Source organism: Periplaneta americana, chromosome 8 (genome assembly GCF_040183065.1).
Source record: "Periplaneta americana isolate PAMFEO1 chromosome 8, P.americana_PAMFEO1_priV1, whole genome shotgun sequence".
Taxonomy (NCBI): Eukaryota; Metazoa; Arthropoda; class Insecta; order Blattodea; family Blattidae; genus Periplaneta; species Periplaneta americana.
The window spans coordinates 106050807-106194985 of record NC_091124.1 but is presented as its reverse complement, the minus strand read 5'-3'; the positions used below and the strand labels follow the sequence as shown (position 1 = coordinate 106194985).

Here is a 144179-nt window from a genome sequence, read left to right as displayed (position 1 = left end):
GAATTGACTACTTTAAGCAATGAAATTTTCAGATCCAGAATTAAAAAATTTATATGACAGACTTCCCTGTATATATATTATGTACCATGTATTGTAAAACAAGTTTATTTCTATCCTAAGTGTATTTTTCTATTTTATCTTGGTTACTATATCAACATGACCTGCACTAATTATACTACTAATAATAATTTAATATTAATCCATCAATCTAAACATCGTCTCTTTTTTCACTCAGTTATTATTAGTATTATTATTTACTAATTTTATTACAATCTTTATGTGAGCTTTTTTCTTAAGTATTTTGTCTACGAAGTATGTGTATCTATGTAACGGAACTGTCCCCGAACACGAGCTTTGCTCTTTCGGGGTATTTTAATGTAACGTTTTTATGTATATGTTATTAAATAAATAAATAAATAAATAAAATAAAATAAAAATGTAACCACCTTGAAATACTGCAGCCTAGTTCAGACGGTGCGTGTTTCTGTGATGGATTCCAAGGTGGCTAGCAGGCTGGGTGCCGTGGTGGCTGCGGTTATGGTTTTCGTTCACACGGAGCGAGCTGCCTTGCATGCTGGATCCAAAGAGTTTGAACTATTTCAAACTCTTTGGCTGGATCCCAGTTTGGAAGATGGAGATGCTGGCGCGGTACGATTTGTAAACCTAAACATCAAATATGGAAGCTGTATGTGAAGCTGTACGAAGAAGACGTTTAGCAACCTTTGCTGTTTTGCTAGCTTTGAACGCTGAGGAGACGGGATCAAATTAAAAAGAGTAGAATGTGGAGCCGAAAATGGTTACTGCGTAGAAATACGGGCCAAGATGTCTTAACAATGCTGTTTGTATAGCATATAAACATGTTTCTTCTCTGTACGCCTCAATTAACCCTGCGTTACTCATGTTATAAATATTCTCACCATTGCTCAGATGGGGTTTCACAAACCCCATTTTAAATAACTAATATATTTTTCCGCAAGTTTCAGAAGTCAGATAAACGCAATTAAATAATATACTATTCTTAGTTCACTTAAAAAATTTCTTTAGTCAACTCTTCTGGATGTGATTGAAAGGTATACAGATGCACAGAGTACATACTAGCTCCATCTCTTAGATTTTCGTTGAAATATACGTACCGGGGCACGGCCGACTTGATGCTCGCTTCTCTCCTTCTTTACCGGCCTTGACAATTCATTTTGATCCCTGTGTTAAATCTGTAATCGAGAAAATATAAAATTCCCGCCAGATGGCACTGACTCCCAAGGTCCACTGAGGAATGTGTGTATGGTTTCTTGTACGATTATAATTAGTAATATTGCGCTTCTTTCTACTGGTATGTGAGTTTATTATGATATGATTCAAAATGACATATTGTTGTGTGCCATTGTGTACTTCGAATAGAAAAAAAAAAGAGTGGCGGAGCAATATCATTCCACGAATTTCCGAGTGACAGGGATAGATGATTATATTTCGTGACCAGAATATTGTACGAAGTGGAAATATAAAAATTGGAGTTGTATCCTTCGAAGAGGTGGAAAAATTCAAATATTTTATTTTATTTTAGTAGGTTATTTTACGACGCTTTATCAACATCTTAGGCAATTTAGCGTATGAATGAGATGAAGGTGATAATGCCGGTGAAATGAGTCCGGGGTCCAACACCGAAAGTTATCCAGCTTTGCTCATATTGGGTTGAGGGGAAACCTCGGAAAACCTCAACCAGGTAACTTGCCCCGATCGGGAATCGAACTCGGGCCACCTGGTTTCGCGGCTAGACGCGCTAACCGTTACTCCACAGGTGTGGACAAAAATTCAAATATCTTGGAGCAACAGTAACAAATATAAATGACACTCGGAAGAAAATTAAATGCAGACTAAATATGAGAAATACCTCTTAATATTCGGTTGAGAAGCTTTTATCATCTAGGCCGCTGTCAAAAAATCGGAAAGTTAGAATCTATAAAAACAGTTATATTACCGGTCGTTCTTTATGGTTGTGAAACTTGGACTTTCATTTTGAGAGAGGAACAGAGGTTAAGAGTGTTTGAGAATAAGGTTCTTAGGAAAATATTTGGGCTAAGGGCGATGGAATTAGAGGAAAATGGAGGAAGTTACATAACGCAGAACTGCACGCATTGTATTCTTCACGTGCCATAATTAGGAACATTAAATCCGGACGTTTGAGATGGGCAGGGCATGTAGCACGTATGGGCGAATCCAGAAATGGATATAGAGTGTTAGTTGGGAGGCCGGAGGGAAAAAGACGTAGATGGGAAGATAATATTAAAATGGATTTGAGGGAGGTGGGATATGATGATAGAGACTGGATTAATCTTGCTCAGGATAGGGACCAATGGCGGGCTTATGTGAGGGCGGCAATGAACCTCCGGGTTCCTTAAAAGCCATAAGTAAGTAAGTAAGTAAGGCAAAGATGCCAAAATGCCTTAAAATGATTTCACGCCAAGACTTTGTTCCTAAAGCAACTCCCCATCTTCAGTCGTTTGTAGTTTACATTTCAGGGAAGAAGATTATTCTAATAATGGGAAATTTAGACTATTAAAACCAAATGCTGTGCCAACAATATTCCCTTATTATCCTAGGTATAAAGTGAGAGATATCAGAAGACCATGACGAACAGTTACTAAAACTGATCTCCCTCCACCCAAGAAACGCAAATCTTTTAGTAATATTGGTTTTTCACTATTTGAACAAGATGTTCCGAGTGGCTCAGCATCAGTTAATGACATTCCCTTCTTGCCAGTTGAAAATGACCATAAAGCGACGCAAACAGACGTTGTCAACTTTGTGGAGCTAAAAAGAAATAATTAACAGATTGCATGTGAAAACTAAACAAATTATTCAGGTGTTACAAGAGAAGCAAGATGAGATAACGAAAACAACCGAAAAACTCCAACTAATTGAAAGAGACCCGTTACATAAAGAACTGGAAAATGAAGGGAAAAGCCCGATGAAGGCAGTATTCATGCAAAATTGATTATAGATCAGCTGCTTAATCATCCAAAGAGAATACCAAACAAGAATATATTAGAAAATTTGTGTTCAGAAATTGAGCCGTTACTGTGTAGATGCCCTCTCTTGCAATGCCAATATGTGATGAAGACGGCCAAAAACGACTTGCTAATATTATTACTGTGAAATTTGTTAGGCCACTTCTAGATAACATTGCAGCAGCTTTAACTGAAAAGCTTGTTCCTTCGAAGAATGCGGCTTATAATCCACTGAGTCGCAAAATCTTGAAACTATGATCCTTGAATCTGCAATATCAAGTGAAATGTATCAGTGCAGTGAGTGAAATTATAAAACTTAAGCTATTGTAAATAATTACCCAAGTGATTACTTTGAAACATCGCAGTTTAGTCTAGGGGTGTTACCCAGTGAATGAACTACAAAATTACGTCTCTGTCATCATGTTACTTAAACTGAACACGTTACTATGTGTTACCTTCCCTGCTTTTAAACTCTCGCTAAACATAATCATACTTATTATTCTCTTATTTATTATTTATAATTGTTATTATTACTCGTTAATCATTTATTTTCATTCATATTGAGTATTTCTCCTGTGGACACCACACCTTGGCAGACAGCGCCTCGTGGTGGAATTGAGAAATTATCCAATTTCAACATAAGATTACTATTGTCAAGGCGTATACAAAAAAGCGAAGGTAACATCAAGTCGGCCGTGACCAGGGTTTACCACACCCCACCTGAGTAATGCAGGTTTAAAGTTTTGACTTGATCTTTGGTCCAACCGTAGGAATTCATAATCAAATTTTTCGACTTGCTCTCTTAAGAGGAGAGGATGGTATTTTTCAGAACTTTTTTCCTATTTGGTGTAAATTATTAATTTTTTGTATGTAGAGAGCTCATAGCTGTGGCAACTCAACCAAATAAAAATATTTTGAAAAAAAAAAATTATTTGGGGGCCCAAATTTGAAAAAAATATACCCAATGCAGGATTGTACTAAAACTGATATATCTAAACCCTTTTTAAAGATGGATTCAAACAGTTTTTGCAATATATTTGCAAAAGTATGTTCTACAAACTGTCTGTAACAGAATTTTGATATTAGTCCCTACGTTGGTAAAATAAACAATTAAAATTTAATAACAATTTTCTGATTTCCTTTCTTGCAAACAAACGCGCGTATTTTTAAAACGAAATCAATTAACAAAATTCTGTTACAGAGAAAAGTTTCCTAGTAGTCTAAAGAATGTGTGTTCTAAATATCATGCATGTACCTTTAATAGTTCAGAAATTATATTCATTTTGTCTGGCAATGTAGCAAAAAAAAAAAAAATGAAGTTACTGGAAACCAATAAAAGCGGGCGTGTGATTTAAAGATCCATAGCGTAGGAAGTTTAAAAATTACGTCTCAACATCCGATAAGGGCACAAATACCCACAAAATGTTATGCAATGTATTCCACACATATCAAAGGGTATTTTAAAGAAAAAAAAATTTTTTTTGAAAATTTAATTTACCGGAAACAACAATAAAAGTGGGCGAGTGATTTAAAAATCCATAATGCAGGAAGTTTAAAAATGGCAATCCACATATATCACAGAGCATTTAAAAAAAATTTTTTTTTTTTTGAAAATGTAATTTTTCATCAAAAATACCATTCTCTCCCCTTAAAATAGTAGCTTCTGCAACCTTCCCGAGGTTGATCCACACTGTTGATTTCCTCGCTCCCAAGGTCCCAGAACAGTCTAAATAACACTCATGATAAATAGGAAACTAACCATAAGTGGAAAACAACTAAAATTCTACATTAACAATAGTAAATGTTGCAACAAAGCAATTAAACAAGAAGTTTAAAACAACTAAAGTTCTATATTTGATTATTCTATCCTTAGAAACTAAGAAATACATAAAAAAAGATTTAGTTGGAGAACAACTATTTTGGTAACACTGAACCAGCACAGAAGCACGCAGGAAAAATAGCAAGGAACCTACCCTCGAAATCCAGCAAGATAGCCATCCACGGAGCCACCAGAGCGCATTATTTCCGGTGAGTGACCACGCAGGCGACGCATCCGCGCAGCCATCTTGGAATCCATCACAGTAACACGCACCGTCTGAACCGGGCTCGTTTCAAAATAACAGTGTTGCTCTGAGCTAGTACTAGTACGTAATACCAGTGTCCAAAACTCGCTCTTATTTTCGTAAGATACAATGTGAGGAGAAACTGCAGTTAGTGTCCCGCAAGAAATTTTTCAAAGTCCAATGATGGGACACTGCGCATGCGCAAGACACAGACAAGTAAAGGTGCTACCACACCATAGATAAAGCTAGTGCACCAACAGTACCATGTACTTAAACCGTTTTAGCAGGTACATTTCATAATAGCTGAGACTCAACATAACAATTGGCGGCAGTTATATTGCATCGTTTAGGGCCGTTTTCTCCAGTTTAAACATGCTTCCATTTTCTCCATAAATAGCTGGAAGCCAACCCGTTTAAAGTAATGTTGGGAAAAGCAAAAAGAGAAGATACTAGATAGAACAGTGGAGACTGAAGATCAAGCTTGTCAGATATATCTTTTTTTTTTTTTTTTTTTTTTTTTTTTTGCATGTCACGTAATATTAAACTGTTAAATTTATTTAGAATTAAGTCTATTTTTGTATTATATTGTATGTTATGTCATTTTTCTTGTGTACTGACGACGCCATGAATGCTTGTAATTCTATCGGCTAATAAAGATCTAATCTAATCTAATCTAATCTAATCTAATCTAAACCAGATGCTCATGGCTTCTCATGTGTTGGCTACGCTGAATAACAACAACAACTAGCCAATCAGAGCCAAGATTACTGATGGCGCGTATTATACGTTTTCAACTTTTCAACATGTCAGCTGTTTGCAGAGAATTGATTCTATAATCAAATCAACGCGAATAAAGAAGAAATGCATCTACTAGTTTCACAAATAAATAAATCATTTATACCCATGTGAAGTGTTGTGTATTATTTAATCAGCTGTTTTCTTGAATTTATTGGAAAGTATTCTCGATTCCACTTTTCTCTGATAGGCAAGATCGTACAATAACTTGTGTCTTGTGTTAATGTGCATTATCTGGAGGCATATGTGGATCTATTTTAATATAACAATTAATTTCCTTTAGTTTATTCCGTTTCCTCCGAAAATCATGATCTCCATTAATTTCAAGAAGACAACTTCCAGCTTTTTAACGTGTTCGGTAACCCATTAAATTAGGCCTACCTGATGTACCCAGGATCTTGATAGTTCTAAGGGAAATAGCTTTTATTTTTAACGGTGTAGTATGTGATTTAATCTAGTTATGTAATATTCACAGGCTCTAGTTTATAATTGGCTAGAATGGGCAAAAACCCAGAGCAAGGGAGCAAGAAAAGTATTTTAAGGTAGGATGTTGAAATAGCCTAATTGTTATATACATGGTCAAAAATGAATATTTATAAATAATGTAATAAAAACAGCCTTTTGTTTGGTGTATTGGCAAAATTATTGTTTCACATTTTTGTTTGGTAATAGAAGGGATAAAGTTAAAGAAAGAGGTTAGGGTGCCAACATTTGCTCTGTTCAGTTTTCCAGTGACCTAAACCCAGGGCCTAAATATTCATAATAGGCATCATCCTCTTGTATTATTTTTATTTCAGTAAACGGTTGGTTGTACTGTATGATTGCTTCATCGTCCATTATGAATTTTGATCAGATTATCATAAGCTGATTAACGTACACTGTAAGGTCCTGTGTTCAGACAATGGAGAATTCAGGAAAAAAAGTAAGAATTTTAGAATATGAAACTCACAGAACTTCATATAAAAAATAAGGAGTTTGATCTTGAGATGAAAAGAATTCTTGAACTTGATGTTAGGAATAGGGAATTGGACCTTAAAACAAATAGCTAACTGAAATCACAAGATTTTGAAGTAGTTATGGTGTTCATTTTGTTCAAGTCTTTATGTTCTTTTTTATTTAAATTACAAAATTTAATCTAATATATTAAATCACATTAGGTAACTTATATATTGATAACTTCAGTTTTGTAGTGGTCGAAATATGTTATGATGTCATTTTGATATTTTCATAATGTCATTTTTGTTTATATCATTCACTGTATTAATAATACAGTACCATATTCAACACATTACATCTCCGTTCCATTACTCTTTCATCGTATATCACATCAGGTTATCATGCTACTTAAAACAGAAGATATTTAAATTTATGTAGCTTCTTAAATAATTGAATAACAAGTTAATCAGTAGGCAGTTTAACTTAATTCCAATTGAAAAACGAAATTTATTGCATGTTATCACCTATCACATAATTTATATATGGCTTATTTATAATGTAGTAATAATACATAAGAAAGAAAACAGTAGGCTAGGCCTAATTATTACATAACATCAAAATGTTCATACATCAATTGTTAGTTTCATTTCTAATTATTTTAATAAACATGAGCATAATATGAAATATACAGTATATTCCCTCCAGCTAATTTCTTATATGTTATAAAATAAACACACTGCATATTTCAAGTATTAGTTACTTTCTTTCATTGAAATCCGAAATTAATATAATTTTGATACAAATGCAGATATATTTCAACAGAGAGAGAGGACTGAGGTAGTAGAACAGGGAAAGGAAACAGAGTGGACCGAAATCAAAGAGAGATTACTGAAATTACAGTGAGTGAGCATAGAGAGGACTGAGAGAAAAGAATTCTGACTCGCAGTTTCCCCAGTTCACTCTCAGTCTTCTCTCTGTCCTCTCAGTTCACTCTCTGTACACTCAATCCACTCTCAGTTTTCACCCCACTCTGTCCTCTCAGTCTACTCTCTGTCGCCTGAGTCCATATACTGTACTCTCTGTCCTCTCGATCCACACTCTGTCTCCTCTCTGTTCTCTCAGTCCACTCTCTGTCACCTCAGTCTACTCTCTGTCCCTTCTCTTTTCTCTCAGATCACTCTCTGTTTACTCTCTTTCCTATCAGTCTACTCTTTGTCTTCTCAGTCCATTCTCTGTCCTCTCAGTCCACACTCTGTCTTCACTCTGTCCTCTGAGTCCACACTCTGTGCTCTCAGTACACTCTCTGTTCTCTCAGTCAACTCTATCCTCTCTGTCCACTGTCTCTTCTCTCAGTTCACTCTCTGGTCCCTCTCTATTCTTTTAGTTCCCTCGCTATCCCCACAGTGCTCAATCTATTCTCTCAGTCTACTCTCTGTCCTCTCAGACCATTTTCTGTCCCCTCAGTCCACTGCCTGTCCTTTCATTCCACTCTCTTTAGGCCTATTCACAGTCCACTCTCTGTATTTTAGTCCACTCTCTGTACACTCAGTTCACTCTGTCATTTTTGTGCCTTCTCTGCCCTCTGCCTTCCCTCTGTCCACTCTGTTTCGTCTCAAAGTTCAGTTCATGAAGAAAAGAGAAGACTGAGAATAAAACAGACTAAAAAGACCGAAATTTAGTGAAAGGGGTTCAATATGAAAGTTTTTTTTTTTTTTTTTTTTTTTTTTTTTTTTTTTTTTTTTTTTTTTAGGCCGGTATTATTCATAGTCGAGATAAGTCATACTTATATATAAGTCGAACTTAAATCTCGTCTCAATTGCAGATTTCGGTTCAAATAAGTCGTGCTTATTTTATAAGCTTTACTTTACAAAGTCTGACTTCATGAAGTTGAACTTATTGCAATTCATAGTGACTCAAGTGCGACTTATGTTATGAAATAAGTTAAACTTTATCAAGTCAAGGGAAGCCCTGACTTATGTCAGTTTTAACCTAAAAATTAATAACGTTTATAAAGAACTGGCCAAGCAAATTATTGAAATGCAGGAAATTTGCGCCCAAAAGCGTTACTTGCGAAACATCATGGGTCGCTTTGAATTTTATAATCTTGAATTCAAAAGGAGGTTTCGTTTTTGCAAAAGGTTTTGGAATCAGTACTTCCGAAAGTGGAAAGAACTCTTGCAAAACCGAGATAGCGAGGTTTTCCATTTCTTCTAGATTACTACTTCTTGTTCGCTTGAGATTTTATGCCACGGAAATTTTTGAAATAAGTTTAATGTTCTTAAAATATAGCCATAACTGTAGTCTATAAATATATGAGGTATTTGTCGGCCTAGGTAGCGTAGTTGGAATAGCGCTGGCCTTCTGTGCTCGAGGTTGCGGGTTCGATCCCGGCCTAGGTCGATGGCATTTAAGTGTGTTTAAATGCGACAGGCTCATTTCAGTAATTTACTGGTATGTAAAAGAACTCCTGCGTGACAAAATTCCAGCACATCGGCGGCGCTGCAGTTGCGAGCGTCGTTAAATAAACCATAATTTAATTTATATGAGGTATTCAATATATCGGTGAGGTTAGGTTTCTTTAATATACATGAAATTTCAGTATTAGTAAGATTAAACCCCTTATCCAGTCAATTTAAATTAAATTATTATGTCTTAATAAAATGAATTTAAAACAAAGCCTTCTTGCTGTCATACTTACTTACAATTGGCTTTAAGAGAACGCGGAAGTTCATTGCTGCCCTCACATAAGCCCGACATCGGTCCCTATCCTGAGCAAGATTAATTCAGTCCCTAGCATCATATCCCAACTCCCTCAAAACCATTTTAATATTATCCTCCCAACTAGGTGTTTTCCCCCCCAGATCTTCCAACTAACACTCTATACGCATTTCTGGATTCCATACGTGTTACATGCCCTGCCCAGGCGACGCTGATATAACCTCTGCAGTTGCGAGCGTCGTTAACTAAACCATAATTTAAAAATTTAAAATTGTTCTCTTTTTATGAATAAAGAATCCTGTTCGAAATTGGTGTTGGCCATTCTTATCTAACCTAACCCCCTGTACTCTCAGAAAGTCTATTCTAGCTAGATTTTTTTTTTTGCTACCAATGTCCTGTTCTGTAAAGACTGGTGCCATTCTAAGTACCAAATCCCATAATCTTATTCCTCTGCCAAAGAATCAATCCCATTTCGACGCTTATGTTGGGGTTTCGTAACAAGGTCTTTTGTACTGTGATGGATTGTTAGTCCTTCGCCGAACCCTCAAGCTGGAGGACCACCCCTTATCGGCTGTCTACAACTGCTTATTCAATATATTCGCAGCTACCCTTCCCGTGGTTCATTGCTTCAAACGAGCGTAGAGCTCACCGAACATGCAACCACAGTAACCAATCAAGTTTTCTTACTCTCATAATGAAAGTAAATAAATTGTCAAATGTAAGTAGTTGCGGAAATATGGGCTTGGCACTTTAAAATTTATAGGTACAATAAGAGCCGACAAAAGGACGAGAATTAATGTAGTGGAGAGAATGTTTGGGCTACGGAAGGTAAGATTTCCTTATCTGTCGGTTGGTTTAAAAAACAAACTCGACAATGTCCCAAATATTATTTATTGTTGCCTCTGCAGTGCTTCACAATTCGAGTTCGGAGAAAATGACAACTTACCAGAAGATGATCCAAACGTAATGACTCTTCCATATGAATCTGTGCCTGTTGCATCATCTGCACAGCAATCTTCGGTTTGGCTTTCAGGGAGAACTGATTAACATAGTGTTTAGGAGGCATGATGATAAAATGTAAATGAATTTCACAATTAGTTTTAATGTATTTCACTGAAGCAAAATATTTATTCTTTTATGTGATTTACCAAAACATTTTAGAATTTAGATGATTTGTGATATCAACAATGAATACTATGAAGTTTTATACAATAACAGATTGAAGTAATTTGTCTGGATTTCATTATTGACAAGCGGTATTTGCTTGTGAGCTTCCGATCTCAGTTGCATTATTGACCTGTAAAAATAATAATAAATTCACACTGTTCCTTTAAAACTACATTCCTGCGGTTTCTTGTGTGATCCGCATGCTGCTGGAGTTGCCGTCGCTGTTGTTTGAGCACCAATTGAGTTGGATGGACCAGCAGTAGAGGGGGATACTCATCGGAAGGATTTGGTGCAATATGTGCTCCCTCTACTTCCTCTGCAAACACGACTGCAATGTAAACAATATGTACACCATGTCAACTGGCTAATTATGTTGTGTAGAATTAATTCTTCCTCATTCTATCACTTGTTAGGTATAGTTACCTATTACGGACTCGCTTCATGTAAATAGATATGATTTCGTAATTTTCTTTATTAACAAATAATAGCTAATAGGCTAAGAAAGAAATTAAATGTTCAAGAAAGAATGTTGAATGTAATACTGCTTACCTTCTAGTTCACTCGCAATCATATCGGAGTCAACCGCTCCCGGAACTTGGACCATTGTGAGAGGGATTATTTGTGCTACAGGTGGATCAATGTCCTTCAAATTTTTACTAGAAGACCACCTCGTGTAGCCATCACTGTTTGACGTTCATTGGTCATAATATTCCGTTGGTGATATTTGATGTTCGTCCATAGTAGCCTATCCGTAGTTGTTTTCCAAATCTCTGTAATCATTATAACCAAATTACAATAAAACTTCCAACTTCGCGTAAACTTCATAATTTCTATCTTTATGTTATAATATACACTTTCCAAAGAAAATTTTGTATTAGGCTTACTTACATGTTCCACAATATGTATCGACGAATTGCATTCTTCTGCAATCTTCTGTCTTCAAAAAACTGCGTCAGTCTTCTTATTCTCTACAATCTTTGAATATTTTAGAATAATCTCCTTCAATACAATCATCTTTCTGTAAATAACTGAAATATTTTCTTTTCTTCTTTCCGTACATTACATCAATCATTTTATTGTATCCTACAGAAGTTATGCATATAAATTTAGAGACAAAAGAAAATCGACTGTCTGATTTACATTGTCGTGACAATGGCCTTGCAATTTCTCATACCAACAAGTTCGACTTATTTGTATACACATAAGTTACACTTATTGAATGAAACTTAACAAAGTACGACTTATTAGCCGACTATGAATACCGTAATCATATAAGTTAAGATTTTCCAATAAGTATAACTTAACAAAGTCATACTTATTGAACAAATAAGTCATCGACTATGAATACCGGCCTTAGATTTTCCAGCAAATCCTTCAAACCCACATTAATGAATTTTAATTTTAAGGGGCTCGAACTAAGGAGATAACACGCTCACTATGTTCAAACTACAGTCCGATATTTAACGGAGGGGTTCATTATGTATACAAGTTCAGATTTTTCCTGCAATTCTTTATTCCTACAATAAGCAATTATACATTTTCAGGGCTCGAACTCAGGAAGTAATTCCGTCATTGGGTTAAAACTACAGATTGTAATGTGGCGGAAGATTTGCATTATGTATACTCGTTTTTAGTTTTTCCTGAAATTTTTTATTCCTTTAATAAAGAATTATAAATTTTCGAGGCTCAGACTCAGAGAATAATACCATCATTGGGTTCAAACTACAGGCTGTAATTTGGCGGAAGATGTGCATTGTGTATACGAGTTTTAAATTTTTCCTGCAATTTTTATGTCTCTAATGAAGAATTATATGTTTTCGGGGCTCAAACCCAGGAAATAATGCCGTCACTGGGTCCAAACTACAGACTGTAATTTGGCGGAAGTCGAGCAGTGAGTATACAAGTTTTTAGATTTTTCCTGGAAATTTTTATGCCTCTAATAAACAATTATAGCCTACACTTTCGGTATTCGAACTCAGGAAATATTGCCGTCACTTTGTCCAAACAAGAGACTGTAATTTGGCGGATGATGTGCATTGTCTATACAAGTTTTTAGATTTTTCCTGCAATTTTTTATGTCTCTAATAAAGAATTATAAATTTTCGGGGCTCAAACCCAGGATATAATGCCGTCACTGAATCCAAACTACAGACTGTAATTTCGCGGAAGTGGAGCATTGCGTGTACATGTTTTAGGACTTTTTCTGTAATTTTCAATACCTATAATGATGAATTATATATTTTCGGGGCTCGAATTCGGCCTTAATTGGTTCCTATGTTGGCGGTTCCATAGATGAACCGTTCCTACTACAAAGACAATCTTTGTAATAAAACAGTAGTATTTTACACTCTTTGCGCGTCTTGTACTCTTTGCTCGACCTGCATTAGGTTTTTATCGAGAGGAAGATTGGCATAAGTAACAATTTTCGTTACAGTGGAGGCAGATGAGTTAAATTTGGTAGCGCAAAAAGCGCTAGAAATATGTTGGCACTCCTTCAGATGTTACATCATAGCGGGACAAATACTGCAGTTGAGCCCAATGTGATTTTCAGATATTTCTGGCTTTAATTTTAGGCCTAATTTTTCTTTTCATTAACACAATATGTTCAATGTAACTCCATTTCCTCATCATCTGAATACTCAGATTCATCATAGCGTTCGTACGTAATTTGTAAAGTACGACTTCGTACTTACAGGTTATGTTATATTTAAGTACGACAATATGCGTAAATACATAACCTATAATATTTCCCCCAACGAGTCATTACTATAATCAGAAAAATGCTTTCTGCATGAAGGCAGTACATAGATGATCATAGCGAGGTGTGATCTGTGATAGCGAGAACTCTCCAAGTGTGTGGAGGAAAGCTCTTCGCCTCTTTCTCGCAACACATTTCTAGCTAGCGAAAACTCTACAAGTGTGCGGGCCATAATCCGGCTTATGAACCCCTCTCATATATATTCTAAGCCCTCTTGACTAAGGGTTGCCAGATAAAGGAATTGAAACCGACGTACTAAGTTATGAACATTGTCGTACTTCAGCATAAAATTGTCGTACATTTCTCAACTTCCTAAAGTATCTCTAGTTCACAGCTGTGTAGTAATGGTTAGGATGTCTGACAGTGAAACGAGTGGGCCGGCGTTCAAATCCTGAATGAGACGAGTTATCGATTGAGGTTGTTTCCAGGTTTTCCCTCAATCCATTAAGAGCAAATGCTGGGTAATTTTCGACGCTGGAGTTATTTCGCTGGTCCTATCACCTCCATGTCAATACATAATTGATAGATAATCGCAAAATAAACCTATATATAACCTATTTGTCGAACAAACAAAGAAGTTAATAAAATTAAACTCGTATTACTTTGTTATAACCCCGCCGTATACGTGAATCCTAAAGCACAAGATGAAAAATTATGACTTGCATGACAAGTATAGCTACCAGATCGATTTTCAAAGCATTCCCCTTCCTCCCCTTAAAAACATGTTTCTTTCATATTAGTCGAGGACATAACAAACGAAGAATATTTCTAAAAAGGACGAATTAATCATCAATTTTTTTTAATTATAAAGCAACATTATAAGTAGAATAGAAATGACGGCAACCGCAGGAGCTATGCAGGAGCTAGGCAGGAGCGAGGGGGCGTGGCAAGTGACGTCATGGGCGTGGCCAAATTATGACGTCAGAAGTGGGCGGGGCCAAGTATGACGTCAGAAGTGAGCGGGGCTTAAAGTATGACGTCATGGAGGGGGTGGGGGGCTTAAATTATGACGTAGGAAAGGGGCGTAACGTCATAAATGGCAATCTAAGAGTTCAAGGTTAAAGTGTGACGTCATGCAGGTATGTAATGGCATGACATGTTCATACATGTTTATCTCCTCAATGTGGGGGGCTTAAATTATGACGTAGGAAAGGGGCGTAACTTAAATTATGTCATAAGAGTTCAAGGTTAAAGTGTGACGTCATGCGGGTATGTAATGGCATGACATGTTCATACATGTTTATCTCCTCAATGTGGGGGCTTAAATTATGACGTAGGAAAGGGGCGTAACGTCATAAATGGCAATCTAAGAGTTCAAGGTTAAAGTATGACGTGCAGGTATGTAATTGAAGTTGTGGCATGACAAGTTCATACATGTTTATCTCATCAATGCAATGTCTGCTATGTGTGCAAATATTATGCTGATTCATATCCGGCGAGTTAATTGTAAGGGGGGGGTGAAAGACACAAGTTCATACATGTTTGAAAATCCTATCTGCTATGTGTGCAAATATTATTGAAGTTGTGGCATCCTGTTTTATTTACAAGTGTGCTATATTAATTTTTTTATCAGCAATTGGCTTAAAGTACAACCATTTATGCCCTCCATTCCAATTTCCAACACCCAACCCCCCATCAATTAAATTACCATTACATTAGAATCTTAAGAAGAAGAATGTATGTGTTTAATTTACAAGTGAATTCTTTACTCAGCAATTCACACACTCGCCGGATGTGAGCTTGCATAATATTTGCACACGTAGCAGGTGGGATGTTCAAACATGTATGAACTTGTCAGATAGCCATTTATGACGTCACACTTTTAAGTTACGTCCCTTCGTGAAAAGCCACATGTGACGTTCACCACACCCACTTCTGACGTCACATAAAACCCCCTACCTCCACCCTACCGCCAGTCACTCCCTACCACCAGTCACTCCCTACCTCCACCCTTGTATAACATAAGATGCTGCAAGAACAATCGTGAATCAGCATAATATTTGCACACATAGCAGACATTACATCTGCATTGAGGAGATAAACATGTATGAACTTGTTTATTTCACCCCCCCCCAAACTTGTATGAACATGTCATGCCACAACTTCAATAATATTTGCACACATAGCAGATAGGATTTTCAAACATGTATGAACTTGTGTCTTTCACCCCCCCCCTTACAATATATTGGATTGATTAATAATTTAATACATTTTGAAGTAACATTTATTGGATTTATTTTAAGGCATACATTATTACCGAAGCAGTTCGTAATACAGTAATTGTAGCAGATAAATATGTCTTATGAGATTGAAATATACAAGTTTATACATATTTGTAATTACAGTTGGAGTGGGGGGTTTGAAATATACAAGTTCATACATGTTTGTAATTATAGTTGGAGTGGGGGGTTTGAAATATACAAGTTCATACATGTTTGTAATTACAGTTGGAGTGGGGGTTTGAAATATACAAGTTCATACATGTTTGTATGATGAATGATATAAAAGCTGAGGATATGGAAGCATAATTGAGAGTCATGGATAGCACAATTATGGGAAACGATGTGGCGCTAGCCATTGATAATCCACTAATATTGAAAGAGGAAAGATATAAAGTACCATTTGAGGTAACGTACGCATATTTTCCAGATGTGAGAGATGAGTGGTTAAATAAACCATATGCAATAACACGCAAATACAATATAATAAATTCTGAGAAAGTATACACTGAGGTGGTAAGAAAAATTTATGGTGCTAATCAGTTACATACGGATTGGTCATTGGTGTTGCCTTGTGGTAATACGGAAATGAGTTTTATAAATGCACCCGCAACACATGAGGACACATATCACCGCAATATCTGTTTGGGTAACGGTGAACATCGCATTGAATGCACAGATCCCAAGGAGTCCAGCTTACATGTGTGGCGGGAACTGTGTGATCCCAGCTGTCTTACTTACAAAGAGGTGAGTACAGTTTATATTGCTTTTATTAATTATAATATTATGATATTGAATGGTGATTATGTAGAGCATATACATGACTAATTTAGATTATTGTTTTCAGAAGACAACTAAAAGAGGAGAAAAGAGGAAACATAGCGCATTGAAGGAGGAGGTGATGGATATTGAAGCCATTGTTCAACAATTGAGTGTATAGAAAATAGAAAATACATGTGACATTTTCATGGTTGTGATCAAGTGAGATGCAAGGACAAAAGTAGTTGTTAAGACAATACATGTATGTAGTGTGCATAATATGAGAATAGGAATAATAAAAAATGAATTTAATGATTTATTATTTCGAATGAATCTTTATCCCTTGTCATTGGGGATGGGAGAGTAACCTCACCTTAAGTCCTTGTCATTGTGGATTATGTCGAAAACGTTGCAATAACGCAACAGCATGTCGTTGCAATAACGCAACAGCATGACGTTGCAATAACACAACAGCATGTCGTTGCAATAACGCAACAGCATGTCGTTGCAATAACGCAACAGCATGTCGTTGCAATAACGCAACAGCATGACGTTGCAATAACACAACAGCATGTCGTTGCAATAACGCAACAGCATGTCGTTGCAATAACGCAACAGCATGACGTTGCAATAACACAACAGCATGTCGTTGCAATAACGCAACAGCATGTCGTTGCAATAACGCAACAGCATGTCGTTGCAATAACGCAACAGCATGTCGAAAATCGTAATCTTGCGACATATACGTTGCAACTTGTCGAAAATCGTATTCGTGTTGCAATAACGCAACACCATATCGAAAATCGTATTCGTGTTGCGATAATGCAACAACATGTCGAAAATCGTATTCTTGTTGCGATAATGCAACACCATGTCGAAAATCGTATTCTTGTTGCGATAATGCAACACCATGTCGAAAATCGTATTCGTGTTGCGATAATGCAACACCATGTCGAAAATCGTATTCTTGTTGCGATAATGCAACACCATGTCGAAAATCGTATTCTTGTTGCGATAATGCAACACCATGTCGAAAATCGTATTCTTGTTGCGATAATGATTCTTGTTGCGATAATGCAACAACATGTCAAAGTTGCTACATATATGTCGCAAGATTACGATTTTCGACAAGTGGTTGCATATATGTCGCAAGATTACGATTCGACATATCGGTTGGATTGATGAGGGCGATGTATTGAAATAAAAACAAATTTATACACAAGCACTGTAGGTTTATTGTGATTAAATCAAAACTGTATAAATTACTTCATTATTATTTACACACACATTTAAATCAAAACTATGTGAATTACAACATTATTATTATTTACACACACATTTAAATCAAAACTATATAAATTACAACATTATTATTATTTACACACACATTTAATTCAAAACTATATAAATTACAACATTATTATTATTTACACGCACACATTTAAATCAAAACTATATAAATTACAACATTATTATTATTTACATACATACATTTAAATCAAAATTATATAAATTACAACATTATTATTTACACACACACACATTTTACTCTTGCACACGCCTTCTTTTACATGGGTGTTCATAAAAACCATGCGGCGCTGTATTACTCCCATCTTGTAATACAACTCTCTTATCATCAATAGAATTTAAAGTCACTTTATTTACACACATTGTAAACACATTGTGAAAATATGATCTAATAGCATTGTTTTTTGTGTAAGTAGTGATACCAGACTCACGACATGTTGCATAATCTTCAAACGTAAGTTCATTCCTAATTACCCTTTTCTTAATGTTATGTTATGGTTTATTTAACGACGCTCGCAACTGCAGAGGTTATATCAGCGTCGCCGGATGTGCCGGAATTTTGTCCCGCAGGAGTTCTTTTACATGCCAGTAAATCTACTGACATGAGCCTGTCGCATTTAAGCACACTTAAATGCCATCGACCTGGCCCGGGATCGAACCCGCAACCTTGGGCATAGAAGGCCAGCGCTATACCAACTTGCCAACCAGGGCGATACTTTTCTTAATGCCCTTCAGTTTCTTAATTTCAAAATCTGAACACTTTAAGGCATACACTTTAGCCTTCAAACCAACAAACTCATCAATATGCGAATTTGGAATTTCATCCTTGAACTTCCCAAGCACACCTTTATTATGTGATGAAAATAAAACATGATTTGGTGAATACACACTAGTATCCAAATGATCCCGAACATTTTGCAGATCATGGTACAAATCATCTGTTCCAATCAGATATATAAAACTATCTGTATCCATATAACACAAGTTTAATTTATCGCCAAACTCTTCTTTCATAATGCTATAGTGAAAATTGTACATGTGCACTTTTGAAAGTTCTAAAATACACATACCCACATATAACGCTTTATCAAACAAAATTTGAGTTTGCGCTAAATGAATACCCACCAGGTTTTCAGCATAAATTACTCTGTCAAGAAAGTATGGTTTCGAAATGAGTTTTTTCAGTTTCTCATCGTTTGAAACTAATCTGAAATGCTGTCTTTTTCGAACATTTTCCATCGTCTTTCCAAATACCGCGTTATTCATAAGCTTGAAAAAGTCTTTTTCAAAGTTATTTTTTGCATTTTTACGCAATTCAGTATTCAAATCAATGTATTGTTTTAACCAATACGATTGCTTGAATTTTATAACACGGTGTATTTTGACAATTTGCAAGCCATTATCCACTGCCTGTTGCAAAAGTTTGTAGTGTGCCACATAGTGTTGCTTGGAATGCAGTGTTGTCAACAATTTTTTATGCTTTCCACCTGGTGGTTTCGCAAACTCATCACAAAATGGTAAATCTCTGTGTTTCTCAAACAGATGATTTGGATACTCTAGATCAATCTCTAAAATATAACCTATTTCACTATCATCATTTATTGCTTGAAGGTCAAAATGATGTATTTCCTCATCTGATAGCCATTCAAATCCTCCATATGGTAATTTTTGTGACATGGCGAATCCATACAAATTATTCACATCCACATAGTAAATTGCAGAAGGAGATTTAGAATTATCAAAATTTTCGCTTTTAGGATCATTCGCAACTGCATGACGAGTCACACATTGACATATTCCACCACGAAACTCTTGCTCAAAAAGTAATAGCATTGTCATGTCCGTAATCAGCTGCAATTCAACACCTGTTAATTTCAACATTGCCGAATATGCAAGTCCTGGTACTGTATAGTAATACATACAATCTAAATCGTATGTTTTCATACACATTTTGCGAAAATTTTCAAACACATCTGTTAAGATGAGGGTGTCGGATTTTAAGTATAAATCTGAATATTCTCCCAACATCTGAATATTAAATGCCTCCCACACACATTTTGCATGGTTATACTCGGTAATGTGCTCATTATTTAATTTGCTGAAAAACTTCTCCTTCGGCGGCAGGCAATTGTCTTCTAATTTATCTGATGTTGTCAGATAATCATAGGGAAAGACACCCTTGCGAGAAACAAGATCAAATTTATCTTTGAACATTTTTTCCGTTTCCGAAAACTTATCCTTTGGTAGATTGTCTGCTAATTGTGCTAAACTGGAGGGCATAAACCGAAAAGAGTCAAGAAATCGCATTTGCATATAACGTTTTTTTCTGTACATGCTAGGGACATTTTTAACAAAACTGATGTACTTTTCCTGTGTATTTGGTAGAACTTGAATGGGGTTGTCATCATAGCCCAATTCCTTCACAATAAAATGTCCATCATATGATGACAAATTATGTAATACAATAGGAATAAAGTGCTGATGCTGATACCTCAAATTTCACTCATTGTGAGCAGCACCGCGAAATTTCCCCGTCAAATGATCATGATCTCGAACTTTATAATTATCAACTGTAAAATTGCCCTTTTTGCAAATGTGACATATATTTGCATTCGAGTATGCAACATTTTCTTCACTGGTTAATGGAATCATTTCTTTAATATCCTCAAATAATATTTGCTCAATTTTTTTCGTTTCCATTACCATGTCTTGCACAAAATGCTTTGCCGCATCACACCTCCTGTATAATTTCATATCTGTGTATGTATCCTGACTATCCTTAAGGACATAACAATAACTAAACGGTGTATGTTTCTGATATTGCACTGTGTAACTAGAGTCTGGATTCCCATGACAATTCTCAATGGGCTCTAGCAGACACTCAAAATCTACATAAATCACAAATCTCACCTTTTGTGAAAACTCTGGATGACCAAAAGACAGATATTCTTTATTTGGAAATACTAATCTAACAGCGCTAAATTGTGAACATACGCTCTCATGATCTTTTAATCGTTCTGCACATGACCTAAACGCATTATGCCGAAAATATGCAAAACATCGTTTACAAACGGCGATTTGATTTTTAACAGAGGCTGTCAGTTGAGGCTTTACGAGGGTGTTGAAATTTGTTATGCAACAATAGTGTGATGTATTTACATTACTAATGTACAGCAAATCCCTATGATCTGGTAATTCCTTTTCACATATTCTAAGAGGAAACACATCATCATTCTCATCAAGTGGAAACACATTAATAGAAATGCCATTACGTTTTTCAAATTTTGCAATGTCCTTAATTCCCACGGGAAAGTCAATACACCAATCATATTTACATTCCAAATCTGGTCTGTTCACATAGCTAGACATGAAGTTCTTTTCTTTATCGAGAAATTTCGATAGTATACAATGCTTGAAACAATAGATATCACTGTTGGCAATGTTTACTAGAGATTTTGAATTCTTGTACCTGTGAGGAAGTTCTATATATGCACTTCCTCCCATCAATGGTGTGTATTTATTTACTCGCAATTCTAATTTGTGCAATTTGACATAAAACAAATCCGATCCCTTCATACTACACTCTTCAAACTCTTTCAGAATCTTTTCCTTTTGTTTGTTTACAAACACTCTAACATCTGAATATTGGTATAGCACATCAATCTTACTTTTAAAATTATGAAATATTGTCTCGTTATGAACATTTGCAAACACACATTCAACAAATATGTTAAATTTTAATGCAAGCTGCTCCTTTAAATTTCCCTTTAAAATGTCTTCCATTTCATCAGCGATACAGTCTAGAATATCTTTCAATTCACGATCATGATTTGTCAAATTTAGAGCAATATAAGTCTTCAAACGATTTTTGAATGCTCTATCTGATAACGTAAACACTGATTCAAGACATACTTGACTTGATCCAGGCACTAAGGCTGCTGTGCTAGTAGATGACGCAACCATCCCGGCATCCGCTCCAGAGGTAGATGGTGCACCTATCTCGACATCCAGTCCAGAGGTAGATGGCGTAACCATCTCTGATGTTTGAACCAATGCAGTGCTCATCACAGGTGTAGCATTTCCATCCCCGTACAGTTTCTCATAAGCCCCTTTGACATCAGCAACCTGATACATAAATAAATCATTAATATTTTCATAATTGTTAAACAAACTCAGTACATGCTCATTATTTACATACTTACCATATTATGGTTTTTTACATGTTGAATCATACATCTTTCCACTTTGTTAATTGTTCCGCATAATTTACTTCTGAATCTGATTGTGTTGTGAGTTTCTTTTTTGTGTCGTGACAGAATCTTTTTCGTAGAATAGTTTTTTCACATATATTGCATATATTATCCATTTTCTTCTTTATGCATTAAGCTGATAGCGTCACAACGTTTCCCACGACTATGCATCCATGACTCTCAATTATGCTTTTATAATCTCTGATTTTATACCATTACTCAGCAATTGCATCGCCGAATGTCAATCAGCAAGCTTGCATAATATTTGCATCATACAATATTTGTGTAACACGACATGCTGCAGGTGGTCATTATGCTGCGTAATCAAAAACATGTCTTTTTTTATCATTATTCAGCAACTGCGAATCGCCGGATGTGATTTAACAAGCATGCATATTATCTGCATCATACAATATTTGTGTAATATAAGACGATGCAGGTGGTCATTATACTACGTAATCAAAAATATGTTTTTCTATCATTACTGCGCAATTGCATCGCCGGATGTAAAATTAGCAACCTTGGATAATATTTGCACACATAGCAGAAAGCGCTCATACAATATTTGTGTAACAAAAGACGCTGCAAGAACAATCGCCGGATATGGATTAACAGCTTGCATATTATTTGCATCATGCAATATTTGTGTAATTTTTTTTTATCATCACTCAGCAATTTCATCGCCGGATGTAAAATTAGCAACCTTGCATAATATTTGCACACATAGCAGATAGTGATTATTCACTTGTAATCAATATAATATTTGTGTAACATAAGACGCTGCGAGAACAATCGCCGGAAGTTTGCATCACGCATTATTTGTGTAATATAACACGTTCCAGGTGCTTCAAAAACATGTTTTTATCATTACTCAGCAATTGCATCGTCGCCGGAAGTGATTCAGCAAGCTTGCATATTATTTGCACACTTATGCATTACACAACATATACATCTACATTGATTTATCTGCTACAATTACTGTATTACGAAATAATAATGCCACATTCTGATGAATTTAATGTTGGTAATAATGTATGGCTTAAATTAAATACGCTAAACAAACCACTCAATTTTACTTCAAAATGTATTACACTGGAATAATAATGATATGAGAAGAATGTATGTGTTTCATTTACAAGTGTGCTAGATTAATTTTTTTTTTATAAATTGGCTTAAAGTACAACCATTTACGCCATCAATAATTCCCGCATTCCAATTTCCATTTCCCATTACTATTTATCAATTCAACTACCAGTACATTAGAATCTTAATATGTTTTATCAATTACTCAACAATTGGCTTAAAGTACAACCAGTAAAATTAGCAACCTTGCATAATATTTGCACACATAGCAGATAGCGATTATTTTAACATTCACAACTCACTTTCAAATATACAAACATGCATGAACTTGTCTATTTCACCCCCCCACCTACAATTTACTATACAAACTTGTATGAACATGTGCATTTCAAATTATTACATTTCCAACTTCAATTAAAAATTTATGACGCCACACTTTAACTTACGTCACTATGAGCGTTCGTATTTCAAATTTTTACCCCCCTCCCCCATTTCCAACTTCAATTACAAATTTATAACGTCACACGTCACTTCAGCCACATCCTGTTTAATTTACAAGTGTGCTAGATTAATTTTTTATCGAAAAGTACAACCATTTATGTCCCACATTGCAACACCCAACCCATTCCCCATCAATTAAATTACCATTACATTAGAATCTTAAGAAAAAGAATGTATGTGTTTAATTGTGACAGATTAATTCTTGGACACTTGCTGGATGTGAACTTGCATACATAGCAGATAGCAGTGCGAGTGAATCAGCATAATATTTGCACACATAGCGATTGTGGGATTTTCAAACATGTATGAACTTGTGTCTTTCACCCCCCCCTTACAATTAACTCGCCGGATATGTATCAGCATAATATTTGCACACATAGCAGACATTACATCTGCATTAAGGAGATAAACATGTATGAAGTTGTCATACCACAACTTCAATTACATACCTGCACGTGTGCATGACGTCACACTTTAACCTTGAACTCTTAGATTGCCACTTATGACGTAATTTAAGTTACACCCCTTTCTTACGTCATAATTTAAGCCCCCCACCCCCTCCGTGATGTAATACTTTAGCCGCGCCCACTTCTGACGTCATACTTTGGCCCCGCCCACTTCTGACGCCATACTTTGGCCACGCCCAATATGACGTCACATGGGAGCCAGTTAGTACTATGACGTCACTTGGGGAGCCATTGGGAGCCAGTTAGTACCCACCATTTGTATTCTACTGTTATAAGTTCTTAATAATTTTTCCCTTCAGTGAAATAGTCGTACAAAATTGCGTAAGATATACAGAGCGGTCGTACCTCGTACAATTAGTCAAAATAGTCATGCGTACGACTATAGTCGTACGTATGGCAACCCTGCTCTTGATAGTGACTTTGATTGTGTTGTGGTACCGTGCGTTTTTTTTAAGTAAGACGTAAAGCGCTGCAGCAAGACCGTTTTTATTACATTTGCTTCACTGTCGCTGCAGCAGCGCTGTAGCAAGCGTGCAGCAAATCAAAACTTCGCTTTGCGAGTTTGCTGCACGATTCATCATGGCGGAATGTGTGTTTTGGTCTTCTCTTTCTAACTCGTTGGTGTTTTGGTCTTTTGCAACGTTTATTATTGTCAAAATCGTCTAGTAATAATAATTCCATGTCATTATCAGTGGAAACTATTTAACATGTTCGGCTCTTTTAGGGTTAAATTTATTACGGCAGAAATAGAAGCCAACATTAATTGTCCACCATTTTGCAGTCAGTTGACCTACTTACGTTTTTTTTCGACACTCATTTTGCTGCAGCAAAGGCATGAAGCGCTTTACTGAAGCGCTTAAAAAAAAAAAAAACTCACGGAAAATGGGCCTTTTGAAGCGAGCCCCTACCACGCCGTAGCGGAACACTCAGAAATATGTTCCCAAATTGAAGCAGCAGAAAGCCGCCATTTGTAGGTAGAAAACGCGCGGGATTTCGAAACCGCTATTTGAATACGAGTCGTATTGCGTATCCGAAAGCTAAATGGTTTTGTTTAAAGGAACATTACTTTTTTGCGATACCTTTAATACCGTGTCTCTACTGTCAGCAGAGTTGCTAGGTTTTCTGCGAGGGAAGTCGGGATATCAGAAGCTAACCTAAGACATTAGACTTGTCAACAGTTTAGAATATCATAAGATTTATAGCAGTTTTCTGCATAGTGTTCGCGTGCTTTTTAATGTAATAGGCCTATTCGCCTACGTGAGAAACACTAAAATACGAGTACGAAGGACACGCAGTGCAGTGAACACTACAATAATTTTTTCTTTTACTAACCGCGAATAGCCTACGTTTTAACAATTTGCTAATAAATTAATTTTGGAACCGGTACTGCAACAGTTTCACTATCTGACGATGAATCCATGTTTAAACATAGTTCACTGAACTATAAAACACAAAAATTGTATGTTTCTGTTATTAGTGTAAGTACGATATCAAAATCCTATCTTTCTTGCCAGTCAACGCACTTGAGATACACAATGTTTACAAATTGCGAGAACAGCGACTAGGGACCGGAACGGAATAATCAACAATGCGGTAGAACTAGAAGAAGTATTATTTTGCGAATTTAGTTGCCTTACGGCAATCAGCTGGGCTACCTCATAGACTTACTAAATATCCGCAGGTTATCTCTGTGTTTACAATGTTACCATTTGAGTCAATATATAAATAAAAATATCGGATAATAGGAAATACAGACTAATTTGTTTAAGTATGTTCAAGGCTAATATCTGTAAAATCGGGATTTTTGTCAATCCCGACTCCCTTTAATCGGGACTCAACCAGGAAATTGGGAGAATCCCGCCTAAATTGGGATACCCGACAACCCTGGCTGTCAGACATAGGTACTGTGTTCAGAATTGCATCATTTTCATGGGAACTCTGAATGTGAACATTCATAACCACGGTTAATAAAACAATTAATATGTCAACTTTTTAATTTAATCTGTAGGTTAAACTGATGTATGAAGTCAAAAAAGTAGTAGCAGCAGTAGCAGGAATAGTAGTAGTAATAACTTAATAGCAGTAGCAGCAGCAATAGCATAAGAAAATGTTTCATTAATCCGTAACTAAGACAGGAATTACTTTCAAGCAGTTATATAAATATATATATATATATATACATATATATTATATATATATACATATAATTTATGCAGTTTCTGTATGTTTAAGTTCGGTAAATAATTTTATTATTCATGTATGCACTGAAATAACAGCTGTTTGAAGAAAATGAATGATATAGAGTAAGGACAATAACAGTGTATAATAACGTAGATTGAAAGGTAATTACTATCTTAGAAATGAGTTGAACACGCTGAATGATTCAATGTAGGGTAGAAATTCTCTCTGCGGATTGCACCTATCCACTTTCGGTTAAGGGAATCTTTACTCAGAGGAAACTTGAAGCATAAAGAGTCACATGGCAAGTACAATAGTTTGTCTTCTGGAACACAATATGGAGAAAAAATCGTCGTAGAAATTAAGGATTAACTAACCAGTGAAATATAACATTCCTTCCTTCTTTACCGTTACATCCGTGTGCATTGCTGCAATAAAAAGCAGCACACGAAAGAACCATACTTATTCAGCTCTACCAAGCAAATGGCCGCTCGTAGACTGTTCAATTTGGGAACATAACACTAGCGCCAGTGAGCGGTCTAGCGGTTATTTAGTAAGTCTATGTTTTGAAGCGCTTAAAATACCGCACGTTCTGAGAAGATGGGATCAGTGTTGCCAACTGGGCGGAAATTCCGTCAAAAGTGATGGAATTTCAATGTAGCGGACGGGAAAAGAATGACTTTGACGGGTGACGGATTTTCTGGCGGAAATTACAATTTACTCCGTCTCTTGATTTTTTTTAACTGCTGTCATTTTTAATTGTATAATTTTTCGGGAAGTGTAGACCAACCCACCCATCTCATCAACTGCAGACTTTAGAGCAGATGATGTCAATGAATTATTATTTTTTAAATCAAGATTGGTAAGAAAGTTGCGTTAATATTTGCTTTCGTTTGAATATAGATATATTGAGTGGGTCTTATTTTTCCTTTAATTTTGACAGATTCTGACGGAATTCCAGATATTAAAGCCTGGTTCAGACGGTGCGTGTTTCTGTGATGGATTCCAAGGTGGCTAGTAGGCTGGGTGCCGTGGTGGCTACGGTGCTGGTTTCCGTGGTGGCTGCGGTGATGGTTTTCGTTCACACGGAGCGAGCTGCCTTGCATGCTGGATCCAAAGAGTTTGAAGTATTACAAACTCTGGCTGCATCCCAGTTTGGAAGTTGGAGATGCTGGCGCGGTACGATACTACGATTTGTAACCATCAAATATGGAAGCTGTATGTGAAGCTGTACGAAGACGTTTAGGAGCCTTTGCTGTTTTGCTAGCTTTGAACGCTGAGGAGACGGATCAAATTAAAAAGAGTAGAATGTGGAGTCGAAAATGGTTACTGCGTAGAAATACGGGCCAAGATGTCGTAACAATGGTGTTTGTGTAGCCTATAAACATGTTTCTTCTCTGTACGCCTCAATTAAAGTTCTGACTTGATCTTTGATCCAACCGTAGGAATTCATAATCAAAATTTTCGACCTGCTCTGGAGAGGATGGTATTTTTCAAAACTGTTTTCCTATTTGGTGTAAATTATTAATTTTTTGTATGTAGAGAGCTCATAGCTGTGGCAACTCAACGAAATAAAAATATTTTGAAAAAAAGAAAAAAATTATTTGGGGGCCCAAATTTGAAAAAAAAAAATATACCCAATGCAGGATTGTACTAAAACCGATATATCTAAACCCCTTTTAAAGATAGATTCAAACAGTTTTTGCAATGTATTTGGAAAAGTATGTTCTACAAACTGTCTGTAACAGAATTTTGATATTAGTCCCTACGTTGGTAAAATAAACAATTAAAATTTAATAACAATTTTCTGATTTCCTTTCTTGCAAACAAACGCGCGTATTTTTAAAACGAAATCAATTAACTAAATTCTGTTACAGAGAAAAGTTTCCTAGTGGTCTAAAGAATGTATGTTCTAAATATCATGCATGTATCTTTAATAGTTCAGAAATTATATTCAATTTGTCTGGCAATGTAGGAAAAAAAAAATGAAGTTACTGGAAACCAATAAAAGCGGGCGTGTGATTTAAGAATCCATAGCGCAGGAAGTTTAAAAATGACGTCTCAACTTCCGATAAGGGCACAAATACCCACAAAATGTTATGCAATGTATTCCACACATATCAAAGGGTATTTTAAAGAAAAAAAAAACAATTTTTTGAAAATTTAATTTACCGGAAACAACAATAAAAGTGGGCGAGTGATTTAAAAATCCATAATGCAGGAAGTTTAAAAATGGCAATCCACATATATCACAGAGTATTTAAAAATATATATATATTTTTTGAAAATGTAGTAATTTTTATCAAAAATACCATCCTCTCCCCTTAAAATAGTAGCTTCTGCAACCTTCCCGAGGTTGTTCCACACTGTTGTTTTCTCGCTCCCAAGGTCCCAGAACAGTCTAGATAACACTCTGATAAATAGGAAACTAACCATAAGTGGAAAACAACTAAATTTCTACATTAACAATAGTAAGTGTTGCAACAAGGCAATTAAACAAGAAGTTTAAAACAACTAAAGTTCTATATTTGATTATTCTATCCTTAGAAACTAAGAAATACATAAAAAAGATTTAGTTGGAGAACAACTATTTTGGTAACACTGAACCAGCACAGAAGCACGCAGGAAAAATAGCAAGGAACCTACTCTCGAAATCCAGCAAGATAGCCATCCACGGAGCCACCAGAGCGCATTATTAACGGTGAGTGACCACGCAGGCGACCCATCCGCGCAGCCACCTTGGAATCCATCACAGAAACACGCACCAGCGAATAGGGATTATAAAGAATGGACACTGAGCGAATTTTCCTGTGTTTTGTTTCTCTGTGCGCCAGCGGCTAGTTTCACTTTCAAGCGCTAGAGGTAGTGTAATCGAGCATACGCTAAGATAATAGAGTTGAGACACAGGATCCAAACTTCGCCTACCTCATTGCATAATCCAGTAACGCTTTGCTTCAAATAAATTCAAGTTAACAGCTTTTCCTTATTTCTCAGTGACAAACTAGTTGTAAAAATAATATTTTATATTTCAGATATCATAAATTATATTATAAAATAATATAATACATAATAAAATTAAGAATCGAATTCGTTTAATATTTGTATATAATATTATATAGGTATATGGTTTTACTTCTCGTAAGAGTTTTGCTTTTCCATTTTCAGCGCTATCAAATCATGACATATTTTAATTGTTGTTGGGGTCAACGTCTCAACTCTCAGTATAAAGGAACTCTAGAGTCTAGATATTACAGTTAATGAAGGATTTTTTATTTTATGAATCCAATTTATTTTATTTGAGTACATAATGTACCTAGATGTATTAATTGTATGTGTTATATTTCCGCTGTGTCGACTGCTAGCTGGTTTGATGTCAGCGCCAACTCTAGGGAGAAAGCTGAATCTGACGCTCTAGCTGGCTTGAAGGTCATTGAAATCGGTCCGGCTACATCAAAGGTACCGACGCGAAGTGTCCATTCTTTATAATCCCTATTCGCTGCACCCACCGTCTGAACCGGGTTTACGCCGGTTACACACTATACCGAGAGATGTGTAATGTGAAATGTGTGCCGAGAAATGCGCGAGCGAGGCGAGACAGCATTGTCCACACACAGCGCCGAGAAATGTGTAATCGAACCAAAGAGTACAGAATAGAAAATAGTTGCCAGTGTCGCGCGGTAGCCATCTTAATTTAACCTACCATTGTATTTTCATGGTGTAGTCATGGACAGTTTTTGAGTAATATTTTGATAAATTTAAATATGTCGATCCAGTGTGCTGTATGGCAGAGGAAATAAGGAGTCCTAGAACTTACCTGGAATAACTTATCATAGGTATGCATGAGAGAGTAATGACATTATATACGTAAATATCCGGAGTTGTTGTCATCTGTAGTTTATTAATATTTAAATTTAACTTGTGTTACAGCTTTCGAAAGGATCCTGAGGTTGAAGCTATTCGGACACCTCGTGTTGTCGCAGCACAATTTGTTCCAGTCACTTAAGGGAGGAGGATATGGATCGCACGACCTCATCATAGCCTATATGTATCAGAAAGGGGGCCATGCTGTATTATTTGAACCCTGAAGAACCAAAGGTTAATTATATGAGCATTACACTGATAGAATAATATTGGTATATTTATTCGCTATTGTGTATCAAGTAGGCTCGTTATGTTATATGATTTATTATTTTCAGGAAAGAAGAAGAGTAAAACTGAAGTTTGCCGAAATCTTTCTCTCCTTCTCTCTACTGTGACAGTTGTAGACGAAGTTGGGACCTCCGTTGTGTCATTGGAAGGTGATACTGAAAATGAAATTCGGGTTCTATCGAAGAATAAGGAAAGAATAGTTTTGTGTACAAAAAGAGAATAAGACATTGCAACAGTATAAATGGCGAGTGGTGAAATCATTGGGTGACTTGAAAGATGTGTTGGAAACTGTGAAACAGAAAATCTTGTTTGAATGCGAGTTTTGTGATATGTCACGTTCCATTTCAAAGACTTTTGTATCTCTTCTCAAGAAACATATGAAAAGTTAATGGTAAAAAGCAAAAGAAACAGTGTGATAAAAACATAGCCCTACCTACCGGTAACAATTAATTTTCTTTCTCCTAACACATATAACTTTGTTAAAGAATTTGATACAGCTCTTCCTAATCCTCGGACTCTATACAAATGGTACAGTATCGTAAATGCAGTTCATTGTACAATAAATGAGATATACATATTCACAGCATAATATAAATAAAATGATAATATACAAATAATTGTGTTTTTTATGTTTATTATGTTGTAGCCTATAGTTTGAACCTTATAAATCATCCAATTTCTTAATAAAAATATAGCAGTGGACCAAACCAAGAACGAACAGTTTAAAAATTCTAGAAAGGTAAGTAGTTTATATAATTTCGTGGTGCAAAACATGAATTAATGAAATATAACTTATTTTCTTTGGGACGTTTGTTACTCCATTACCTTGAAAAGAAAAATATTTATATTGCATAAAACTGCAATAAGTGTATTTGATAGACTCTTAGTGCAACAGTGGCTCTGGAACTATACGTTTTCAATTTTTTTTCACGGCCTTCAGTAAAACTATGACAATGTGGTCATAATATAGGAGGTGATAGAGCTTCTTTCTTAACACCCAATTATATAAAATATTTTCCAATATTATCAACATAAGACGCAATAGTTCCTGCACTAATAACTAGGGAAATGACCCGTTTTCATAGTATTGCATCTTGGACCTAACGAGTGTTATTCTTGCAGTGTAGGCTTTCACGGCCGGAGTCTATAGAAGTAGATTCATTTTCCGGGCTGAGAGGCCGTGGTCTATTAGTTGGTTTTATACCAGACGTTTCGTCTGCAACTGCGGCAGACATCTTCAGTGGAGTGGTATCCGAGGTCGCAAGACTCTTCTCGGCGTACCTGAGGCAACTGATCCTGTGTCTCGAAGAAGAATTGGGAGGAAAATTTAAAGGTACGCAACGCGTCCTTGCAATGGGTTGGGGGCTGTACAAAACTAAATATGTGAGCTCCAAGCCTGTTGGCCACTAGTCTCACTCCGGGTTACGCTGCTCCCCTGAGGGAGCTCTAGAAAATTTTGAAGGGGAAGCCGAAATTGGACGTAACCTCTTAGGTACCACATACGCGGGGGGGCTGACATTGATCAATTGATCACGGAACGGGGCGAGGAGGAGTTGGCTGGTGTTTGCCGTTAGAATAGCAAGACGCTGTCATCTGTTGTTCGATGACAAAGCACGTGAAGGCCGTCGGAAGAAGCGCCGTGAAATCTAATCTTGCAATTTGAGAGATCCCTGTCCTTTCAATTTGCGACTTATTGAGTGACCTCGTATATTTAATAGACTATTTATATTATCTGAACTAGGGCATACATCGTTTACAATAAGGGTGGAATATATTTGGGGAAGGGCATATAGGTCCGTGGCCCATTTCTTATAGGGCTCATCCCGACATTTGTCTCACACCTGAGGAAAACCACGGAATACCTTAGGCGAGATGAGTTGTCTCATGTATAAGAGACTAGCCAATTTGGCTATTATGTAGGAGGTGATTGTTGTCATGAGCCTTGTTGAATCGTCTCAATTTTGAGACAAGCCATTTGGCTATATGATGGCTCAATTGTGAAGAGGGGGGAGAGATGTACTTATTTAATTAATTTAAATAATTAGGGAGATTAATGGGGATATGAGTGCAGGTCCGTGGCCCATTTCTTTTAGGGCTCATCCCGACATTTGTCTTAGCGCCTTAGGAAAACCACGGAAAAACCTAGGCAGGATGAGTTGTCTCAATATCAGAGACTAGCCAGTTGGCTCTTAGGTTGAATGACTCTATGAATCGATGGATATATACTAGCCAATTGGCTCTATTAGATTTCCATCGATCAACAAAAGTAGATAATGTTATGGAGGGATTTTGTTTAGCCCAGTTAAGACAAGGTCATTTTACAGCGGTTGCACTATCCAAGGAGTCTCATGGAGTTGAGTCGTGGCTACCAAAACCTGGGAGTAACGCCAGCCTCCCTGTCCTCCTGTCTCAATAGTATAGCTAATGGACTTGTCTGGTGTCTACGCCGTAACCTAGGATCATACTGGCCGAGGCCAGATATGAGCGGGTTAGGGCTAGCACGAGCTTCCGCATACAGGTTCCTAGCCAGTCGAGCAATGAACTCGTCTATGGTTGGCAACTCTAGTTCATCTTGGAACTTTCTTCTCGAGGCGACTCGGGGGAGATGGGTAATGAGTCGAATCACCTGGTTTTGGACAACTTGGAGTTTACGGAGATGGGACACTGCCGCAAACCCCCATGCGGGTGCGGCATAGGTAATGACAGAGCGAATGAGGGCCTTATACATGGTAAGTCCTACCGTCAGGTTGTCAGGAGTTAAGGCCGCCAGAATGGGATAGTTGGCCTTACGAAGAAGGGATTGGATGTGATCTCGGAAGTTGAGATGAGAGTCCATAATGATCCCTAAATATTTAATTTGGTTCATCCACGGCATTTCTCGTCCGAAAAGTGTGGGTGGTGGTGGTAAGTCTTCGAGCCTCGCTCTTAGTGAAAAGAGTATGGCCTGACATTTCTCTACATTGCCCTTGATTCTCCAGTCGTGGAACCACGGCTGGAGGTGATCTAAGATCGACTGTAATCTACGGGACGCTAATCTATAGGTTTTGCCCATCGCCAAGAGGGCAGTGTCGTCTGCGTAGATATACAGATGACTACTTCTGCCGTGGATATAGCGAAACGGGAGGTCATTAATGAATATATTGAAAAGTATGGGCCCGATAATGGAACCCTGTGGGACTCCTGCGTGAATTTCACGGGGGGTGGAGAAACTAGTGCCTACACGGGTTTTGAATGTACGGCCTCGGAGGTAGTTAGAAATGAGGCGTATCATTCCATCTGGGACTCCCATGCCCAGTAACTTAACGAGGAGTCCCTCATGCCAAACCTTGTCGAATGCTCGCTCGATGTCCAGGTAAGCTGCAGCTACTACACGCTTCGTGCTCATAGCCCAGGTAATGTCCTCCGTCATGCGGAGTGCCTGGAGTGTAGTGGAACGACCAGGGTGAAAACCGAATTGCTCGTTCCTGATTTGGGGCAATACTACTTCAGTGAGGCGTCTATGTATGACCCGCTCCGCCAGTTTGCTGAGACAACTGAGGAGACTAATAGGCCTATAGTTGCTTGGATTCGTCTTATCCTTTCCGGGCTTTGGAAAGAGAACTACGTGAGCTTCTTTCCAGGGAATGGGATAGTGACCGGAAGCCAAGATGTTATTAATTATCTCTGCTATGCGCTTCATAGCTGACCTTGGGAGATGCTGCAATATAATTCCTTGGATACCGTCGGCTCCTGCGGTCTTATGAGGGCCGAGGCGACGAATGAAATGGGCGACCTCGTGGGTGTTCGTAGGTCGTATCCCATTTTCCGGCTCCCTGCTAAGGAGGTCTCGAACCGATTCCTCAACAGCTCTGATATGGGGCAAGTTTAAATTTTGTTCCACGGGTTGAAAAGTGGTCTCTAGAACGTCTGCCAGTGCGGTAGCCTTCTCCTCAGGAGTAAAGGCCGTGACATCTGGACCGACTACTAATGGGTGAATAGATTGAGACGGATTGGACAGAGCTCGAGATACACGCCAGACATCTGACATGTTTCTGCTGTCCATGGTCTCAACCTTGGATTTCCAAGCATCCACGACCGTTTCGTGGACCGCCTCACTGATCCGCCTGCGCAAGCGGTTCATTTCTATTCTATGTTTATCTAACCTAGTACGCTTCCACAATGTTCTTGCTCTATTGCGGGCGATCTTTAGGTCTCTAATATAGGCTGGGAGCTGCATCCGTCCCGGTTGTGAAGACCGTTTCGGTATTGCAGCAACCATTGCCTTCTTTATGCACTCCGTCAGGTCGCTAACTGACCTATCTATCCCTGCCGGAGTGACTTCAGGTGGGAGTGGTGGAAGCGTAGCGGCTACCTGGTCTTGAAAGAACACCCAGTCTGCCGCCTTGTAGTTGAATTTCTCAGCGGTTTGGGAGAGTTCGACTGGGTGCATGATCTCCATTATCACCGGTAGGTGGTCGGACGGAAGATCATCCAGGGTTGTTAGTCTCGCTCTAGTTGTGAGACCTTTCACCAGAGCGATGTCTAATATGTCAGGCAGTTGATTTGCAGCATCCGGTACGTGTGTGGGTTCCCTAGGGGCCATCACGACGTATCCGTTTCCTGTAGAATTAAGAAAAAGCCTATCGCCCTGCCGATTGGGGCGTTGACAGTTCCAGCTAGCGTGCTTCGCATTGAGGTCGCCGGCGACTATGAATCTATCGGATAGACTTGTCACTATATCTAAATCGCGTTCATCTAGTATGCCCGGAGGACTGTAGGCAGCCATAAGCAGAAAGGGGAGTCTACCTATGTAGGCTCTAATAGCCACTGCCTCTAATGCCGCTAGCTGGGGAAGGAGATACTCACAGTGCGCGATCGTAGAACGAACGAACACCGCTACACCTCCGCCTCTTCTACCCGCTCTATCTTGTCTATAGACTTTAAACCCCGCGCATCTTAAATTTACTTGGGGTGTCAGGAACGTTTCTGTTATAAATGCTACGTCTATATTATTAGCGTCTAGGAAAACCCTGAACTCATGTCTATCATGTCTAAGGCCCCTGGCGTTCCATATACACATCCTAGCAACTCCGTCACTTCGTCTGGCCATTGAGAGAAACGAGGGAGGTTAGGAGCTTAAATATCTCCGGGAGGGCAGACATAGGATTCTCCATAAGGAGAACTATCACTCTAGTTAATCCTTCTAGGATTGGGGCGAGCGGGAGGTTAGGGTTTGCTAATTGCAACGTCTCGGCAAAGTGCTGAACTTGTTCCAAGGTCGCGCCTTGACCGGTCGGGCCTTTCGAGGTGCTTGCAATAGCTTCCTGCTGGGCCGGTGGGACAGGGGAGGAAATGGACTCTACCGTGGTAGCCTTGGTGGCTTTTCTGCTGCCCCTGTTGCGCTTAGGGCGCTGAGAAAGGGGTCCTACATTATTGGCAGCAGTTTGGGGGGCTGTCGCTGCCACGGTGGACCACAGAGGCGCGGCAACGGGCACTTCCAAAAGCGAAGGGATGGTCGCCTGCTGCTGCTGCGTTTGCTGCTGCTGTTGGCGGACCGGCCCGAGTTCCGTGCGTCGCTCCGCACGGGGCCCCTGCACACGGGCGCGAGCCTGTGGCTGCGGCTGCTGTTCTCGGAACAGCTGCTGCTGCCTCGCAGCTCGCTCCACACGCTGCTGCCGGAGCCACTCGTATTGGAGCGTCCGCTGTTCCCCGAGCTCTGCCCTCCTCCGTCGGGCAGCCCTGCTCGTTCCTTCCGTGGCATCTCTAACTTGTAGTGCTACGGGACACCCTCCGTAATTGGCGGTGTGAGCGCCAGTACAGAGTGCGCATGTAGCGGGGACATCGTGCGGCTTGCGACAATCTTTAGTCTTATGGGGGCGTGCACAAGCTCGACACATAGGCTGCGCTTTGCAGCTAGCCTGCGTGTGGTAGTACCACTGGCAGTTGCTGCACTGAGGCGGGCGCTTGCTGGGGACGTAGTCCTCAACTGTTACCCTCATCAGGCAGCACTGACGAAAGGCTCTCATTCTATCCCGGGTTTCGGGGGAATTCTCCACATCGACAATGACCATTGGGAGTTTGGCCTTTGTCCTTGATGAGTGCATCCTCGTCACTCGCCGGACGATTATGCTTTGGAATTCCAGGTCGCCCTGGATGTCCTCCTCATCTGTGTGAATATCTATTCCTCTTAGAACGAATCGCAGAGGCTTGTCGTTCTTGGGGCGCAGCAAGTTGTACGCTACTCCCCGTTCGGTCAGGAACCTGCAAAGATTTGCGTAGTCCCTTTCGCAAACAGTTTTCACGGCCGTCCCGCCGCGCGCCCTGTACGAGCATAAGCCCAACGGTTCGTATTCGGCCTTGAACTCTAAGTTCAGTCGGCCCAGCGAGCCAGTGAAGGCTGGCGTAATAATAACGGGTGGGATATCACCACGTCGCCTAGTGAGGGCAGTCTCAACATCATCTTCCTCGTCCTCACTCTCCGACACGTGAGTACGAGCTGGGGAAGGGGGGCGGGGAACTGCCTCATCTACCTCAGGGGCAGCAGCCGTCTCCTGTGGGGCCTCAGGTTCGGCGGGGGGTGCTGCCTCCTCGGTCACGACTTGAAGAGTCGCCGCCTCCAATTGCTCCAAGGTAGAGAGAGCCGATCTATCTTCCTTGGTGAGCTCACTAGCGGAAGGAATGCCGCCCTGCTCAGTCTTAGCTGAGCCCTTCTTCTTCTTCTTTTTGGCCTTAATGACCTGAAGTGCGCCGGACCCAGATGGAATCGGCGGCACTTCATCAGCCAAGACCGTAACACCACGGCTATTCAGTCCGCTAGGACCGGGCAAGTCAATACGTGTCCCCCCAGTGACCTTGGGAGCTACCTTGGGAGGGATGGGCTTTCTCGGGAGTCCTGAAGGGACTGGGATGGTGGTAGGGGGACGAAGCTCTAGGATCTTCGCAACGGGGACCGGGACAGGCGGCGTCCGTACAGGACCAGCCGATCGCAGTTTCCGACGCCTGGGCGGAGGAGTAATCTGCGCGGGACGCGACACGCGCAAGTAGGAGGTGGTGGGCCCTGTCTGGCTAGTGCAAACTAGCAACCGCTTTACGCCACCTGCAGTAGGATGGCTCGTGGCCTTGTTGCTCTTAACTGGAGCCATTCGAATTACAGATTCGATCCTGTCAGGGGGGGTGACCTAAGCGGTACTCTGTCCGCAGTGCAAGAACCTGCTAGGCCCCTTTCCCACTAAGGGTGGAAGCCCAGCAGTTACACACGACCGGTCGCCGATGCCTAGTCCGGTTAGCCGATCGCAACAAGCGTTGCGGAGCCCGCCGGGGACCGTCGGTTTGGTTCGCTAATTTCGTTGGCCCTGATAAAGGCCGGACGAAAATTTGCGTAACCCTCAGAAGGGCCGGGCAATAGTAGAAGAGTGGCGGGCGGAAAGCAAATTAGCCCGAAGGTTCTGCCTTTGGGCAGTCACTCCGGCACGAAGGCACAGAGTCTCTCCCTAGCAGGAAGCCTGCCTAGGGGCCGAGGACGGCTAGGGGTCTCCTCGAGAGAGGACCCAATCCCCGACCGGGATCTGCCTGGCCTAGGGAAGTTAGTGCGCACAGCCCTCCGTAGGCTGCGCGGCTTTCTTCGCGCTGAGCGCCGGTGCGGCAATGAAACCAATAGGCTGGTCTTTAAGAAGTGCCGATTACGTAGGTGTCCGCCGCCTGGCCGACAGAAGTACGATGCTCGGCGCCACGAGCCTCCCTGGGCGAAGGCTGCTTGGCCGCTAAGCTCGCTTGCTGCTGTAGCACTGAGGAATCTGGTTGGTTGTCCGCTGTAGCTGCTTTCGCCGGTGCGCCAATCAGAAGGCCTCAGGACACGTCTTGCTCCTTTCACGTCCAAGAAAGAAGTCCTCTTCTCTATCAGCCTGTGTCCCGAAAAATCGAAAAATCGAAGGAGAATTGGGAGGAAAATTTAAAATGTACGCAAAACGCGTCCTTGCAAGGGGTTGGGGGCTGTACAAAACTAAATATGTGAGCTCCAAGCCTGTTGGCCACTAGTCTCACTCCGGGTTACGCTGCTCCCCTGAAGGAGCTCTAGATAATTTTTAAGGGGAAGCCGAAATTGGACGTAACCTCTTAGGTACCACATACGCGAGGGGGGCTGAGATTGATCAATTGATCGCGGAACGGGGCGAGGAGGAGTTGGCTGGTGTTTGCCGTTAGGATGGCAAGACGCCGTCATCTGTTGTTCGATGACAAAGCAAGTGAAGGCCGTCGGAAGAAGCGCCGTGAAATCTAAGCTGCAATTTGAGAGGTCCCTGTCCTTTCAATTTGCGACTTATTGAGTGACCTCATATGTTTAATAGACTATTAATATTATCTGAACTAGGGCATACATACTTTATAATATAGGTGGAATATATATGGGGAAGGGCATATATGTCCGTGGCCCATTTCTTATAGGGCTCATCCCGACATTTGTCTTACGCCTGCGGAAAACCACGGAATACCTTAGGCAGGATGAGTTGTCTCATATAAGAGACTAGCCAATTTGGCTATTATGTAGGAGGTCATGAGCCTTGTTGATTTGTCTCAATTTCGAGACCAGCCATTTGGCTATATGATGGCTCAATTGCGAAGAGGGGGGAGAGATGTAATTGTTAATTAGGGAGATTCATGGGGATATGAGTGCAGGTCCGTGGCCCATTTCTTTTAGGGCTCATCCCGACATTTGTCTTAGCGCCTTAGGAAAACCACGGAAAAACCTTAGGCAGGATGAGTTGTCTCAATATCAGAGACTAGCCAGTTGGCTCTTAGGTTGAATGACTCTATGAATCGATGGATATATACTAGCCAATTGGCTCTATTAGATTTCCATCGATCAACAAAAGTAGATAAAGTTATGGAGGGATTTTGTTTAGCCCAGTTAAGACAAGGTCATTTTACAGCGGTTGCACTATCCAGGGAGTCTCATGGAGTTGAGTCGTGGCTACCAAAACCTGGGAGTAACGCCAGCCTCCCTGTCCTCCTGTCTCAATAGTATAGCTAATGGACCTGTCTGGTGTCTACGCCGTAACCTAGGATCATACTGGCCGAGGCCAGATATGAGCGGGTTGGGGTTAGCACGAGCTTCCGCATACAGGTTCCTAGCCAGTCGAGCAATGAACTCGTCTATGGTTGGCAACTCTAGTTCATCATGGAACTTTCTTCTCGAGGCGACTCGGGGGAGATGGGTAATGAGTCGAATCACCTGGTTTTGGACAACTTGGAGTTTACGGAGATGGGACACTGCCGCAAACCCCCAAGCGGGTGCGGCATAGGTAATGACAGAGCGAATGAGGGCTTTATACATGGTAAGTCCTACCCTCAGGTTGTCAGGAGTTAAGGCCGCCAGAATGGGATAGTGTCTAACTATCAGCCCGTTGGCCTTACGAAGAAGGGATTGGATGTGATCTCGGAAGTTGAGATGAGAGTCCATAATGATCCCTAAATATTTAATTTGGTTCATCCACGGCATTTCTCGTCCGAAAAGTGTGGGTGGTGGTGGTATGTCTTCGAGCCTCGCTCTTAGTGAAAAGAGTATGGCCTGACATTTCTCTACATTGACCTTGATTCTCCAGTCGTGGAACCACGGCTGGATGTGATCTAAGATCGACTGTAATCTACGGGACGCTAATCTATAGGTTTTGCCCATCGCCAAGAGGGCAGTGTCGTCTGCGTAGATATACAGATGACTACTTCTGCCGTGGATATAGCGAAACGGGAAGTCATTAATGAATATATTGAAAAGAATGGGCCCGATAATGGAACCCTGTGGGACTCCTGCGTGAATTTCACGGGGGGTGGAGAAACTAATGCCTACACGGGTTTTGAATGTACGGCCTCGGAGGTAGTTAGAAATGAGGCGTATCATTCCATCTGGGACTCCCATGCCCAGTAACTTAACGAGGAGTCCCTCATGCCAAACCTTGTCGAATGCTCGCTCGATGTCCAGGTAAGCTGCAGCTACTACACGCTTCGTGCTCATAGCCCAGGTAATGTCCTCCGTCATGCGGAGTGCCTGGAGTGTAGTGGAACGACCAGGGTGAAAACCGAATTGCTCGTTCCTGATTTGGTGCAATACTACTTCAGTGAGGCGTCTATGTATGACCCGCTCCGCCAGTTTGCTGAGACAACTGAGGAGACTAATAGGCCTATAGTTGCTTGGATTCGTCTTATCCTTTCCGGGCTTTGGAAAGAGAACTACGTGAGCTTCTTTCCAGGGAATGGGATAGTGACCGGAAGCCAAGATGTTATTAATTATCTCTGCTATGCGCTTCATAGCTGACCTTGGGACATGCTGCAATATAATTCCTTGGATACCGTCGGCTCCTGCGGCCTTATGAGGGCCGAGGCGACGAATGAAATGGGCGACCTCGTGGGTGTTCTTAGGTCGTCTCCCATTTTCCGGCTCGCTGCTAAGGAGGTCTCGAACCGATTCCTCAACAGCTCTGATATGGGGCAAGTTTAAATTTTGTTCCACGGGTTGAAAAGTGGTCTCTAGAACGTCTGCCAGTGAGGTAGCAGCTCCCAGCCTATATTAGAGACCTAAAGATCGCCCGCAATAGAGCAAGAACATTGTGGAAGCGTACTAGGTTAGATCAACATAGAATAGAAATGAACCGCTTGCGCAGGCGGATCAGTGAGGCGGTCCACGAAACGGTCGTGGATGCTTGGAAATCCAAGGTTGAGACGATGGACAGCAGAAACATGTCAGATGTCTGGCGTGTATCTCGAGCTCTGTCCAATCCGTCTCAATCTATTCACCCATTAGTAGTCGGTCCAGATGTCACGGCCTTTACTCCTGAGGAGAAGGCTACCGCACTGGCAGACGTTCTAGAGACCACTTTTCAACCCGTGGAACAAAATTTAAACTTGCCCCATATCAGAGCTGTTGAGGAATCGGTTCGAGACCTCCTTAGCAGGGAGCCGGAAAATGGGATACGACCTACGAACACCCACGAGGTCGCCCATTTCATTCGTCGCCTCGGCCCTCATAAGGCCGCAGGAGCCGACGGTATCCAAGGAATTATATTGCAGCATCTCCCAAGGTCAGCTATGAAGCGCATAGCAGAGATAATTAATAACATCTTGGCTTCCGGTCACTATCCCATTCCCTGGAAAGAAGCTCACGTAGTTCTCTTTCCAAAGCCCGGAAAGGATAAGACGAATCCAAGCAACTATAGGCCTATTAGTCTCCTCAGTTGTCTCAGCAAACTGGCGGAGCGGGTCATACATAGACGCCTCACTGAAGTAGTATTGCCCCAAATCAGGAACGAGCAATTCGGTTTTCACCCTGGTCGTTCCACTACACTCCAGGCACTCCGCATGACGGAGGACATTACCTGGGCTATGAGCACGAAGCGTGTAGTAGCTGCAGCTTACCTGGACATCGAGCGAGCATTCGACAAGGTTTGGCATGAGGGACTCCTCGTTAAGTTACTGGGTATTGGAGTCCCAGATGGAATGATACGCCTCATATCTAACTACCTCCGAGGCCGTACATTCAAAACCCGTGTAGGCACTAGTTTCTCCACCCCCCGTGAAATTCACGCAGGAGTCCCACAGGGTTCCATTATCGGGCCCATACTTTTCAATATATTCATTAATGACCTCCCGTTTCGTTATATCCACGGCAGAAGTAGTCATCTGTATATCTATGCAGACGACACTGCCCTCTTGGCGATGGGCAAAACCTATAGATTAGCGTCCCGTAGATTACAGTCGATCTTAGATCACTTCCAGCCGCGGTTCCACGACTGGAGAATCAAGGTCAATGTAGAGAAATGTCAGGCCATACTCTTTTCACTAAGAGCGAGGCTCGAAGACATACCACCACCACCCACACTTTTCGGACGAGAAATGCCGTGGATGAACCAAATTAAATATTTAGGGATCATTATGGACTCTCATCTCAACTTCCGAGATCACATCCAATCCCTTCTTCGTAAGGCCAACGGGCTGATAGTTAGACACTATCCCATTCTGGCGGCCTTAACTCCTGACAACCTGAGGGTAGGACTTACCATGTATAAGGCCCTCATTCGCTCTGTCATTACCTATGCCGCACCCGCATGGGGGTTTGCGGCAGTGTCCCATCTCCGTAAACTCCAAGTTGTCCAAAACCAGGTGATTCGACTCATTACCCATCTCCCCCGAGTCGCCTCGAGAAGAAAGTTCCATGATGAACTAGAGTTGCCAACCATAGACGAGTTCATTGCTCGACTGGCTAGGAACCTGTATGCGGAAGCTCGTGCTAACCCCAACCCGCTCATATCTGGCCTCGGCCAGTATGATCCTAGGTTACGGCGTAGACACCAAACAGGACCATTAACTATACTATTGAGACAGGAGGACAGGGAGGCTGGCGTTACTCCCAGGTTTTGGTAGCCACGACTCAACTCCATGAGACCCCTTGGATAGTGCAACCGCTGTAAAATGACCTTGTCTTAACTGGGCTAAACAAAATCCCTCCATAACTTATCTACATTGTTGATCGATGGAAATCAAATAAAGCCAATTGGCTAGTATATATCCATCGATTCATAGAGTCATTCAACCTAAGAGCCAACTGGCTAGTCTCTGATATTGAGACAACTCATCCTGCCTAGGTTTTTCCGTGGTTTTCCTAAGGCGCTAAGACATATGTCGGGATGAGCCCTAAAAGAAATGGGCCACGGACCTGCATTCATATCCCCATGAATCTCCCTAATTAACAATTACATCTCTCCCCTCTCTTCGCAATTGAGCCATCATATAGCCAAATGGCTGGTCTCGAAATTGAGACAAATCAACAAGGCTCATGACCTCCTACATAATAGCCAAATTGGCTAGTCTCTTATATGAGACAACTCATCCTGCCTAAGGTATTCCGTGGTTTTCCTCAGGCGTAAGACAAATGTCGGGATGAGCCCTATAAGAAATGGGCCACGGACCTATATGCCCTTCCCCATATATACTCCACGTTTATTATAAATTATGTATGGCCCAGTTCAGATAATATTAATAGTCTATTAAACATACGAGGTCACTCAATAAGTCGCAAATTGAAAGGACAGGGACCTCTCAAATTGCAGCTTAGATTTCACGGCGCTTCTTCCGACGGCCTTCACCTGCTTTGTCATCGAACAACAGATGACGTCGTCTTGCCATCCTAACGGCAAACACCAGCCAACTCCACCTTGCCCCGTTCAGTGATCAATTGATCAATCTCAGCCCCCCTCGCGTATGTGGTACCTAAGAGGTTACGTCCAATTTCGGCTTCCCCTTAAAAATTATCTAGAGCTCCTTCAGAGGAGCAGCGTAACCCGGAGTGAGACTAGTGGCCAACAGGCTTGGAGCTCACATATTTAGTTTTGTACAGCCCCCAACCCCTTGCAAGGACGCGTTTTGCGTACCTTTTAAATTTTCCTCCCAATTCTCCTTCGATTTTTCGATTTTTTCGAGACACAGGATGATCGAGAGGCACTTCTTTTTTGGACGTGAAAGGAGCAAGACGTGTCCTGAGGCCTTCTGATTGGCGCACCGGCGAAAGCAGCTACAGCGGAAAACCAACCAGATTCCTCAGTGCTTAAGCAGCAAGCGAGCGCAGCAGCCAAGCAGCTCTCGGCCAGGGATGCTCGAGGCGCCGAGCATCGTACTTCTGTCGGCCAGGCGGCGGACACCTACGTAATCGGCACTTCTTAAAGAGCAGCCTATTGGTTCCATTGCCGTACCGGCGCTCAGCGCGAAGAAAGCCGCGCAGCCTACGGAGGGTTGTGCGCACTAACTTCCCTAGGCCAGGCGGATCCCGGTCGGGGATTGGGTCCTCTCTCGAGGAGACCCCTAGCCGTCCTCGGCCCCTAGGCAGGCTTCCTGCTAGGGAGAGACTCTGTGCCTTTGTGGCGGAGTGACTGCCCAAAGGCAGGGTCTTCGGGCTAATTTGCTTTCCGCCTTCCACACTTCTACTATTGCCCGGCCCATCTGAGGGCTACGCAAATTTTCGCCCGGCCCTTATCAGGGCTAACGAAATTAGCGAACCAAACCGACGGTCCCCGCACTTCAGGTCATTAAGGCCAAAAAGAAGAAGAAGAAGGGCTCAGCTAAGACTGAGCAGGGCGGCATTCCTTCCGCTAGTGAGCTCACCAAGGAAGAGAGATCGGCTCTCTCTACCTTGGAGCAATTGGAGGCGGCGACTCTTCAAGTCGTGACCGAGGAGGCAGCACCCCCCGCCGAACCTGAGGCCCCACAGGAGACGGCTGCTGCCCCTGAGGTAGATGAGGCAGTTCCCCGCCCCCCTTCCCCAGCTCGTACTCACGTGTCGGAGAGTGAGGACGAGGAAGATGATGTTGAGACTGCCCTCACTAGGCGACGTGGTGATATCCCACCCGTTATTATTACGCCAGCCTTCACTGGCTCGCTGGGCCGACTGAACTTAGAGTTCAAGGCCGAATACGAACCGTTGGGCTTATGCTCGTACAGGGCGCGCGGCGGGACGGCCGTGAAAACTGTTTGCGAAAGGGACTACGCAAATCTTTGCAGGTTCCTGACCGAACGGGGAGTAGCGTACAACTTGCTGCGCCCCAAGAACGACAAGCCTCTGCGATTCGTTCTAAGAGGAATAGATATTCACACAGATGAGGAGGACATCCAGGGCGACCTGGAATTCCAAAGCATAATCGTCCGGCGAGTGACGAGGATGCACTCATCAAGGACAAAGGCCAAACTCCCAATGGTCATAGTCGACGTGGAGAATTCCCCCGAAACCCGGGATAGAATGAGAGCCTTTCGTCAGTGCTGCCTGATGAGGGTAACAGTTGAGGACTACGTCCCCAGCAAGCGCCCGCCTCAGTGCAGCAACTGCCAGTGGTACTACCACACGCAGGCTAGCTGCAAAGCGCAGCCTATGTGTCGAGCTTGTGCACGGCCCCATAAGACTAAAGATTGTCGCAAGCCGCACGATGTCCCCGCTACATGCGCACTCTGTACTGGCGCTCACACCGCCAATTACGGAGGGTGTCCCGTAGCACTACAGGTTAGAGATGCCACGGAAGGAACGAGCAGGGCTGCCCGACGGAGGAGGGCAGAGCTCGAGGAACAGCGGACGCTCCAATACGAGTGGCTCCGGCAGCAGCGTGTGGAGCGAGCTGCGAGGCAGCAGCAGCTGTTCCGAGAACAGCAGCCGCAGCCACAGGCTCGCGCCCCTGTGCAGGGGCCCCGTGCGGAGCGACGCACGGAACTCGGGCCGGTCCGCCAACAGCAGCAGCAAACGCAGCAGCAGCAGGCGACCATCCCTTCGCTTTTGGAAGTGCCCGTTGCCGCGCCTCTGTGGTCCACCGTGGCAGCGACAGCCCCCCAAACTGCTGCCAATAATGTAGGACCCCTTTCTCAGCGCCCTAAGCGCAACAGGGGCAGCAGAAAAGCCACCAAGGCTACCACGGTAGAGTCCATCTCCGCCCCTGTCCCACCGGCCCAGCAGGAAGCTATTGCAAGCACCTCGAAAGGCCCGACCGGTCAAGGCGCGACCTTGGACCAAGTTCAGCACTTTGCCGAGGCGTTGCAATTAGCAAACCCTAACCTCCCGCTCGCCCCAATCCTAGAAGGATTAACTAGAGTGATAGTTCTCCTTATGGAGAATCCTATGTCTGCCCTCCCGGAGATATTTAAGCTCCTAACCTCCCTAGTTTCTCTCAATGGCCAGACGAAGTGACGGAGTTGCTAGGATGTGTATATGGAACGCCAGGGGCCTTAGACATGATAGACATGAGTTCAGGGTTTTCCTAGACGCTAATAATATAGACGTAGCATTTATAACAGAAACGTTCCTGACACCCCAAGTAAATTTAAGATGCGCGGGGTTTAAAGTCTATAGACAAGATAGAGCGGGTAGAAGAGGCGGAGGTGTAGCGGTGTTCGTTCGTTCTACGATCGCGCACTGTGAGTATCTCCTTCCCCAGCTAGCGGCATTAGAGGCAGTGGCTATTAGAGCCTACATAGGCAGACTCCCCTTTCTGCTTATGGCTGCCTACAGTCCTCCGGGCATACTAGATGAACGCGATTTAGATATAGTGACAAGTCTATCCGATAGATTCGTTGTCGCCGGCGACCTCAATGCGAAGCACGCTAGCTGGAACTGTCAACGCCCCAATCGGCAGGGCGATAGGCTTTTTCTTAATTCTACAGGAAACGGATACGTCGTGATGGCCCCTAGGGAACCCACACACGTACCGGATGTTGAAAATCAACTGCCTGACATATTAGACATCGCTCTGGTGAAAGGTCTCACAACTAGAGCGAGACTAACAACCATGGATGATCTTCCGTCCGACCACCTACCGGTGATAATGGAGATCATGCACCCAGTCGAACTCTCCCCAACCGCTGAGAAATTCAACTACAAGGCGGCAGAATGGGAGTTCTTTCAAGACCAGGCAGCCGCTACGCTTCCACCACTCCCCCCTGAAGTCACTCCGGCAGGGATAGATAGGTCAGTTAGCGACCTGACGGAGTGCATAAAGAAGGCAATGGTTGCTGCAATACCGAAACGGTCTTCACAACCGGGACGGATGCAGCTCCCAGCCTATATTAGAGACCTAAAGATCGCCCGCAATAGAGCAAGAACATTGTGGAAGCGTACTAGGTTAGATCAACATAGAATAGAAATGAACCGCTTGCGCAGGCGGATCAGTGAGGCGGTCCACGAAACGGTCGTGGATGCTTGGAAATCCAAGGTTGAGACCATGGACAGCAGAAACATGTCAGATGTCTGGCGTATATCTCGAGCTCTGTCCAATCCGTCTCAATCTATTCACCCATTAGTAGTCGGTCCAGATGTCACGGCCTTTACTCCTGAGGAGAAGGCTACCGCACTGGCAGACGTTCTAGAGACCACTTTTCAACCCGTGGAACAAAATTTAAACTTGCCCCATATCAGAGCTGTTGAGGAATCGGTTCGAGACCTCCTTAGCAGGGAGCCGGAAAATGGGATACGACCTACGAACACCCACGAGGTCGCCCATTTCATTCGTCGCCTCGGCCCTCATAAGGCCGCAGGAGCCGACGGTATCCAAGGAATTATATTGCAGCATCTCCCAAGGTCAGCTATGAAGCGCATAGCAGAGATAATTAATAACATCTTGGCTTCCGGTCACTATCCCATTCCCTGGAAAGAAGCTCACGTAGTTCTCTTTCCAAAGCCCGGAAAGGATAAGACGAATCCAAGCAACTATAGGCCTATTAGTCTCCTCAGTTGTCTCAGCAAACTGGCGGAGCGGGTCATACATAGACGCCTCACTGAAGTAGTATTGCCCCAAATCAGGAACGAGCAATTCGGTTTTCACCCTGGTCGTTCCACTACACTCCAGGCACTCCGCATGACGGAGGACATTACCTGGGCTATGAGCACGAAGCGTGTAGTAGCTGCAGCTTACCTGGACATCGAGCGAGCATTCGACAAGGTTTGGCATGAGGGACTCCTCGTTAAGTTACTGGGCATGGGAGTCCCAGATGGAATGATACGCCTCATTTCTAACTACCTCCGAGGCCGTACATTCAAAACCCGTGTAGGCACTAGTTTCTCCACCCCCCGTGAAATTCACGCAGGAGTCCCACAGGGTTCCATTATCGGGCCCATACTTTTCAATATATTCATTAATGACCTCCCGTTTCGCTATATCCACGGCAGAAGTAGTCATCTGTATATCTACGCAGACGACACTGCCCTCTTGGCGATGGGCAAAACCTATAGATTAGCGTCCCGTAGATTACAGTCGATCTTAGATCACCTCCAGCCGTGGTTCCACGACTGGAGAATCAAGGTCAATGTAGAGAAATGTCAGGCCATACTCTTTTCACTAAGAGCGAGGCTCGAAGACATACCACCACCACCCACACTTTTCGGACGAGAAATGCCGTGGATGAACCAAATTAAATATTTAGGGATCATTATGGACTCTCATCTCAACTTCCGAGATCACATCCAATCCCTTCTTCGTAAGGCCAACGGGCTGATAGTTAGACACTATCCCATTCTGGCGGCCTTAACTCCTGACAACCTGAGGGTAGGACTTACCATGTATAAGGCCCTCATTCGCTCTGTCATTACCTATGCCGCACCCGCATGGGGGTTTGCGGCAGTGTCCCATCTCCGTAAACTCCAAGTTGTCCAAAACCAGGTGATTCGACTCATTACCCATCTCCCCCGAGTCGCCTCGAGAAGAAAGTTCCATGATGAACTAGAGTTGCCAACCATAGACGAGTTCAATGCTCGACTGGCTAGGAACCTGTATGCGGAAGCTCGTGCTAACCCCAACCCGCTCATATCTGGCCTCGGCCAGTATGATCCTAGGTTACGGCGTAGACACCAGACAGGTCAATTAGCTATACTATTGAGACAGGAGGACAGGGAGGCTGGCGTTGCTCCCAGGTTTTGGTATCCACGACTCAACTCCATGAGACTCCTTGGATAGTGCAACCGCTGTAAAATGACCTTGTCTTAACTGGGCTAAACAAAATCCCTCCATAACATTATCTACTTTTGTTGATCGATGGAAATCTAATAGAGCCAATTGGCTAGTATATATCCATCGATTCATAGATTCATTCAACCTAAGAGCCAACTGGCTAGTCTCTGATATTGAGACAACTCATCCTGCCTAGGTTTTTCCGTGGTTTTCCTAAGGCGCTAAGACAAATGTCGGGATGAGCCCTAAAAGAAATGGGCCACGGACCTGCACTCATATCCCCATGAATCTCCCTAATTAACAATTACATCTCTCCCCCCTCTTCGCAATTGAGCCATCATATAGCCAAATGGCAGGTCTCGAAATTGAGACAAATCAACAAGGCTCATGACCTCCTACATAATAGCCAAATTGGCTAGTCTCTTATATGAGACAACTCATCCTGCCTAAGGTATTCCGTGGTTTTCCTCAGGCATAAGACAAATGTCGGGATGAGCCCTATAAGAAATGGGCCACGGACATATATGCCCTTCCCCATATATATTCCACCTATATTATAAATTATGTATGCCCTAGTTCAGATAATATTAATAGTCTATTAAACATACGAGGTCACTCAATAAGTCGCAAATTGAAAGGACAGGGACCTCTCAAATTGCAGCTTAGATTTCACGGCGCTTCTTCCGACGGCCTTCACCTGCTTTGTCATCGAACAACAGATGACGGCGTCTTGCCATCCTAACGGCAAACACCAGCCAACTCCTCCTCGCCCCGTTCCGTGATCAATTGATCAATCTCAGCCCCCTCGCGTATGTGGTACCTAAGAGGTTACGTCCAATTTCGGCTTCCCCTTCAAAATTATCTAGAGCTCCTTCAGGGGAGCAGCGTAACCCGGAGTGAGACTAGTGGCCAACAGGCTTGGAGCTCACATATTTAGTTTTGTACAGCCCCCAACCCCTTGCAAGGACGCGTTTTGCGTACCTTTTAAATTTTCCTCCCAATTCTCCTTCGATTTTCGCCGTCGCCCTGTTTAGACACAGGATCAGTTGCCTCAGGTACGCCGAGAAGAGTCTTGCGACCTCGGATACCACTCCACTGAAGATGTCTGCCGCAGTTGCAGACGAAACGTCTGGTATAAAACCAACTAATAGACCACGGCCTCTCAGCGCGGAAAATGAATCTACTTCTACTAACGAGTGTTATATTTGTAACAAGTGAGGGGAGAGCTACAACAATGTATTAAAATACAGAAGAATCAAATTTGTATAATTTTAACAAGTGTGGGCTACAACATCGTATTAGAATACACAAGTATCAAAAGATTTTTTATCCTGAAAGTAAAATATTTGTGGCTGCAAACCAAAACCATGTTTTTACCACATTATACAACTTGCAGAAGTCAGTGGAACGAAAGAAAATTGTGCCTTCCTTAGGTGTAATTTTTCTGGAGAAATATCATTATTCCCTCACTATATTAAACGGCATGCAGGAAATTGTATTTCACTTTATCGCGAAAGGGAATGATAGTGTTCACTTTTTCATGACCAGGAACAGCATTCTTTTCAGTCCAATAATGAAACCCCTGAATCACGAGTACAATGAAGAAAACTGAATCCTTAATAAATTATCGTATTGACTAGCAAGTAATACTGTACATACAGTAATATCTAATATAAAATCATATCTTTTCATTGTTAAGTATTATGTGATCATGAAGTCATAATTTCATTCATAGCCAATATTATGTTGATTGGCATTGCAAATTAGAAACCTAACCTAATTAATGTCTGATTAAATCGGTTATCTGCTTCCATATTTCTTCTTTTATTTGAAGACCTCCCCGGAGTAAGGACATAACGAACAAAACTGTAAATTCATGTTTCAATAGAAAGGAAAATTATTTCAGGAGCATATTTCATGACTATCACAGTCATTTCATTAAACAGGGATAAAAATTTATTCAGCCATTGAGTTCAGTTTATTGTTATAAATAAATGCTTTAAAATTTCTTTTTCTACCTACATCACATATTTTAATAATGTGATGTTACATTCCTTTTACCGGAGAGGCCTTCAATTTAGAATTATTATAGTTATCGTCTCGTGTATTATACTTATTTGTATGACACCAAAAAATTTCAATGGCCGATCTGACATATTAGAACAATTTTTCTAAGTTTTCTGCATTTAAAACAGCTGAAAAATATTTTCCCGATATCTGTGTGTAATTGTAATCGTTGACAGAGGCCGAATGTGTCTTGAAAAATTCGCTGTGCTAGCGATCAGAGCGAGAAATGTGTTTACCTCGCGCGAAGTGAGCGAGAAACTCGTTGTAGTGTGTGACGTTCCATTTAAACCAATGCTTTCGATTAAACGCATTTCTCGGCACACATTTCACATTACACATTTTTCGGTATAGTGTGTAACCGGCCTTAAAGCTACGGTTTCGCTACGACGATCTTCGTCGAACGAACATCGCTGACATTTCTTTAAAGTAGTTAATGTCATGTTTAGAAATAGATATACAGAGGGGTCTTTTAATTAATTGATATTAAGACATCTTGAAAATGACCCACCAATTTTAAGGAATATTTCAGACTTTCTCCCGAACAATTTCATTTTGTTTTAAGTTCAATTGAAAATGATATTTTAAAATTATCCACAAAATTTGTTCACAAACCAATAAGCCCAGCTGAAAGATAAACATAACTTTAAGGTAAAAACTTTATTTTTACTTTTTCCAATGTTATTTTTTTTCAATTTAGGAGCATTTATTTAGGAAATAATGTTACAAATAAAAAAAAATAATGTGAGAAGGAGGTTGTTGCACTTCTCTCCTTATTCGGAATTCCACTTCATTTACTATTTCACACTCAAACTTTTGCTTCAGTAGCTAAATCTGCCGCATCGTGTGTGTCCTTCAATTATGAATCACTTTACTCAATTGTATTAACAGTTCTGGTTATTGCAAAATATAGATTTGTTATTGTTTACATTGGTTCTACTTTTTGGCTCATGTCGAACAGTGATTTGTGTTTAATCATAATATATCGTTTTCATTAGTGAAGAAATTGCAGAAAGATTTCTGTTTTACCGCCATTATGGTATGTACGATGTACAAATTACATGTCATTAAATGATTTAATTCATCACCTACTGAAATTTTACAATTGGTTTCTCGGCGATGATCGCGAGGTTTTTGCCTCCAAGGCAAACGCCGACTATGTTCGTCGAGCCCAGCGACGTTCGTTGACGTTCATCGTCGTAAAGAAACCATGCACATTCAAATCAACGGGACAGAATCCCAGCGAAGAAGAATGCATAGAGTAGATATAAACAGCTTGGAGGTGAAGCCGCTTTTGTGGACAGTCGCCATTATGATGCTACCAAAACATTGCGCTCCCGGTTAGCACATGGGCAGTTGATTGTGATGTTGCATCGTTGTTTTAATTAATAAATTAACTAATTTCAATATGCCTACATGTTCTGCGTATGGCTGCACAAACAGGTTTCCAAAAAAAATTCCTGGAATAACTTTTCACGGGTAAATATGCATGTGTGAAATGTACTTATTACCGGTAGGCTAGATACGGTAATGAATGATTTAGCCTAAGTTAGTCGGTTAGATTCGTATTGTTCACGTATTTGTTTGATTAAGAGAAAGGATTAGTGTATTGATATTATTGTAATTAATTTTTATAATCACGAAATCAGACATGCTTTGCAGACTTAGCATTTACGAGCGAAGCTAACCTAACAACCCATGTTGGAAGTTTGTGTCGAGTGCTATAGAAAACTGGTGTACCGAGGTTTCTCTTAAACCGAATGCACGTATTCGTTTGATGAAGAAAAAGAAATAGTGTATTAATATTATTGTAATTAATTTTTATAATCACGAAATCAGACTTATGCTTTACAGACTTAGTAGCTTCATTAACTCGGTCGTGAACTGACTTGACCTACTTGGTAATAAAACTTCACTTTTGTTCGCCGTTATAATCTAATTATATACTATAAACGAAGAGCCTATCAAATATTATATGGTTAAGAGCATTCCATATTTTCTCTAAACAAAATCGGGACATCTATACGAAATACTGGCAAAAGGAAGAGAATGATAATTTGCGTTAAGAAGCAAGTTTCATTATTAAATCGAAGCAAATGGATCAACCTATAAAAGTAATTATTATAGGGTAGCATTTTTATTGGACTAGTAGCAAAATAAGGTCAAACTGTTATTTTCCTTTTTTATCATTATTGTTTGTTTAACCTTCCAGATTATCTATTAAATACCATACTGCAATTTGAAGAGCTGCCAATTTAAATAACCTGTATATATGTGATTTATCGATGACAGTTTCGTAATTTTTGCTAAAAATACGTGCATAGCGATTCTGTATTACGAAACAAACAAGAAAGTGTGAGTCCTACAAGAAATTAGGGACATATGGAATTCTTATTATCATAAGATCTTCTATAACGTAATAGCTATTTTGCAATGTTTTGGTAGCAACAAGATGGCGTCAGGTCCATCAAACCGGCTTCACTCCGTCCAATGGTATTAAGATGCTAGTGTCTACTCTATTGTATTCTGTGCTCGTTGGATTTAACCAAGATCGCCAGCGTTGATCGTCGGCGAAGATCGCCGTAGCCAAACCGTAGCTTAAGACTGACGGGGGATACATTTTATGTGTTGGCGACACTGGATGCGATCCAACAAGCAGTGGTTTAATCTATTGTGTGTTGTGCAAAATGGGCCTTTTGACAGTTCTAAAGAAAATGAAACTTAAAGAAAGAGAGATGAGAATATTGATGTTGTATCCTTCAAAACTGAATTTGATAGTGTGCATTTAAGTCAGTGTATTCAACTGTATGGGAACTTAACTCAATTCCAGAGGTCTGGATAATGCCGGAAAAACTACAATATTGAAGAGATTTAACGGAGAGGAAATTGACACAATTTCACCAACATTAGGGTTTAATATCAAGACTTTAGAACATAGAGGGTATTATTTCTTTTGTAATTAATTACTTTAGCGATATCGTTAGTATCAATTACTTCGTTAGCCTACAACTCTGCGGAAGTTAGATTAGGTTATGTTCGCCCTGAAATGTTCACCATCTCCAACCACATTTTGTCGACTTTCTTTTTGGCAGTTTATAATATTTGTGGCAATTGAAAGCAGAAATTTCTATTTACTTTCACTTTCCGTTCACAAAGTCCACATACCCTGTTATTATGTAGTTTATTATTTGTTCAGTAATTCCATAATAAGGGGCAAGTATGGTTTCAGTGAAGAAAATAATTACCTTATTTTGTATACATGCCTCCATGTGTTGAGTGATCTGAGACTTATGTTTGTCATCTGTAACAATGTAAGAAAATACAGGGACATCATTTTATTTTTACTTCAGTTTTTGTTGTAGGCTACCTGAGTTTTTTTAATGTACTTCACTCCTAACCCTTCTACTAATGAAGTTCCAACTGTCCTCTACACAGAACCAAGTCCGCATATGCAGTCAAAGACGCCTTGCGGTAATAGTAAACAATATTGAGTTAGTGAGTATAGTACGTTCCAGAAATACGGTCGTGGTTTCCAATGAAGAAAGAGCTTTCGCACATGCTGTGCGTTCGTTTGCTTACGTCGCATCCCGGTTTCCCTCGCCTGCTTCTGCTCGCCTCTCTGTAAAGACTATTGAGTGGGCTGTCTTAGCTCTTTTCTGAAAATATTTTCTGTTAGGAATTGGACGTCTATGTAATATTATACAACTGTTTAAAATAACTTGAATAAAAGGGCCTCGTTAAGTAATTAACTGTCACGTGATTTCCCCCCCCCCCATTCTAGGATCCTGCGACATAACCACTTGGACAGACAGTAGATACGGTAACATGTCTGAGTAATTTTATCTTTTCAGATTGGGCAGAAGTGAAGATTGAATTTATAGTACGTAAGGTACTCTTTTATAGAATAGGTACAGAATTATTTCAACATGAGTTACTTACTGGTACGAAAGAAGAAACTGGAAATTGGAATTAGGTACAATAGTCTATAGTGCGATAATATTCATAAAAGAAATGAAGGCTGTATAAAAATTAACGGTCACCATTTTCAGAAACACGTTTAGATATCCATATTATGGTTATTTTTTAATTTAAATTCACTCTTTATATTGTATACTAATATGCTGTAGACAGTATAAATAGACTGCATAATGAATACGCCCGCATGGATAGCTCGGTTCGTGAGTAAAAACACATTGTTAATACTGTACTATGTTTTGATTAAAGGAAAACCTAATTAAAATTATCAAACTCAAAATCGTGATATTTCCTAGTTTACGTAAATGGATGAACTATTTTTCTTCCCTCCTATACCTAGTAAAGTGATGTGTTCGTATTTTATGCCCAATATCATCAAATTCCGGTTGTGGAAGGGGGTAACAAACTGTGTTTCCAGTTCGCAACTGTTAATCCAAGGGTAAAGCCATGTTAATATTAGAAATGTTAGTAAAAATAAAATGATGTCCAGGTGGAATATGTACATAATGTCACTATGCTCAAATCAAAGCCAGGCTATGCTATCCCAATAAATCTAACCTACCTGAGTAGGCCTGCTTGTATAAGAATGCTATTAAATGTTCAGTACGTCACTGCCACTTTGTAGCAACTTCTTTTATAAAAACACTATTACGGTAAACATGCGAGTGTTTTCATGAAAGACGAATATTTTCACTGGATCAGAAATTGTGGTGTTACTACGAAGTGGCAGGTGTGAGTGCATATTATTCATGGTCACTAATGTTACAAAGTGATAGTTACTGCTGATTGCATTCATATTTTGTATTTTGCAGAAATATGAAATAACAACCAAAAATATATATCTTTGGTCGGCGGGAAAATGCACAAAGGCCTAAGTCAAAAAAATGAATTTTTCAGGAGAGACTTTTTTTAAATTTACTTTTAACTTGTTACTAGTATAATAATGAAATTCATTTATCTTGGTTAAAATAAGACCCTTTTCAATGTAACATACAAGAAATTTTAATATTTAAAAAATTAGAAAAAATACTTGACTTATGTCATTAGGTACAGCAGAAAACTCTGACTTATGTCATTTGGTGCAACTTACTTACATACGACTTTTAAGGAATCCGGAGGTTCATTGCCGCCCTCACATAAGCCCTCCATTGGTCCCTTTTCTGAGCAAGATTAATCCAGTCTCTGCAATCATAGCACCATCTCCCTCAAATCCATTTTAATATTATCCTCCCATCTACATCTCAGCCTTCTCAAAGGTCTTTTTCCCTCCGGCCTCCCAACTAACACTCTATATGAATTTCTGGATTTGTCCATACGTGCTACATGCTCTTCCCATCTAAAACATCTAGATTTAATGTTCCTAATTATGTCAGGTGAAGAATACAATGTGTGCAGTTCTGCATTGTGTAACTTTCTCCATTCTCCTATAACTTCATCCCTCTTAGCCCCAAATATTTTTCTAAGCACCTTATTCTCGAACACCCTTAACCTCTGTTCCTCTCAAAGTGAGAGTCCAAGTTTCACAACCATACAGAACAACCAGTAATATAACTTTTATAAATTCTAACGTTTTTTGAGAGCAGACTGGAAGACAAAAGCTTCTCAACCAAATAACAACAGGCATATCCCATATTTATTTTGCATTTAATTTCCTCCCGAGTGTCATTTATATTTGTTACTGTTGCTCCAAGATATTTGAACTTTTCCACCTTTTCAAAGGATAAATTCCAATTTTTATATTTCCATTTCGTACTTTGTCTTTTCAGGATTTACTTCCAGACTTATCTCTTTACTTGCTTCAAGTAAAATTCCCAGTTTTCCCTAATAGTTTGTGGATTTTCTCCTAACATGCATCATCTGCATAGATAAGCAGCTGATGTAACCCGTTCAATTCCAAACCCCCTCTGTTATTCAGGACTTTCCTAATGGCATATTCTAGAGAAGAGTTAAAAAGTCAAAGTGATAGTGCATCTCCTTGCTTTAGCCCACAGTGAATTGGAAAAGCATGAGATAGAAACTGGCCTATACGGACTCTGCTATACATTTTACTGAGACACATTTTAATTAAATGAACTAGTTTCTTGGGAATACCAAATTCAATAAAAATATCATATAAAACTTCTCTTTTAACCGAGTCATATATCTATCTGAAATCTATGAAGAACTAATGTATTGTACCCTTATACTCCCATTTTTTCTCCAATATCTGTCGAATACAAAATATCTGACCAATTAACTTCAAAATTAATTATATTAATTACGGTAATTAACACAACATTTCATACTTACTACTTCCTGACATCATACCCTTTAATTTTGGAGTACCTCACAATAAGAATTGTTAATTGATGAACTAAGTGGACTTACTCGTGTTAAATATGTAATATTTGTCCGGCTTACAGCTGTTTCAGTGCTTCACGCACCATCATCAGAGCCTACTAGATCGCGGCGTCATCTCGAACTTCTCTGCCTGTTAGGAGGGTGTGTTTTATTGTTGGAAGGTGTTGAAGTGTGGAGTCGAATAGTGTGTGTGTACTGAAATTGATCTGTGTGTTGAGGATTTGATCGGGGTGTGTTTTAGTGTGTTTGTATGTTTTGTATTGTTCTAGTGTGTTGAGTTTTTGGTTCTTGGGTTGTATGTGTAGGATTTCCATGTCGCCATGATGCCGCGATCTAGTAGGCTCTGATGATGGTGCGTGAAGCACTGAAACAGCTGTAAGCTGGACAAATATTACATATTTAACACGAGTAAGTCCACTAGTTCATCAATTAATTATATTCAAGTGTTAAAAGTGGTGTATGCAAGATTCAAAATGGATAAGAATTCTGCTAACTTTTTTTCAGTCTTAATGTTCAGTTAAGTGTGGATCACTATTATGAGTACTAGACACTATTGCGTACTGACATATACTAATAGAACTGATGACGAAATGCTGGAATAAGTGAAAATTAGGAAATGAAGTTTTTTTTTCTCCATGTTTATTGGAACTAGTTTGTCTGTGATTGGCTTTACTGTAAACTTTCTGTTCTCAGTTCCTCGCCTCATGATGAGCATAGATGCTCAGATGAGTAGTGCAGCCATTTCACGTCATGCCACTGTTCTGTTCATCTCGCTTCCTCATAACTAGGGAGTAGATTTTTACGTGTTAAAAAATTCAAATATATTTATTTTTTATGTGCTAAAAATAAAAAAATATATATATATCAGTTGCTAGTAGTTGGCCGAGAATTGCAGTGAACAACAAAGGTCATCTCCAAATTCTCTATCACAAATGCATGTCGATTATCTCTGAACAATGACTTATACTGTGAAAATGATCTTTTCACATTACAGGACGTCAGACGTGCATATTTAAAGAGAGGAATATCACAAACACATACACCTTCAATTTCACTTACAGGCACACCCTCCAATACTTGAGTAACTTCACACATTTTTTTATATCCACGGTTTTTCACAAACACATTATGGAATTTGTCCCTTAATACTTTTACTTCTGAACTGGTAGCAAGTCTAGTTTAATTTCCACGGCATGCAGACAACAGGTTTATAGATGTTTCGAGTTTTTTTATGATGTCACACAAAAAGCTTAGATTTGCTGATAGAAAAGACAAGTCGTTTTTTAAACAACCATCTTTCAGTATATCTTGGAAGATATCTATTGACGAAACATAGTTTTTGTCCAGCTCATTCACAACAGACGCAAAACTTTCAAAATTGTTTCCATAATATACAACGGCACTTAGCCATGTACCCCAGTGTGTGACTACAGGCAAAGGAGGAAGTGGAAGATCGGGATATTTCTGTTTGAACACATCAATTCTTGAGGGTGATTTAACGAATACCTTTTTTCCATTTGACACCAACTTATCCACTTTGGGGTACAGAGCTTACATAGTTTCACATAACCTGTGTAGAGCATGGACCACACATGTTACATGTATCATTTTTGGAAAGCTCACTATAAGGCCTTCAGCTGCTATTTTCATATATGCTGCACCATCTGTAAGTAGGAGTAACACATTGTCATATTTCACCCCCTTCGGCCATAGTAAATGCAAAGCTTCATTAAATAATCTAGCTACTGTGACATGGTTTGCTGCAGGCATTTCCTTACACGCTAGCAAAAACGAATGTTCACAAGCAGTTTTACCATTCTTTAACAAAACAACAACAACGTTTCCTACTTTTCTACCTCTTGAATTGGTTGTTTCGTCAATGCTCACCCACAGTTTTTCACTTTCACACACTGACCGAATTTTCTGTAAAGTTTCCTCGTAACATTTTGGGAGATAATGTTTCCTTAATGTCGATTCCTCAGGAGGTTCGATGTTGATGCATTTAGTCAGGAAATTTTTAAGTTCCACATTATTTAATTTATGGAGTGGAATACCAGCTGCTACAAATGCTCTGTATAAATCTAAGTAATATTGGAAACACTTTGATGGTCCTACGTTGGAAGAAGCTGGTCCACCTATTAGCACTTGCCGTGAATGCACACATGAAGCAGCAGCAATGCGCTTGTTTCCAGACAAATGTTGGGTTACCTGACAGCACTGATCTGCACTACTGATTTACCACACTGTTGGAAAAATAACACTTTTCCGTTGGTAGTAAAAATGTTTTTAAATTCATCTACATATTGCTGAAGACGCGATTTTGATTTCGATTTGATTTTAGGCATCTTAAGGGGCTAACAGACACACGTCTTAATGTAAATGTTTCTAGCTACTGACTGACAATGTCGGAGAAAAGCTTCCTATAGTGACGCCACTACATCTACAATACGCAGCTTATGCTTATGGCCTGATAACAGGAAATCACAACTGAGCGAGAGGCGAGAGATTTGTTTAAATTAAATAATGTTTATACCCGAGCTCTTACCTGTTGTGTTTCACAAACAAAGCGTGGAATGAAATCATCTTCAGCAACAATAAACATTCCTAATTACGTCTTGCAAGATCTCTCTTCTTTGTCCATGTTAATTTATTCTCTAATAATAACACTGATATGCTGCCTAGCAGTTCTCAGAACTTGAGGCGATAAAAAAATGAGTCACTGATACACCGCACAGCGCTTAGAAACACGAAGCAACCAAGAATTCTTAAAAAGATAACGTACTTCTGAGTGATATAATTGACTTAGTTTTAACATATTTGAAAGTTCTTGTAAAAACTTATTTAAGTAAAAAAACTCCAAGATTTATGTGTTTATAATAGATTTCCTGAAAATATGTATTTACAAAAATTTTTTGGGAAAATATGTGTTTTTATGTGAAATAAAATTCGGCTTTTCAACTTGAAACTTCATACTCGGAATTTTTAACTTTGTTAATTGTGTTTTATCGCACGCAAAAAGAATATTTAATTACATAGGAATCCGCTCCCTACTCATAACAATGGGCCCTTATCAGTATGGTAAATCTGAGAAATCCAGCAAATTGTGCTGTCCCATTTCCACAACTCAGAAACGACTGCTACTTGATCTTACCAACCAGAACCAATCATGTGGGAGGAAGATCATTATACAAGTTTTCTTTTTCTTCTTCTCAATGACTAAGTGACGGCTTTTCATATCCATGTGACTGTATCCTGGGATCATGAATGTCAAGATCGAGGAAGTCTTTCTGCACAAATGAAAATATAGATGATACAATAGAGTTTCTGTTTTGCCCCCCACATGTATTAGAATAAAGTATACCATGTCTAACTTGTGGTGGCAAGAAACTTGATCACAAATTGCAATGAAAGCTGATCTTCTTTCGTAACTACCAATCAGCTAGTAATCGTGAAATATGGATCATCCTTGATCATCTGTTTCTCGTTGCATTTTAACCTACAATCTGAGAGGTTTTGATAGTTTCTCGTTGCATTTTAACCTACAATCTGGGAGGTTTTTCATTGACCTTTCAGCTGTAAATTTTCCGCATCTCTGTTGTGTAGGACTTTCCAGAATTTCTACTTTCATATCTCAACTTTTTGTTTGCTCTGCGTTTTTATGGCATGTTTCCACTCGACCACAGGATGACTTACTATTTCAAGATAATTACAAATAATGAAATGTTAATTTTAGTTGAGAAGAAAAACGTATTGTTGTTAGTAATTAAACACAGCGCATTGTTGCTAAAACTACAGTTGTTCATTATCAACAACAATGGATCTCATAAGATATAAATGAAAATTAAAAAAAAGACTTATGTACTTAGATACAGTCCAACTGTGCAGATATATGCAAACAAAATAACTTAAGTGCTTTTTTCCATTCTAGTATTTTTTACATATATTTAGTAGGTGATTTTTCCCACAGTGATATTAACAAAATTATAATGAAACTAGGCCTATTACAGCCAAGTGTACTGTTAGGTGCGTCTCAGTCTCCGCTTTAATGTAACATAAAAAACTAAAAATCGACTTTTTTACTTATGTGTCTTTTCCCGTCCCAACCAAAGTATAGCAGTTAATATTTTTAATGAAACAAACATAGGCCTATCCTAAAGTTTCATGAATTCTTGATCACAAATGTGTAGAATAATGTGTTGCGAACTTTGGTAACACACGTTACAATAAAAGGTCGTTACATTCCTAGCTGAGATTTAAATGTTAATTTCCTGCTTTAGTAGTGATTTAATAGATACAGCTCTATTAGTACTGGTAAGTTTATATCTTGTGAATAAGAAGGTCAGAACTATCATACCTATTTTAATTAATATTTATGTAATTGAAAATAAAACAGTTGCCTGCTGGTCACTCACATTACAATCTGTCATCCTCATATTAAACTGAAACCTAAAGCTATAAAAATGATTATACTGCATTTAATGTTCGACCTATGTTTCTGTGGCAGTGTTATAAACATTTTAATTTTCAATTTCTGTTACTTCCCATAGAATTTCATTTGCAAGGTCTTTCCATACAAACCAGTTTACATCTTCACAATCATTTTGATCATCTGGCAGTTCTGTAATGTGTATAAGCAGACTTCTCTTTTATACATTACATTTATTAGATTAGGTTAGATTAGATTCTATTAAAGTCATGAGTATTATACAAATATTATGGACATAGTCATAATAAAACAAACAGAGTTAATAAAATTATATTAAAAACATAAGTTATTAACGCAGGACTCAAAATATTCACTAATACTATAAAAGGGATGATTAATCATCCAGCATTTTAAAACATTCTTAAATGTATTATAGTTAACAGTGTGTGCAGACTTATGTAATCTATTAAACATAGATACTGCCATAGACATAAATTTTTTTTAGTTGTTTCCAGTCTAACATTAGATTCAGTCAAGTGAAAATTGTATCTTGTGTTGTAATTATGATGATCAGATCTATGATAATAATTTGCCAAATTTTTCTTTACCTTCAGCAAAGAAGTGAAGATGTAAAGATTAATAACAGTTAGAATAGCCTCATTTATGAATAGTGGCTTACAGTGTGCATCATAAGCAGGACCAGTTAAAATATGTAAGGCTTTTTTTTTTTTTGCAGAAGGAGAACATTAAATACACTAGAACTATTTCCCCACACAGAAATACCATAGGTTATTATATTATTGAAGAAGACAAAATAAGCACTTCTTACATATGTTTTAGGCCCCAGTGATTTCAATTTGCTTAATAAATAAATAACTCTTGAGAGTTTAGTACAAACATAATCAATATGTGGAGCCCAGGATAATTTGGGATCCAGTACAATTCCTAAAAGTTTAGCAGATGGCTGAGAATTGTAAATTGTGGAATCATTTAGTGTAAACATCACATGTTGTGTCTTAGTCTGATTTAAACAAAATCCATTAGCCTCAAACCAGGCAGCTTCTTCTTTAAAGGAATTATCCATAACAAACTTTATATCAATTATGTCGTCATTAGTATGATACAAAGTAGTATCATCAGCAAATACAATCGAGTTACTATAAATATTTTTAGGTAAATCATTTATCATAATTAAAAATAATAGGGGTCCCAAAACAGAGACTTGAGGGATCCCAATAGAAACAGGCTCAAAACTAGAATAAGAACCATTCAAGACATTGACTACGACCAGACAAATAATTTATTATTAGGTCCAAATTAATTCCATTAATACCGTAATACTTTAGTTTAGAAATTAAGATTTCATGAGAAACAGTATCAAAATGCTTTTGATAAGTCACACAAGGAGGCAAAGATATTACAGTGCTTATCAAAACCTGAAGTGATTGAACATATTAACTTATCAACAGCATCAATAGTAGTTACACCCTTCCTAAAACCATACTGAGAACAGCTAAACAAATGGTCAGATTGAAAATATTCAAACAATTGTAAATACATAGCTGTTTCAATAATTTTGGAAAAAAAATAGGAACTAATGAAATGGGTCTGTAGTTTTCAGCCTTAGCTCTGTCATCCTTTTTAAATACAGAAATTACTTTGGCAAACTTTAACATACGAGGAAAAACACCAGTTGAAAAACATTGATTAATTCAATGTGTGAGGGGTACCAAAATATACAGAATAATTTGCTTGATCATGTCAGTAATTATGTCATTAATATCTCTACTTTTACTGTTTTTCATACCGCAGACAATATTTAACACATCATCATAATGTAGCAAATTCCAATTAAAACTGCCTACAGAAACCTGAAAATTATTTAAAAATGACAGGGCAGTATCCTTACAGAGATGCACACTCTCATAAGTCTCAATTACAGAGTTTATAAAGAACTTATTAAAAGTATTGGGATTAATATTCGGAGGCGGCAATGAACCTTCGGGTTCCTTAAAAGCCATTTGTAAGTAAGTAAGTAAATAGTCCTATGATTATTAGGACATATTAAATCAACATGCTTCTCAAAGTCAGTTGGCACAAAAAGTTATCCCAGAAATTTTCAGTGTGCTTCGGGAATGATGAGAATCTGGCATGTAAAGAATTCACAGCAGCAGTAAAATTTTCAAGGAAACGGCATAGGCACACTTTGTGTGGCATTTTATTGGCAAACTTAACATTAAGAGATCTCAGTTCATAGAATTTGCTTTTTCCTACCTTAATATCTTCATTTTCTAGACCAAACACTGAATGGGTTTGTCTAATTGATGGAAAAAATTTACACTTAGAACCATCATTATCTTTGACAACCTCCATATCTTTATCATTCCAGATGCCTGTCGAATATCATCATCACTAGGGCAAGGCATTTAATGACCAAAAATAGCGAAAAAATGCAAAATAAAAATGCATTTATGATCTAGAAATAGTAAAAAAAAAAAAAAAAAAAAAGACACAAAATAAAAAAAAATCAGTAAATTATCCGTTATTACTTATTATTAGTTTTTAGAAGTAATGAGCAATTTAATGGTTGACAGTGCATTATGTTTAAATTTACAATATAAAACACTCTTATTTTGTTACTAATGAAGTAAGTAAATGAATGCCACTTGGACACCTCTTCTGAAATATAAGTTATCCATTATTTCAGAACTGGCATGCCTTTCAAATTGCCTCCTAACAAATATGTGCCATTTAAAATGAAATAACAAAAAATGTTGTAATCTTCATTGTTAGAACACAAACAGCAGTGGCTGTTTACAATTAATTTGGATTGAAATAAACAATGAAGGCCTTGTGAAGATTCTCAAATGAAAACGATTATCTGCTGTCTGCAAGAAATGATTTGTACATGAAGAAGCTCCTCTCTACCTCCACTAAAACAATTGATGCATATTGAAAACAAGCAATATCTCCCAGATTTAGTTCACAGTCAGTAAGAGAAAAATTTTCATCTGACAATGCTTTACCAATGGAACACATTGTTTTATACCCACTGTTCTTTTCTCCAACATCATCTTCAATTTCACGGATACAGTTTGACCTACTTTATCACATACACAATTCAAATCATTCACAACTTTATCTACAATTTGTAGCTGCTCCACTAGTGGCACTTGGGATTTTTGTAGAGCAGTTATTGCATTAGCAAGAAACCCAGAATTTGTTTTTATGTAGGAAAGTGTACCTGCAATTTGTTTGTCAGCCAAGAGTTCCTGCCTTATTTTGATTAATGCAATCTCAGTGTTATCGAAGGAATCGATCACTTTCTTCACAACTTCGAAGTTCTCGCAATAATAACAAGAAGTCTCAATCCACGTTCCCCATCTTGTCAAAACAGGTAAAAAGGGCAAAGGAATTTCTGCTAGAACTCGAGATGGGGCTTTCAAGAACACTTTCTTTAACCATCCAATTAACGTGTCAACTTCAGGAAAATTAACACATAACTCCTCTGCAGTCCGATGTAATGCATGTGTTAGGCATGTGACATGCACCATTTTTGAGAAGAGCGCACATAACAAATTAGCAGCCTTTACCATGTAAGGTGCTCCATCTGTTATTAACAGCAACACATCATGCCGAATGCCATCAGGCCACAATAGTTTCAAAGATTGGTGAAACAGTTTGCTGATCATTAAATAGTTAGCTTTGTCCAACTGCTCACAGTGTAATAGAAATGGTTCTCCAGGGTTCCCTGCTTCCAGAACTCCTACAATAACGTTGGCTATATATCGTCCTATAGTGTCTATTGTTTCATCTATGGAAACCCATATGTTTCTTTCTCCAACTCTTTTATTTATTTTTTGCAATGCTGTGTTGTAGCACATTCCAACATAGGTTCTTCGTAACGTTTCTGGGATCTGAAAATTGATTTTCTGGTCTGCTCTTCTAAAAATATGTGCAGCTTTGGATGGTTCAATTTGTTCAGTGGAATATTGGCGCATAAAAATGCTGTATACAGTTTCTCACAAAACAGCGAAAATGTTGAACAAGTTTCCCCCAGAAGTATCTGTTCTAGACTACGGTTTCTTTTATCTTAAAATCGCTGCAGACCACATTTATGTTTCTCTTGTGACATGTTGTTCAACCGTAAACTTCTTTTCGGCAGAAACTCATACATCACAAACTTTGCAAAACAATATTGGCCTATCAGTGGAAAAAATATTTTCTACATATTGTGAAACAAATTGTTTTAATTTAACATTGCACTTTCTTTCACTTCGGGCATTTTACTGTTCTACTTGTCAACAAAATACCTCACTCAGCTCTTACATACTGACACAATGAAAATCCTTCCTATCTACCTGAAGAGAAGGAACAATGGACAGGCTTAGATGAGTTCATTATGCACATTCCTTAAAAATAGGGGATGCAGGTACTGCTTATACCGTGTTTTCTTGGAAATGTAGTCAAGTTCAAAATGCTCATTTCTTAAAAATAAGGGAAGCAGGTACTGCATATACTATGTTTTCTTGGAAATGCTCATTCCTTGAAAATAGGGGTAGCAGTTATGCTGCAAGTTTGCTTTGTTTTCTGTGGAAGTTATTCATTAATAAAGTTATAATAGACAAGCATTTAGAGTCGGGCAGACTGCCTCATATTATCGCCCGTTCTCGGTTGCGTAATCACCGCAGTCTCGAGCAGTGCGCAAGTACCTAACGTAGCCAAATGACTCATTGATAGAGAACACGAGATTCTCTTGGTCCCAAGATTACCGATACTAGGTCATTCCTGACAGTCTCGGATGTCTAGGCGGGACTGTAGTAATGATAAGAAAGCAATATCGCTCGGGCCGTGCTTCTATAGGAAGCATTAGCTTATACATTTCCCGGTTCTTTATATATATATATCATGTCGTAGCTCCTATAATACTTAATCAGTCGCGCTGTAATTTTTTGGATTGATAGCTCAATGTCTAAGGAAAGCATAGAAAAACAAATCAAACTGGAAATCTTTTTTGAAAAAAAAAAAAAAAACTTCGATGGAGATTGATCTGTTCAGACTTCACCTCTGGTAAGTGGCAAACTTTTTTGTTTTTCACGTTAGATGGGGGGTCAAAGCGAGAGAAATGTTGAGAAAGGATGGAAATTACTTTTAAAAGTGATGGCCACTCAAAATTTTTACTGGTTCTCGAATAACGGCGAGTTAGCCTGTTAGCGCAGGACTCGTGACTCAAACGTTCGTTCCGTAAAATTTGTACAGAACCCTTCAATGCATGAAAACTCGTTATTGTACGGATAGTATTAAATGGTATTTTAATATAGGTAGTTGAAAATGAGGCTATATAGTCCAAGATGGTTTACACTTTACTGTAATTAGGCTATCTTTTATAGCAACTAAATAAAAAAATAGTTTGTAACACAATGATATGAAACATGAAAATATTAAAAGCTGGTTCACAATAAACAGGGAACGGAAACAGCAACGAGAACTAGAACGGAAATATTGTTAAAATAAATGTATTTAAAGGTAAGCATTCACAATTAACTATTCTGAATGCTCACATTTAAATACTGTACATTTATTTTAACATTATTTCCGTTCTCGTTTCCATTCCCGGTTTATTGTGAACCAGCCTGTACTATAGAAAACTACACTTTCTATTGATGTGCACGTTATAAATTATTGTTACAGAACAATCATTATTGTATTCTAGCCATGTTACAATATAAAATGATATAGGCCTATATGATTTACAATAATTACCTATATGTTATAGGAACGAGAATAACGAATTAAGAATTAATCAGATTTCTAATACTTGTACCTAATGATAACTTACAAGACAGTAATAAATAATAACCATCATAATGATCCTGATAATCATAATCTTAATCATCCTAATGATTACGATAATGATGATGATGATAACAGTAATACTAATAATAATAATGATATAATGATAATAATAATAATAATCGCTGTAGAGTAACGGTTAGCACACCTGACTGTGAAACGATCGGCTTCTGGTTCGAATCTTGGTTGGGACAAGTTAAGACTGGTTCACAATAAACCGAGAACGGAAACGACAACGATAACGGAAATATTGTTAAAATAAATACATTTAAATGTGAGCATTCACAATTAACTTTCACGTTCCCGTTTCTGGGCTCCGGCAATCTTCTCGTTAATTGTGAATGTTCACATTTAAATACATTTATTTTAACATTATTTCTCGTTGTCGTTTCCGTTCCCGGTTTATTGTGAACCAGTCTTTACCTGGCTGAGGTTTCTCGCCTCAACCCATTGAGAGCAAATGCTGGGTAACTTTCGGCGCTGGACCTTGGACTCATTTCGCTGGCATTATCATCTCATTCAGATGCTAGATAGCTATAGCAGTTGATAAAGCGTCGTAAAGTAACTAATTTAATAATATAATAATAATAATAATAATAAACCTCTTTTATTATCTGTTGTTATGATAAAGCAAAATATAAATGACACTGAGGAGGAAACACAGAATAAATATGGGGGGAAATGCCTGTTATTATTTGGTTGAGAAGCTTTTGTCATCCAGCCTGCTCTCAAAAAACTTGAAAGTTAGAATTTATAAAACAGTTATATTACTGATTGTTCTGTATGGTTGTGAAATTTGGACTCCCACTTTGAGAGAGGAACAGAGGTTAAGGGTGTTCGAGAATAAGGTTCTTAGGAAGATATTTTGGGCTAAGAGGGTTGGAGAATGGAGGAAGTTGCACAACGTAGAACTGCACGCATTGTACTATCACCTGACATAATTAGGAATATTAAATTCAGAGGTTTGAAAAGGGCAGAATATCTAGCATGTATGGGCGAATCCAGAAATGGATATAGAGTGTTAGTTGGATGGTCGGAGGGAAAGGACGTTTGGAGAGGCAGAAACGTAGATGGGAAGATAATATAAAAATGGATATGATGGTAGAGACTGAATTAATCTTGCTCAGGATAGAGACCGATGGCGGGCTTATGTGAGAGCGGCAATGAACCTCGGGGTTCCTTAAAACGCATTTGTAAGTAATTATGATCAATTTGTGAAAGGATCTACTCTATTTCGTAATTCTGTCCTTCTCCTTGCAAAAGTGTTTCCCATTTCACATTCAGCATTTTATCAGTTGGGAAACAAAAATATCTTTTGTCAGAGTCTTTGGTCCTTTATAATAATATAAATTAGTATTATTTTATTTCGTCCTTACACAGTGCAATAATTACCCATGCTGATGAAGATGCCCTTGCATAACAACGAAACATCCAGATGTGAACGTGCAATATAATAATAATAATAATAATAATAATAATAATAATAATAATAATACAGTCGTGTGATATCCATTACTATAGCGTATACAAAACACTATCGAATGATTAAATATGGAATGTCAATGAAATGCTGATAGCGAGATCATAGCTCCAACCATAACTTGTTATTATTTTAGACTAGCTTAGGATTAGGTAATGACTGAAAGTGCTGCATTATTTTGCTTCTCCGGAAAGGCAATAATTAGTTCATTAAAATAGTGTGAGTTCTGTAAGAATGTCCACAATCATAATGTGCTGTATTATTGCATACCACACTGCTGTGCCTTCTTAAATTACTTTATGAACATTAATATTTCAGAAAGTCACGAATTGCAGTGATGAGCGGCAATTAAGCCGGCAGTCAGTATACACATTTCGTAATGATGTTTGCCGTGCGATAACAGCCCTGGACCCGGTATTCCTCGTTCCTGAGAGTGCCAATCTTGAGAATACGATTCTAGGAACTGGCGTTATCGGCCAGCTAGTCTCGCCTACGAAAACGAGCGGGAGTAAGAGGCTGTTTGCCTGACTCTACAAGCATTAAAACAGAAATAATAGTGTAAAATTAAAAATAAAACGAAATGTAACACTTTATAGAAAACTACAAAGAAAATGCCGAAAATGACCTAAAAATGACACCAATCTCTTGAAACTTACTCCTATGCTTTTCTTCTTTGTTCTTGTTTAATTGCTTTCCTTTTTTCTATTACTCAATTTTGCTAGCTTTCTTATCTTTTTTCATAGATTGATTTAGTTTTTCCTTGTATTCATCACACTTTCCTTTATCTTTTAACTTCTGCTGTCACTTTCTCATTTATTCTGTACAAGATAATGGCATTGCTGCAAAATAAAGCAAGAATTCCAGATTTTTTTAAAACTGTGAATTGGGTGCTAAAAATGAAGTGATTTGGTATATTTCTTCAACTTTTATGTACATATATTAAAAATTCTTGTCGTTTTGAAAGAATTTCTTCTGATCATTACAAAAACGATCATGTTGTTGGAGGTTAGGTCTAAAAAATGCTGGTATTGTATTTTATTCAGTTATTTATACTGTAGCCTATTTCTGGAAGGCTTTGTTACATCTCTTCATATTCTAATTTAGGTCTGAGCGCGACTTTGCATAGAGTAGGTCATCAGTAACTAATGTTGCACAAATTTAAACTTAAAAAATGCTTAAGTTATGTACAGACCCAGAAACAAAAGCTGAAATCAGTGTCCTCTCTATTTTACTCAATATTTCTCGAGTAAATTACGTTTTTTGTTCATTTAAATGAAATATGATGACTTTAAGATAAACTTTTCCATGTTTCTAGTCACTCACGTTACAACTTAACCCTTAATTTTCAAGACTTGATAAAAGCTATAGCACAAAAATCAAGTGAAATTAAAATCTTGTGTTCACTTACCACATATTTTGTTAATATCCTCCACTGTGAGTGTTTCTTCTATTTATTATAAAAATGCTTGGAAATATATATTATATATATATATTGTGCCAGTACACCGTACTGTCTAAAATAAAAACTCGCTGTTACCATACTGATAAAAATATAGACTCGAAAACATTCATTATGTTCAACTAGTCCTTAATGCACTTTGAAATGGAGGATGTAAGATGTCTGAAAATATTTAACTTTGATATCTGGCATAAAAGTAACGGCTGACATCTCATATCCTATGCTCAAACGCTTGTAAATTCGTTTGTTTTGTCGAAAACCATGCTCTGGCACCTCAAGAATAGTTGTGATCTGCTAATTTAAAGCATGCAGATCGTCATGGTATTTCTAATTAATAGGCCTACTAATCTCAAAACATGGTTCCTCAAGACTGATGCCTCCAATAATAAGTAAAGAAATTCTAAATAAAGATCTAAATACGCAAGTTTAGCTAAAATTACGATGTCTGTTGATTTTTTGAGAATATGGCAGTAGTCTGTGATGATCTTATTATGAGAGATCTAACAATTCTAGAAGTTTAAAAGTGTACTGTACTGTTAAGGTCTGTGAATCTGTGGTACATTCGCCAGGATCTTATGTTGAGGAGGCATTCTCTGCTTCAAAACAGAAAGTTTTCAAAGATAATGAGCTACACAGCAGGACAAAGATAGTTGAAATAAACCTAGTCAGTTTTACAGAAGCCTGGCAGAAAACTTCAAGCAGGGGCTTATCAATCCCACACAAACATCCTACTTACATTGACAATCTAAGATTAGTAATACAAAATGGAAGACAGGTAAAAAAAAGATTGTTGAAAGATTTAACTTGTAAATACTAACATATATAATCTGAAGTGATGTATGCATCTCAAACTTGTATGAACATTTCCATCTTGAAGAGAAGTGAAAGTACATTCAGACCTTCAGGGAATATACTGACTTCAGTGTGAAACCACCAGAGCTTTGTAATTTGTTACATAGGCCTATAATAGATTCTATTCAAATTTCAACTTCAGAATGCGAAGGCGCATTAGTGAATGAACGATATCTGGACTAAGAAAAGGAATACTCTTCTAGTAAAAGAATTTCTAGGCTTTTGTTCCCAAAAATGTGTTGGGCCATCAGTGTCAGCATTTAACCCCAGAGGGGTCTGCAGAGGGGACTGCATGCCGATGAAATAACTTTGAAAAAGAAGTGCAGTACGAGTCCATATGGAATCTATTATAACCAAGGAGATTTCAACAGTACCCCTTAAAATTTTTATATATATAACAAAAATACTCAGATGCAACTGTTAGAACTACCTGTACAGATTATCAAGTTTCACATACAAAAGACACAAAATGCTTTGTTTAATGTTTATAATTTTGTGCTACTAATGTTCTCTCAAGTTTTTACCTTATGGAAATCAAACATTTGTTGAAATTCATTTGTTAAAAAAAAAAAAGTAAGAATTTTATTCTCTTTCTAATGGACATACCCAAGTGTTTTCGTAAAAGACTACTATTTTTCTAGACCAAACATACAATAGGACCTATATGGTATTGCTACAAAGTGGTTGTGATGTACGGAACATTTACCATGTGACTGAAAAGAAATCTCACGAAGTATAATTTATTTATCATGTATCATTTAAGGTTATCATTTACATACCATATATCACCACATCACTCGTAAGTTCCAGTAGGTGTAAAGGCGACATCAGGGTTGTAGATCTCCTGTTATGTATGTTGCAACATATTATGTGAAATCTTGGCAATGGCAGCAGATGCCTGATGTGGTCTTATACTAGTGGCATAAGCCTATTCATTAATGAATGTTGATCACATTGGCTAAAACTTCACAATATTCAGCTATCTGGAATAGCTCCTCTGCATGTAAGCCTGTCCACTACTGTAGGCCTATATTGTGCAGCCATAATATCTTCCTCTGACCCACTTCTCCTTTTCCTCTCAGTTTTAGCTTTGATGAATTGAGGCAGAATATATATATTTTTTTCGTAGGATGTGTCCAAGATGCGCTGTTTTTCTGCATTTGCACTTAGAAATACTGTAATTGGTGCAGCACTTTTCCATGAATATAGCTGTTTTCATACTAGTCGTTTTAGATATGTGTTTTAGGACATGAAATGAATCAAAATGAACACATTTTGTTGCACCTTTTTCTGAAATCCCATGTCTAATCAACACACTAATTCTGACTGGGATTTTGATGAAACTTGCTTTACCAGGTGACCTTACATGAATGGAAATGATAAGAAAAAGAATTTTTGTCTTCCGTTCAAAATTTATTACCAGTAAGTATTAATGTTTATATTTTTTTAATAAAAAAATGCTGCATTCTAAAGAAATTAATTACAATTTTCTCCAAAACCAGATGAGATACAGGTCTAGGGAATGCCTCATTTTAATGCTCTTTAATGAGCTTTAATTTGTTGTGTAACATAACAGGGGTTACAATATCAAATTTTTTCTTAAAAATCGAATAACACTTTAAAATTATATTTTCTCAAAAAATGGTGTTAGGCTATTTTATTTTAATTTCGAAAAATAGATCACAAAACTACTTTATACTATCATCTCATACCTCGCAAAGTTTCATTTTAGGATCATAATAGGATCAGGTGATATGAGGAGTATAAATTTCACTTCTAAGGAGAAATAGCTGGATTGAAAAAAAGAACTAAAAAAAAAAAAAACAAAGAAGTGTTTATTTATTTTCCCCCCTTTTTTTTTTATAAACCTTTTTTTCGCATTGATATATGGTAGAGAAAAATTTAGTCTTCTTTTTCATATTAATATATTGATACTCTGAAACATTATTTAATGTAGGCCTAATAGAAAGCTTGAATGAAATTGAGATAATTCTTTACAGTGTGTTACCAAAGGAAGACATATCTATTCATACCCACCTACTGACAAAAATACGTATATGCAAGGATACCAAAAGTCTAAACTAACCAAACCTAACTTGTCACTCTCAATGATACACGATCTTACGAAAACTCGCTTTCTGTCTACCTATACACACACAATAGTGTTCTGCCCAAGGACAGGTCTTTTACTGGAAACCCAACATTCTCAAATCTTTCCTATTTTCTGTCTTCCTTTTAGTTTCTGCGTATGATCCATATATCTTAATGTTGTCTATCATCTGATATCTTCTTCTGCCCCAAACGTTTCTCCCATTCACCATTCCTTCCAGTACATACTTCAGTAAGCACTTTATTCTCAGCCAGTGAACCAACTAATTCCTTTTTCTATTCCTGATCAGTTTCAGGATCATTCTCTCTTCACCCACTCTTTCCAACACAGCTTCATTTTTTATTCTGTCAGTACAGTTCACACACTCCATTCTTCTTCATAGCCACATTTAAAATGCTTCTAGTCTCTTCTCTTCACTTCGTTGTAATGTCCATGTTTCTGCTCCATACAGTGCCACACTTCACATAAAGCACTTCACTAGTCTCTTCCTTTGTGACCTGGTAGAGTGTAAGAGAAGGCCCTATGGCCTTAACTCTACCAGTATAAATAAATAATAATAATAATTATTATCATTATTATTATTATTAGTTCTTTTTTCAGAAGTCTGTAGAAGATGCTCCTTTTCCTAATAAAAGCTTCCTTTGCCATTGATATCCTCATTTTGACTTCCTGGCATCAGCTCATATTACTGCTTATAGTATAACGCAAGTATTTGAAGCTGTCAACTTGCTCTTCTGCCTCATTTAGTATTCGCAGTTTCTCTTTTTAATTTTTTTATTGACAACCATGGTCTTCGTCTTTGCATTTATCTTCATCACATACTGCTCACAGCAGTCATTTAGCTCCAGCAGCATAGCCCTTAGTATCGTCTTCTCTTTGCTAACAACACCATACCATCAGCAAATCTTATCCACTTTATTCCTCTTCTTCCTACTATCACTCCTCCCATATTCTGAAAAAAAAAAGTTCTTCACTAAATCTTCCAAGTAGATGTTGAACAGAGTAGGTGATAAAGGACATCCTTGTATTCCTCTCCCTATTTCACTTCCTTCTGACATTTCTTCTACTATCCTGACTTTGATTCGTTTTATATAAAGATTACTGAACAGCTTCCTGCCTTTCCAATCCACATTATCATCTTCAAGTTCCCCATCAGTTTGTTCCAATCCACTCTGTCAAACTCCTTTTCTAGGTTCACAGATACTATATACTCTTTATTCTTCTCTAGGTACTATAGAACCACGTTTAGTAGCGAGCTGGATTCACAAGTTCTGATTATGATGTAATCACGATAAGCGACATGTATTCATAACATTCTAGCGTACAAAAATTGCTCTATATCTGCAGCACAAGTATATTAGAATTCTTATGAGAACAAGACTACGCTCTATAGATGTAGTGGCAAGTTTTATTTATGATTATAAGTTAATTGCCGAAAGTGTCGTGTACCTGCACACATTCCTTATGATGTTATTGAACTTTAAGCAATGTAAAATACAAATATAGACATAGACTATCCAACTTGAATATTGTGTGAGTTAGCAGTTAAATGCCACTTTTTACATTCTGAAAAAAATATATATATATATATTCATAGTTTCCTGCCCAAGGGCATGTCTTTCAATCCAAACCCAGCAATCTCAAATCTTTCCTACTTTCTGCCTTCCTCTTAGCCTCTCCATATGATCCATGTAGCTTAATGTTGTCTATCATCTGATATCTTCTTCTGCCTGGAACTTTTCTTCCGTTCATTATTCCATCCAATGCACTCTTTTGTAGGCAGTTTCTTCCTAGTCAGTGACCCAACCAATTCCTTTTTCTCTTCCTGATCAATTTTAGCATTATTCTTTCTTCACCCTGTCTTTCCAGCACAGCTTCATTTATTATTCTGTCTGACCATTTTACATGCTCCATTGTTCTCCATATCCGTATTTCAAATGCTTCTAGTCTCTTCTCTTCACTTCGTAGTAATGTCCATGTTTCTGTCTCATACAATGCCACACTTCATACAAAGCACTTCATTAGTCTCTTCCTTAGTTCTTTTCCAGAGGTCCGCAGAAGATGCTTCTTTTTCTATAAAAGTTTCTTTTGCCATTGTTATCTTCCTTTTGACTTCCTGACAACTGCATATATTACTGCTTATAGTACATCCAAGCGCACGCACACACACACACACACACACACACACACACACACACACACACACACACACACACAGACAGAGAGAGAGTATAACTTATATATAAATGTTATTACTCTCACTTAAAACAATGTGTTTTTTATTCAAAAGGTAGGTGGCGAGTTTGGAGTTACTCGCTCCCTCAACCATTTCTCGAAGATGGAGTTCATTTCTTGGTGGTAGTCACCCGTAGTTGAGCCATCTTTATAAATGAGAAGACACCATCAAGAAATTCAGTTTTGAAAGCTATATCTACTATTATAAACCTTTTGGACTTGTTTCCTTCTAACATATTTTCCTTTCTGCTACCATGTTTGGAAAGTCAAATCAGTGTCTATCGAAGACTCATACAGATAATTTGTCTTTGCTCTACTCTGAAGCATTTAACTTACGTGATATTCCTGCAACACCAATCAATAATGTTCGGTCATTCTCGAATGAATCTTCAATCCTGTAATATCTTTCTCAGAAATCTCATAGTTTTTAGTATAGTATTAAAGAACATTACAACCTTCTTCTATCTCTCGTCCTGCTAAATGCAAACTGTGATGTTGCATAGAGTCAGAGATTTAATAAAAGATCTGTACATACTATGGAGCAGTAATGTTTTTGAACAGATGATACTGAATGTTATCTCAAGTTGGCATATCGCACATATAGGTTGCGAGGTTACCATCCATTTGCCCCACTTTTCCGCTCCCAGAATTAGCTACTAAACGTGGCATATCAATATCTTTCTCTGGTTTTCGTAGTAGTCCAGTTGCATCCCTTGTACCTTTTCCCTTCCTGAAGCCAAACTGCTCTTCTTCCAACCGTCCTTCCACCTTAGAATATAGTAAACATCGATTCAGTATTCGCAGGAGAATCTTCAAGTACAATTTCAGGTTGATAGTCCTGAACTCGTTACATATCTTGGCATTATTTTTCCTCAATGTTGGAAGCAACACTGTCTCCGTAAAATCTTCAGGCCATTCATCTTTCTCATATATTTCGTTGCATAATGATAGAATTTTCTTCTTGTCTTCACCCAGACAATTCACTAATTCAATGGAGATTCCATCAACTCCTGTTGCTTTTCCTTTCTTTATTTTCCTAAGCTGTAGTTCAACTTCTCTTAAAATAGAAAAACTCTTTTTCATCTTCTGATATGGCTGCTTTGTCTTCTATAACTAACTCATTCGACGATTCCCTGTTTTATATATCTCTTCTACATATTTCGCCCATATGTTTGGTATTCCATGTTTGTTATTTCATTTCCGATTTCGTCTTCTGTCAACCACATCACATGGATTTCCTGTTCTTATTTCGTTGGCCTACAGGTGAAACACACTAGTTTTGAGATAAAGGCTATTGAATAATTCGTTGATATGTAAACTGTAGCCTATTTGCTGCTATATTTACGAACATTTCAACAAATTTTCTTTGCAGGTATCACCATACATCTATATTAGTTATAATTTGCAGAAAGAAATTACTAATTGTTAATTATTTTATGTTATATATATTAAATTAATGAGAGGTGTTGATGACTTAATGTCTTTCTTCTGACAATGGCCACTTAGTGTGTTTCACCAGACTATTTTATGCAGTGGACATCTAATTTATGCAGTGGACATCTAATTTCAACAGTTGCTGTTGACTCTCCTGCTTAATGAAAATGGAAATACCTAATGTTTTAGTGTTGGTTGGTTAGTTGGTTATTTAACGACGCTGTATCAACCACGAAGTTATTTAGCGTCGAGATTGGTGATAGCAAGATGGTATTTGGAGAGACGAGGCCTAGGATTCACAGTAGATTACCTGGCATTCACCTTATGGTTGGGGAAAACCTTGGATGTTTTAGTGTTACTTTTCCCATAGTTACTGATATTTTATCCCAATATACAGTTTACGATATGTTCAGAAATAACAGAATTGTCTAATACATTGACATAATTGAAATTGTTTTGATTCGAAAACTATTATAGAATCGGTAATTCATTGAGAAAGTGAAAAAAGCTTCTCTTTCCAGACCCATTGGAAATAGAAAAGATTTAAGCAAATTACATTTAATTTAAATTATTTCTTTTGGAAACCAAATAACATATTTTATACTATTATTGATACAGAAAAATGCAAAATAATACCATTGATTCATGATTAAAATTTTTTTCACACATTGCAAGTCAAAATAAAAATATAATTATGTTTTCAATTACAGCATATTCCATTGTTTATCTAGTGACATATTTCTTGACTGCAAGTCAAGAGTAGGAGATTTAAATTATGTATCCTTAGTGGCTCTTTCTTTATCAATCACAGAATTGTCTTTCCCAGCTATATGAGGGTAAAAATCATCTTGCAATTTCTAGGCTTTTCATAAACCGTACGTGCTATGCACTGGTCTTTTTTTTAGGCTTGAAGAAATACAAATTGAAATAACTGCAAAATATTAATCGATAAGTGATGAGGCTAACTGATGCAACTGTTTTACTCTAGCACTCTTCTTTGTAAGCTAACTGGTGCAACATTTTTACTCAAGCACTCTTCTTTGTAAGCTAACTGGTGCAACATTTTTACTTGAGCACTCTTCTTTGTAAGGAAACTGTATTTCTTAAATATTCAGATTTAAATGCAAACATTTACGTTGGGTCGATTTTCTGGTGTTGTGACTTGAGACAACAAGAAAACTGTACAACAGCGTCAATGTTTTGTTCGCTAGTTTTATTTTTGGGGGGTATTTTTTTCCTTGTCTATCACTGTTACTAAAGTTCCCATTGTTACCTCTCCCCAAAAGTTTGATAGTAAATTACTGGTACGTATGTTTGAAGTGCACAGTCTTGCAAATTAATTGTTGGTACATTCTGATATTCTCTCCATTCATTCGGAAATAATATTGCTTGGAATTTGCACGTTTATTTGCTCTATCATTGCGGAGTCTACGCTCTTTAGGTATATCAATGACTACGTTATTTAAATTGAAATCATTTTGTCTGTCACAATTTTTCTCACAGAATTGTTTGCAATTTTCATTTCGTTGTTCTGAAATTTTACCAAAGCAGCCGTAAATTCATTTTGTGCAGTCAACAATTTTAGGAACTTTTGGTGAATGTGGTTTACCTCCTGTAATATTTTGTATTTTGTCTTCCTGAACCATCACCAGAGACATGTTGCTCACCTTCTGCTTCTACCACCACCTCTTCGTCACCTAAATACTCTTTTGATGGAGTTCTCACTTACTCATACGAACAATAAAATAATAATAATAATAATAATAAATCCAACTTCAAGCAACATCATCTTCTTGCCTCTTTAAACCACTGCAAATCGAGTTATTATCCAATAAACAGTAAAATAATATGCACACGCATGTTTTTAGTATAATCACAAATGAAAATGGGCATAAATAATAAGATATTTGGTGCAAATTTCCATTTTCGTAACCCAAACTTTTTCAGGGTAACCAATAATAGTTACGTGAAAAACATTAAGTCATGTATTAAATGTAAGGTTTTATTTCAATTGCATAAAACAAGACTGAAATTGACAGGTGAAATCCACTAACGGTCTTAGTGTGTTGCACGTGTTTATTTTCGTTCATTTCGCACTTAGTGGAAATTGAAACTATTGATTATGTCATAAAGAATTATAGCTACGGCATAAAGGACTTCACCAGACGAAAGATCACGAAATTTTACATAAGGAACATCCAAAACCTGAAATTACTAAAAAACTGACTTAGTGTGTTTCACCTGTAGGCCGACAATTTGTGAAGTCTAAACATTTTACTTCGTGGTGCATTGAATCAGATCTTCCTCTTCTTTCTGGATCCTCTGTTTCTTTACATTTCTCTTTCATCCTTCATCTTCCTTCACCTTATCACTTTCTCTTTTTAGTTCGTTGTTTAGTTTCCTGTAGATTCTTCTACCTTCTGTGTTGAAGATTTTTCAGCTTCTCCTTTCCTCCGTCTTCTTTAACATTTTCCCTGTGACCCAAGGTTCCTTAATTCTCACACCTTTTCTGTATCCTATTTTTTCTTCTGCTGTTATCTGTATACAGCTTTTTAGATGAGTCCAGTACTCATTATTATTCTCAGGTACTGGTATGGATTCTAATGTATTGGTTTTGTCTTGGAAATTTGAAAAAAATTTGCTTCAGATTTTCTTCTGTCCTCTTCGTTCTTCAATTTCTCCATGTTCAATTTCTTCATCATCTATCTTCTTCAGACGAATGTCTACTTCACCTATCAGCAAGACATTATCTGAATTAATAGCATTTTTTAAGCAATTTCGGAATCTTTCCTGTATCAGTATATAGTATGATATCTGTTTTCGTCCCTTGGGCATGTCCATGTGTTTCTTTGTTCATGTTGTTGAAATAATGTACGGTATTTCTAACAATCATTGCATTTCTTTTACAGTAATTCACCTGAGCTTCTCCTCTGTCATTTCTTTTTCTCATTCCATATTTTCCAGCTGTTCTTCTATCTTGTCCTTCTCTTACTACTGCATTCTAGTGGCCTATTAGAAGTACGCATGCTCCTTTCTTCTCCTTCTCAACAATCTCTTCCATCTTGTCATAACTTTCTTCCACTTTCTCGTCTGCTAATCCACTATGTGGCATGTAAATTTGCATTAGCACTAGTCTTTTTTCCTTCCCCAGTAGTCTCATCATTATGATTTGGTCATCTACATAATGCACTGATATCACTTCATCTTTCACACGTGGTCCCAATAATACACTAACACCATGACTTCATTTGCACTCGCCATTTGAATAAAACAACCTAAATTCATCACTCACCAACTCACCATTATTCTCCCCACCTCATTTCTGATATTCCCATCACATCCACTTTGTTTCTTCTGATTTCTTCCTTCAAGTTTTCCAACTTACCAGCTTGCAGAAGAGTCCTTATATTCCACGATCCAATTTTCAATCTTCTTTTCTTCTCTATGTTGGGTTGCTTCATAATGTGTCCTTCTCCAGCATCCCTCTCCCGGACATTCGAATGGGGAGATGTTTGCATCCAGAATCTTTTACTGTGGAAAGACTCATTATGCAATGTTTGCAGTTTTTCTTGGGAAAGATGAATGCAGTAGCTTCCTGTTGCTTTCCGCACACCACTCTCTCTTTCGCATCTTAAAAAGATTCCAGGGGGCCCCAGTGTGGAGGTGAGGAGTGGATTTGACTAATTAGGCCCTGTACCTACCAAAAAGTTTACATGTGATCCCCCCAATCTCTTTGTCAGCCACCACTTTCACAACAATCTTCCACCCTTATTTTTGCTGTGAAATTGGTGTCGCTACTCAACTTTTCTTTTGTATACGATATGTGTCACTCGACTAGAAGCCAAGTACGAGGCGCATCTAGAAAGTAAGTTTCCCGATTTTTTCCCCTTGAAAGTAAACGTAATTAGCCGTGTCAATTGCACATGCGTAACAGATCTATGACGTATCAATCATATGCCAGCCGGACAGGTCCCTCCTGGTGCCAGTAGCGTGGCAGCAATGGTCCGAAATGGAAGCTCTTATTCCTTCTCCCGCCGCCTGCGAGGTTCGGTTGGTGATAAAGTTCTTTAATGCACAAAGCATTGCGCCAGTTGAAATTCATCGGCAGCTCTGTCAGGTCTATGGGCCGAATATCATGAGTAAGCAGATGGTGCGTCGCTGGTGTAGGCAGTTTTCCGAAGGTCGTCAAAGTGTCCATGATGAAGAGCGCAGTGGGTGACCGTCCCTCATCAATGATGATCGTGTTGAGCTGGTGCGGCAGTGCATCATGGAGAACCGTCGCTTCACGTTTACGGAGCTGAGGAGCCATTTTCCGCAGATATCGCGATCCTTGTTGCATGAGATTGTCACTAAGCACCTGCTGTTCAAAAAAGTGTGTGTCAGGTGGGTGCCGAAAAACCTGACACCCGAACACAAAATGCAACGTTTAGGAGCAGCAGTGACATTTCTGCAACGGTATCACGATGACGGCGACGAGTTCCTCGACAGGATCGTCACGGGCGATGAGACTTGGATTTCGCACTTCACCCCGAAAACCAAGCAGCAGTCTATGCATTGGCGGCATAGTGGATCTCCGGTCAGGACGAAATTCAAACAAACGCTGTCAGTACGGAAAGTGATGTGCACGGTGTTCTGGGACAGGAAGGACATTCTGCTCATTGACTTCCTTCCAAGAGGTGATACAGTGAACGCTGACCGTTACTGTGGAACACTGCGAAAATTGCAACGTACCATTCAAAACAAGAGGTGTGGAATGCTTACTGCAGGTGTTGTGCTCCTCCATGACAATGCTCGTCCACATAAGGCTCGGTGCACAGCAGCTGTTTTGACGGAATTTGGCTGGGAGTTATTTCATCATCCACCCTACAGTCCTGATCGTGCTCCTGATCTTGCACCTCAAGAAATTCCTGTCCTCCGGTGAGCATTTTGGCAACGATGAAGAGCTGAAGACGTCTGTCACATGCTGGTTCCATTCACAGGCAGCAGAGTTCTACGACAGAGGGATACAAAAGTTGATCCCATGATACGACAAGTGTCTCAATTCTGGTGGTGGCTATGTTGAAAAATAGCTGAAACATTGCTGTACCTGTTGCCAATAAATGTTTTCCTGAAAGTGTGTGTTCTTTTTTTTTAAAAAATAGGGAAACTTACTTTCTGGATGCGCCTCGTACTTAAAATTGTATCTTAATGTGGTAGCGCAATTGTAAAGAAATTACTTAAATTGAAAATCATGTTAATGATCATGTTAAATATGGTCATACTTATTACTTACCATATTATATTTGATCATTTGTAATACAACATTCAGTACTGTCACTCGTCTCAAAATTGACTCACTATGCTCACTCACTTCTCCTTGCTTACTAAAGAGCTCCCTCGACATGCATAATTGCCATTCTCCAATTGCTGTCGACTGCATTCTACTGGTCTTGCCCTCTACATACTAGATGGAGACAAGAAGTAAATGTCAATAACCTTCATTCTGCACTTAATGACTTCAACAAATCAAAACAGATTCTTCAGTCCTTAAGGAATAATAACATTACTAATCAGTTATGATTTAATGTCTCCGTATATTTAGTCATTTGGTTTTAATCTATTGTATTTTATAGATAGGTCGCAATAAGACCAAGCAGTTAAATAACCTTAAATAAAGTACTGAGTGAAAAGAAATACAGAATGCTTTTTTGAGAACACAAAAAAAATTAAGTGTTATCACTGACATTAAACGCTTTGAATAAAAACAATAAGTTTAGAGTCCATTTCACTTCCCAGAGCTGAAGATGCTTGAGCAATCCAAAATTGTTCAGTTATGGGGAATACAATTACGACAATTTTTTTTGTAATGTATTAACAGTATATGTTACATAAATTTAGTAAAGACTCAAAATAAATCTTTATTTTTTTAGGCCAAATAATAATCCACATTTTGTTTTACTAAAATGAAAATAGGTCCATGAGCTGTGACAATGAATATTACTGTCGTATACTTTAAAGAAAAATTGCTTGCCAGGGGAATTGAACCTGTGACCGTTTTGCACAATAGCAGCGCGCCCCAAGCACCTGAGCCATTCAATGAAGATGAAAACAGTAACCAACTGTGTGGCTGTTCAACTGCACAGGTGGTTTTGGGTTCAAGGAATATGCACCGATGCTCTGGAGTGAACAAGGCTCTGAAATCAGCTACAAGGGTCGGTCCGGTTTTTTTTGCCAGTACTGCATTTGTTTTAAATCTCTCGTTTAGTGAAAGCTTTGAAGACATTTGTATGTTCAACCAAGTCAAAAGCTTTGTTGTATTCAATGAATGCTATGTACAGTCTCAGGTTGAACTTGGTTGCCTTCTCAAGTATCTGATACACAGTCTGTACTATATCCTGTGCTGAAACCCACTTGTTTGGGCAGTTGATTCTTGTCTAAGATCTTTGTTAGTCGCTTAGTTAGTATTTTGGAGAACAGTTCATATAGATTAGATACTAGACTGATAGGTATGTAGTTATTTTGGTTGTCTTTAGTTCCCTTTTTGTGCAGCAGTATTATTGTGTTCTTTTTCCATTGTCTTGGGATTTCTTCTGTTTCCAGAATTCTATTGAATGTAGTTAAAATCGGATTAACTATTGCATCTAAACTCCATTTAATATACTCATTTCGTATCCTGTCTTCCTCTGGCATTTTCTCGTTCTTCAATTCTTTTATGGCACAGCATATTTCACTTGCTAGATTGGGAAGAACTGGGTCATTATTTGTGTACGTGCAGGTACTTCGGTTGCAGGTTGGTGGTAGGTTTCGTATTGTAGTTGAGTATAGACTCTTGTAAAATTCCGTAGTGGCTGCTGCAATGTCACCTCTCGGAGATATACGTTGTCCTGAGTTCCCTCTTACCCCTAGTATCCACTGCTTCTCCTGGTATAATTGTTTCTTAGCTTTCCTGGTAGACTTGAAGTTTTCAATTGTGTTGTGTGTTATGTGGGATCTGAGTTCTCGAAGGTCTTTCCGGATTTGTCTCTTTGTCTAGTTCTTTGTATTCTATTTTGTTTCTTTCTGAGTCGTCCCTGCAGTGACTTAACATTGCTCTCTGTTTGATTAGTGCGATTGTTTCCTGGCTAAGTTTGTACATCCACTGAAATCTGGAGACCATTAAGACGGATTAAAACAGAATCACAAGGTATAGATGGCATCATTCTTTTGAATAAAATAATCAACATTATACTTCCTATACTGGCGTATATATTCAATTCTTCACTCATAATTGCCACATATCCTAAAATTAAAAAAAAAAAAAAAAAGCCCTCCCGATTCTTCTTCTGCTCTTATCGAATTTCGACCAATTAGCATTCCTTTTGCCCTCTCAAAGGTTTTGGAATATATTGTCACAAGCAAATAACAGATTATCTTAATTCTTATAATCTCTTAAATCCCTTCCAGTCAGGCTTCAGGTCTGGGCACAGCACAACTACAGTCCTTCTCAAAATTACTGAAGATGTACCTGAAGCAATGGAACAATTGACAGTTGACAACATTAACATTACTTGATTTCAGCAAGGCATTTAATTCAGTTGCCATAGATATCCTTTTCAGCAAGTTATGTGTATTATGCTTCTCTGAGAGCAATATCCCTGGATGGAATCTTATCTTTGCGGTCACTTACAAAGTGTTTCTCTTATTGATCAGTTTTCATATGACTCATCATGGTTCTGTTTTAGGACCTTCTTTTATAACCACAGCGACGTAGCCTGGAAAGTTCGAATTCGCGATTTTTCCACTTCGACGGACTTCTCGGCCTCTCTAGGCAAGCAGAAGATGCGCGCGCAAACTCCCTCGCCGCGTAGGCCCTTTCCCCTCAGTGCTCCGTGGAGCCCGCGCGATCTGCTCTCTTGCGGGACGCTGGCTGGTCGTGAGTTCGAATCTCACGTGGGCGTCACAATATTCACAGTGCAAATAGTGAACACCGATGGACAATTGCTCTGTACCAGTGATGTCAGTGGTCTCATCAGCCAGTACTGAGAAAAAAGATGAATATTTTACCTCTTCAATTAATTTTTTTAGTACATCAGCACAATGAATTTAAATACTATTATAGTCACAATCATGCCATGGTATGAAAGAAAAATTTCACAACCTCGAGCGGGATTCGAACCTGCGACTTCCTGTACTCCGGTCAGGCACTCTACCACTGAGCTATCGAGTTCGTCTCACGCCAAAGGCTTGGAATTATCCTTTCATACTGGCGACTCTGTTATAGAGTACTGTCCATAGCTTCTGATCTAGTCAGCACTGCTTATGGGTGGGAAGAAACTTTAGGTATATACGTCATCCAACATCGTAAGATGAAGATTACATCAGCACAAGTTTCAATTAATTCATTTTGGATCTGTTGTGATATGTACAAACAGTTTTTTGCTCCTGATTTCAAATGTTCCTTCAAAACTGTCTCTGGATTCCATTCTAAAATGCAACAGATCAGTAAAAACAGAGCCCTCATTCCTTTTCACCCTGTTCTCTTTAACTTTCTTGTGATATGCAGAATGCAAAGCTCCGTGAACATTGACTTGTTTTCTGTCCATAACATTCTGAAAACTTCTGGAAGGCGCAAACTCCCCACAATGCCACTGACTTGCTGCATGAGCTTGTGCAGTTTCGTGAAACTTATGATATTTAAGGCAAGGGGAGCCAGAGTCGAAACAACACACGCACTCAACAAAGAGGCCCTTTTAGCAATAGCAATGACCATGGATATGTTGTCAGCCATTCAGATCGAAATGCCCGTTTTGCCACATCCACTTATTTTTAAAATTGTATGTTTGACTTGTAGCCCAAGACTTTATAAATAATTTTAGACGATTTTCATCATTAGCAGAAGAATTCGAATTCAATAGACGAATTTCATCATCAGCAGAAGAATTCGAATTCAAATATAACCCAATGTCCAATTTTTCCAATTGTTGATTGAATCGATAAACACTCCAATCCAAATGGAGAGCAGGTTGTTTAATTGTAATATTTGTAGTTGTAGAGTTGAAACAGTTCGTTGAGGTTTCTTGTTGATAATCCCCAACCCTACTGGTACTTGGAGTTGGAATTTGAATGCGTATTGTAGATGTATTATCAGTCTTTTGTTTTTTACACAAAAAAAGTCTTATGTCACTCATCAATGTCAATTTCATTAATTCCTCAACACTAAAACAGCATACTGTATGTGCATAAATATTCACACACTACTTGTGTATCTGCAGTACAAAAGCGAACAACTATTGTTTACATTAAACAGAGAAAACAGTCTTTTATTAGTAGGTAACTATGTACATTGCACGTAACGTGTCTGAGTACTAAGTGATGGTAACGACACGCAACATTGTTGCCAACAAAAAAATTCAGATTTCCGCTACGAATACATTGAAAAAAATATACAGAAAGGGTGTGATGAAGATCAGGGTAGCCGTGCTATAATGGGCTAATATTTAGTGTGGCAAATTCAAATGCTCTAACCTTAAATTACTGATCTTGAATATAGTGTACTTTTTTGTGTGCTGTCTGCACCCCCTTGGAATTAATTCTGCTGGCACCTATGCTCATGGCCTTAACTCTGCCAGAATAAATAAAGTATTATTTATTATTATTATTATTATTATTATTATTATTATTATTAATAATAATAAAGTCTAGTGCGGGAGAATGATTGAAACTTTAACATTTAGTTTTTTAAGGGAGAATATTGTTTTTAACAGCTGCTTTTTTTTTCATTGTAGTCTACTATGGGAAAAATAAAAGGGTAAGAATTACTATACCGTAATCGTTTTTTATATTTATTCAACTGACCAAACCTAAAAATTTTGACATTTCATTTTAGATGTACATATTTGTATAATTAAAGTTTACTTATTAAGATTTTAGATGCCAAGACGATGCTGTGTTCCCCAATGCAAGTATAACTATGTTAGTACATTAAAATCATGCATGCATATAATGTTTTCATTCCCCAAAGATGAAAATAGAAGAGAAGTATGGATTCGTGAAGTACCTGGAAAAGATAAGCTGTGTGCATCAAATCAACCACTTCGACGGAAAAGATGTGATTCTTTATGACAACTACAGATAACCTATTGGTACTCTTACGAAATTACTTCTTAGGTATGCTAAACTTTCGAACAATGCAGTGCTCTGTAAACTCCAAAATGAAAAACATAGGCCTCATCTAAATTCTAGAAGAGAGGTCATAGAAAAGATTTAATAGCTTTGTGGAAGAATTTCCTGCAAATTTACGTCTGTGAAAATGTTTTTTTTTTATAACAAAATGATGATTGTGTGCGGCTATACAAATTAAAGTATGATGTCATTGAAACACTAAGTTGATAGTGGATTAAGTGTAGTAAATAGGTTATTACACATGTAATATACTTGGCACATGGTTCCATTAGGTGTTGATTTGACATGAAATGACTGAGCACATTTATCCCTTTTTATCCCCTCTAAGCTTCAGCAGTTTTTTTCTTTCACATTTTATTTAAAAATTGGACAGAAAAATAAATGATTTCACAGTTCTGCATTTTGAAACTTTTTTTCTGCTGACTTAGATCTGATAGGTGATTCTTATCAGGTTTTTCCTTCTGAACTCGGAACTGACCTCCATATTGCTCCAACATGTCAGAATTTTTCACAAATCACAAAAAACGGAAATACGAGAAAGTTTTATTTACAGATAAATATATCTTGTTTATGTTTGTTAAGTATGCATAAATGAGAGTTGATGATAAAATTGGAACTAATAACTGAATAATAAGCTAGTAGTATAAATTTATCTTATGTAACTTGCCCTGACCATATTGATAGCTCACTCTGCTTGAAATTTCTGTTTTCCTGACTTTATGGAAGTGGTACCGGTACTGAAGAACAGTCTCTCTTAAGCATTCAGCAGTAATCAGCCATCATACTTACATTCCACTTCTCTTGGTATCTAGTTTCCATTTGTTTTATGTCCCGGTGAAACCTTTCGCCATGTTCTTCACTGAAAGCACCTAGATTTTCAGGAAAATAACCCAAGTGGGCATGCAAGAAATGAACCTTTACATTCATATTGTAGCCCAGGATTCTGAAACTCTCCCACATATTTTCTACAATTTCTTTATAATTCCCTAGGAAATTTTGAACTACCATTTTGAAATCATTCCAAGTGTTTTTCTCCATATCGTTCATCACATTTACAAATTCACTGTCTAACATTAACTTGCGTATTTGGGGACCTACAAAAATTCCTGCTTTCAGTTTTTCATGAGTAAGTGAAGGAAATTTATCACAAAGATACCTAAAATAAGCGCTGTTTTTGTCCAAAGCTTTAGTAATCTGCTTCATAAGGCCTAGTTTAATGTGGTGGTAACAAAACTTTGGGTGGGTCTATCAATGGTTCTTGAACAATATTTTTCCACTGTTTCCTCTCCCAGTGCGTAGACCTAGCCCCACATCCCACTCACATAGGAAATATGGATGTTTCGTAAAACTGCTTTGTTGATCTAATAATAAAGCAATAACTTTAAAATCTCCACAAATGGTCCGCTTATGATTCCGATAGTCTTTCTGCAGTAACAGGCTTAAAGGCCCTGTCAATGTAAAAATAAAGGTTTTGTTTAGAGAAATATAACAGTGAAAACCGCAAGTTTCTATGATGCTCCGGTCTCTCAAAACTGTGTGTATAATGATACACCAGCTGTAGTCGTGACGTCACAACTCCAGGTAGTTCACTGCGATTCTTCCTTAGAGCTTCACTCAGTAGCGTTTCGTACGGTGAAGCAACTAGTGTCATATTATTTTATAGATAAGTTTGTGTGCTATTATATCGGAAATGCCTCATTGATGTGTTTTTGGGTGTTCAAATACTACAAACACAGATCTTGGAGTAAGTATTCATGTATTTCCTAATCGCCAAAGATCACCGATTAGATTCAAAGTGTGGGTGAATTGAATAAATCGGCGTAATTTCGAACCCACCTGGAATTCCATTGTTTGTTCTGAACACTTCACTCCAGAAGATTTTGGAATTAAATCCTGGCTTAGCAATTAACTTCTCCATATCAAAACAAGTAGACCGGTTAGAGAAGTGCAATCCCTTCTTTAAAATTGAAACTGGGTGAAATTAACGAACATCATCAAAGTCAGAGAAAGATTGGTGTATATGTAAGGAAGAAGATGATATAACGAGCAATAGACTAGTCATTTACAAGTTCATGCAACGAACTTTGTGAGACAGTGTACAAAGAAGCAGGGACCAGTGATATCCAAGAACAACCCAGTGATGATGCCAATTTAAACACATGTACAAATTGCAATGAATTAGGTGTCCAATGTGAGCTGGGAAGTGAAATTTTCAGGGGTATTTCAAACTGTGAAATTTATGAAAATGATTGGGTAAATGATATGGATGGTAAATGATACGATTCCGAGGTGGTCTGTCTGCAATCCGTTTGTGCATCCTTCCTTTTAGTGTGGCCCACGCATTTTCGATAACGTTCATATCAGGTGAAAGGGGAGGCAGAGCAATCTCTCCGATCTCTGGCCTCTCCAACAAACATCTCCGAACGCCCATCGATTTGTGTACTGCGTAATTATCCTGGAGGAACAATAATGGTCCATCTGGACAACATTCACAGACGGAAGGGTAAAACACGTACTGCAAAATATGAATATACTGATCTGTGCACAGAGTCCCATCTATCCGCTGTAGCATTCCTGCTCTGTCTCGAGACATCTACCCCCAGAACTTGACGCTAATGTGTCCTTGCTTTGGGTTTGGAACCACATAAGCACGACTGTGCGGTAGGCCAGCCTCGCAATAGATACGAACAGGTCCTGCATAACTAGTCGAGATCTGGGATTCATCGGTGAAGATGACTCTTCTCCAATCAACCCCATCTAGACTGTTAGCATATGTCAGGTGGTCTATGGCTTGCTCCTCTGTAAGAGTTTGTTTATGAGCAGCCCTATAGTTCCTAATACCCGCAGCCTTAAGGCGATTTCCAACCATCTTACGGCCTCCAGGGAATCGAGAGGCAGTTCGTAATTGACTTGCAGACATAAAAGGATTACGCTCACGAATTCGGAGCAATGCCCTGTCCTCTCTTCCCGTTGAAACTCTCGGACGCCCAGATCCACAGCGTCTTTAACTCCCCCAGTTTCTAGGGAGCCCACCTCTTCGCAGTAGTTTTTGCCATTCCCAGCCTATCTGCAGCTTGAGATATGGAATATCCGTCATCTAGCAGAGCTGTAAGTCTGATACGTGTTTCTCTAGCAGTGGCCATTTTGAGGAGAATCTGTTCATAGCATTCTGTAGCGACTACAAATTTGTGATAAGGTGCAACATATAACGTGATTTAGTAGCGAGTTTCTCAATCCAGTTATACTTGAATTAAGAGATGTAACAGAAACGTTTGTTTTCACAAGTAATGCAAATTACGTGAAATTAGTTCTAAATTAAAGCTACTCGGATGTAGTCTCCTTTTAAATCACTTGTTGTGTGACAGACTCTCAAGGAACGTTGGTTCTCAAGTGATTCCGTAGCACAGTGACAGCACGATAGACTGGTGGACTTTCGTGGTTCGAATCCTGCCTGGGAAGGAAACTTTTTTTGTTCCTTATTCAAATTTATTCCCAATACTTTTCCATTGTAGTGATATTTTACTACTTAATTAACTTAATATTCCCAGAACATGAATTTTACCAGCTTATTTTCTAATGGCTTTCGAAATGAGCTATGTCAGCAGTCGAAAAATACAACAATTTCAATAGATTACTCGCTATCTTGTGAATGCGGGCGTGGCATGCACAGTGGCTCATTTCGGGGACTTTGATTCTGTCGGTCCGGATTTTTTTTGTTACTACTGTACATATCATAAATAAAAAATTTCGGAATTAAATATTGTATTGAAATTGTAGCGCAACTGGCACTTTTGAAAGTGAGATTTCACTGGGTAAATATTTCATTTTATACAATTAATTCTTCCCATGTCACACTTTGGTACTTCTTCAACATGAAGGATGATGCAGTGTAATTTTTACATACAAGTTAAATCATCTATAATGACATGTAATTATTCACTGCAAGTGTGGTCAATACGTAATGCTCAACATGTAAATACTTTCGTAAACACCATGATAAGCAATGGAATAAAAATTACTTTCAGATTCAAAATCTACATAATAGTACAAACAAAAAAAATTTAACCATTTTTCTCTGAAATTTTTTCTGCGTACAAATTCCATGACAAAACTGTCAGTACGTAACGGCGCATTTTCCTCTGACTCTCCTGCTTGGTCAGAAATAAGTGTGTAGTTGCTGTTAAGGCTAAGTCTATATCAGTGTATTAAACAAGATTTCTGTTACGGCAAAATTATCAGCACAAAGACAACGTGAATTTAGGCAACGTATAAAGGAGCAGGACCGATATGAAGAATGGAAAGAAAAAGAGAAAGTCAGAATTAGGAAGAAAAGAGCTGCACTCAGAAAAACTAAAAGTGGAAGAGAACAACTTAAAGCAAGGAATAGAGAGCATAAACAAGCTCAGAAGTTGAGGGACAAATTGAGAAGAACTGAGGAAGGTGATGATATTGCTGACATTGCGACACCTAAAAAAGGATTTAAAAGCAGAGAGCAGTATGGAAAATGCAGAAAACGAGTTGAAGAAGCACTGCCCAACTCTCCAACCAAACGAAAAGAACTCATTGCTAATTTAGCATGTAAGGAAAGCTTAATAATCAAGAAAACAGAGGAACATAAGACGAAAAACCAACTTCCGGACAACATTCACATAGCAATTCTCCATGTATATAAGGATGATACGATATCATACCAAGCTCTTGTGAGAGAAGATTTCAAAAGGGTTCGTATTAATGATGAAATCCAAGAAGTCCGCATTAGATATTTATTGGTGTCAGTGAAAGAAGCAAATAACTATTTCTATAGAACAGTGATAATATGTGTGTGAATTTTTCTAAATTTGCAGAATTACGTCCTCCTTATGTGCGTCTACAGAGCAACATTCCCCACAATGTATGTACCTGCATAATACACGAAAACATTACATTTCTTCTCAAAGCCTTGCACAAGAAGCATGTAACTGTTAAGATTGAGTTTTGCAAGTTTATAGGTCAAATGATGTGTGATCAGGATAGAAGTGAATGTATGCAATTAGACTGTGAGGAGTGCCCACTGATAAGTGAAATAGACATAACAGACGAACAGGCTAATTCATCATGTGAGTGGAATCAGTGGACAATAAGTGACAGAAGATCCCAAATTGAGGTGAAAGAAGGTTCTGTTATTGATTGCATAGAACAGTTTTGTGGTCATCTTCCCCATTTCTTAAACCATGTGTACCGGTATGTGAAAAGGCAGCAGTCACGAACATTTAAATGTTCTCGAGAAAATGTTGATAATAATGAAGCCAATATACAAATTGACTTTTCTGAAAACTATACCTGCAGGGAACAAGACGAGATACAAGCTGCCCATTGGAACAATCGTCGGATCTCAATTTTTACAGTTGTTGCTTGGTTTAAAAGGGAGTTGATAGTGAGATTCAAAAACAGTCCTTTGTGCTCTTGTTTCTGATTGTCTGGTACATGATAAGTATGCTGTTGACATTTGCATAAGAACAAATTTTTTTTTTCAGAACTTATTCAAGTTCTTCCCAACCTAAAACAAGTCAAAATGTTTTCTGATGGGGCTGCAAGCCATTTCAACAGAAGTTTACCTTAAGCCATATGACGTACTTGTCCAAAATATTTGGATTTCCTGTAGAATGGCACTTCTTTGAATCGTACCACTGGAAAGGGGTGTAGATGCTATTGGAGGGCATGTAAAAGGGGATAGCATGGTTGGCTGCAAAATCTAGAAATACAATACAAAATTCTAAAGAATTTGTCCAAGTTGTGAGCAAGAAAAGCCAGTACATTAATATCCAGGAAGTGTTTCAAGCTGATAGAGAAGCTGCAAAAAAGTTTCTGGACAAAAGGTGGAACACATTCACCTATACCAAGAACTCAGAAAGTTCACTATGTAAGGTTTAAACACAATAGAATCATATGGTGAGTCAATAAGAAAGGTCCACAAATTTAACAGAATGAAGTAAAAAATTATGTGTGGAATAGGCATGTATTTTATTTTTTGATGAGCTTCCTGCTTAATGGGTTTCTGCAGCATATAATGGTGTAATGGACGTGTGTGTGTTGTTTTATCTCAGTGACAGATAGACTGAAGGCCAAGATTTAGTTTCATATACTTAACCTACAGGTCAAAGCAGCATTGTTGAGTGCATTTCTGTGACTGATAAGCTTGGACGTGTTACAAGTGTTAGAACATCTGAAGTGCAACAGATTGAAGAGGAAAAAGCCTGATTGTGAGTTGTGATTTCCATGGGCACAATTATCATCATGATTTCTGTGCATTGCTTTTCAAGCAATGATTTATAATTTCAATTATATTATTTTCTGATACTAGAAGTATAACATTAAATTTATACTTTATAGTAATTTCTGTGTTCCATTTCATGAATAACATATTGAGTATATATTTTATATTTTGTTAAAATATATTATACATCTTGTCCACACTAAAAGTATACAGAAGTAATACCGTAGCTTATAATTTCAAAACCGTATATATTTAGATAAAGCTCAATCAATAGAAAAACCCTCCAAGATTTCGTTTCATACCTTTTCCATGGCCATTATTGTGTGTATTGCTTTCACGTGTTAATTAACTAGGTTACCTTGTTGACTAGTTTCGGCCGGTGGGCCATCATCAGAACTAGGTGATCTTCGCGCCTTCTGGTTGCGTTTCCACACCCCCACAGGAAATGCAATCAGAAGGTGTAGTTTCGGCCGGTGGGCCATCATCAGAACTGGGTGGTCTTCCCACCTTCTGATTGTGTTTCCACATCCCTACAGGAAACGGAATCAGAAGATGTAGTTTCGGCTGGTGGGCCATCATCAGAACTGGGTGGTCTTCATGCCTTGTGATTGCATTTCCACACCCCCAGAGGAAATGCAATCAGAAGGCCTGAAGACCACCCAGTTCTGATGATGACCCACTGACCGAAACAAGTCAACAAGGTAACCTAGTTAATTAACACGTGAACGCATTCATTCATTCATTCAGTGTTCTGTCCAAGGACAGGTCTTTCACTGCAAACCCAGCATTCTCCAGTCTTTCCTATTTTCTGCCTTTCTCTTTGTCTCCGCATATGATCCATATATCTTAATGTCGTCTATCATCTAATATCTTCTTCTGTCACAATATGCATACTGGTACTTTATATTCCGAAATAATTTTTACTTTAATTCTTAGAACAGGAATTAATAAACAACAAAATTAATGGTAATTTAGAATGGAATTACAACTTCAATTAGAAATATTGTTTTCATAAATTTGTGATTTGGATAGAATAGACATTTCATGTGTAGAAAACTTCCATCCCTTTGATTATCTTTGACATACTCAATTATTCTTAGATTAACAGATGCTCAGATTTTGAGTAACTATACAGGTAGGAAAGTTTAACAGATGCTCAGATTTTGAGTAACTATACAGGTAGGAAAGTTTTGGGTTTGCCTTATTATATTTCGTTCAGTGGTTGACCATGATGAATACCTATATTTTGTTATTTTCTAATGCACAGCAGTGACTTAATATCATTTTCTTCTTGGCTGCATAATCCTTTCTTTGCTGGCAGTCTGGATTTAATTGCTGGCAATGCAGTTGATGTTGAGAATCTTCTCGATGGGAGCAACTGGCTTATTGCATATAAATTATAAAGGTTCAGTTTTCATTTAATTAATAATCTTTGGTCAATAACATTAGAACTCAATAGACTGCATTGTTCGTGACTCACAAAAAAAAGAGCACAGGATGAAACAGCAGGGGGAAGTATGTTTTTTAATTGGTTTATTTTACGATACTTTATCAACTGCGATGGTTATCTAGCATATTAGTGAAATGAAGGTGATAATGCGAGCGAAATGCGTCCAGGGTCCAGCACCGAAGTTATCCAGCATTTGCTCTTAATGGGTTGAGGGAAAACCCTCGAAAGAACCTCAACCAAGTACAGTAACTTGTTTTAACCAGGATTTGAACCTGGGCCCACTTGTTACCTGGTCAGACATGGTAAACTTAAGTTATTAATTACAATTCGTACTAGATTAAGAAATGGTTAATCTTTATTAAAATAATTAGTACTGGTACCGGTATCCTTTAAATTTCATACAAACATTATCACTAATGTTTTAGGTACTGGTATGAGTAATATGTGTAATAACCTGGCTGGTGGGATACTCATGAGTGATGTTTATCATAATGAGCACCCACAGTCATAAAAGTCACATTCCTTTCGCTCGTCTTATCCTGAGTAACCATCAGTAGGATTCTCTTTGTGTATTTACATTTCAAAATAGGCCTACTATAAGATTAACTTATGTATGAGCGAATCCAGAAATGCATTTAGAGTGTTAGTAGGGAGGCCGGAGGGAAAAGACCTTTGGGGAGGCCGAGATGTAGATGGGAGGATAATATTAAAATTTATTTGAGGGAGATGGGATATGATGATAGAGACTGGATTAATCTTGCACAGGGCTTATGTGAGGGTGGCAGTGAACCTCCGGGTTCCTTAAACGCCATAAGTAAGTATAAGGTTAACTTACACTGCAATTTCTTTCCTTGTGGCGACATTTTAATTTATTCCCTTCATGCATAAGCTTATGTACGACAATAACATAGTATCAATGTCAAAGAAGGGAAAAACAACAGATTCAGTTTATTCATGCACCAAAAATGGCTTTTACATTGCAATCATGACAGCATTAATTGTATTGCAATATATTGTAATATAACAAAACGAAACAAAGGAATAATATAATAAAGATCCTTCATTTGTACTAATCATTTTTTTTTTCAGGTGCAGCACTGGAGAACACTGGTAGCCAACAATAACATTTCATAAGTTTTGTACATAATGCGTGTTTTTTTTTTCTTTTTTCTGGAAAATGCCTCTGGACTGTTACATGTTACTATATCTATGTATTTATAACATAGATTTCTTTCTTTCCCCCTTTCTCCATCCCAATTACGTTTTTCTTATTTATAATCTATATACCATTCATGAATATCTGGTAAACTTTGTCAATCCTGGCAGACTTTAAGTGAAAGAAGTTCTAGTAATTAATTTAATGTTTATTTCTAGGTATAAATTAAATGTCTGGGATGTTGGTGGTCAAAAATCTCTTCGTTCATATTGGAGGAATTACTTTGAAAGCACAGATGGATTAATTTGGGTAGTGGATAGTGCTGATAAAAGGAGACTGGATGATTGTCGTAAAGAACTACATGCCCTTCTTGAAGAAGAAGTATGCCGCCTTGATATTCAATAAATTGCAGAATGAATTTGTATGTTGGGTTAAATTTAAATTTTACGCTTTTTTTTTTTTTTTTTTTCAGAGGCTAGCTGGAGCAACATTACTAGTTTTTTCTAATAAACAAGACTTACCTGGATCGTTATTAGCAGAAGAAATTAGAGATGTAAGTGTATGTGGTGTGCAGAATTGTGAGTGGAAGCATATTTCATGTCAAATTGATAATTCATAGCCGTGTGAAGCACATAATCTACAAACTATTGAGCATTCGTACATCAGACATTGCCTCATATTCCTGGCCTTTGTGGTAAATTCCTGCTTTTTGTATTCTTGAGATTATGGTAGTGAATTTTTTTATTTTAGGTTATTTTAAGACACTTTATTAACATCTTAGGTTATTTAGCATCTGAATGAGATGAAGGCGATAATGCCAGTGAAATGAGTCCGGGGTCCAGCACCGAAAGTTACTCAGCATTTGTTCATATTGGGTTGAGGGAAAACCCCGGAAAAAACCTCAACCAGGTAACTTGCCTCAACCAGGAATCGAACCCGGGCCACCTGGTTTTGCAGCCAGACATGCTAATTGTTACTCCACAGGTGTGGACTTGTGGTAGTGAATTATTGACAAAATATTGAAATATTTGAGTATTCCGAGGAAACCAAGAACGTCATGAAGACAATCTGCAAAATTAGAGTGTTCAAAGCTGAAATAAAACTGAACTCTCACATAGTGGTAGTTGATATAATATTCAAGCTTTCACGCAGTTATAAATTGTTTTGTAAACATCACTTTGACAGCTAACCAAGTTGTGTGTGATGTTTCAAATATGTACCACATGCTATGTGTGCACGTGATGGGCAGTGGTGTAGCCAGACTATTTTGGGTGGGCCAGATATTTAGAAAGTACCTGACCCATTTCCTGACAATGCCGCTGCCATCAGCTCTCTTGAAACTCATTCTCGGAAGTCTTATTTAATAACATGCAAAATTATGATGACCAATCATGCAAGGCATACCTATACTAACACTTCATAAGGTAAACTGGAGCTGTTGAGATTTCCTAGCAACGAATCTGTCGATCACTGATGATGGATCCTTCAACAAATCTCGACTTTTCTTCCTCTCAATGGATAGAATTGCTAGATTACAAAGCCTTGTACTTGACATGATTGTCGAATTTTTCTTCGTTTCAGAGCTTTGAAAAGTTTATATCATTGCCTTAATGAAGAACGAACATTTACTAATATCCATTTTTGGAGACTGAGGTGCTTCCAATAATGAATTTACAAGAGCAAGAATATCGTCTAAACATACCAAATAAAATAAGGTGTCAAGTTTTTGTAGTTGATGTAACAATTCAGTAGCCTCCACAGCTTCCTTCTTTTTTATCGCTGCTAGACAATTTTTTAGGTCCAACCCAACACAGTTAAATTTGCTCTTGAAGAAATGAACGCATTTTTGACTTCTTACCTTAATGCTATCGACTGTAACTATTGCTCTGGATCCATGGTTTAATTTTAATGTTGAGTATTTTCCATAAAAAGACGCAAAAATTCGCATATTTTTTGGGTGGACCTGGGCCTGGGCCTGGGCCCACCCGCTGGTTATGCTACTGGTGGTGGGACAACAGCAACAAACCCCATATGTGTTAAAATGTTCGGAAAATTCTGAACAATAAGAACTGACATGTAATTTTATCAGCATTGAACTCTTTACATTGTTGTTTAATTGTGTTGTAGATACTGGAGCTTCAGTCAATTAGGACTCACCACTGGCAAATTATATGGTGCAGTGCTGTTACGGGACAGAATCTTCTCGAAGGGATCAACTGGCTTATTGATGATATAGCTGCCCGAATATTCACTCTGGATTGACATGTTTTTTTATATTTAAACTGGAATTACTTCGTTCTCAATGAAATTCTGTCACACTGTTGAATATAGCTTTTAGACTTCTGTGCTGTACTTACTAAAAGTAATTTAATAATATAGAATACATCTTTAAACAGAAACGAAATAAAGTAGGTAATAATTTTTATATTAATTTTTATAGGTCATGAACTGATTAGAAATTTTAATTAATAAAATAATTAAAGGAAATATCATAAAATAAAAGTCCTAATTTATTACGAATCATACTTATACCCAAACTTAATAGGAAGTTTCCATGTTGTAGTTTCAGTTGAGAAACTGACTGAAAAAACTTCTGCCGGTGCTTGAAGTCATATGTGCACCATATGCTTTATTAACAGCATATCTTGATCCATATGCAAGACTTCTATTAATGGACTAAACGCATTGGAAAGTTACCGACTTCAGCTTTGATTAGTGTTTCACTGTACAATGCAGCAGTCACGATAGTGCTCTTTTCAGTAAAAACAGTAGGCTAGGGCTTTGATTTCCTCCTCTCCCATCTTTCTCATTTAGAACCAGGTTCGTAATAATGAACACTTGTCCCATCACTCTCAATATTTTTTTACAGTAAATCATCTGTCTCCATTAGCTTTAAATCCAACAGCAGTAGTGGTTCGTGACATAATTTATATCAATAAATTTTACATTATGAAAATAGCCTTCACACCATGTAACATCGACTTAAACTCGACAGAAAGGAATAAGTAACGTAATTACGAATATGCTTTATTCATAATTACGTTACTTCAGTTGCTTCGCGCAACATAAGGTTTGCTAGCTATTTACGGGATCAGTTATTATTAAAGTCATAAAGAATTAAAATACCAAACAATACTCTTACATACAATAATTTATTATATTAAACTTCTTCCTCGAAGACACTTAGTTATACTTGAAAAAGAAGTCCATTCTACGTTTTCTTTGCTATGAATGAACTTATCAATGAACTTGCTTGTTGAAATTGGAAATGTTCAAGGTTGTCTTTTTCCACAGAAAGCATTGTTAATTCCGAAAGTCTCTCTTCTCCCACGATATTTTTTTTATAGATGCAGTTTGTTACGAGGCGCATCCATAAAGTAACTTTCCCACTCGTCACGCAGCTAGCAAACCATATGTTGCGCGAAACGACTGTGTGTACGTGATAGAGTAACATCCTGACATGGTGCATGTGCTAGCGGAACTTCCCGAGTGCTCTCAGTAGCTTCATTGTATTGGTTGAAGATGGACGTTCCTATTCCAGCTCCCGCCGAGTATAAAGTGCGGTCAGTGATAAAGTTTTTGAATGCACAGGGCATAGCGCCAATTGAAATTGATCGTCAGCTGTGCCAGGTCTATGGGCAAGCAGATGGTGCGTTGCTGCTGTATACAATTTTCAGCAGGATGCCAAAATATGAATGACAAGGAGTGCAGTGGGAGGCCAACCATCACAGACGACCTTGTGGAGCAACGCAACATCTGCTTGCTCATGACGTTAGGCCCATAGACCTAGCACAGCCGACGATCAATTTCAATCAGCGCTATGCCCTGTGCATTCAAAAACTTTATCACTGACTGCACTTCACACTCGGCGGAAGCTGGAATAGGAACGGTCATCTTCAACTAATGCAATGAAGCTACTGAGAACACTCGGGAAGTTCCGCTAGCGCATGCGCCATGCCAGGACATTACTCTATCACGTACCTGCAGTCGCTTCGCGCAACATAAGGTTTGCTAGCTGTGGGACGAGCGGGAAAAGTTACTTTATGGACGCGCCTCGTACAACTGGAGTGGATCATCCTAAAGTTTTAATTTCCAACTTCTCTTCCACTGAATACAAACAGAAGGATTTTAACAGGAAACTGGACTCTGAATCTATGTTGAAAATGCATTAGTTGAGTAGTAGTAGTAATAATAATAATAATAATAATAATAATAATAATAATAATAATAATAATACTTTATTGCCAGAACAAAGATACATGTTGCTTTTTTATATAAAAACACTCTAGCACCTCTAGAAAAAGTAAGTTACATACTCGTGCTCAGGGGGCATTCCACATAATGTTAAGACATTTTATTAAATAACAGAGTAAAAAAAGAAGAGAAAAAACAGATATCACAATAATTGAACTTTAAATTTTCTCTCTAAACAGCAATTTTTAAATTGATTTTTTAAAATAAGCATTAGCAGATTGTAAGTTTGGTAATTTAGCTATTATCTTTTTATATAGCCTTGCACCAAAGTTGCTGCTGTGATTGTATGCTACAGTCGTGGTACATTTATGTTCTGTCAAGACGTATAATGTTGTCTGATCTTTTGGTTGTATATTTATGTGAATATAAATTAAATATATTTCGGTTTTTATGTACGAAATTCAATAATACACTGTTATAAATTTGATGGAAGTCAAATACTTTAAATTCTGAATACAACAGTTCTGAAGGATAATCTAGAGTTTATTAAGACATATTTTTATTATTCTTTTCTGTAGCAGAGTTATTGGCATGAGGGAGGTATTATATGCACTATCCCATCTTATAATGCCATATTATAATATAGCATATACTAATGTGAAGTAAATCAGTCATAAAGTATAGACAGTCAAGTAATTTCGTAGGATGACAAAATAGTGAATAATTTTTCTTAATCTAATGCACAGAAAAATAACATGTTTATCCCAACGCAAATGTTGATTTATTATTCCGAGATACTTAACTTGAGGAGATTCATTTAGAATAGGACTGTTACAACTATTAGAAGAGCAATTGGATGTATAAATTTTTAGCGAATCAGGAGATTTCATACCAACAGATGTTAACGAAAATGGTATAACCGTAGTTTCAGAATGATTTAAGACAAGTAGGTTGGAATCAAACCAAATTTTTAATCAATGTGATGCCATTATTTGCATTAAAGTAAGTATCATCCCAAGTTTTACCTGCAAAAATAACAACCGTGTCATCCGCATACGAAAATACCTTACATTGAATTTCTTTAAATTAATTGCCAATAAATCATTAATATATATTAAAAACTAAATTGGACTGAGGACAGTCCCCTGTGGGACACCGATATTAATATTTCGAGTGCTACTAAATTTATTATCAATTTTGGTTACATGTGTTCTGTTACTAAGATAAGAAGCAAACAGTTGCAAAACAATTCCATTAATTCCTATCTTATTTAATTTTTCTAATAATAAAAGGTGATTCACAGTATCACGATAGAAGGTTTAACTTTGAAACACGTTTAAACTTGATACAAAGTTTAAACTAAGATGGGGAAAATGATTTTTAGCCAAGTTTAAACTCATTTGGAGAAAATGGCCCTTAAAGTGTTAACTTTGTTATTGTTATTACAATTATTGTCATTATTATTATTATTATTATTATTATTATTAGAATTACCATTAGACCTATTATTATTATTATTATTATTATTACTATTATTATTATTATTATTATTATTATTATTATTAGTGATGTTCTTTGAATGATTCTTGTTATTTGTAATACTAGAAGCAATGTTATGACCAGTATTGGAAGAATAACAATTGAATTCTGAAGCAATTTCATGCTTTTATGTAAAATTTTACCATCTGAAGACAGTATTTCATTGATGTAAAAAGGTTTTTTATTTGTATCCGTATTTGTTGCTTCTCTTATTACTTGCCAGAATTTTTAGTCTTTTTTTATTAGTTTCTAATCTCTCAGAATAGTACTTAGCTTTCATATTTTTTTATGATTTTAGTTAACATGTTTCGATATTTTTTTAAAAAGTTTTTTAATTCGATAATAAATGGTTCCTTTTTTAATTTCCTGGTGATTTTATCTCTCGTACAAATCTATTATATAATGTCGATAGTAATCCAGGATTTGATTTTTTTCAATTTGCTTGAATGCTTCCGTGTTGTAATTGTTGTATGCATTGTGAGTAAATTATTCAGCCTTTGGTATAACATATCAAGGGAAATTTCAGGGTCGCCACAAGTTATAATAGCATTCCAAGATTCTTTTTTTATATCTAAAGTTAAATTATCATAGTTAATTATAAAGTTATTCATAAAATGTTTTTGTTCATTGTATGTCTCATTACTAGATTTTGAAAGTGAAAAGAGAGCGAAAGTTGTATAATCTGTTATCGCACTTTCATAGATACAAGGGGGATCCAGGAAATAACGACCGTTCGCGCATAACTGCCGCGCAGCTGACTCCCCTTCCTTGTTTGAAGGTCAACTGGCTTCCTTAACATGTGTTCTCATAATGTTGTGAGTACTGGTTGCAACAAGTCGCCATTGTGCATTTTGTGTTACTTCAAAATGACGACGTGATTGATAATCCCGCCGACTGTGAGGTGAGGAGTGTGATTCGATTTTTGAATGCCCGACATTTGAAACCTGCAGAAATTTACCGGCAATTGAAAGAAGTGTATGGTGATACTGTAATGAATGAAAGAAATGTGAGAAAATGGTGCGAAATGTTCAACAATGGGCGAACAAATGTCCACGATGAAACACGACCCGGACGCCCATCACTCATCACAGAAGACCTGAAGACTAAAGTGAACGACAGAATCTTGCAAGACAGGCGCACATCACTCGACGAATTGCATATTGCCTTTCCTGACATTTCTCGTTCTTTGCTTGGTGAAATTGTGTCGCAACATCTTGGCTACCACAAAATCTGTGCACGATGGGTTCCACGGCAACTGAGTGACCAACACAAAACTCAGAGAATGGCCTCAGCATTGACATTCTTGTTGCGATATCAAACAGATGGAGACGCCTTTCTTGATCAAATTGTGACTGGTGATGAGACCTGGGTGTCTCACAACACCCCAGAGACCAAGCGCCAATCACGTCAGTGGCATCATCCCTCATCACCCAAGAAATCGAGAAAATTCAAACAGACTCTCTCAACACAAAAAGTCATGGCTACTGTCTTTTGGGATCGCAAAGGTGTTCTTTTGCTGGATTTCATGCCAAAAGGCACTACGATCAATGCAAATCGTTATTGTGAGACTTCACGAAAACTACGGCGAGCCATCCAAAACAAGAGGAGAGGAATGCTTTCGAGAGGAGTTGTGCTTCTTCACGACAACGCCCACCCGCACACTGCTGCTTCAACTCGAGAATTGCTGGATCAATTCGGTTGGGAAATCTTTGATCATCCGCCCTATAGTCCAGACCTTGCTCCTAGCGATTTTCACCTTTTCACTAAGCTGAAAGACTTTCTGGGTGGTACGCGTTTTGGAAGTGATGAAGAGTTGAAGAAGACAGTGAACACCTGGCTTAATGAACTGGCGGCAGAGGAGTATAACACGGGAATTCTAAAGCTAGTGAACAGATACGACAAATGTTTAAATGTAGGTGGTGATTATGTAGAGAAGTAAAGGAAGCTTCAGTTTTGTAACAGACTTTGTTTTTTCAAATAAATATATATTTTTTTTTTAATTATTACAACAAAACGGTCGTTATTTCCTGGATCCCCCTCGTACCTGATAAAAATGTCTTGGAATTATTGGAATTTTTATAGAATATATGATCTAAACATGAATTCGTAGTCGACGGTCTAGTAGTGGCATACAAAAACCTGTTGTAACCGAGTTCTTGCATAACATTCAAATATTTATGGCCATAATAATGTAAATAATTTTAAAGAATTTGTATGTTGATGTCACCAACAAATAATGTGAGATTCAAAATTTTTGTGAACTTGTAAAAATTGTTCAAAGGCATCTATGAATCCATTCATACAAAGATTAGGAGGTCTATAAATGCTGTAGCTGTTAAATAAAGTATAGTGTTGTCAAATTTAAATTTAAAAAGTAAACAGTTACAATACATAATTAAATAACATCAATATCATTTTTAAAATACACTATCAAACCATCACATTTATTGTGCTTACAAGGCTTAATGAATTTTTTGTAACCTTCTATATCATAGCCTAAGTCTATATTAATATTTAACCATGTTTCTGAAAGCACAATAATATCAAAATTAATTGTAAAACTTAGTAATAATATATAAAATTCATCAAAATGTTTGGTAATGCTCCTTATATTTAGGTGAATTACTTTTAAGTCTATGAAAGAGTAGTTGTTTGTATAATTGTTGCATTTGTTTACATCTTTAAAAACTGCCATCGAGACATTATTGTAATCTTATAGTTTAAAAATACACACCAATCTTTAACTTCTTTGATTCTGGATCTGTTACACCTTTATAGTCTTTCTTGCCTGGACACGAATGTGACATATCATCCTGTTGATAAAAATCTTGTACCAATTTTTTAGTGTCTTCTGATAAAGAGTTCACTCTCTTAGTTTGTTCTCATTTTCCACATCAAATTTTACAAGCTTCTTCAGGACAGCTTTTCTCTTGTGTGGACTTGCTGGAAGGTGAAGTCTGAGCTCTTCTTATAGCTTTGCAAAATGTTTATGAGGCAATTTATATAGGAAATGAGGTGCTATAGACATCTGTTCTTTAGGTAGTTTTTTTCTTTCTCTCATCTTGCACGTACGGGTTTTTGCTGCTTCTGCTTCCTTCTTCTTGAACTTTTTATAATTTTTTCTTTTTTTCTCTATACTATCACATACCTTATTTGGCTTTTTGCCTTTCTTCAGCTATTTTATCTGCATCCTGCATGCACGACTATATATTTTGCTTTCTCTCCTTGGAAGTCTTTGCTTATAACTTTTCAATATGAGGTTTGACTAACGTAATATCATTTTAATGTTACGTTAGTCACAGTTGGATGTTACATTAGTCAGAAGTCAGCGTTGTAGTACTAATAGAATGTAGAATTCCAGTTCAATGAATAATATACACGTTTCATATACTGAAAAATATTTAATTTTTGTGATTAAAGTAACCCAACAAGGGAACTAACAATGAGCTCATACCGAAATCTACTCTGAATTATTGCTAGTATCATCTATATCCTATAAAAAGTTCATATACCAAAAACCAATTGCGAGTTTTAACTGGAAGTGCCCGAAATCGAAACAGGAATCCTGAAAAACATATACAGTGAAACCTCTCATTTATGGATATCAAAGGAACGTAATAATCTGTCCGCATCTGCGGGGTGTCCTTTATTGGGAGGGAGGCTCCCAATCTAACAGTAAATTTATAATATGCATTATGTATCCCTTCACGCGTTAAATGAAATCTATTACTGTAATTTAATTCTAAATACATTATACTACAGTAAATTCTTTGCAACTTTGAACTACAGTAGATAAGACCGAAAAAGGAAAATACAGTACTGTGCCATGCAGTTTTATTCTAGGTCTACAGTTATGCCGTACTGTAATTTACAGTTTTCAACTTAACCTTTACGTTCAGGTGCCATGTTTCTCGAAACAGAACTGATTGAAGTGAAGAGAATAACCCTACTAACCCTCTCATGTGTCGAATACAATTTCACGATAGCAGATGCCTTGAACCCATCAGACAGGTTAAATTTCATGACTTTCTTTATCCACCCACTTTCAGCTAACAAGCGATAGCCAACTGGGCTAGTGGTAGCCTACGAGACCCTTATTGTCTTCTTTCATGTTAAGGAATTTCTGTACAGTTCTCAAAACTAAATTTTCCATTTTTGTAACACATTAGGTCTTGAAATCAAAGTTCTGTCTGCAGTCAGGAGGTAAAGCAAACTTCAGGACTGTGAAACAGCTATCCGCATCCGTGTCTGAGAGCATCCGTAAACGAGAGTTAAATTTATCATTATTTCTATATTATTTCAGCTGGGACATAAAAATCTGTCCGTATATCAGGAGTGTCCGTAAGGAGAGGTTTCACTGTAGTATAACTGCATTGGATTTTAGAGTTACTTTTGGGCAGCCCTGATTACTGGCGGAACACCTGTACAGATACAGTAAGCTTCGATGTGCGATTCACCATGAACAATGAGGATGGCTCTACCTCTTGGCATTGGTATTAATTTTGAGCTTTATTCTTATTAAGGTAGATCAGTTAATATGTTATAATATAATATTGTTTTATTTGGAGTTCAGTCTAATTGACATATCACAAATTTAAAATGAATGACATTTACATATGTAAATGATCATTGTGTATTATGAAAATTAAAGCAAACGTTTTCGCCCTTCGGGCATCATCAGGCATTTTACATACAATATCTTGTACATTTTTTTATGTCTTTGTTGTGGAATGTGTATAAACTAATTAAACACAACCTTTATATAATAATGAAACAACTATTATGATTGATTTATGATGATTGACGATCTAAAATTTAAAAATGCAGGTATAAAATTTAATATATAAAAATAAAATTGTGACTGAACTGTTGGTCTTATGTTTAAATTATAACATTATAAAATTGCAAACATGATAAAAACTATTTGATTCCTCTTTAAACTTCATAATAGCTTCCATTAGTTGGATGTTTTGCTGCGAGCCTTGGTCTCAATGATTCATCACTCGTATTTATGGTGAAATATTCTGAAATGTATATTGATTATTATGTGAGCAATTTTTCGATGGAAAATCTTATATAAATGCAAATTATAAAAATTGTTATCGGAATACTCACACTTATGAATGTGTACTGCACTGGGTTATCTGTGTTGACATTTTCATTGAAACATTTTTGTGGTTGACACAGTTGCGATGCATCCTGTCGACTAATGTCATGTGGGCGACCTGTGATTCTTACACGAACATTTTTAATGTGGAAGAATATTAGGGTTGTGATTAGGACTGCATCCAGGGGTTATATAAGGGGTTTCGGATATGAACTAGGTTTTCGTTGAAGACTTAGAATTAAAAACAGGAAAATTAGGTACAAAATTTGTATCCCATTCCTTTGAGAAAGAAATTGACAGAGCTGCTGAACAATTTTTGGAAATAACCAGGCAGTGACTACTTGCCTTCTTCCATTTAAAATACCGATCAAAGCGGTTTTGTGCAGGAAATGTCTTTTGTAGGAGAAAAACATACACAACTATTGCCCAATTCACTAATCCACTCATATATTATAATGCCCATGATTAGCATGGATGGATCTCCTTTATGTAACTTATTCATTGTGCTATAGAAGAGGACAGGAACTTTAGACCCTAATGTTTCGAAACGTATGTTTAAAGCAGAAAATTTAATTGTTTTCGCTACTAAATCAGAAAAAAATGGGGAAAAAACTGAAATTCTGGTTCAAGGAGATCTTCTTTCCATTCTGTGAAGACACATGTGCCCTACTTTCTTATTTATGAACCAATTATAATGATATGGCTTGCGTAGAAGATATTCCTTCCGGCAAAACCATCGACTTCTGCAGAGTCTTCCCAGAAGCACAAAAAAAAAAAAAAATCCAAACATAGACACATTTCTCTTTCAATACTGGCAAACTCTTTATTGTATTTGATATAAATTTGGCAGCTAGTAAAGACATTCGTTTGGAATTATTTCATAGGGACAGCATTTTGAAAATGCAATCTTTAATTCATTTTCAGATTTAAACCCCCCCCCCCCCCCCAGTTCCGAGAAATGATCAAATGTTCTTGATTCGCAATAAAATATTAAATACAGACAAGTGTAGAAAAATGTGACTAAGAACACTGTGAAAATAAAGTGATTATTTGTTGTGTATGGTTGCGAAAAAAATGTGTTCCACTCTATCAATATGAGTCACTTGTGGCTCTGCTTAATTCCAGACAAATAATAGTGTGTAGATGAGCAACTGCTGCCGTTGTGGTGGTCCCGCATGCGCCCCACCCCCTGCTTGAGCATCAGGAACTGTTATAAAATGTCCAACTTCTGCTAACTCACTGCTCTGACAAGATATGACATATTCCAGGTTCAACTTCGGAACTTTCCAGTTAAATCTCGCAGCTAATTTTTGGTATCTGAGCTTCCTATAGGACGTAGATTTTAACAAAATTTCAAGACTGGTTTCCATATAAGCTCATTGTTAGTTCCCTTGCAAGATTTAGTTTGTATTCAACGTGTTATAAGTACTTACTGATTCAGAATAGTAGGCATATGCAAATGCAACCACAAATTACAACTAGAATATAGTCGGTGACTCAGGAGGAAACTAGGGCGGAGTGAGGAGAAAGTGTGATTAATAGATAAAGTTATGACAACACGTGTAATACTTGTACTACTAGTAAGTGGAAACATTATTTCCGCTTACTAGTAGCACAGTTACGGAAGAAAAAATTGGCCAATGAGCAGCAAAACTCGTAATGTTACATATGGTGGTTTTGTTGTGATTATCACAGTACAAAGTGTCTAAGAGGGATATTGTTTACTTCCCCTCGAAGTTGCTGGGCTAAAAGGAAGAGGCTTTCGGATTGTTTCTCTTCACATTCTATAAGATTGAAACTCTTGTCTTCTTGTGAACATAGAAAATTTGTTATTTCATTGTTTTTACCATTACGGGTATGAGGAATGTTATTGATTTAATTTTCATCTCCTCTATTCGTCTGTCTTTATAGACAAACTTCGTTTATTTATGGTTTATTTGTATTTTAATATCTTCCTGGCAGAACAAAATGCCAATATGACGAAGAGCAATCAAAATTGAGATAGATACAATACACAGGAACTTAGTTATAATACGATATAGAAGTGAATAGTCAGTTAAAGTAGAGTAATGATGAAGGTAATCCAATACAAATGATATAAATGAACATTCAAATAAATGAACATTCAAATAAATGAACAAATAAATAAAAATTAATTTAGGTAAACAATTAATAATAATGAGGGAAGAGAAACATAAATAGATTAGTTAGTTAAAAATAATTTTTGTGCAATTTAGTAGAACGTTTGATTATATAAGTGGTTCTAGTGGTTTACTAGAACTTTTTATTTATTCTATTTCTAAACCTACGATATTTACTTTTGTTCAAAAAAATAAAGAAAAATATACATTCCTGAAGTAAAATAATTAATACTGAATGTTCTTTTTATCACGAATTAAAATGTTCTTCGTCCTATGTAGCTCTAGTGATATACAACAATTTCCTTCTGGACTTAATAGCTTGTCCAGAAACCATTGGTATGATCACTGCATTCATTCTTCTATTTACAGAATTAACAAGACTTTGGATATGGCCTATCTATCTGACAATGCAACGTCATCCCAAGCATCTGCAACAAGATCCCACATTTCGTCTGCATTTCTAGGATGCCAACTCTGTAGTTGCTTATTAACACCGCATTGCACTTCCGCTCACACATTTTATATGGGATTTAAGTCAGAACTTCTTGGCACCCATGGAACCTCTTCGACAGCGTCCCTGTGAATGTTGTTGAACCATCGCTGCATGGCGACACGTGTGTACCGAAGACAAGTTATGTTTGAATTTTTTGTTTTCGGACTGAAACACATGAGCACTAGATAGCATCACATTTTCCAGTATATTGCTGTACCGATGCTCATTCATATGCTCATGAATCCTCCATAGCGTGCTGACTCCATAACCAAAAATTCATTCTCACACCGACCCAGACAGATGACACTGCGTTGCCTCTGGACCACATAATATTCAGGATCAAATGTCTTGGATTGTTTCGGTTGATATACTTGCACTGGTCCTGTGCTGGGTTCATAAACACCTTCTCATCCGAAAAGATGATCTTTTGCCATAGATAGTTGTAATGAATTTGGCAAAATGCAACACGACCAATTCGATGGTCTTCAGTCAGAACTTCCTTCACCGGCACTATATTGGCATTATTGTGCCTTTTACGAGCCATTCTATTGGAAGCAGGAAATCCCATGCCGGCAAGCATTTTAGAAGTGTGAAATGGAGCGCATCGAGCATTCTTTTAACATAAGATCTTTCTGTGGTAGTCTTCTGCTACCAGTTTTACGAGTTATATATCCTCGCTCTTGATACTGCGAACACCACATGGATGCTGTTCTACTCGCAACTCCATAGTGTTCTCCAGCTTGCGCAGCGGTAAATCCACCTTCCTCGATCAGTGCAATTACTTTGGCTTTGACGTCTATAGCTATCAAACTGAAATACTAATGATGATTTCTGAAGTGGTTGTGGCTATTTATAGAAAAAATCTGTTGGTAGAGATGGAAAGGGTTACATGTCTAGGACTCTAGAAAGAACACGAAATATACAGTAGTCATAAATCATAAAGACAGTATGTCTGTAGAGTGAAGAGAGACGAACAGAGGGAATGAAAATGATATTAACAACATTCCTCATATCAGCAATGGTAAAACCAATGGCAAAACAACTTTCTATATGTCGACTAAGACAAATAAACGTTGCAATTATACAAATGCAGTATATTGTAAAAAGTAAACAAAACAATTGCGAAAGCCAGTCTCTTATAGCGCAACAGCTATGAGGGGAAGTTAATACTGTCCCTATTAGACACTCTGCACAGAATCAGTTCGAAAGTCTCTTGCTCCTAGCCCAGCAACTTCGAGGGGAAGTAAACAGTATCCCTCTTAGACACTGTACTAAAAACCGACATAAGTAACATTACGAGTTTTGCTGCTATTGGCCAGTTTTTTCTTCCGTGACTGTACAAGTATTGCACTATTGTCGTAACATTATCTAATCTATTAATCACCCTTTCTCCTCAGTCTGCACTCGTCTTCTCCTGAGTCACCGACAGTACCTGTACTAACATCAAACTGCATATCTATGCAGGCATGATCAAGTCATGTGATTTTTATCATGCAGTTATGAGAGTTATCAGTTATGGTCCAACATGCACTCATAACTCACTCCCCTCTTTTAGAGGAATGAACTATAACAGGGTGTTTCTTTTACGCGACATTATCAGATTAATGAAGCTCTAGTAATACATTCAATTGATGGGACTAGCATTTCAATTTTTTATATTTATTTCTGCTTATTGTCAAATTTCTCATTTGTGAATTATTTTGTGCCATATTTTTATATGAATTCAAAAATTGTGAGTTACTTGTGTCAATGCCAAGCCCGAATTGGGCCAGACTGAATAAATAAATATATAAATACACACACACACACATATATATATATATATATGTGTGTGTGTGTGTATTTATATATATATATATATATATATATATATATATATGTTCTTATTCAGTTAAAAGGGGATTTAATCGAATAATCAAGTCTATTAAAATTAATCGGTTGCACTTGATATTAATTATTATTTTGTTAATGCATACTCAGACTAAAAACTCCGACAACATTCGTCTCTCAGAAATTGCTTACTTCAAAGCATAATAGTACCATTATTTTGTAACTGCAAAGCCGGTATAACAGGGCAAATTTTTGCACAAACACTTCAGAAAGAGATGGAGTTATGAGGACAGTGATCTGTCTACCCCTATTGAAAGTTGGAACACAGTGCAAAACCCTTATTAAGTTTTATGACTTTTCAAGAAAACTTTCACCTTGTTGTCAGCTCGTCTTCCTAGCATGTGAAATAGACCTACATACTTTTCTGGAATTTTCCCTCCTCATCCCTTAGCCATGGCTACACTGTGTGTGAGAGAGTATCTATCTTCTCTTTCTAAAATTTTGTAGTCCGATTACAATAGGGCCAGTCTGCTGTTTTGACCACTGCAGTTTCTTTACTGAGTTTGTAGATGAAGCATATGTGTTTAGTTTGCTAAAGAAAAAAATCAGATTTCTGTGGTCTGTGAAAACTCCATTATGTCATATGAGAATTTGAGAGGTAAACTCAGTAAAATGTTTGAATTTAAATTGAACGATCGTCGAGAACTGCTTGACAGAAAAAAAGTTTTTTTGTGTTTAGTGATGCAGGAAACATTACTACTAAATGTAGAGTGGCACTTAATTCAGAGCAAATGAATGCACTCACATGTTTAAAATCATGGATGAAGCAGTATTAACTAGGTGAGTCTTCATACTTTTTTTTTATTTGTGTTGTCTCAAAAATCTCCAGAGAAATTGACAATAAATTATTATAAGGCTACATAATAAATATGTTAGTAAATTACTAAAATAGTATTGTTTTGTAATACATCGATACAGTATATACAGATATTCAACATTTAATATTTATGCTTATCACCGAACACAAATTAAGTTTAACATTAATTGTGTACTACAGTATATTAAAAACTTTTTTCAAATCAATCAAAGTTCAATTAATCGATTAAATATTTTGATCGATCAACAGGACTAGTTAAAATAATATAATAAAGGTGGTAGTATAAGTGATGGATGCAAGCAGGCCACAAACCATCCTTTCCAACAGCATTCTGGGCTTAGTGTAGTAAATTGAAAGTTTTTTTTTTATTTCTTCAGCATAGTAAGCTTCTGTTCTTGGTGTAAAATTCAACATTAATGTCCTTCAATGTAAAAAATTGTACTGCCATGTGTAAATATATTAACTAGTAAACAATTTTGTGTGTTATGGCTGTCGTAATTAGGGAATAAGGAGGGTAGAAAAGTAAAGAAAGAAACTGATATGGAGAGAGTGGGCCACCATAAATATACATTCAGGATTGCCAGGTGTTCAGGGTGAAAATAAGGGACAAAATTCCAGAAACCCAAAAATTGCAATTGCAAGGTGGAAACAAAGGAATAATGGTGTTTATATTATATTCAAGATAGTGTTTAAGGTAGGCCTATATGTACACCCACAAAACGCAAAAAATGATGAAAAATTAGAATTTTCAAAATATAACTATTTTAATAGAGAATTTTCTCCCATTTAATTTGATATAAGAATTTTCGATTTATGCCTTATGGTTTTTCAGACAAGTCCCATTTTCCAAAATTCTGCATCATCAGACACGGTCACTTCTACGAAGATCACTCCAAAAGTAATGCACAACATTTTTTAAAATTTATCTTTTATTCTAAACCTTTTGGAATTTATGGGGGTCATAGATACATCCTTCCCCCTTGTATTCAAATTTAATTTAAGTCGTTTCCGTGAGTGGCGCCATGATGGCAATTCTTCAAGATGGCTGCTGTACTTGACATTCATCAGAAGCAACGTGCTGTTATCAAGTTCCTGTGCTGTGAGAACGAGACAGTGGGAAACATTCACAAGAGTTTGAAAAAAGGTGTATGGAGATGCAGCTGTCGATCATAGTACGGTTAGTCGGTGGGCAAGCAGATTATCTTGTGAAAGAGGCCACGCCAATATTCGGGATACTCCTTACAGTGGAAGACCCTGCACTGCACAAAGACCTGACAACGTGCACCGCTTTAACAACATGGCTGTGGCTGACAAACTCGTAACGGTGAAAGAATTGTCACTCCAAGTTGGAATAGAAGAAGCAATTGTGTGCAGAATATTGAAACATTTGGGGTTAAGAAAGGTTTGTGACAGGTGGGTTCCGAGGATGTTAACAGAAGCCCTCAAAGAAACCAGAAAAACAGTGTGCAGCGAACTTTTGGACCAGTATGAGGAATGATGGAGATGAATTTCTTGCAAGGATTGTGGCAGGAGATGAAACATGGCTCCACGATTTTGATCGGAGATAAAGAGGCAGACAATAGAGTGACATCATGCAAATTCACCAAAGAAAAGAAATTCAAAACTGCGCCTTTGACAGGAAATGTTATGGCTGCTATGTTTTTAGATTCAGAAGGACTCTTGCTTGTTGACATTTTGCCACATGGAACCACCATTAATTCTGATGCATATGTGACAACACTCAAGAAACTTCAAGCTCGACTGAGTCGTGTTCGACCACATCGGGAGAAGCAGAATGTTCTGCTATTGCACGACAATGCATGGCAACATGTCAGTCACAAGAACACAGACCAGATCAGAAAACTTGGATGGATAACACTGAAACAGTCCTGATCTGGCACCATGCGATTACCATCGCTTTGGTAAACTGAAGGAACGAGGTTTGAAGATGTTTACTCCCTCGTGCACGCTGCTAAAGAGTGGCTCAGACGTGTTGGTCCAGATTTTTATTGTGCAGGTATACAGGCCCTCATTCCAAGGTGGTGTAAGGCAATTGAAAGGTGCAGGGATTATCTGGAAAAGTGACTTATTGTTCCTGAAGGATGTATCTACATTCTATGAAAATAGTCCCAAAATAGATGCATAGATATCAGGGCATGATCATTAGATTGAAAACACGTTTTTACATAATGAAGTAATTTATAATCTTTTATTGTTAGTCATAAAACTATAAATTTGTGTGTCAGTGATGGTGTACGTCATTTTAATAAGAGTCCAAAAGTAGAAATTAAAATAATGAGGAGGATGGGCATAAACCCTGGGACAAACACCATTGCAGGATTTGTTGCATCAATGGAAAAGAGGGACAAAAATGCCAAAAAAAAAAAAAAAAAATTCAACACCTGAAGTTAAAACAAGGAGGAGGTATTTGAAAGGCAGAAAGAAGCTGAAACTGGACCAACATGAAGCTGCTTAAGGTGTGACATATGATGATGGAGTCTTCTAGGCTCTGAAAGTTTGTGGCTCATTTCCTGTAAATAGTAATTTGAGAATATTTAATTCTTTTAAACATGATATCTCAGCCAAATATGGTGATACCAAGAAGATATTGGTCTAATTTTGAAGCTTGAAATGTCCCCCAGTGCCTGACAATGAGTAAAGTAACATTAATATAGTTAATAATTATCTGTGGATTTTTTACATGATTTATGCAACATAAAATATTAGTATAAGCAGTGGCGGCTCGTGCCTTTCTTGGATGGGTGTTCACAAAAAAAATATGAGTAATGAACACACTGATATATTCTCGTATAGCTCAGTCACACGTCAGAGATAAACGAGTTCTAATATGCATGTACCAAATCTACGCATATAAACCAAAATTAAAACCATTAAACAAGAGTAGAGTAATATTAATTCATAGGACTCACCTTCACTGCTGTTGTAGATGGTGTTGAAGATCTAGATTTATTTGTAGAGAAACTCCATGCACCTAGTTTTGAGAGATGCAAACTTATCAATAACTTTATTATTGAAGTCTCTAATGTTGTTAACAAGTTTTTTTTTCCACTGCCAACATAGCCAATGTACTTAATCGGTCTTCTGTTAAGGTGCGGAGGAATGTTTCAATTAATTTAACACACAATTTCACACACGTCCGTCTCCAGACTTCAAGTGTTACTGTTTCAACTTTCAATACGCACCATTGCAGCTTGTATTTTCCTTACTTTGCTGAACAAAAGACAACAGAATCACTCCCGCGTGTAACGGTATTTTTAAAAGAAAGAGTAAAGAGAGAAAACGAGAAAAGAGGGAGAAAGGAACAGGATACTAGACCCAAGGGAGATGGAGCATCTCTGTTTCTCTGTCACTAACTCGTTAAGACCTGTGCGAGCAGAGCTATTGTAACCATTGTAACAAACCAGAAAATATTCTCGTCTCAGGCTATTTCACCCTGCTGGAGAAAAATTGTGCGAGCTGCTGTCAACCTGTCCAATGGCGATTTAAAGACACACGACATACGAATGGGACATTCTCTCGAGATGAAAAATGTAGGAACGTCATTGCACATTGGAAAGTAATAGATGTAATAATATTAATACAGTAAAATGTGTGATTATTGTAGGTTTTTAAGGTGTTCACCTGCTCCTGTGCTCATATAGAGGAACCGCCGCTGAGTATAAGTTACATATATGGTAATATTTAATTAATGTTAATAAAAATAAAAAAATAGCTCTATGTCAGGCACTAAAGAATAGTTTTAGCTATAAAACAGTGAGAAAACTGTGGCTCTATCTTAAAAACTGCATGAGCTATTATGTTTCAAGTTGTGTGTCAAAATTATAAACAAAATAATTTTTATAAACAATTTTGACATAATTTCAAGGGTCTGGTCACTTCATTCTCTTTCTGGTACCATTCTCAATTGTATAAAAATTCTACAGAGCAAAATTGTGCAAAACAAAATTTTTTGTATGTAAAGGTGTACATATACCTTAAGGTCACTTCATGTTGATAAACAATGAAATTCAAGTCAAGGTTCAGAAAGTTATTTAATTATTAATTGAGGGGCTTAGAACAAAAAGCAGGTAAGTGATGGAAACCTAGTGTTGAGAAAATTACAGTTGAAGTTCTAGATGCAATAAAATATTACACACAAGTTTGGTGAATTTTTTAAAAATGTTGTATCTATTAAGTATGTCATAAGTATTAACACTGAGGTAAAATTAAGTTTTTTTCATTCATTATAGGCATAGGAATAATTATCACAAAATACTTAACTGGTTTTGAAAACATTCTCATTGAAATGCAAAAACAATGTTTTCCGTTATTTAACGACTCTTTCGACATCTTAGGTCATTCATTAATGAAAGTCGACCTGGGTGGCTCAGGTACATGAGTACTGGCCGTCTGTGCCCAAGATCTCGGGTTCGATCCCAACTCAGGTCGATGGCATTTAAGTGTGTTGGAATGTCTCTTGCGAGACTAAATTCTGGTACACCGGCAATGCCCAAATGACCTAAAATGTTGAAACGGAAAATTAACCATAACCAAAGCCAAAGCAAATTCTGCTTTACGCAACTAATCAGAGTCATTGAAAATTTCACTGTCTTCATTTACTGACACTTCTGCAGGAATCACATCCTGAATTTTGGTGGAAGAACGTTCTTTTTGTCGAGTTTCTGGAACCTGTTGGTGAGGCAGACTGTCAAAGAAAGTGTGATGAACCTGAGGTATAAGTGATTTAAGTTCTGCAGGTTTTTGTATTTTGCAGCCTTTATGGCTACACCTCCTGGATAGAGGTTTGAGAGCGTTACTTCTGATGGTCTGCCTGTCCCACGTTTTAATAAGTTAACTCTTCTGAAGGGGATGTCCTCATTCAGGGTTTCTTTGAAAAGCATGGTTAAATGATTCTCCTTTTCTATGTGTATCCATCTTATTTTGTGCCATGACAAAGTATTACCTTCTTCATCTTTGGTTATGGTCGTCTTTGTAAATTTGTCCATGAACTTAACTGTGAAGAAATCTTCATTGTTCATTGGAGTAACAGCAAAGTTTTTTGATGTTGCTTTCACAGTATTGATCCAGTCCTCAGGAACAAAGACATTATTAACCACACACACTTACACTTTTCAATCAAGCCAAAGTCTTGATCGCATTCCATATAAGTATGGCCTGGCTCCAGGAACTTATGATCAATGACTTGTATTGCACTGGTCTTCATGATGTACATCCAAAATTTGAGCAGGTTTTTGTTTCGATTTTGACCACCGCAGCAGTCACTGTATGCAATGATTCAACTCACTTTATGTAAACCTTAACAGTATTTCTTCAGACAGGAACAAATTTCTTGCGATCCTCTTGAGGCAATGTTTTCCCCCCACATGAACATAGTGGATTTACCTGTTTTAAGGTTATGGGTGTCAAAATTATAAGTCCAGAGTACTCTCAAGCAGTAAACTTCGTTGCTGGTGAGTGAAGGTGTAGGCAATGTTTTCTATAAGTCGAAAGTGAAAACGGCTAGGCTATCCTCCTGTTTTGATTTTTCTTTGTCAATCTTATTCTGTTCGGTTGCTTTTTGTGCTCTTTTTCAGTTGCAGCTCTTGTTCCACTTTCAACTTAGCTAAGAGTTGCTCATCTTTCTCATGAGCGATTCTCACAGAAAATGTGTCACATTTATTACATGTGTTAGTATGTGGCGAGGAAAACTTAAGTTGAACTGGGTGTTGAATATCTCAACATACCATTAAAGGAGGATAACATTCTTCTTTCTTCTTTATTTTCCATTTTCTTGTAGAGACAAATCATGAGGTGATGTAACAAAGCAACCATGCCAATGAAATCACTTGCCTGGGTTTTGCTCTAAACAGAAAAGAAGTTTTGCAAAGAGTATAAGTGAATGATGCCCAGATGCCAGCACTGCACAGTGTGATCTGATCACGTACCGGATTTTATTCCAAAGAAACATCCTTTTGGGTTATCACAACAATCACTTATCTCATTTTTTTTAAATAATGTCACTTACCTGCTTTTTGTTCTAAGCCCCTCAATTTAAAATAATCTGAAATCTGAATACACATGGTTTGTGTGACATACAATTGTACATTTTTACGATTTTGTAGTCATGTTCTATAAAATCAGTGATAAATATTTTTCATTGCTACTAACTGCTTTCAATAGTTTTTACTTCGTTGTAAAACTCTTTGCATGAAACTGTTGCATAGTTTACTGAAATTAACAACTCAGCTCTTATCTAAGTTAGACACCTATTTCTCACATCAAGTTCATATGTGAGAATACCCTTTCCACAAAACTATTTGAACTAGGTATGCTAAAACAAAAGCTAACCAAATTAAGAGAATTCGGTACGTCAGCTTTATTTTTGAAAACAGAAACTCACTTGTCACCAACACTCAATGGATCATTTTTGCTTACAGTGGCTGGTAAATCCTTCAGAATGAAGAATTCATCACACAACTCATCAATATCAATATCGGATTCAATGTTTAGACCTATACTTGACAATAATTCGGTTATTGCATCAAAGGTAGGAGGTCAAACCATTTTTCAATATATTTTACTGCACAAGTCAGAAAATTCAGGAAACTTTCAGTGAGTTTTGATTTTGTTTGTAATGATATTACAGAAAATGCTTTTAGGGCAAAAGATCCGAAAAAATATCTTTAACTCTATAGTCGCGACGCTGTTATTCCCGGCGTGACTCCTCTTTGCTTACGTCTTAGGATGTGAAGGCTCTATAGAGTCTAGGTAGGTAGTATCGTTCGCCATTTTTGTTCTTTTGTTGCCGAGCTATCATACGAGGAATCTATTTGCCACACCATTAAACATCATATCATAGCTCCTATGATAATAAATCAAATGCACTGTAATTCAGCAAATAATTGAGCGGCAAATAACGTCTTCGTGTGCTTTCTGCTAACGTCAACAAATGAGCCAAAATGGCAGGCGATTATATTAAATATTTATCGAGCCTTAAGAAATGAATAACGTCTTCCTCAGCAAATCACAAGATGCACACGTTTAAATGTAGCCGACCTGCAACACGATTGGCTGCCAGAAATTAAAACCTGTAAGTTGTTTTAGTAGCTCATCCAGTATCCCAGATAACTGAATACCAGTAGTGGAATTGTTTTGTAGTTGCTTACTAACATTTCCAAAAATTTACATATGTTGCTAACAAATTGAAGAGTGATAATTACATCATTATATTCATGGTCTTTAATGCCACTGCCATTGTTACTGATTTGCAAAAGAGTCCGAGTTGCCTTAAGGCAGTGAGACAAAGAACTGAGGAAATATGAAATAATAGCTGGCCAAGAATGAATCAGTCTATCTACAGCTGGAACTAAAGTTAACCATGTAGTTTTGACGTGTTTGATTAGTTCAACGAATGAAAATGTTTCTTTCAACTATTCTCTGCAAACAGCAGAATTAGAAATATATAAATATATTTTCAAGACAATGCTCTCTATATCTACATCTAAACTATTTAAAGCATCGCGAAAAGCATTGTTTACAATGTGTGCTGGACAATGCAGCTTTATTAATTTTTTATTATTTTCCTTCAATAATGTAAAAACAGAATGTTTCCGCCCGAAATTAGCATTTGTATTGTTGTTGTTTAGACAACTATCTGAAGATAGGTCTGAACCTCAGAAGTGATATCAACCAGACCACTTATGAGGCAACTAGGTCAGGAAATAATGGGGTAGGATGGCCAGTTCCTTTCATCCTCCATTGCATATATTGCCGATTAGCTACATGTATACTAATCAGACTTCAGATGCATACAAACAATTGTTCTTTTTCTGACACACATCATCAAGTGAGGTGTACTGCCTGATAATAGATTTTTGTATTATCAGGACAAAATACAGAAACTTTGCAAAAAGACAGATTACGCTTAGCTAATGATAATTTAACACAACAGACATAGCTATAAATATAGCTCTAGTAATAGTGTATAGAATGTTTCTTTAAGCTACTTTATTTTACAAATACTTTACAACTCTCAGCAACTGTTTGAAGAGGCATCCACCGACATCGACATATGCAATACAATGTCACAAGAAAAACAGCCGCACTCTCTCAAATATCCCAGGTGTCTGTTGCATGAAAAGGCAAGCAGCTAGGATTCTAGCAACCAATTCACCAGCGTTCACTGTGGTTTCATACATTAAGAATTTTATAGTCCCCCAAAGAAAAAATTCCAGGGAAGTGAGGTCTGGAGATTGCGGTAACCTGTTTGAAGAGACATCTACCAACATCGACACATGCAGTACAATGGCACAAGAAATTCTACTGTATTCTCTCAAATATTCCAGGTGTCTGTTGTATGAAAAGGCAAGCAGCCAAGATTTTGGCAACCAATTCGTCAACTTTCTCTGTGATTTCATAAATCAGGAATCATTTTATGATCTCCCAGAGAAAAAGATCAGGGAAGTGAGGTCTAGTGATTGCGATAGCCAGTAGATGGGATCTTACAACAACAACAACAATAATAATAATAATGATAATAATAATAATAATAATAATGATAATAATAATAATTTAATTTAATTTAGCTGGCAGAGTTAAGACAGTAAGGCCTTTTTTTCCACTCAACCAGCAAAAAGTAAACATACCTTCTCATCTGATTCAATGTTGAGGGAATGTGATATCCAGATCAGGGTGGATGTCATGGGCAGGCGATAAAATTAAGGTCTTCCAGTTCGGATTATGCTTGTTGGGACATCATTCTCTGAGCTGTGCAGGAACTATTTCTTGCTACATTAAATAATGTATATCTGCCAATTCCACTGTTCTATCTCATACCACTGCTCACAATGAGAAGATAAATATGAATGTAAACAGTGTACTTAATTGCCATGGAAACATAAAGAAGACTGTGTTGTTTTGAAAGTGAGTACTTTCGAACATCTATATTCGAACTTTGACATGGCAGGCAAGCTAGAAGCCATTCCACGATGGTTGAAGCACGACTACTAGGCCATGGTTCAACTTCAGTAGAATGGCTTCTAGCAGGTTTGCATACCCTTTAGGCACTATCTCAGAAGTTTAGCATTTCATCAATACAGTATGTTTGCATCACGCTTGATCTGAAGAATGAGGGCGGAAACAAGCCTCTAGAGCGTGAGGTAAAACGCGACATTTTAGATCCGTAATCTCCGGCGTATTGCACTCGTATAACTTTCATTAAATGGCATGCACACAATCATCATTTTATTTCACTAACCTGTGTTACAGTAGTTGCTGAAAGTGGTGTCCATCAGCATTCAGACATTCCCGACATCTTATCATGAAGAGCCACCGGCATGGCTCAGTCGATTAAGGCACTTGCCTGCCGGTCTGAAGTTGCGTTCGGGCGCGGGTTCGATCCTCGTTTGGGCTGATTACATGGTTGGGTTTTTCCGAGGTTTTTCCCCCAACTGTAAGGTGAATGCTAGGTAATCTGTGGCGAATCCTCGGCCTCATCTCGCTATCACCAATCTCATCGACGCCAAGTAACATAGTAATTGATACAGCGTCGTTAAATAACCAACTAAAAACTTATAATGAAATTTGAATTCACATGCATAAGTTCTTCTTTCGTTAATCTTCTAATTTCTGTTATATTGTCTTTCAGTCCATCGATGGTGTGTGTGTTATTTCTATAGACTATTTTTTAGATTTCCACACAAATAATAATCTCTCGCGGTGAGATCTGGGGAACATGCGGGCCATAGCTGTAGAAATAATTCTATCATCAAAAATCTATCTTATAGCCCCAAAGAAGCACCTGCAGTATGGACTGTGGTAGAATCTTGTTGAAAATATGCATGTTATCTCTCATTATCAGATAATTGTTCAAAAAACTGTGAGAGTGTGTACAATACCTCTCTGAATTTACAGTATCTTAAACAAATATATATATTGATCCTATTACTCTATTTGCTGTTACAGCACACCACACACCAATCTTTTCATCATGCAGGGGTCCACATCTGTGGAGTAATGATTAGCGAGTCTGGCAGCGAAATCAGGTGGCCCGGGTTCGATTCCTGGTCGGGGCAAATTACATGGTTGAGTCTTAAAATTATTTATTTCAGTCACTTACTTCACAGCACATGTTTAAGGTGCTACACCTTTACATTACATGTTTAAAGGACGTATGAACGTTTTCGTTGGTCTACGCCAACATCATCAGAGACGAAATACATTTTAGCAATATCAGTGCTCTCTACATAATTGCAAAATATTACATGGTTGAGGTTTTTCCGGGGTTCTCCCTCAACCCAATATGAGCAAATGCTGAGTAACTTTCGGTGTTGGACCCCAGACTCACTTCACCGGAATTATCACCTTTATCTCATTCAAACGCTAAATAAACTAAGATGTTGATAAAGCGTCGTAAATAACTTAACCGGTTCAGACGGTGCGTGTTTCTGTGATGGATTCCAAGGTGGCTGCGCGGATGGGTAGCCTGCGTGGTCACTCGCCGGAAGTAATGCGCTCTGGTGGCTCCGTGGATGGCTAGCTGCACTGCCGTCGTGATCTTAGATCACGATGGCAGTGCTAGCTGGCTGGATTTCGAGCAACGAGTTAGAAAGAGAAGACTATAGAGTGGCCATGTTGTCCTGTACAGCGCTCTTTGCGGTGCCAACGCGAAACACGTCAGATCTGAACTAAGCGCCCACCTTTGTAAAAATTCGTCTGCTTACAATGTTGTATAACGGAGGTGTACACGTTGGAGAAACGATAACGCTAAGAGAAATGATCTAGCGACGCTTTGGTATTATCACAGTCTACTATATACAGTCGCGAAGCTTGAGGTGATTTTTTGTAAATCTCGTGATAAAGCGCTCCAAGCGGTTAGCAACTAGAAACAATAGACTGTCCACGGTCGACTTTGGACTGAATCGTATTTCCATCGAGTGCTAGCATGCTTGTGAAATGTTCGTTATTGGTTGTAATGAAAATGTTAATGGCTAAAATACAATAATTGGAATAATAATATTTTACTAGAGACGTAGAAAAATTAAGTTTGCTTTAATGAAATTTATTAATCACGTTTTATTTTCAGTTCTGGTGGGATTATTATTGCCTAGGCCTACTCTTTTTTCAAAGGATATGTTTTTAATTATAGCTGTTAATTTTGTTGTTATTTTTATTTGTTACTTTACTAGAGACGTAGTCTGTTACAATAAAATTTATTAATAACGTTTTCTTTCCAATTCTGGTGTGATTATTATTGCTTAACCTCATCCCACTTTAACTACGTAAGCCTACACTACAAGTACAGGTACACGTAAGTTAACCCATTACTTCATATTTCCATTATTATTGTTGTAAAGGGAAATGAAAATTAATATTTATTGGTTTCATAGTTAATTATCGCTATAATCTTGAATGAGTGAAGGATTATAGTAAATTTCAGTTCGTTTTGCACAAACAAAAATAATATTAACCTATTTCTTGCAGGTATCTTTGAGTTTATGGTGGAATTTAATATACTTCATTAAAATAATAAATTAACTTTATGCATTTAATATTTCAATAATGGAAGGAACGTGTTAATTTTTCCAAAAGAACACAACGAAAGTGTAACATATTTTGTCGGCTGCTAGGAGAGAGATCTGCGATGATGAGGCGATAGTAGCTATCCTAGTGGTGGGCAACTGTCCATGTTTGCATTTTTACTACATATTGAGCTTCGCGACTGTATATAGTAGACCATAGACAAATAAATAGAAAGACCCCCAACTCAATGCATTACCTTCGACACGCTATTGACGCGACGTCGAGACACTTGGCGGCAAAACATCGGAACTACATCTCGTTACACATAGCGGCAGAATGCCGAACTAACATCCCATGTTACACGTCCCGGTCGGTATTACAGGTATCCGTTATGCCAACATTGGAGCCCGATCGGTACTGCAGATACCTATTATACCAACACATACTAGTATTTTTCATATCGCCAAAGGAGTGTGTAATGGTTTATCAGTTTAAATAACATGTTTAACCACAATATTTATATCACATTATTGTTTTAACATGTGAATATAAATATAATGGTTGAACATGAAACTGAAAAACCATTAACACACTCCCTCTTTTAACACCGTCATTTAACCCTTTTATTAAATTAATTTATCAAAGTTGACTAATAAAAGTTTTTGCATCTTCTAGATAAAATATGTAATTGAGATACTGGATGCGAATAGGATAGGATACTTCTCTCCAAAACACCTTAAGCACTATTTTTAAATAATGTTATGCATCATGTATTGGAAGATAAAAACAAAGATTGAGTATGGAATATTGACTTCGAAGTTATTATTGGTCAGTTATATAATTATAATTCGCTCTTAATTTTTTTATGTCAAACATTAGCTTAAAAATAGTCATAAGATGTTTTGCTGTGACATAGTACAACGCACGTTCATAAACATTTATAAAACACCACTTTATTTGTTTTACACCGTCAGAGCTGAACATCTATTTTTAAAACTGCCATTAGTTTAATATATGGATATTAAAAATCTAAGTAATCAATAATCAATAATCACCATTGATAAAGAATACAAAGAAAACTATTTATCTACAATAGACATAAAATCAACTTAGACTTTCAATAATAACACCATTAAGAGATACAAATTTTTTTTTTCATTCCCTGATGTATAGTTGATTCAAAACATTGAACATATTAGAAAAAGTGCAATACAATTTATTAGCGATAAGTCGATACTTCGCAACATTTCCTAATTTTGAGCTTTGATACTGAGAGTGTTTGATTTGGTTGTGGCCCCGTTCCTCAAAATATTGTACCATATTTACTCTTTTCTTAGCTGATGTTATACAACCAGCATTCCATTATAAGAAGTTTAGTTGCTTCTGTACCATTAAAGTAGTCCCGGGCCGGAGATCCGACTGAGGGACTATTTTGCTGCATAGAATTGGAATATATCAGTCCCCTAACTGTCCAGTGTGCGACTCAAACCAAGAAATGGATTTGGAACACCTCAAAATCTGTGCTTCAGTGGCTGACCATGACAATAATTTTGAAAAATATTGGAGTGCAAGAGATGAAATGACTTTATTGTCAAATGCCTGGCATTAGAAAACAACATATCTACTCTCTAAAAATTCTGCATAATGCACCCAAATCTGGTGAAAATGCTCCCCAGTTCGTCGTCAACAACGCAAAGATTTTGAGGAAAGAAAAAAATTGATGAGAATCAATGTTATTTTGAGAGATATGACATCCCATCACGTTATGTTTTTTAATCAGTTCACTGACAAGTTCTCTGTAATCTTCTGATTTGTGATTCCTTTTAACTAGTGTAGTAAAATTCAAAGTTAACTAATCACAAATGCAACAAAAATTTTATGCAAATTATACAATATTTCGAGGTATTCCATGTTGAATCTTGCGTACATTACTTTTAACACTTGGATATAATTAAGAACACATTAAAGCAATAACCAGAGGACACAATACATCTACATATGCCGATCACATAACCAATGCTAACCATACATACAATAACATAAATACAGACATGGAAATCCTACACATACAACCCAAGAACCAAAAACTAAACACACTAGAACAATACGAAATATACAAACACACCCCGATCAAATAGAAGTTACAGCGTTGTTCAATTCATACACAGTTCAGAATCAGGTACAGCTTACACATGTTGCCAAATTTTAACCTTACTCTTATCCTGCCTTTTAGTTCGGAGGTGCCTATTGTTCCTATTGAACCTTCGACACCACCAAGGGATTGAAATGGCACATATGCCCTTAATAATGCCATTGATTATGGGTACTTCATGATCCACACATTTTCCCCTAATCCAAGTAAAATCAACATTTTCCTTGATAGCACCTGCAACACGCTTACACACCCCAGGATAGTGAGCAATTTCTGGCATCAAATTTTCTAAAAGAGTTGCTCCAGCTCCAACTGCCTTACATAATTCTTCAGTGGGGTATGAAAGGCGGTTGGTATCTGAATGCTCTTGAAGAGAAATTCCTGAATGAAAGTACTGCACTGATTCTGTTGTGAGGCAAGCTTTACAGTGAATGCAGGTGTTACCGTTAAGAAATCTTCTGGCTATATACCCAGAGACATAGGCAACAGAGTCAGATATTACCCCCTCATACGGGACATCGTGAGTAGGAGGCACTTCCTCAATGGTAGAGCTGGGTTCCTGACCACTAGGAGGTTCTGGCTCTGCATCTAGAAAACAACGCAGCTTATTCAGCCAGTCGCCAGGTTCATCCTCCTGCTCACAATTACCACCTTTCAGCGCCTTGAAAGCGAGGCCATTAACAATAGCTGTTTTCAAGGCAGCCTGAAACTGAACCACTGTTGGGTTATTATTAGAACCGCAATTAGCTCTAATACAACCAAACAAGTGTTCCAGCGGATCTTGATTGAGTGACCTTGTCTGCAGGTATCTGAATCCCTTCTCCTTTAAACTAAACCAAAGATGCTTCACACCACGTACAGAGGCAAGCCAGCCATCCTGTGAACGTGGTCGAAGAATCTTAGATTTGGTTGTTGGAGAAGTAGTTTCACTTCTCACAGCCGAAGACTTCTTCAGAAACTGCCAACTATCTACTTCTTTAATGGCACAATCCCAAAAAGCAAGATGGCGGTTCTCTTTCTTGGCATGTATATAACGTTTCAATCCATCTGGACCTTGCTCACAGGCTGATGAGGCATTAAGGCTGTCAAATAACTTATCTATGTAAGATACCATATGAGCTGTTGCCTCTGCTCCGGGTATTAAACCTGAAAACAAAGAACATATGTCTAAGTAACTAAGGCAAACATTGATCTATTAAAGTCATATTGTAATTATAATTGTAATTGTAAGTCATATTAAAGTCATATTATTAGTCCTACTTTTCACGTGCGATATTATTCTTCTCTACTGTTAATATTATATTATATAATTCCATTGCCGCTGTAATTATATTTTAGTTCCTATTTTATTTTACTTATTTATTTATATTATTATTTTTTATTTTAATATTATATCTGAACTGCGACCGAGCACGAGCGCTGCTCATTCGGTCTCAAATTTTGTTAATACTACTGTATCTTCATTTTATATTGCTTGTATTATTTTATTTGTATTTCTCTTTGTTTGTTTTGTAATCATATTTCTTTATTCTGTATATTTGAATTTAAATAAAATTAAAAATTAAAATTATATGGATTTTCTATTAAAACATGCTATTAACTATGACAGAAGTAGGATAAGAACTTACATGAGCATAAGATTTAAGTTACAATTAGATTTCAGTATTCGTCTAATAAAATGTTCTCATATGCAATACGACAGCAAGTAATAAATAACATTGAAACGTAATTATATTTTGTTAATTTGAAATTGAATATGATACTCACTTTTAACAGCCTGTGCATGAAGGTTTGCTGCCATTTTGTTGCTCATCACTTGGGCAGCAAGGGATACTTTCATTTTCTTGAAAGCGTTAGGGTCCAGATGGTCGTTCGTTATTTTGTACAATGCCTGGTAAGGTTCTTTCCTATCAAGCTTGACAGCTTCCCGGATATGATCCCAAGAAGCTGTCAAGACACGCAGTGTCCCATTACTATTCTTTACATTTAACTGCACATCATGCTTGTAAAGCATGTTACGAGTGCACTTCAAGAGGTGGGGTGGATCATAGATAGTCACCACTTCTTGATTATTAAATGTAAAGAATGGTTTCTCAAAAGAAGCCCCCATATCCTGTAGGGCTCTTACATTATTGCCACCCATGTCACAAACAGTGGTAACAATAATCAACCCAGCTTCCCTACAGGCTTGGAGAACTTCTCTCAAGAGTATCGCCAAGGAACTCCCACACATCCCACCACGATGGAAGTAATATCCCACAGGCTGTTTCCACTTTCGCCGCAGACCCTTGGCCATGAACACCAAGACTTGGTTGGCTACTTTCTTACTGGGTTGTGCACAACCACCCAGGTCTTCATAACCAAGGATTCTGTCTGATCGGGGGTCATATTGTATATGTTCCATAATGGCCATATCATCGAACATGAGAGAACATATACGATCAGGTGGCGCAAGTTCTGAAACAGACTTTGCAAGAGACTCAAAAATCTGACTGTTAATTCCAGTTGCAAATGGAACACGGTTCAGCAGATTCATGAGGGTACTCTTGCAGGGAAGGGTGAATATGGATCTGAGGAAGGTATAACATTTTGGGGATCGTTTATAGATGGATAATGCCATGCATTTTTCTTCAGTCACCATCTATGACCCTTTGGCGCCCGTTGTGAATGGCCCACTTGTGAAGCTAAGAGCTTAGCGGCTGTCAAAGACATTGACTTTGAAAGTGCCCCAACAACAGAACTGTGCCCATTTTTCATATCATTACTTAAGCATTTCAAAGCCAATGTCTTTTTTCTATACTTCTTTTGTAGTCTTTGTAAGTCTACCACTTTATCTTTCAAACGGCCGAAAAGGAATTTCTTTCTGGGTGTCAACTGACTTATCCTTGATACATTAATTTTGGAAAGTACCAAACTCCTTCGCTTTCTCTTAGCTATAGGTGTTGTTGCAAAACTGTCAACTGCAATATCTGCAACAACACTGTCACTCATGGAACCATAACTCTCCAGCGGGGTAGCCAAACAATCAGAGTTTGATTCAGAAAAATGACTGACATCAGGACTGGGTGCAAACAACTGGATAGGTTGGAATGGTTTTGGAGTTGAGGTAGCAGGTAGAGCGGGATCTGGTGGGGAAGGGGATGGAGGAGGTAGATCAGATGGTGAAATGAATGAAGCGGTTAGGTTAGGTGGTGAAGTGGACAAAGTAGGTAGGACTGGTGATGTAGGACTGGATGGTAGTTCAAAGGATGGTGTGATGTCTGTAGTTCCCGAGTAGAGATACCAAGCGTCTCTTGATGGAATGGCCCCTCTTAGTAAGCTGTACCTGAAGGGATCCTTGAACTGGTTTTTGTGGAAATGTTTCTCACAAAGATAGGCCCTTTTTTTAGGGAACTGGTTTTCGGCCACATCAGCCCATATCTGGTACCTGTAACAATCAAGGGTCTGTTATTAGTTTCGAAAAATAACGCAAACCAGAGTTGGTACTAATTTAAGTCATTGAAATAATTTCCATTATTTCCATCATATATTTCCATTATTTCCATCATATAATTTCATTACTTAAATCACAGGTTCAAATTATATGCAGCTAACATGGTTGAGATGAGAACAACTTTTTAAAGAAGAAAATATAAACGTCTTTACATATGGCTGGCTATTCTGCTCACTTCTTAAATCTATTCCTAAGAGAGACAACAGAACACATGGCGCAAGTAGTCAAGTAGGATCTACTTTCGGAATTCCAACCAAATTCAAGTATGGTATAATGCTGGGGGCTGAAACGAATAGCTGTAGCTCTTAACAATATTCAAAGTAACAGTTGCACAAATGCTATATTGGTTATGTATTTATTAAAAAAAAAAAACACAGTGAAAAGCTCTTCTCATAAATTTATTGCAATAACATTAGTTCATGTAAATTGGATATTAATACTTTTCTATAGAATAACAATTTAACTTCGAATGATATCTTACCCAAGTCTAAGCTAATATAATTAAGTGTAAATTATTAGTGATGTAACTGTTTGTGTATTTTAAATTAAGCCTATGTGTTAACATAACAAAGACAGATTTTAATATAATGTTATTAGTACTTAAAATAGCATATTCAGAAACATAATAGCATGAAAGAATTAATGCATAAATGTACTTCAAATTAATTACATTGGGAGGCAAAAAGTAATTTAAAGAAACAAATCTGATTTCAACGGAAAATCTCATTTAAATATAAGAATCACTACAGTTTACCAAATAGGCCCAAAGGCTATAAATGATTGAAGCTTATGTCTAACGTCAATAAAAAGTATTATTATTATTATTAACGCCATTATTACTTCTATTTCCTTACCTTTTACGCTGTGCTGCATTACTTGGCACTGGAAATCGGAATAGCCGTGTCTTCCCATCACTGCCAGATTTCTGGCAATAAACTGCAGCACATTTACGGCGTAAAAGGTCTGCCATCTGCTTTCAATTAACTGAAACAAACAAGAAGTAGACTAGTATAATTTAATGCATTAATGATACATTTCATAAAACAATAATTACAGGAAATTGGCTAAACTAGCGCAGAGGTAGTTCCCTTCGTCCTCCGCTTATACACCTTGCATATACGAATCTCTGACAGGTTAGGTCTGGTTAGTTGAGGCTATTGTTATGTATTGTATATAGATCAACTCCATCCTCACAAAAAATTCCGGTAATTTCCTAGAAGACGGGCAAAATCCAACATGGTTGACGAAAACTACCAAAAACGTTCTGCCAACTATGAAGTCCAAATGTCACCAAACATCGCAAAATCAAAGATGAAAAATCAAATGTATATTCGTATTTTTAAAGAAGAACAAGCCCTCCAAAAAATGAAAATATATTTAATTTTTCGCCTTTGTTTTTTTTTTGGCGTTTCGTGGCATTCGAACTTCATAGTTGGTAGTACTTTTCTGGTAGTTTTCGTCCGCACTTTACCCCCAAAAATCACAAAAACACAAAACAAAACATAATAATTTATCACCTTATCAAATAAAATTCAATTCTCATTGACGTCTTCATGGACAACCACTTCACTTCCAGTATAAATGACACAGGCTTTAAGGCAATCTAAACTTAAACCATGCAAGCAACAAAGAACTAAACCAACACTTTGTTGTACAGTCAACTTTGCATAAATAAGCCACGTCGTTACACTAAATGAAATTCTCTTCGAACACTTATTACACCATAACATCTACAGAAAATTCTCCTCAACATTCAACACAATCCTTAATCACCAGCGAAAGAACTAAACCAAAATCGACACAAAATTTAATCAATAATTTCAGAACACGGATTCCTTCCTTTCCCTCTTACTTCAAAATTCCAACCTTGTGCACACAAAATAAATTATTGGCACTGAAAAGTGCCTTTTCGTAAGCATGATGATGCGCATTCGACAAATGCAGACAAATCTACAATGTAATATCACTCACGTCAAACAACCAGGAACAACTGACGTCATTATCCATTCAAAATTAATGAAAATTCTACAATAAATTAAAACTATAACCAATCAAATCGAAAGAAAATCATAAAATGACAAACTTTCAATAGCTTTAGCCATCAGACACAACATAACACCACTCACGTCAAACAACCAAAAACAACTGATGTCATTATCCATTCAAAATTAACGAAAATTCTAGAACAAATGACAACTATACCCAATAAAATTAAAAGAAAATCACGGCGACACCTAGTATAAAAACCTAGAACTAACATGTAAAAGTCACTAAAAGATCACTAACATTTAACTCTGAAATAAAAAAGTTGGTAATACGTACTATATTCAACCAAGTGCCCGTCTTCTATGAAATTACCAAAATTCCTTATTAATTCAATGTTTTTCGCTTTCAAAATCACCAGAACTACCTGTACGCTAATTACCACTGGTAACACGAAACTTTTTTTTATCAAATTATTTAAGTAACGGTACTACTGCAAACCATAAATTCAAATTTTCTAAATATATGGTTTCCGGGAATAATATATTCATTCAATTCAGATTCTATCTCAAGAATTTTTCAGATTCTATCTCAAGAATTTTAAGACGTCTGAACAACCTAACCCAACTGTATATAAAAAAAAATTAGATATTCCTTCAACTCAGGATGTGTATTAACTCGATTGGCTTACCTCTCAGTCTCTTCGTGATATTGTATTTAGGCCTACAGAATCTTGAAATTCGGCACACGAGAAGCAGTTCATTCACCACGTGGCCTAGGTGAACTGAAATAAAGAGGAAGGGTAGTGTCACGCATTAATATCTGAAAAAGTACATTACATTTTTTAAAACAATTGAACGATCTCAGTATATCACATATTTAAGAAATGATGAACATTTAAAAATTAGATAGGTAATTCTAGTAAACTCAAACCTAATTCTTTCTTACCTTTGCCGTTGCGAATTACTCCTTCTTGCAAAAACCACTATAAAAAAACTTTGGTCACTGCAAAACCCACTCGTGAACCTGGGTCCACGTAGAAATTTTTTAAATACTTAATTTTATTTTAAATCTTTGCTTCGAACTCACTTCGATATAACAACTCTATTTATTTGTCTATGATAACAACAGTCGTTCAAAATGTCGTCCTTTTTTTCCAGATCCACACGAAACAGAGCTGCCAACATATACACATTGATCAACTGAACAAATATGACTATATTAGAAATAGAAATATCGAATTTATCGCTGCTTTGTCTCCGACGAAAGATGAAAATCGGCTATACAAAAATTATATAATATAAAAATAATAACAATAATATTTTCCGTGTTATAAAACTGACACATCCTGTAAATAATGGATATCTGTTAAAAAACTGTCATATTGGCAAAACTTATAACCAAAGAACTTTCGAAACCAAAGACTTTGTGTTACCCTAGATCATACAAATTCTGTGATTGAAATACAGCTAGCGCTGTCCTGACCACATGCGGCAAACTAAGGAACATCTATGAGCATCCAACTTCTCTCATTTTGTTGTAATTAGGAACAGTCGGGAGATCACCCAAGATTTCGATACTGTATCCAAAAGTTGACGAATTAAAAAAAAAAAAAAAAAAATCTCATTTGTGTTAAACCCCCCTGTAGTAGACTGTGGTATTATTAAAGAATCAAGTGTTCATATCGGAGCAACGAGGACGCGGGAAGCGAACATCTCGACTTATCAGTAGAAGATATTCTGTGCATCCACTTAATGAAAGAAGATATATAGGAAATATCAGCTGCTAAGTTCAAGGTTAATGTAACTTAAATACGTACAAAATTGGACCCGTTTCTCATCCCAAAGATGGTATAAATTCGTTGTGTTGTGATTGGTTCTTGTGATCACATAACATATCACGAATAAATACACAACTGATCAATTTGTCAATATCTACAATAATTAATTTAATAAGCCGAAATAATAATAAATCGATTAATATACGGATATATTGATAACCACCGGTATTTATACTCTAAGGGTACGTACACGTTGGAGCGACGATAAACGATAAAAGAAGCAACGATGCTATATCAGAGAGAATTGAAGCATGCATTGTCATTGAGGTGTGCATATTGGAGTAATGATAAAAGCGAAGATACACGATAAAAGCGACGAAAAAGAAAAGTTCCATTTTCTTCGCTCTTGTCGTTCATATGATCTCTGATTAAGGGGAGAGGACGGTATTTTTTTGGTGAAAAATGAGTAAATCTTCAAAAAAAATTTTTTTTTTGCTTTAAAATACTCTGTGATATGTGTGGAATATATTGCGTAACATTTTGTGGGCATTTGTGTTTTTATTGGATATTGAAACGCCATTTTGAAAGTTCCTGCGCTCTGGGTTTTTAAATCACACGCCTCCTTTTTTCGGTGCTGTTTATAATAGTCTCCCTACCCTGCAAATTCAAGGTCTGAAGATAGCTCGACACAGGAAACTAAAGTTCTACTAGTCCTACGTTTGATGTAAATAAACGTATAGTGAAAGCATTCAGTGACATCGGAAAAGGATATGGTGCACTGGAAATATTCTCAGTTTCTCTCAATATGAGACCTATGTCTCATAGCTCATATGACAACCTGCTTCTGAGAGTTCGTCAGTCTGCCGTCTCTAGTGCAAGTGACTTCCTTACACAAGCAAGACAAGAGGTAAGAAATAAATACATAGAACTTGACCAGTCACTCAAAGACAAACCTGTCATAGACATTGCTGTCAGTTACGATGGGACATGGCATCGAAGAGGTCACACATCATATGGAGTGGGATGTGTTATCGATGTGCAGACAGGATTTGTCATAGACTATGAAATATTATCGAAGTATTGCCAAACTTGTGCTGTAAACAAGTCGTACTTACGGGAAAACTCTCCAGAATATTATTTCTGGAATGAGGGGCATAGAGATGCATGTGAAGCAAACTATTCAGGATCTTCACGTGCCATGGAAATGACGGCTGCACTAATTCTCTGGCAGAGGTCTGAACAGCTCGGTTTCAGATATACCACAGTTGTAAGTGATGGGGACAGCAAGACACTAAATCACATGCAACGGAACATGGTTTATGGACACAGAGAAATAAAGAAAGAAGAATGCGTATACCATGTTGCCAAAAGAATGGGAACAGCACTAAGAAAGCTAGTGAAAGATGAGGGAGTAAAGGGCAACAGCTTAGGAGGGAAATCTTACGGAAGCCTCAAAGCATCCACTATTACCAGGATTTCAAATTATTACAGAAACGCCATTTACAGACACAAAGGAAATAAAGAAGAAATGTAGACTGCAATATATGCCATCCTCTACCACTGCATGTCTACCGATAATAAGCCACAGCACAGCAAATGTCCAGAAGGTGAGGACTCATGGTGCTTCTATAATAGGGCTGTCGCTAAGAAAGAACCACCTGGCTCCCACGAAGATAACGTCCACAATCCTATCTCTGGAAAAGTGATCCTGAAAATGATACCAGTGTTCCAGAGACTTGCAGCTGACGACCTATTGCAACGATGTTTAGAGGGTAGAACACAGAACGCCAAAGAATCCCTACACAGCTGTATATGGAACAAATGTCCAAAATAAAAATTTGTCACCAAAAGAAAAATAACCATAGCTGTGTGTGAAGCTGTGAATGAGTATAATTTTGGGCACACCTACACCATTTCACATAGAGAGAGCAAACTTGAACTTTCCCCCTGGAAGCACAACTCTTCAACTGACAAAGCGGAGAGATGACCGGGCTAATCAACGGAGGCAAAAGCGACACACTGCATCATACCAGAACTACAGGAAAGCTGTCAAGATTGCTAAAATGAGAACAGAAGAAGCAAGAAAGAAGCAGGAGGGACTATCATATGGCGCAGGAAAGTTCTAGTGCAGAAAAATAAGATTTACATTCTTCCAATGCATGATAAACTTTGACTGTTGTTTCTGGCAACTTCATTTTTTGCTACATTGCCAGACAAAAATGGATATAACTTTTTAACTATTAAAGATACATGCCTGAAATTTAGAACACATTGTCTAAACTATGAGGAAACTTTTTTCTGTAACATAATTTTGTTATTTAATTTCATTTTAAAAATATGTTTGCCTGTTTGCAAAAAAGGAAATAAAAAAATGTGTTATTAAAGTTTAATTGTTTATTTTACATGTGTAGGGACTAATATCAACATTCTTTTACAGACAGTTTGTAGAGCATACTTTTGCAAGTACATTGCAAAACCTGTTTGAATCGATCTTTAAAAATGGGCTAGATATATCGATTTTAGTAAAAACCTGCATTGGGGTACAGTTTTTCAAATCTGGGCCCCAAATTTTTTTTTTTAATATTTATATTTAGTTGAGTTGCTACAGCCATGAGCTCTCTACATACAAAAAATTAATATTTTACACCAAATAGGAAAAAAGTTTTAAAAAGTACCATCCTCTCCCCTTAAGATAATATTAATCTGTATAATTACCGGTGATTGTCAATATATCCGAATATTAATCGATTTATTACTATTTCGGCATATTAAATTAATTATTGTAGATATTGGCAAATTGATCAGTTGTGTATTTATTCGTCATATGTTATGTGATCACAAGAACCAATCACAACACAACGAATTTATACTATCTTTGGTATGAGAAACGGGTTTAATTTTGTACGTATTTAAAGCCTGGTTCAGACGGTGCGTGTTTCTGTGATCGATTCCAAGGTGGCTGCGCCGATGGGTCGCCTGCGTGCTGACTAGCTGGCTCCCGTGTTGCCAACGGTGATGGTAGTTGTTCACATGGAGCTGGCTCTTTTCACAGTTCAAATAGGAAAATCATCTGCTGCTTCATCTATTGCCAACCCTCATGGTCAAAAAGAAACTAAATCGTGAGTGGAAAACAACTAAAGTCCTACATTAACAGTAGTAAATGTGGTAATAAAGTAATTAAGCCATAAGTGCAAAACAGCTAAAGTCCGATATTTAATTGTTGTTTCTTAGAAACTAAAGACTATAGAAAAAACAGGTTTAGTTGGAAAACAACGAACATGGCGACATGGTTTCAGTGGTGATATTATATGATCATCTTTGTTTTCCAGCCTGCAAACCATCACGAAAAATAGCAAGAAACCTACCCTCGAAATCCAGCAAGCTAGCCATCCACGGAGCCTCCAGAGCGCATTACTTCCGGTGAGTGACCGCGCAGGCGACCCATCCGCGCAGCCACCTTGGAATCCATCACAGAAACACGCACCGTCTGAACCGGGCTTAAGTTATATTAACCTTGAACTTAGCACCTAATATTTCCTATATATCTTCTTTCATTAAGTGTATGCATAGAATATCTTCTACTGATATATCAAAATGTTCGCTTCCCGCGTCCTCGTTCCGATATGAACACTTGATTCTTTGATAATACCAAAGCGTCGCTAGGTCATTTCTTTTATCGTTTATCGTAGCTCCAACGTGTACGTCACAGTCTAAGACATACAGTCACGCAACTCATACGTATAAAATATGCCAACATTTGACAGCTGGCGCGACAGTAGCCCTCTAGCGGCAGGCAAGTTAAAAGTGTGCACACGACATATGATAACATATCAGAAAACGGGTTTTGCATAATTTGTTTTATATTTTTATGCTATACAGTAAGTGTATATGATTCTTATTAATTTTAATTTAGAATCCTAGAAGAATTTCACACGCAGTTTATCTACAAGTTTCAGAAGCTGAGAATAAACGTAATTCTTTCTGCTCCTTACAACTGAATCATGGGACTGTTCACGTATCATGGTTTGAAATAATATAATTGTTCGTACGTGGATGGTTAATTAAATTCATTCCTGAATATATTTATGAATCATTAGAACTCTATATCTCCTGTGAGAAGAGTCAAAATTAGTAGCTTCAAAATTGTAGGTTACATTGCGTGGTGAACGCCTCTCCCTATTTCCTGAGAAATTAACTATTTTCCATACCGCAAATTGGGGTAAACTCGCCGCTGAGGTAAACTTGAAAATAAAAAAGGGGAAGATTTAAACCTTAATATGACAGACATTGATTTATGAAGTTTATTATTTTTCATTTCTTAAGAACCGGTATTTCCTTTATTATTTTGCTGATATTATGGTTTAAATGTTTATGGCAAGTTTACCGCATTTTACATTATATTTCCAGTTTTCACACATAATGCCTAATTTTAACTTATCCTACCTATATAATACGTAGTTTACATGCCCTTACTGTTAATATGACGTAGGTGAAAACAAATAAATGAACACACAATTTTGTTGAAAAAATTGTGACTTCAATTAACTCAGAAAATGTAGGCCTAATTTTATTTTCAGAGCAGAAGTGGTGTAAGTCAAAATGGGTAATGAGGGTTAAAGTAAACATTCTTTAAAATACAGCGCAAAGTAGCAGTTAATATTGAATTTATTTAAACTATTAGTAGTCAGTGAATAGCACGAAGGATATATTAATTGCTACTTTGCGCTGTATTTTACAGAATATTTACTTTAAATCTCATTACCTAATTTTGACTTACACCACTTCTGCTCTGAACAGCTCAAATAATCACTGGGAATGTAAAATCAACACCAATAGCAGTCATACAAATTATTACAGAAAAGATTGCTTTTTATATTAAATTTAAAAAGGCTCTTGAGAACTTACTACGTCTGCCACATGAATCTACACCAACACATCAGAAATCTATCGGCACAGTCTGGATTTATTCAAGAAGTGAATATTTTGCAAAAGGATTACAATACTCCATGAATTCTTGAAAAATTAACACCATGATCCCTACTTGAATGCAATATAACGTTCAACTTTTGAAAAATATATAGAAAAAAAAACACGAATACAAAAAGTATGGAATTACTTGCATTAAAAACTGTAGATACATTATCCAAAATCGGAATGGTTACACATTTACACATATGATTTCTACAAAAAAATAATATACTGTAACAGGTATTTACTTTGTTTTTATTTAAACTCTCCTTCCTGACATACAAATAGGTAACTGATAAGTAATAATAATGTTTTATAGAACACAATACGTAGGCTACCTACAACATGGATTATTGGTTATTCCTGAGTTATGATTTTCTCATGGTCTTTAGGGAATCTGAAGAACAACAAATTCGGAGATTTAAACTTGTTGTTACTGCAATTTTCGTCATTGCACACATTGCCTTTATTCCGATGTATGATTAAAACGTTATTATAACATCTCGCATCCCTTTAAAGCACGTGCTGGCTGAACGAGACTATGGCCAGTGCCTTGCCTGCCGCTTGGGCGCTAGTGTCGCGAATGTTGGCAGAAAAAGTGTTGAAGTTTCGTGACTGTATGTCTTAGACTGTGGTGTACGTACCCTAAGCAAACTAGACAGCTGCCTAGGGCTCTAATTTCGAGGGGATCCCGGTCAGAATAATAATAATAATAATAATAATAATAATAATAATAATAATAATAATAATAATAATAATAATGCTATTTGCTGTGGCAAACTTTCGCGTGGCAATAAATCTTGTTATAAATTGTTATTTAGTCAACCGTTCGAAGACAGGTTTGAACCTTATAAGTGACACCAATGAGACATCATCATGAAGCAATTAAACCAGGAGATAACTGGATAGGGTAACTATCTCGTTTCCCCCTCCATTGCATTCATCGATGACTAGTAACAGATTTCACTAATCAGATGTATACAAACAATTGTTCCTCTGACATATAAGCGATGTACTGCTGTGTATATATATATATATATATATATATATATATAGACACACATGTATATACGTATCAGCCAGAACCTAAATCAGAAGTAATCTTCTTCTTCTTCTTCTTCTCCTTCTTCTTCTCCCTTCAAGGATTAGGTGATATCACCTGTTCCGGTCTCTATCGTCCAGCCACCTCTTGCGAGGTCTACCCAGATCCCTTTTCCCGATCGGGCGATAATTCATTATCTTCTTTGGTAACCAATACTCTGCCATTCTGTCAACATGATCTTTCCATTTTGTTTTATTTTCTTCTACCATGTCGTGTACTGAGAAAATATTGAGATCTGATCTTATTGTTTCATTTTTTATTTTATCGGCTTTAGTGCATCTTCTTACGTATCTCATAAATTTCATCTCTGCTGATTGTATACGTGATTCTTCTTTTTTTGTTATTGTCCATGATTCAGAGCCATATATAAGAGTAGGTACAGCCATAACTTTATAAAATTTCATTTGAGTTTCTTTTCTCGTTTTTCTTCCTAAAGTTCTTCCAATTGTTCCACATATCAACTGAAATCTATTAACTTTCTTCTCAGTATCTTTCTCATAATTAAAACTAATATCACATCCTAGATAATTGAAGTGGGATACTTGTTCTAAAATGTTTCCATTTACTAGTATCTTAGATCTAACAGGATTTTTCCCTTTAAAAGCCATTATCTTTGTTTTGTTTGCAGATATAGTTAGATTGTAAAATATTGCATTTTGGCTTAATCTATACACTGCTCTTTGTAGGTTATCTTCAAGTAATCTTGTAATTATAAATATAAAAAAGTATAATTGATGCTGGTCTACTTCATTTCTAAGTCTGCATGTCTATTTTATAAATTCAAATTACGTTAAATAAATCCTAGTTTGTTAACTGCCTAGAGTCCCTGGGGCTCTATGTCCGGACTTGTTTGAAAAAATAAAGTAGGCCTATATTTATGTCACTTCTTTGTTACTCAGTCTTACGTACGGTACAGCCGTATACTGCAAAATATTTCACTATTATAATGGCTAAATTAAAAAAAAATTAATATATACAGGGGTGGCTTTCGAAGGGGGGCTGCGGAGCTGCAGTACCCCCAGACGTTTGTGGCTCTTGTCTCGTTTTATGTTGTGAAATACATTTATTATACAGTCTCTATTTAGCGGCACGAATTTTTTTTTTTAAATTTCGCTCTCATTGACATGCACTCAATCGTTAGTGAAGTCACTTGCTACCCTGGTGCTGCCAGAGCGAAACGAGAGACAATGACAGATTGGTGAAGCCACTTCCTTCCTGGAGCTGCCAGTCTCGTCTCGAATGCTTTGCGCGTTTAGTTTTAGTTTCTATTTATTTGTCTGTGGTTTTACCCCTGCTCCTGCTGCCCCTCGCCGTGAATCCAGAGTTTCCAGGCGCTGCAAAATTTGCAGCAGTTTGTCAGTAGCGCGCAGTTTTAAATACATTTTCTTTAATGTTGTGAGTATAACAAGTGCAACAATGTTTAATTCTGTATAATATTTGCAGTCTATTCAGTTCAGTACCTTAACAATTCAGGAGAAATGTGAAATTACTCGTAAGTGCCCATCAGTTGAATCTCATAATGGAAAGAGCCGCTAAACAAAATAGCCTACAAAGCTCGCAAATTTTTTGCTAATTTATCCAGTATCCCTGCTTACTTCTCTCGATCTCCACACAGTCTGTATTAGATTAATATGTTTCGAAGACAATTCCATCACCTAGGACAAGATGGAGTTTTAAAGAAGGAGCCATTGCTAGAATGTTTTCAAACCATAATGGAATCTGAAACATCTAACAACATCACAATAAATGAGGCAAGCGCCCTGGTGCGTACTCTTGAAGATCCTGAATTCAATTTCTGGCTCAGTTTTTTTTTCCCATTTATTGATGTATCATGTAGATATATTATACAACCAACTACAACATCGCCAGTTAGATATTTCTAAGGTTCAAATCTGAATATAAGAAAATTAAGTTATGGTTTATTTCACGACACTCGCAACTGCAGGGGTTACATCAGCGTCGCCAGTGTGCCGGAATTTTGTCCCGCAGGATTCTTTTAAATGCCAGTAAATCTACTGACATGAGCCTGACTCATTTAAACACATTTAAATGTCACCGACTTGGGCCGGGATCGAACCCGCAATCGACTATGCTTCCGAGGCCGACTCTGCATATCAAGCTTTGTTAATGCCATATAGACAATACGGAACAGTGCAAAGTTGAGCAGCGAGATCTGTGAAAGTGAAAACCATAAAAAGCGTCGTAAGGTCGAAGGGATTCAGACAAGGGTTGCGGCAGCCAAGGAAGTGTGTGACCTCATTTTCACACAAGCTAACACCCCATTCCAGTTCATAAATTATCTGATATTATCTTCTCTTCTGTTTCAAGATGCCAAGAAAAATTTGAATGCTATATAAGCTCATTTCCCTAAAATGACCTAAATGTATGTGTGAAGTTTTTTCCATCGTTCGATAAAGACAAACTAAAAACGGAACTGATTGTGTTGTATCAGAAACAAGAATTCAGAAATAACAGTGAGCAGTCAAGCTCTTGCGGTTTCTTCTATCTGAGAACTTGCAGGCCTCATTTTGAGAAGTTGTGGAACTACTACGCATAGCTATCACCATACCAATGACAACTTCCGAACTAGAACGTTTCTTTTCGTGTTTAAAGAGAGTAAAATCCTATCTCAGAAATACGACGAGAGAAGAGAGACTGACCGCATTAGGGTACGTAGGCTACACGTTGGAGCAACGATAAACGATAAGAAAAATGATCTAGCGACGCTTTGGTATTATCAAAGAATCAAGTGTTCATATCGGAGCAACGAGAACGCGGGAAGCGAACATTTTGATTTATCAGTAGAAGATATTCTATGCATCCACTTAATGAGAGAAGATATATAGAAAGTATCAGCTGCCAAGTTCAAGGTTAATAGTACAAAATTAAACCCGTTTCTCATCCCAAAGATAGTATAAATTCGTTGTGCTGTGATTGGTTCTTGTGATCACATAACATAGGACGAATAAGTACACAACTGTTCAATTTGTCAATATCTACAATAATTAACTTAATAAGCCGAAATAATAATAAATCGATTAATACTCGGATATATTGATAACTACCGGTATTTATACAGATTAATATTATCTTAATCAGAGATCATATGAACGACAAGAGCGAAGAAAATGGAACTTTGCTTTTTCGTCGCTTTTATCGTGTATCTTCGCTTTTATCGTTACTCCAATATGCACACCTCAATAACAATGCATGCTTCAATTCTCTCTGATATAGCATCGTTGCTTCTTTTATCGTCTATCGTCGCTCCAACTTGTACGTACCCTTAGCTATGTTTTCCATTGTAAAGACTATGTTAAACGACATATCGGATTTTAATAAGCAGATGATTCAAAAGTTTGCAACCTACAAGACAAGGCGCATGGAACTAATTTTTAAATAAGGTAAGTTGCATGGTTTATTTTTGTTTGCAGTCCCCCTGAATTCAATACCCACGAGCCGCCACCGAATATATATACTTCTTTCAACAAAACAACTATTTCCCATGTGCGTTAGGGTAGGTACGCGTTGGAGCAACGATAAACGATAAGGCCCGTAACACACTTGCAGAGTTTTCGTCAGCGAGAAATGTGTTGCGAGAAAATTAAAAAATCGATAACATGGATTCAAATGGACGTCCACACACTGGAAGAGTTTCTCGCTCAAGGCAAAAACCTCGCGCGAGTTTCTCGCTGGAATCGGTAGCTGAGCGAATTTTCTTGACACATTTATCAAAGATGTTTGACATTTATACTCTTTATGACGATTGAATGTAGAAAAAGATATCACAGGTGGCGATGAATTGTATTGTTTTTATTTGAAAATGAGGAACGATGGCTGATAATTGCAGTCAGAAACTTATCGAACTTATCGTCACCCGTAGGCCTATTTATATGATACACGGGATGAAAACTATAAAAACACGAAACTTAAAGAAGAAATCTGGAGATTATCTTAAAATAAATAGGGCTATATTTTATTTTGATGAGATTTAATAGTGTTAATTAAACATTTGAAATAATGTATCTATATGTCGTAACAGTTTACATAATTTTAATCAAACATAGCAAAAAATCCTTTATCATATCATGAATGGCAAAAGAACTGTGGTCCATTGAACCTGAAATAACGCCTAAACGTATCGTCATTCAAATCGAAACCAGTGTCCAAAACTCGCCCTTATTTTCGTAAGATACAATGTGATTTTAAGATATTTATGGCTTTAATTTTAGGCCTACTTTTTCTTTTCATTAACAAAATATGTTAATGTAACTCCATTTCCTAATCTCCTGAATACTCAGATTCAACATAGCGTTCTTACGTAATTTGTAGAGTACGACAATATACTTACAGGTTATATATTTAAGTACGGCAATATACGTAAATACATAACCTATAATATTTCCCCCAACGAGTCATTACTATGATCAGAAAACTTCTTTCTGCATGAAGGCATGGCATAGATGATCATAGCGAGATGTGATCTGTGATAGCGAGAACTCGCCAAGTGTGTGGAGGAGGCTCTTCGCTTCTTTCTCGCAACACATTTCTCGCTGACGAAAACTCTGCAAGTGTGTTACGGGCCTAAGGGTACGAGCTATATTTGTAGCAGGTTTTCTGCTACAAATGAAGCTGCCGTAATTGTCGCAAAATGGGTGGCCACACGGGCGCTACAATTACTGCCAGTTTCTGCGTTAAATGTCGCTGCGTGTGGCCACATGACATGCCACACGTAGCGACATTTGTAGCTAGTTCTTTTGCGTTTTGCAGCACTCAGCCGTAGCATAGTGGAAGCTTTCTTCCGAGATGGATTATGAAGCCAAAGTCGCTTTGTGTGTGATGTTAGTGTACATTATTACGGTCACACACAATTGTAATGCGCATGAGAAGAAAATTTATAGCAGTGTCATAAAGTTAACTTTTATTCCTGTGTCGATTTTACAACAGGCAATATTGTTCGTCAGTAACAATCGGAAGTACGGTGTG

At 37.7% G+C, this 144179-nt stretch overlaps 2 protein-coding genes across 3 annotated transcripts; one reads left to right on the top strand and one right to left on the bottom strand.

The window, feature by feature from the left end:
• The first annotated feature begins 53456 nt into the window (after window positions 1-53456).
• On the top strand, window positions 53457-100662 carry Arl2 (ADP ribosylation factor-like 2). Of its 2 annotated transcripts, none has more exons than XM_069833324.1 (5): window positions 53457-53606; window positions 53685-53795; window positions 96236-96398; window positions 96490-96570; window positions 98145-100662. In XM_069833324.1, exons 1-5 carry the CDS (start codon window positions 53542-53544, stop codon window positions 98277-98279), a joined length of 555 nt encoding a protein of 184 aa, XP_069689425.1. In that variant the 5' UTR covers window positions 53457-53541; the 3' UTR covers window positions 98280-100662. The 2 variants fall into 2 exon arrangements, with proteins under 2 accessions (XP_069689425.1, XP_069689426.1); XM_069833325.1 differs by lacking the exon at window positions 53457-53606 and adding an exon at window positions 86762-86784.
• A 26960-nt stretch (window positions 100663-127622) lies between these two features.
• LOC138704328 (uncharacterized) lies at window positions 127623-130532 on the bottom strand. Its single transcript, XM_069832183.1, has 2 exons — window positions 130218-130532; window positions 127623-129297 (listed from the first exon to the last, which is right to left on the bottom strand). Exons 1-2 carry the CDS (start codon window positions 130331-130333, stop codon window positions 128505-128507), a joined length of 909 nt encoding a protein of 302 aa, XP_069688284.1. The 5' UTR covers window positions 130334-130532; the 3' UTR covers window positions 127623-128504.
• Between the last annotated feature and the right edge of the window lie 13647 nt (window positions 130533-144179).

Excerpts from the sequence above, each read along its gene's own strand:
- Arl2 (XM_069833324.1), top strand. The coding sequence starts at position 53,542 with ATGGGCCTTTTGACAGTTCTAAAGAAAATGAAACTTAAAGAAAGAGAG. Across the intron at positions 53,607-53,684 it reads GAGATGAGAATATTGATGTT|AGGTCTGGATAATGCCGGAA; the intron begins GTATCCTTCAAA and ends ACTCAATTCCAG. Across the intron at positions 96,571-98,144 it reads TAGCAGAAGAAATTAGAGAT|ATACTGGAGCTTCAGTCAAT; the intron begins GTAAGTGTATGT and ends ATTGTGTTGTAG.
- LOC138704328 (XM_069832183.1), bottom strand. The coding sequence starts at position 130,333 with ATGGCAGACCTTTTACGCCGTAAATGTGCTGCAGTTTATTGCCAGAAA. Across the intron at positions 129,298-130,217 it reads AATGCAGCACAGCGTAAAAG|GTACCAGATATGGGCTGATG; the intron begins GTAAGGAAATAG and ends TGATTGTTACAG.